Source organism: Drosophila virilis, chromosome 2, assembly GCF_030788295.1.
Source record: "Drosophila virilis strain 15010-1051.87 chromosome 2, Dvir_AGI_RSII-ME, whole genome shotgun sequence".
Classification (NCBI taxonomy): domain Eukaryota; kingdom Metazoa; phylum Arthropoda; class Insecta; order Diptera; family Drosophilidae; genus Drosophila; species Drosophila virilis.
Window position 1 is genome coordinate 15,139,043 of NC_091544.1, and position 132,144 is coordinate 15,271,186.

The following is a 132,144-nucleotide window of genomic DNA, read 5'->3' on the forward strand; positions in this document are numbered from 1 at the left end:
GAGTGCATTTTTAGATGAATTTTTGAATTGCATTTTGCATTTTACAATTGCCGCTTCACTTTCTTGCTGCATACAAATTATACCCAACATCTGAAGGCTAGTTGGGGTATATTTCAATAAGTTGAAATTATTTTATAAACTGAAGTCGTAATCTAACAAATGTATACGCACGCTTAACTAAAATTCGAACCTTAAAGTATTTAATTCACGCCAGGTTTCTCTACGCTCTGTTGACAGTCTGGTTATTTAAACAGCACAAGAATTTCTCATTGTAAAAAGTAAAGTTGTCACAATGCTTGATAAGCCGCTGAAGTTGACCAACACTGGCACTAGACTAATCAGAGTTTGTCGCGTGTAAGGATTTTCGGGCAAATCAACATAAGCACTTTTTAACACGAGGTATCTCATAGTCTACTAGAAAACTCTAGGTTTTGTAGTGCATACTGATAAATATCATCTCTGATTTGCTTGACAGCAGCTTTGCTGCTCCGGACTCAGTCGGGCGTGGCAAGTACTCTCAGCTTGCTGGGAGGCCATAAGAATGCGGTAGGCAGCTGAAACCGAAGCTGCTGTTGAGTAACAACAAAAATATGATAAGGTTTACCGCATGAACGAAACCGTTTCAAGCAGAAGGCACTATCAGAAGCAAATAAAATATATGTAATAGACATGATGTACCCAGAAACATAGGTAGGCAAATCGCTGTGGCAACAGTGCGCACTCTGACATGACTAACCAGTTGGAAAAGAGCCCGCAGCCTTAGCGAGTGCCCACTGTCCACATTTAGTTGTGCAATATGGAAATGCATAAGCCGCAAGTGTCAACCACTGGAGATTAGTGACAAAACAAAACCAAAGCCGCCACACAAAATGAGAATTTCATTTTGTATCAAATTTCTACAAAGCAGGTATGAATGGCTATGCCTGACTAGAAAATTCCCTCTTAATACTGACATAAATATGCTGAGAACTATGGAGCTTAGCATATAAGTATATTTTATTATAAAAATATATAAGCTTAGTGAGCTGGAGGTTCATATTCAATTTCAGAATTTCTTCAGGCAAAATTTGGTTTATCTGCTGCTAAGTTTTACACGAATATTGCCTAGATATGTGTATCAAATATATTGATAACATATTCCAAACATTTTAATAAAACTATTCGCATCAAATATCAAAAAAAATCTATATGCTGCCTCTACTGAATCTTACTGCATGCACAGGGTATACAGGCAACACCCAGCTGTCAGTAAGGTGGGAGGCCTTAAAATAGAGCACAATATGACAAGAGTTAATTGTAAACAATTAAATGCGATAAGTGCAAGTCTGCAAAGTCAATCGAAGCGAGCGCAGACCCTGAACTATTCAATTGGCAAAGCCGCCGACCGAGCGAATAGGCAACTGCTGCGATTGCTCTGGCTGCGATAGCGTACAGCCTCCGAGATCAGTTGCTCTAGGCACACGCAGCTGTTGGGTTATCTCTGGCGAGCGCTGTCAATCTATCTATCGACATGGACAGTTTCTACTGGCGCAACAAGGTGGCTGTCATTACCGGCGCCTCGGTGGGCATTGGTGCCAGCACGGCGTTAGCTCTAGCCAATGCTGGCATGGTTGTGGTGGGCCTGGCTAGGCGCGTCGATCTGATCGAGGTGAGCGTCCTGTTTGCAGTTCTTTGAAATAGCTTTCACTGCAGGGCTGACGTTGCAGGCTCTCAACGCTCAAGTGACTGGCGAGGGCAAAATCTTTGCGCGTCAATGCGATCTCAGCGATGATGAGCAGCTGATCAGCACCTTTAACTGGATACGCGAGCGTTTCTATTGCATACATGTGCTCGTCTGCAATGCGGGCATACTTAAGGCGAATTTTCTGAGTGGTAAATCCGGTCAGATTGTGAGCTAAATATGCGAAAGAACTGCAATATGCTTTACTCCTAGAATCACCAACCAAGGACATTAAGGAACTATTCGATTTGAATGTGGTCGCCACCGCGAGCTGTTTGCGCGAAACTCTCAAGCATATGGCGGCAACAAAGGTGCGCTGCCACATTATCGTTATAAACAGGTAATTTGAAAATCATTTTTTAATTTACTATTAACAAGATTCACACAATTCAACAAATATTGCTAAGCATATGTAACCAAATTTAAGTTGACAGTCGATTTCGATTTACAAAAGCGATACTTCATTTGTTTTACAAGTGTTGTAAAATTCTCATTATCTTAGCGAGGTATATTTTCCAACACCATCAACTTTTACGATATGTTAAGCTCTGCTTAAGTGTTGTTTAACACTCAATATTTAATCATTTAAAAATGTTTATTTTCTTTATGCAGCCTTCTTGAACACGTTCACTTTAAATTTTCGAAAACAAAGGAGATTTATTTTGATAACTCCTCTTTCTGGTAACTTTCCGTAACAATTTCATTAATTTGGGATTTTCTTCAATAGTTAAAATGTCCAATGCTAATGAATATTGTTTGGCTAGAATTCTCTGCTGTTAGCTTGTCAGTTTGGCTCGATAATTAAATAGGACACACGTTAGGCATGCCGCCAAGTCACAAAACCAATACACTCGACTGCAAATGACAACAAATTTCCATTCAAATTGCCTGATTGCACTACAGCATTAGCACAATTATCGCTTAGCATAGTTTGAAGGGACGAGAGTATGTTTTCGTTTTGTAAATGATGTTTGTCCAGCTAAAATAGCAAAATGAGTCTTAGGCTTAAATTGTTGGTCATGCATCATCACAATGCACTTACGCACACTGAAACCCACTAACACACACACACACTCGCAGCTTGCACTTGTATTTGCTTAATAGCAGTTGCTTGCAATGGACAAACAACTGACCAAAGTTGCCTTGAGTGCCAAAGCATTGCGAAAATTATGTCCGTATTTAGTATATTGTGTATAAGTGCGTGTGTGTGTGTGTGTGCGTGTCTAGGGGGCTAATGAAAGTGCAAATAGTGCGATTGGCCAGTGTTGGGCAGCACATGCATTTTTCATGAGCTGTGCTTCGGCATTGTGTGGAGACGAGACGATTGCGCGTTATTTAAATTAAATTAAAAGCCATGGCACAAACAAGCAAACATTTATTGATATTTAAATGTTGCGATTCCCGCAATTACTGTTCTGTTCCGTTGTTGCTGTTGTTGTTGTTGTTGTTGATGCTGCTTTGCGGTTGCTCTGTGCATTAAAAGCTTTGCATTTGCATCGCCATGGCGAAAGTGTTTCCGCAAATATCAGCAACAACAACAACAACTCAATTATTCAACATAATTAAGTATTTTGCATTAAGCAGCCTGCATATAAATGTGCATTCGTCTGTGTGTGTGTGCGTGAGGGGGTGGGTGTTTGTGTATGTCTGCTGATTTTTATTTCATGAATTCCAATGCGCAACGCATTTAAAATCAAAATTAAGCCGCGTCATTTGATGCGCGCTTTGGCTTTAAATTAAAATTGAATTGATTTCGTTTTAATGGAACTTACTTGAAGGGCACACACACACACGCATAGACAGGTTTCAACAATTAGATGTGTAAACAATTAAATATAATTTATATTATTACGCATACGCACTGTGCGCCAGACATATGCCAAATTCAACATTTGGTCAAGCAAAACCAGACCTGCAGCTTGCCAATCAAAATCAATTACAAATTATTGAATATTGGTCAAATCGATCAGCAGGCAACTTCATGCAGCCACAGGCTTAACAAGTCAGGGCTAGCTCGGCCCCAGGCACAGTCTGCTTCATAAGTAGAGCAATTCTTTATCGTTCATAATTATTTTATTTATACGCAAATGCATATTTTTTGCCTGGCCGTTGGCACATGCTTGCGAATGAATTTAAATTGCTGTCCCCAGGCGCACAATTTGCTTTTTTAATGAGCAAAGAAAAAGACAGTCGCATATATTGGAATGCCCGCCGTAATCAAATACAATTGAGCAACAGCGTGCGGAGTGCAACAAAAGAAAACTCACGAGCTTCAACGTTAATTAATGAGAAAATTAATATAATGTGAATGCTGTTGGAAAAAAAAACCAAATTAATAAACCAAAAAGAAAGACGTCTTATTGGCACGCCGAAGATTGAATACTCTTGTAGAAACTGTTTTACGCAAAGGCCTGATGTCCGACCGATACTTCCTATGGGCCTCATATAATATATTAATGCGATTTAACAATATTTGACAGATATCTTAAAAAGCATAAAAAGATTCACATTTTGACTATGGATCCTTTGAAAGGCAAAGCGACCCAACTCGGTGAACTTGGACATACGTACTAAGAAACCAGTTTTTCTAAAAATAAGACAGACATCTGTTAATACTAATAAAGAATCTGCATAGACATAAAGACACTATGTTGTTGGAAAAGTCACCATCTGTGGTGACAAAATTACTATACCCTTAGCTAGAGTATAATCAGTGAAAACAACGACAAAAGGCGTACGCATGCATTGGGACGTTGCTAATGAACGAACGTCGTGGCGGGTAGGGGCTTGTGGGCGTGGCTGTGGGCATGTCCGTCAATATGCATTGCGCTTAATGTCAATGCAATAATATTAAGACTTAATTAATTAAAATTGCATGAGGATGCGCTGGCCGAGGACTCCAGTTGGCACCGCTGTTTGCACTTAATACTGCCTCAGACACTGTTAAATAAAAAGAAGTTTACGCAATGTTTGCATAAAATGCCCAACGACAACACTCGCCGGATTGAGGTTCCGGATGCCGGTGCCGGGTCCATGCACTCACTGCCTGCACAGGCTAGCGCCTCTTTCACACGCAGAAATCAACGACAGCTGTTGACCATCATTTTTTTCATGATGGATTCTGCAGTTGCCAAACGCAGTTGTTCTTGTTTCAAGCGCTTTCACTGCATACCAACGTTGACTTCACTTATTTTACATATCAAACATGCTTATTTCGATTTCCACTCCTTCTCTTACTCCATCTCTATCTCTCTCTCTCTCTCTCTTTCTCTCATGATTGGCGACAGCGTGCTGGGCCATCGCATACCGGAAGTGCCGGTGCCCTTATTCAGCGTTTATCCGGCCACGAAGCATGCAATTACAGCACTTTGCCAGACGGTGCGCCAGGAAATACATTTTCTCAAATTAAATATTAAATTAACGGTAAGTTAAATGCAGTGCATACATTGCACCCAACTGGGAGTAGGGTTTGGCGCTTGGAGCCCCGCATGTTATATGCAAACATATGTGACGCGTCTTCTTTCGCCCGCACAGAGCATCTGCCCTGGCATGGTGGACACCGATTTTCTGAATGTTTACTCTCAGGCTGTCGATGAATTGCCCAAGCTGCAGGCCGTCGATGTGGCCAAGGCAATTCTATATGCGCTCGACACGCCCGATGGAGTCCAGGTGGAGGATATTATTCTGCAGAAGATGCGGACAGTTGAGTGAAGCAGAAGTACATGGAAACAATTTAAAAAATTTTTAAATGTTAAATTAAATAAATGGATTTGCAAAAAGTGTCGTCTTTTGCCAAAAGGTACAATAAAGTCATTTTGATTATATAAAAACGTATCAGAAATTTATTTTTTTCTGTGGCTGAATGAATTAAGAATATATATAGTCTTTTTTGAAAGCAACCTACTCATATATAAAATAGCACCTTATTTACTTTCTCTTTTTGTTCAAAAGAAATATTTTAAACTAGCGCGCGCAATTTGCCAGTGCTCTAAGCCGAATAGCATTTTTTGCTCAATTGCAGCCAACTTTGCTCACTATCGTTGTTAAGTAAATTAGTATCGATTGTACTTAAGTCGATAACTCATCGATATATCGATAAGCGCACTTTAAATTAACAGCAAATAGAGAATATATAGAAAATATCAGTTTACTGGCAATAACATGTCTTCTATCATTTTTGTAGGGCACTGTTATTAAGCGATTGAGTCAGAAATTTGAATTTTACGAGCAAATATTTCCCTACTGTTCAAAACAGTCCGATAACATGTTGAGTGTTTCCTTCTTCTTATTTGTAACGAACTAGATGAACGACATTCGTTCATTCAGTTTAGTGAGTCGTTCGATTGAACTTATTCCGAACGATTCGATACAACGTGTGCAGAAAAAGTAATAAATAATAATAACTCGTAAATAATAAACGAAAAATGCATATAATGCACACGCATAGTTCAACATATTATACAGCGATCCATTGTAGCTAGTGCAGCAAAGCGACGCGGCAACGTGCAATCAAAAGACCGAATCCAGAGGCAACTAGAAATGTGTGTGTCCACGTAGTGCAAAATCAGATTGTCATGTCTGCTGTTTTTATACATATAAAGCCAGTCCAATAAATTGAATGGCGCGAGCGCCAAGGGTGCGGCAAATTGACATATTTGTGGGGCACACAGAGTATGCTTAGCTCCAAAGTGCAAGATTACGAAATTAACAAAAATTTGATGAAAATTACAAAGTATTATGCGTGTTAACCACGTACATAATACACATACATACATGCATACAAAGCCGTAGTCGCTAACACACACAAACTTACACGCATGCAAAGAAAGAAAGTGCTGCCTAGAGCTTGACAAAGAACCTAAACAGGTTTTTAACCTAATTATAATCGGTCAGATATTGTTTCCTGAGCGCAACAGCATTTTTCATTTTAATTATGTCAAGGCTGCTTGCACTCGCATCCAAAAAAAAAAAAAACCGGACGTTAAGCGTTTGCTATACAATTAGTACTTGACTTTGGTCGCATTTAGGTTACGAACGAGACAGCAAATTGATTATTATTAACAAAAACAGTGCCGCGTCGTGTTTCACTGCAGCTGGACATTGAACTTGCTACGCATATTCACATTCTCCTTGTCTTGCTTTGTGTTTACCCCATTTTCCAATTTTTTTTTTTTTTTCAGTAAAGCACCGCACTTCCCCCCAACAAACACACACTCAGCCTTTTGCTACTCCCGCAAGAAACCACAGCACAAGCCAAGATGTTCATTTGGGACTGGTTCACGGGTGTTCTCGGATACTTAGGTAAGCGTCTGGGCCAAATGGAATTTGACATTGCTACATGAGCGATTTTTCTTGAGCGTTTGCCAACAAATCCGCAGCACCAACAACAACATCAATAGCAACAGCCGAAGCAGACAACAAAAGCTAAACGAAATGTTTCAGCTGTATGCGGGTCAATTTGATGCGTGTATTGGTGAAGCTGTTGGTTTTTAATTAATGTCGATTTAGTTAAGTCGGTTTGACCTTAACATTGGCATTGACTGGCAAACGCTCAGGCTATTATTATTTTTATTTGAATTATATATTAATAATCATTGAAAACCATTTGAAATACCCAGGTCTATGGAAAAAGTCCGGCAAACTATTGTTCCTTGGCTTGGATAATGCTGGTAAGACCACATTATTGCATATGCTCAAAGATGATAAGCTGGCGCAGCATGTGCCAACACTGCATCCAAGTAAGTCTTAAATGCAGCTACTATATTATGTATTACAATAAAACGTCTTTATTTGCCCCGCTTAGCATCCGAGGAGCTGTCCATAGGCAATATGCGTTTCACTACATTCGACTTGGGTGGACACACTCAGGGTAAGTTAAGGTCGGATTAAAGACGGAACAATTCGAAAAGATTCCGCATATTCAATCATCTAAGACCTTATTAAAATCATAAATAATGCGCATGTTAAAACGTGCTCTTTCTCTAAATATAGCGCAATGCATATACATAGCACAAAGACAGCACAGAAAAACAACAAAACAATCAGCGTAAAATATAGCACAGGGGGGCACCCATACTAGCAGCAAGCGAAACACGTTGTAATTTTTGCCAGTTGTTGCGTTCACTCTTTTAGCAAAAAAAAAAAAAAACAAGAACAGCAAATGTCTAAAGATATATATAGATATATCTGCATGTAAGGCATAGTTAATCTGTATTACGACAAAACAGATATCTACCATATAGGAAACTAATTAATACATATGCTTGAAACTGGAAGCTTTTATAAATAGTTTGCTCTTGAACACAATTTTGCTACTGTGGTCAACAACCGCTTGTAATTGTTATACAATAATTATAACTATGCTTCATTGTACAGTGAAAACTCTACTAACGGACCGTTTCCTTTATTGGATACGAACTTGATCCTTACTTTTACAACTTCGCTAATTGTCGTTTGTTATATACTCGGTCAAACTATAAGAAAATTTTACTGATAGTATCAATGAATATTCGCTGTAAATTCAAGTAGAATATTCAAAAACGAACAAACAATGTAATATTCAAATTTGTAACAGTTTGTGTTATATCAAACTTTAAACGCTTTTCAATCGGTTCGAAGATCGATTTTCAGAACAGGCAAATCGAGTGGTTTCATTAACATTTGATAATATAAAAAAAGTTAGGCAAAGCTAAAGATAATATGTTGGCTTAGACCGTAAATCGAACCATTGATTTTGATTCCCTTAAACTGATAACCACTGTGCCTGGAATAATTATTAGAAAATGTGCTATATCAAGCAGACTGGCCTAAGTTGCCGTATCAAATATAAAAACTGCACAAGATCAACAACAAATATAAGCACATGCATATAATATACTATACTGTTAGTATATATAAGAATAGCTCAAGTCTATATAATAAAGCTGGAAAGTGTTAGATGGCGCAAACTGGCTAGCGAGTGCGCATATATACATACATATATTATTGATAAGCGAGCAGCGAGGCGCAGCTCACGTATATCACACATATAATAGAGGTCTAAAGAGCCCAAGTAGCGCTGTCAGCGTTACGCTCGATTTTTAGACAGAGCCGTATTTGCTTTGCGTGAGAGACACTAAACAGTCGAGCGTCAGCGTTATGATAATAAAATCGTGACTGATATCAATGGGGGCGGGAGCGGCATGTTTGTGTTTGATTTAGTCATGTAATTGGGCTGTTTAGATAAGTCTGTTCAGTTACTAATTTGTGTTTGCTTTGTTGCAGCACGTCGTGTTTGGAAGGACTACTTCCCAGCTGTAGATGCCATCGTATTTTTGATAGACGCCTGGGATCGCGGCCGCTTCCAGGAGAGCAAAAACGAGCTGGATTCGCTGCTCACAGATGAGGCGCTCTCCAACTGCCCCGTGCTCATATTGGGCAACAAAATTGATAAGCCTGGCGCGGCCAGCGAGGATGAGCTGAGAAATGTGTTCGGACTGTATCAGTTAACGACCGGCAAGGTATAGCTACACTAGTTTAATATTGTCTCTCAATATATTTAATTAATATTCTTTTTTGGTTACGGCATCGCAGGGCAAAGTTGCACGCTCCGAATTGCCTGGTCGCCCATTGGAATTGTTTATGTGCTCCGTGCTAAAGCGACAGGGCTATGGCGAGGGTTTCCGTTGGTTAGCGCAGTATATTGATTAAGTCATGATTAACATAAACCACAAAGTAACAAACAGAATTCAACAACCACACAACAAAACAAAGAACTTGGCTAACAACAAAACAAATATAAATTTAGAATGGACAAACAGAAACGACAGTAAGCAAATCGAAGCTGCGAGCGCAATTTCCAATTTCTACACAATGATAAACAATAGATCGTAAATGAAAACAAAAGGAACTAAATTAAAAAATAAAGCAAAAAAAAAAATATTTTTTAATAAAAACAAAGTGCAAAACCTCTTCTAAAAATTCAACGTAGACGCACGCAGGTCGCCAATAAGAAATAAAAAACGGGAAACTTATGGAATGCGTGGGAGAAGCTTTTAAAAATAATTATGTATGAATAATAAATTGTAGCAAATTAAAAGGTGATTTTTTAAGGACCATGTGCTTGCTTATGTTCCATAAATAAATTTTATTATTTAAACATTTTAAATAGCCTGTCAAATTTTTTAATTTTTGGTCTTTTGCTATTTTTCTATATTACTTGCCGATTTATTTTCCACGACCAATTTAATTTGTTGCTACATCTTTTAAGTTACATGGGAAACAATTTATAAGAATGCAAATTTACAATAAAAAGATGACACATTTTTGTATAAAACCAATTAAACGCATTTTTAACGCCCAAGCAGAAGGAACCTTAGTCTAGATCATTAAGATCACATTTCACTAGAAACCGGAATATATATTCCATCAACGAAACGCAGTGCAGATTTTTACAAATATATTGAATTTATTTATGTTGCATTTAAGTCGTTGGCGAATTATCCTTGGCGGATCAACTTGAAATTAATTAAACATCAAATTGACTATTTAGAGCTAATATTAAGCGGCTGTTTGGTCTAGCCGGGGATAATTCATAGTTTATTTTTACAGCAACACGTTTACTTGTCTATGTAGAAAAATATTACTAAAACATGCAGAAATGATCAGGGTCAGGATTGCGCTGCTAGCTTGGGCGGGATGTGCGGTCGGACGAACGTTGACAGCGCGGCACGCGACCGCAGAACAACAGTTGACGATGAAACAGCCGCAAAAGCAGGCTATTCCTTTTCGCTTTCTGTTGACATCAAGACCGCGAAGAGCCCATGGCACCTCCGCCATCACCGCTGCCGCCCATGCGCCGTTTTTTCTTTTTCTTGGCTGTGAGACTTTCCTGGCCGCTATCCGTATTTGAATCGGCGTCCGCCTCAGTCTCCGATGATGAGGAACTGCTGGACGAGGAGGATGAGCTCGAATTGCTCGAGCTATCGGAGGCGAAACCCGTGCTTTCGTTTATATTAATACTTTCGGCTATTTGAGCCAACTCTGGCCGCTGCTCCCGCAGCACACGCAGCCATTTGCGAGACAATTTGGGGCGACCGCGCACCGTCTTGTGCCACACACACGGAAAGTTCGTAAAGCTACAAAAGTTCTGCGTTATCGCAATGGTATCGTCCAGATTGAGCACCACATGCCACCAGCCGCCAGGCACAAACACCGTCTCGCCAGCACACTGTAGCACCTCGATGGGTTTGTATTCCTGCGGCCACGAGGGCAGCTGGGTGCGCGGATAAATTGTGCTAAACCAGGTGATGGCCTCGTCGCGCTGCTTGCCGCCCATAGCGCTGGTGACCTTCAGCAGGTCCTTGGGCGTGTGCGTGGGAAATAAGCACCACCGCTTGTGACCACGTATTAACGTATTCCAGGCACTGGTACCCAATGGATCAATATGAATACCAGTGCCGGAGCGAGCTGGACCCATTACAAACCATCGATATGGCGGGCGACGATCCTCGCCGCAATACTTGAAGAGATCATCGCGAAAATATTTGGGCACCGTATAATCCTCCAGCAGCTTTCGCCGACGATGATGCTCGCCAAAGCTGCTATCAAATATGTAAAGCGGACTATCGTCGCGAGTCCCTTGCATATATTCCACATAGTATTTCATTTTCATCTTGACGCTATATCCTTCATTATCCTCGCCGCACTTGAATTTCTGGTTGCGATACTTCTTGGCAAGCCGGGAGAGCGTCCACTTCTCCTGGGCCAGCCAGCCGTCGGCACAACCGGTTATTATTACGGGCAGATATGGGCGCTCGTAGCGTTCAATGAATTCATCACATGTTATTGTTGCATTATCAATTCTTTCCAGGTTATCCGTAAAGTCCCAAAATGGCTCAAACTTCTCATAATAGCGCATCGCAATCCACGCGGTATCTCCATCCAATTCAGGACGGGCCTTGCGTTTCACGTCACGCGTACGCTTTCGTGATCGTTTCGGCAGTTTAAATTCTTCGCTCATAATGAGAAATTCAGAAAATATAAACGAAATGGTAATTGGGCAGTTGGTGGATGACTTTCTGCACGTCGCATTCAGAGCGAATGCAGATGAGTTGCAAATACGGTATCGATATATAATTCTTCAAAAATGAATGATTTCTGTGATATCGATTTTTTGCTGAAAGCGTAGTTCAATTTGAATTCAATGCAATAGAAATTTCTTAATACTTAATTATACAACATTTTGCCATACAGACCACTTTAGGCAGCAGCAAATTGCTTTCCATATTTTTTATTTCAAATTTGTAGATTAACTTTTGCAGGAATGTCACCAATGTCAGAAATTTATCGATAGTCAATTGCGGTATATCGTCGGCCCACTCATGTGACAGAAGCAAAAAAATAGGAGTTTTATGAAGAAAAATAATGATAAGCCAAGTTGGAAGAGGTACGTTTTGGAGAACTATTCCTCGCTAACGTATATAAGTTGAATTAAACTCTTACAGAGTTATACAAGGTGCCGCATCGCATTTTAGACCATCGCGTATTTGTTAACGGCGAAATTGAAACATTTTTGGATAATTTCGAAGTAAAACGCAACGATAGCGAAGTCGAGAAACTTTTTCAGGTCACCGAAATTGTGGGCTCACTTAAATACGACCTCTCAGAGCGGTGCATTGCATTAGGTAATCAAAAGCTTACCGAACTTGCCACAGGTGTTAACAATTTGCTTGGTGGCGTTGAGGCGCTTCTGGACAAAGCCAAAGTTGAACGAACAGTGCGTATATTTAACTAATAATCAAATATTTACCAACAGAATTGTGAGTAATCTTTTTATGTACCCAGCCCAGCGCGAATCTACAAGAGGCAAGACTTGCACGTGAGCAACGTAAAGCAGAGTTTATAAACAATCTGCAGCACAGTTATCAAAGAATTGATAACTCATTCGAGGAAAAGGAGGAGGAAATAGCCGAACTTTACTCGGACTTGCAACTTAAGCTAAACATTAACAAATAAGTAGGCCAGCGGAATGCTGAAGTCAACTATTGTGGACACTCGTGTGCGGCTCCGGCCATCCAAGAAGTTGTTGGAATCGCTAAACGCACAGAAGGAACATCTGAAAGAGCTGCCGGCAAATGTGGCCACTGCACTGGAGAAAAACGGCTACAGCGTTCCGAAAAGTATCAGAATCTTGAAAGACAGTGAGCTTGTCTTCAAGCGACCACAGATTGATACAAAGCTGCTGGATAAACTAACAGCAGATGTCCCAGACGTGCCCCAAGAAACAGCTGAAGCCCCAGAGAAAGAGCAGGAACAGCAGCAGCGGCCAGTTGATGGCCACTTTTTATATCTGAACGACTTGCACTGGCTTAACTCAACTTTGACTGAGCTGCGCAAAAACAATGTAATTAATGTATTTCTCTATGAGCTAATTGAAAGTTGCGAGCTCATACTTCCAGAGAATGAGTTTAAGCCGCGTAATCCCGAGCTTGAGGCGCGTTGCCAGCGCTTGCGCGAGGAGCAGCAAAATCGTGAATACCAAAAGATGACCAAAAATGTTGATGCAACTCTGAAGCATGTTCCCGAGGACACCGTTGCCTATCAATGTGAGTTAATCAATCAGGTTAAATCAATCTAATTAAATCTAGCTAATGCTCGTCTCTCTTGCAGTAAAAAGCATCAATAAGCAAATCATAGCCGTGGCTCAGTTCATCTTCTCGGTAGCGGCAGGATTTACGTTTGGTTTCTTTGGTGTCAATTTGATGGTCGGTCCCCTGCCCTTTGGTTTTCGAATCCTGCTTGGTGTCATTGTAGCATTAGTTATAGCGCTGGCTGAGATGTATTTCCTAGCCAAGAAGCTGCACGAATATGATGAGGTCCTGGATGCGCCCAAACGTAAAACTCCCAACTCGCCTAAAGTGAGCGGCGTGCAAAACATTAAGCCGCATGTTGATTAAAAAGTAACTTTAAAAGCTTAGCGTTAAGTTTTTTTTTTGCAATATTTGGGTTAGATAAATAAGTTTTGATTTTAACAGAGGAAGGGAAGGGCTTTTCGATATATGTTGACAATACACATACATTTATTCGTAGTGGTTCTGGTTGGGGTTTGGATTATTCCAGCTGTCGTCCAAACTTTCGTTGCCACCGCCTCGACCTAGCAGTGCCATTAAATAGATGAACACAATGAAGGCCAAAATGCCACTGAGTGCCAAGAACCAGGTGCGACGCCAAGGCGGACGTGATGACGGTGCATAAAAGCGACGCGTCCATCGCGAGAATAGCTCAGCCGGTGTGCGGCGCTGGTATTTATTATCATCACGATCCGTGCCACCTATGGGCGGCTGGCGCGGCATTAAAGGACGCCGGCTGCTGGTTCCTAATAAAATAAAAAAGCAAAAGAAAATGGTTTAAAATGGCACACAGATTGAAACAACGTACAACGGACCATGTAAATCGCCTGAGCTAGGCGGATTAAATGCATCCATTAACAGCACGGAATGTGGACTGGAGCTATCAACGCCTCCATTCGGTTTCATACGCTCACGCTCGCCAGCGGAATGATGATGCACTTTGGTTATGTTCGTAACGGCCGACTGGCTAGCAATAGCTTTTGACTTGAAACTATTGTTTTGATCATCTGAAAGCTGCAAATTGATTTATTAGCATGCAAACTGTTTAACTATCGCATCCCGTTGAGCATTTACCAAGGCAAGACCAAGTCCATTTCGTCCCCAGTTCACTTTTGCCAGATAGTGTTTGAGTGCATCTGCCACGGGTGAGACCAGATTAGATGTTGGAAATATTTCGACGCTACAACTTGGGCACTGATGGCCACTAGGCGCTGTATTAGCAGGCAAACCGGCTTGACGTGCATTCAAGCAATCCCAGTGATACACATCTAGGAATGAACATTAAATAATCGATGATCTTTCATTTCACGACTGCCACGGATACCAAGCACTTACGGTAACACACCAGACGTACACATTCGCCCTGCTCCAGGCCGGTGCCGCACAGCGTACAATTGGATATATAGTCGCTATCACGTAGCCATTGCAGATACGATTGCACTATGCACTATACGAGAGTAATTGATTGGTAAAAAGTTATTTATCACTTATAGATTGGGTTGCAAACCTACCTTGGGATGGCTCTGGACCATGCAGTGCTCACAAACATTTACTCTATGCTCGAAGCAGAATTGGTTTGTCACCAATCGTTTTGGACATTTGCAAAGTCCCATTGTGGATACTGAGGAGTTACTGTCTTTCCCTTTAATAAGCTTCGTATCGCACTTCAGCTAACAGTCGTAATTTACCTTGGACGCACAAATTTTTATAATCGCATATTTACTGTGAATAATTCTAAATTATTATTTTTTTTTTGTGCTTAGCTTTTGTTGGAATTTAATAACAGAATCGACAGCCACGTATTTATACTGTTTCCAGACCGAGCAAAATTCTATCGGACTTCCGATTAATCGATAAATTGTTTGTATGGGAACGCAGTTGGGTTTGGTTAGTATTTGAATGTACAGTACAAATTTTAAGTTGGGAAATGTTTTTCGCTTAATATGTAAGTTTGGCACCCATTAATGTATGAATATGTATAATGAACTCGAATGCTGTCAAAATAACTTCTGAATAAACACTACTTAAATTAGCGTAACAATATAAAACAATGTTTGCATTTTTACTCTAACCAATCGTTCATATATTGACAATTAATAGCGGTAACATCGCCACAATTGGAGCAATTCTTAATCACGGGGCATATGCCGCATGGCATCTGAACCAACCCAGGTGCCGGCAGAGGTAAATTAACCGCACGATACACGTACGTTCCATCTGATTGTAGTATACGTTCTGCGCTGCCATCATAGACTACGGTTTTCAGTATGGTCTCCAAATCATCCTCATCTAGATTGACTTTACTAATACCCAAATCTGAAATGAATTTGTGCACCTCCTTCACAGTGCAACAGGACATTTGCTTAAACGCCAGAGGTCCATCGCGTTTCTTTTCGGCACCCTCACGTTTCATTTGAAGAAATCGCAAGCATTGTTGGTTGAGCACATCCACGAACTCGACTTCAAAATCCTGGTCCTGATACCAGGCACCGCCCGTTACTGATCGATCTGCTTCCATGTTGTATAGCATATAGACTTTCTTTTTGCTGGCCTTGATTGGGAATATTCAAATGTAGTTCCTATGATTTCTTTTATAGTTAGCATTCACTTACATTCACGGATTTAACGGCTTTGATCAGTTTCTTTGTTTCCAGATTCTTGAGGATTTTGTTTAACTGTGTCATGTTCAAATTGGACTTCATGCGTATATCACGTATCCAAATGCCTTTGTTGCCGCCCTCTTCAACTATACTATAGACGATCTTCTCTTCATTATCAGCGTCTTTCGGTAGTGCGCTTTTCTTTTGGGGATCCTTGGCACGATAAATAAGTTTCTCTCCTTTCTTCAAAACCTCTATGCTCCCCTGCTTCAACAGTACATTGAGACCTTCGACCCGCGAAGCAGCGGACATATCCGACAATGCTTTGGTTAGGTCATCATTTGTCGCACCGCCCGGAATTCCTTGGATTACAGCGAGCAAAAGTTGAGCGATTTCGGCTGCCATGGTGATCTGCAATTGAAAAATTCAAAAAGATTGGTGGGCTTAATTATGTCAAATGTGGAGCAACACAGTAAATGAGGAGCATTTCTGTTATCAGGCTGCTAAGTAAGGGCATTGTGCACAAGCGAATGTTTTTGTTTTCAATAGACAAAATAAAATTAAGCTGTTGTATTTTTACAATAACTTACGATTTTGCAGTGCTAAAATGTCAGAAACACACAGTTCAGATGACGAAACTGATTTTAAGGCCGTCAATACAACTAATTACCAACGGATACAGGAAAAAGTAGAAAAGGTATGGTAATAGCGTGCTTCAAAGTGGGAACCGAGTTGCCTGTCAGCTTACTTTACGCGTCTGTTAATAAGAAGAAGAAGAAGCACTATGTTAAGTGTGCAGTCCCATAACTTCGAAATCAGCTGGGAATTTACAGGGCTTAATCCTGATATGAGAATACTGAATACCCTATATTTTCTACAGATAAATTATGCTGATGGAATTGCAGATGGACGCGAACAAGTGTTTCAGACCAGCTTCGACCAAGGCTATGTCGATGGATTACGAACAGGAATTGAATTAGCCAAGTTCCCGGCCTTTTTTGACGTACTCAAAACCTCAAATATGGACGAAACTTTATCAAAGGAGCATCTGGCCTACGAGGAAATGAAGTTATCAAACCCCACAGATAAAAGCCACTTTAAATATTTGGAGCATCAAAGCGAGCCACTTAGCGTTGTATCCGAAAAACAAAATGTCTATATAGACAATTTATTGGAGCACTGCGACGAAGCGCTGCAAAAGACAACAAATTTATTCAAGTCGCAAGCGAAATGATTTATGTGTTAACCTGATTTAATGCGTGTGTGTTTAGGAATTATAATATATTAACTGAAAGTTGATTTGACTTATAAATACAATCCCTCGGGCGTGCCTTCCTTCTTGCGGTACAAAACACTCTCCTTTGATTTTTTAAAGTCCTCATTGGTCACTTTCATGCGGCGCTCGCGCAATGCCATTAGACCAGCTTCTGTGCAAATAGCCTTAATATCAGCGCCAGATAGATCATCCTTGGCCATAATTAGCTCATTCAAGTTCACATCCTCAGCGAGCGTCATGCGCGAGGTGTGTATGGTGAAAATGCGTCGCTTGGTCTTCTCATCGGGCAGTGGGAACTCAATCTTACGATCAATACGTCCCGGACGTATAAGCGCCGGATCCAGCGTTTCAATCCGATTCGTTGCCATGATAACTTTAACATCTCCGCGAGAATCAAAACCATCGAGCTGATTGAGTAACTCCAACATGGTGCGCTGAATTTCGCGTTCTCCGCCCGAGTTGGAGTCATAACGCTTCGTGCCAACAGCATCGATTTCATCAATAAATACAATAGACGGCGCATGCTCCTCGGCCACGCGGAACAGCTCTCGCACCAACTTGGGACCATCTCCCAAGTACTTTTGTATAAGCTCTGAGCCGACAACGCGCAAGAAAGTCGCAGAAGTTTGATTGGCAACAGCCTTAGCGAGAAGAGTTTTACCAGTGCCGGGAGGACCATAAAGAATGACGCCCTTAGGTGGTTTAATGCCCATTTCCTCGTAGTATTCGGGATGCGTTAGCGGAAGCTCGACAGACTCTTTGATTTCTTGTATTTGCGTGTCCAGACCACCAATGTCCGCATAGGTTTCCTGTGGCGCTTTCTCCAGCTTCATAACCGTGACCATGGGATCTGTGTCGTCACTTAGAACACCCACGACAGCATGAACCTTGTGATTCAAGAGGACAGAGCAACCAGGCTCCAATTGGTCCTTGTCGACAAAGGACAGAATGCTGACGTAGTGCTCGGAACCCACGGATGTCGACACAATGGCATGGTTGTCATCGATAATCTCCTCTAGATTGCCCACAGACATTGGTGTGCCACGCAAGTCATCCACCTTGGAACGTTCTTCCTCGTTCTTCTCGTCTTGTGGCTTCAGGCGCTCCTGATTGCGTATAAACTCATCCTCCATCATAAGGTAATCCTTAATGCGCTCCAATTTCAGCAACTTTAGACGGCACCGTGTATGGGGCGTCACTTGCGGCAGCTTCATGGCCGCATCGGGACCCTTTGCGCGACGCTTCTTTTTGCCAACACGAGTCGGAATTGGTGGCTCATATTTCTTCTTTTTGTCTTTGTCATCCTTCTTGTCTCCAGTTCCACCTTGTGCCGATTGGTTTTGACCCTGCAAAACGCCAGCACTCAATTAAACTTATAAAACTAAGCCTTGTCACAGGCCGATTTACCATTTTGCGTGTCTTCTTTGATAAAGTCAAACGAAAATTATTTTATTTTGTCGGCAACACAAACAGATTTTTACTAGTCATAACCAACATGAAGTTGGCTGCGGCTACACTGCCAGTGTGTACACTTTGTAGCGAACATGGTTGCACGGCAAAAAGAAAATATTTTGGGCGCCTACTTTTAGTTTAAATTTAACATATTAATCAACACTTGTTTCGTTATTTATATATTATCTTGAGAATGCAATTATGTATTTTTGTTAGATAACAATTAACAGTGTAATAGGCGTTTAAATTACGATTGAAACGTTAGGAGCAGCCGTTGATAAACATTCCGTTGTTATGTACTTTTTAACATGGCATCACATTTAACATAGCATCTTATTACAGTAGTTATTTTCTACTCAACATATTCACCACAAAGAGGAAGGACATTGCAAGCAGATAACAAGTTTTTTAAAAATTAAATTAATTTAATATCTAGTTCAATGTTAGAAAACAAGAAAAATTAAATTTTCCGAAGATCCAAAGAATATACGCCAAGAGGCAGACGAAATAACTGAAATAACGTCTTCATTTTCAGTGATCGGCATTAACAGGTACATAATTATTAAGGCACCTGTAGATTCATGTACATGTAATAAATTTCTGTCAACTATTTTTAGATACCTGTAAAATTGTCTGCGTAACATTCTTCATCTAAATGTGTTATTGGCTATAATGATGTTGGAATTATTTTATTTAACCCTTGCAAGTTTAATAATTGTGCTCGTCGCGTCATACATATTTATAATATTCAAACGCACACGAAAAGTGATTGTACATTCAAACGAGGAAAATGTTAAACGTGAATTCGTTCAGGCACCTGGTCCACATCCTTGGCCCATACTCGGCAACTTGGATATAATTGGCCGTTTTGACAATCCCTTCAAGGGCTTTGGAACATTAGCAAATCATTATGGCGACATTTACTCCTTAACATTTGGTCACACACGCTGCCTTGTCGTTAACAACTTGGATTTAATACGAGAGGTCCTTAACAAGAATGGGAAATTCTTTGGCGGTCGGCCGGACTTTCTACGCTACCACAAACTGTTTGGTGGTGACCGTAACAACTCTCTAGCTCTGTGCGATTGGTCGCAGCTGCAGCAAAAACGCCGCAACTTGGCGAGGCGCCACTGCTCTCCGCGAGAATCATCCTCTTATTTCAGCAAGATGTCAGGTATTGGTTGTGCTGAAATTGACATTTTGATGGAAGAGCTGAAAAAAGTTATTATACCCGGACAGCCGCTCGATTTGAAGCCAGTTCTGAACGCAACATGCGCAAATATGTTTAGCCAATATATGTGTTCAATGCGATTTGATTATGACGATATGGAATTCCAACAGATTGTACAATTTTTCGATGAAATTTTTTGGGAAATTAACCAAGGGCATCCATTGGACTTTTTGCCATGGTTGTTACCATTTTACAAGCAACACACGAACCGCATTGCGTATTGGTCAACAACAATACGTAAATTTATTCTGGAGCGTGTTCTGAACCAAAGGGAGCTGAATATCGATACTGAGGAGCCGGACAACGACTTCACGGATGCACTACTGAAAAGTTTGATAGAAAACAAAAATATGTGTCGCAATACAATTATCTTTATGCTGGAGGACTTTATCGGTGGCCATTCAGCTGTTGGGAATTTGATAATGCTGGCTCTTGCCTATATAGCCAAGGATCCAGTTATTGGTCGAAATATTCAATGCGAAGCAGATGTTATCTCTCACAATGGAAAGCGCAATATTACTTTGGAAGACATGGAAGAAATGCCATACACCATGGCCACAATATTCGAAGTTCTGCGCTATTCATCATCTCCCATTGTGCCGCATGTGGCTACCGAGGATTCGGTTATTTCGGGATTCGGAGTGACTAAGGGCACAATTGTGTTTATAAACAACTATGTACTAAACATGAGCCAGGAAAGTTGGAGGAATCCCAATCACTTTTGTCCTGAACGATTTTTGGAGCAAAAATGTCCAAATAATGCTCAAAGATCATCAACGATTTCTGATAAGAGAAAATTCTCTGAAGACTCTGATTCAGGCGTAGAGTTCGAAAACGATAGTACATTTGGATTGCAATATTTGCATTTAAAAAACCTAAAAACGAAATCTGATGCAAATAATCAACTGACTGATGAACTACCAAAGTTTCGACTGAGAAAGAATCTTCCACAGTTTCTACCTTTTAGTATAGGAAAACGTACTTGCATTGGACAAAATTTAGTACGAGGCTTTGGTTTCATATTGCTGTCTAATATATTATTGCGTTATAATATAAGCAGTCCAGACATTTCAACGATTAAGATAAATCCAGCCAGCCTAGCGTTGCCCGCAAAATGCTTTCCACTCGTATTAACAGAAAGAATTTAAGCTTCACAAAATAATATTTTCAATATGCCTTTTGTTATAAAATTTAACTCTGCGAAAATGTAATTACCTCTACTGGTAGTTTTATTATAGGATAATGTAAATTGAAAATGGTTTGAACCTAGAAAAATAAAATACTTGAAATTAACAGTAATTTTAATGTTTTCAAAATAAACAGAGTATATCGATAGTCCAGCTTGTTTCACTAAAATATCGATATTCCCACACAAACGAACTAGCTTAGAGCTGAACTATAACATTTCAATGCTCAATATCATCTCTAACACAAACAACTCAAGTTTGTTGTTTGTTAAAGAAACCCGCGAAATTGTTAAAATTATAAATAAATGGCACAAAACCCAAAAAACATTGAGCTTAAGCTCCACGACGTCGACGTTTTAACAGCAGGAATTGTTGCTGAGTTTGTAAATAGCATACTGGACTTCCTGTTATTCCACCGCAGTCAAATTCCATTCGTCTATAAAACATACAAATATTATGTTGAGAAATGGGATGAAACTAATCAAACAGATAATGCACAGGAATCTTTTAAGCATTATCAGTTACAAAAGCAACGATCCTTGGCTAAGGAGACCAAGGAGGCCATCAGCAATATGCGAGAAGTAAATATAAACAACTTGAGCAACAGTAGCCAAAACTGAACAAAAATTGTTTTATTTTCAGCTAATACGAACTACATTTAAAAGCAGCAAAGCGGTAAAGAGTTTACGGTTTCTATTCGGGAACAACACATTCATGCCGGCAGAGTCCTACACAATACACATACCGCACACATCCATATCCAAATACCACGGTGATATGCACTCCATGGCAGACGGACCCATGAACCAAACACTTCTGCAGCTGCTCACTTGCGAGGATCTGTATGCGCTCTGGTCCACAGAGCTTAAGGCCACTAATGTTTTCCTGGAGCTCGAACTGATGACTCATGGAAAGGAGGCACAGATCGAGGCTTGGAAACTAATCCCTAAGGATGTTGTTAGCCAGTTGCCACGCAGTTGTAAGAATGTGCATTTGCATTTGTTGCATGGCAACGGGAAAGACAACGCAGGGCTGGAATGCTGTAAGCAGTTGGCCATATACGAGGATATTGCCATTTTGAATTTGCATCCAACAGATGGCAATGAGGAAGTGTGCATGAAGGAGACAGAGCAAGCGACTGGTTGGTGGCAGGCAGATGTCATAGTTCGCGGATTTAGAGCTCCCAAATACGACTTGTGGTCCAACTAACACCTCATAGACTTTAATTCACCATGTAGTGCCAAGATCTATTCATATAATTCGCATGTTTTTACTACATAATTGACAAAGGTAAAATTTCTTTTTCCTTTACCTTTGCAAATTTGAGAAATTTAAATTAAATAATGCATTTACTTAAATTAAATACATTTCAAATTGTTTGTTTGCAAGTGTCATCTCTAAAATGAACCCTCCACTTGTTGAACCAAACGGCATTTTGACTAGTTCGATAGCAACTGGTTCAATCGATTCATTGAACTGAACAAGTACAACGATTCAGCCCTAACGCTTGCCTTTGTATTTGATTCGCGTCCCGTTTACATATAATTTAAAGGTTTTGAAACTATACAGAAGCAAGCGTCTAGTCATTCGTCGTAGTCTCGTTGTCGGTTGCGTCGTCGTTGCAGTATGTCTGAGAAACCGACTGTTTTAATTTTGGGCGGTAAGTGCAATTGCAATGGCAATCGGAGCGATAGCTGCGACTTATCTCGACTGTATCTGTAGGCTGCGGCTTTATTGGACGCAACTTGGTGACTTACTTGCTGAAGAATGAGCTGACACAGGAAATACGCATTGTTGATAAGACGCCGCCGCAAATGGCCTGGCTGAATGAGCAACAAAGCAAGGCTTTCGCTAGTGATAAAGTTGAGTTTTGCAGCGCGAATTTAATTAATGCCGGTATGTAATAATACAGCCCACACACGCAACCTTATCTACACAAACTGAAACTGGTTTTTGCAACATTTTTTTGTGGGTGTCCTTCATGGCTTGCAGCCTCATGCAAATTGGCGTTTGCACCACACCCAACAACGAATCGGAGCTGGGATGTGGTCATCAACTGTGCAGCCGAGACGCGTTCCAATCAAGATGATGCCGTCTACAAGGAGGGCATCTACAAGCTGAGCATCAACTGTGCCAATGAGGCTGCCAGTCAGCCGACCAAGCGCTATGTGGAGCTCAGCTCGGGCTGTGTGAACAGCAGCGAGAAGACACCGCTAAAGGAAGACTGCAAGCTGGAACCCTGGACGGGTGTGGCCAAACAAAAGCTGAAAGTGGAAAAGGAGCTGGCGCACATTAACAATCTTAGTTATACGGTGGTGCGCCTGCCTGTTGTTTACGGCATTGGCGATAAGCGCTACTTAAGTGAGTCGCCGTCACAATCATAATCTGTTATTGTATATAACAATCATGTAACTAACTCCACAGTGCCACGCATTATAATAGCAGCCATATACAAATATCTCGGCGAGACAATGAAACTACTGTGGAACGACGCCATGCGCCTCAATACGGTGCATGTGAGCGACGTATGTGCTGCGATTTGGCAATTAGCTGAAAGTCCAAAAACGGTTGGTCAGGTCTACAACATTGTGGATGACTCAGCGTCTACGCAGGGCAGCATCAGCGATTTGCTTGTCGATATTTTTGAAATCAATGTGGAATACTTTGGCATTGTTATGTCCAATCTGACTAAGGTATGTCATCAATTTTGACCGATGACTCATTTCTATTTAATCACTTCATATTCATATGCATTTACTTAGCTCTATCCAAGCGATACGGTGGGTGAAATTAATGATAAGCACCTGGCGCCCTGGGCTGAGATTTGTCAACACAATGGCATTGACAATACGCCGCTCACACCTTACCTAGACGAGGAACAGCTGCATCATAAGCATCTCTATCTGGACAATACGAAACTAAAGGACTTTGGATATGTGCTACAGCATCCAAAAGTAACGCGCGCCTTGCTTATGGAAATGATTGATGACTATGTGAAACAGCAGCTGTTTCCCAAATCTTTGGCAATCTAACTGAAGCTATTGGATACGGAACAAGCACCAAGTTAATACGCACACAAAACATTATTAGTTAAGTTGAAAGTTTTAATATTGCGAATCAATTATGACCACAAAATCTTCCAATTTATACCAGGTATATATATATATATATATATATATCCTGTAATTTGTAGCGTTTGCAAAAAGAAAAGTGTACTTATAGTATTATGTGTAGGCCCAATCATTTTTAACTAAAAACTATATCGTAGTATCCATACATTCCAATCAATTATACAATGTATACGTAATTTAAAGCTCGACGAACGAACTGAGCACCATTTGAGACTAAAATTAATATTGTGATCATTTTAGTGGCCAACGACAATTGACAATTTTAATAAAAACAAAATTAAAAGAAAAAAAAAACAAAAACAAAATGCAATTGTTTAGTTATTTAGTTTATGTGTGTATTTAATTACTTTAAAAGTTGCGGCAACGGAGCGTTTCGTACGATACGATACATAATTGAAAAATGCAATTGCTTCACTTTTACGCTCATTAAAAATTAAAAACTTACAGAAAATCAACAACAATCATTGTAAAAGCAATTTAAGCTCGCTCTTGTTTTTGCTTTAGCTTAATTTAAAACACGTTATGACGTTAGAAAGTTGAACAAATCTTTTAGCTAAACTAATAATTTGTTGCTTCATATAAATGAATTTGCTTTTGTGACATTTTCTACCAAAAACAGAGGTGCGCGCGTATGCAATATGTTTATGTTTGCTTTTGAGTTCATCGGTTGATTAATAAACTAGTTAAGTTTTAGCAGCTGCAGCGCTTAGAAGGCCAAACCGGCGTCACGGTATGTGGTGAAGATCTTCTCAATTGAGTTGACATAGGCAGCGGTTCTCAGATCCAGACCCAGGTTGTATTTCATGGCTGTCTTCATGATGGCACGTGCGGAACGCTCCATTGTATAATCCAGACCGGAGTGCACAATATCCTTCTCGGAGGCGCCAGAGATGCGTTTCTGGAACGACTCCGAGGGTGTGACGGGAATGCGACCGCCGACACGACCAAAGCGACGCTCCAGGGACTCTTGCACGGATTCTAAAATATGAGCCGGCATTGCGCAAGGATAGAGAGAGAAAAACAAAGAGAGAGAGAGAGAGGAATACAAAAACAGACAAAGCGATTAATTAAATATGCCACATGCTGGATATTGGATACGTTAATAGCCGCCAAGGTTAGGTTAGAGCATTTATGAAGGCACAGTTAGAGCACATTGTTTTAGATGTGTTTATGGGCTAGGCGCCAATCATTAGTGACACGATCTGTATGGTATAATGGATAGGGGGCTGGCAAGAGACATCCGGGCGTGATCTAGACACAGATCTTCAAGCACTACCAATGCGTTGATGGTAAGGATAATGCGAACAAAAGAACATAACATACATAAATGTTGAAAACTAAAACTATATAAAATACATGTATGTCAAAAGCCATCTAAATTATAGAGGATAGCAAGAACCAATGCAGGCGTTGTTTTTTTTTTTTTTTTTTGGGTGGGTGGGTGTGTGTGTGTGTACGTATATGAGTAACAGTAAAAGGCTTGTTGTTTTTAAGGGGACAGGATAATAGAAAAGAAGATTTAATAATAATGTACCGTCGTTAATAATTCTTTCAATTGACTGTTGGACTGAGTCTACATTGGTGATAGAGAAACAGAAAAAAAGAAGAAATAGAATAAACAACGAATTACTAAGATGGCATTATAATTAAATTACGATTTTAAGTTGTTGTTTTTTTTTTTTTTTTTTTTTTAGCTGATATACGACTATTGAGGAGCACTAACTAAATTGAGCCAAATAAATATTAAATTAGGTGTTTTTGTTTTTTTTTTTAGAGACCAAACCAAACCGGAAGAGCAAATGCTTAAGAGCAGCCGCTTTTCTGTGAGGGTTTTGCAACTGGCTTAAGTTAAATGACATAATATATATACAATAAATAATTATACAATTTTAAAAACCATATACCCTTAAATGAATTGTAAATGAGATGGCATGATTGATCGTATATGTACTACGTATTTAGATAGATAGTTAAAGATAGTTAGCGTTCTCTATGGAACTCGACTAACTTACCGAGCAGATGATAGTTGGACTCGCGCTCATACTTGAAGGTCAGACGACCGTATGAGACATGATTGAGGTTCTTGAGCCACTCGAAGAACGAGACGGTCACACCACCGGCATTGATATACAAGTCGGGTATGACCAAAATGTTGCGATCAATGAGTATCTTATCAGCAGCGGGCGTGGTGGGTCCGTTGGCAGCTTCGGCAATGATCTAGAAGTGTTACAAGATGAAGCATGTTGCAGATATGAGCAGAATCCTTGAACAAATGTAATTGATGCGCACCTTGCATTGAATTCTGCCTGCATTCTCGCTATTGATGACCTTCTCGACGGCCGCTGGAATGAAGATGTCGCACTGCTCGAACATCAGGTTCTCGCCCTCGTACGGCTTGGCATTGGGATAGCCGACGACGGTGCCGTGCTCGTTCTTGTAGTCCTCCAGCAGCTTGGGATCAATACCCTCTGGATTGTAGAGTGTTCCGTCGTGCTCAATCACACCGATGCAGGTGGCGCCAGCGCGGGTCAGATAGCGTGTGGTGTGCAGACCGACATTACCGAAGCCCTGCACAATGAAGGTCTTGCCGCCCCAGCCGGGTGTGGTGCCTGCGAGCATGCGATATGGTTATGGAAATGTTTAAGTGACAGGGCATCTCTGAGATAACTCACCAATCATGCTCATGTAGTTGGCCTCGTTGATGAAGTTCTCCAGACCGTGGAAGACGCCGCGACCGGTGGCCGAGACGCGTCCGTGAATGCCGCCCTGGTTGATGGGCTTGCCAGTGACACAAGCGTGCGCATTGATGTCCAAATGGCCGATGGTCTTGGCATAGGTATCGGCAATCCAGGACATCTCACGCTCGCCGGTGCCCATATCGGGTGCGGGCACATCAACGCCGGGGCCAATGAAACCCTTCTTGGCCAACTCAAGGGTGAAGCGACGCGTGATCTTCTCCAGCTCATGCTCCGAGTACTCCTTGGGATTGATCTTGAGGCCGGCCTTGGCACCACCGAACGGCACATCGACGCAGGCGCACTTGAAGGTCATCAGAGCAGAAAGGGCTTTGACTTCATCGCGTGACACATCCAATGAGAACCGAATGCCTGCCGTAAAAGAATTGCATAAGTATTACGTATACGACAGGTGTGCCTGGGCACAAGAAAACCTTGAAAGCAATATATACATATGTATACGATATACAAAATACTTAAAGTACATTCCTTCTGTCTAGGCAAGTTTGCAGTTGTCTTGCTTTTATTTTTGGACTTAATCCAATTGCAAAGCTCTATGAATAGACATTTCGTTTGGATTCGAAAGCAAAAGTTGATTTTCTACAATGTGTTTTGGCATCTCCCTTCGCATATAAAGAGACAGGTAAATGCATACCATGCCGCAACACCCGAAAGACCCAGTAGATTGTTGCTTATCTTGTTTGTTTGTACCATTTTAATATCGTGATATCTTGAAAGTAAAATGCTCTTGGCGATTAGATAAGCAACTTCCTTAACTTCGAAATTGGCCGCCTTTAACAAGACGAAGGTTTATTTTCACATTTTACGATGTAATCCATAAACAAAATGCACTCGAGGCACTCGATAAATAATTGGTTAGGCGCAAAGTACACGCATTTCTCAATTTATGAACTTTTATCAGTAACCAAATACTATATATCAATTGGCAAACAAAATATTGTTTTTTCGTGGACAAGCCCTCTCAAAAAGAAATTAAAACAAACACGCAAAAGTTTTAGCTAAATAAAATGCGGTTGTCAAGCGCTGATCTTGTTGTCTTGGCCGGTGAACTTTGGCCTTCCAAATTCGGCAACATTTGATAACTGCAACTGTTCTTATCAGCTGTAAATATTGTCAATGCAAAGCAGATCGTACATAAGTACATAAGTATGTGTGCAAATTACGCTGCTTGCTCATGCAAGCAGTGCACCATCAGCGTCTGTGTTTGCTGCGTGTGCGTGTGCACAAAGTAACGGAAACTCTAGACTTGAATATAAACAAAAAACAAACGAGCAACTGACCAACAGAAGAGAAGCTCAATGCGACGTTGCCATTTTCTGCTATGCTTGCTATTTACTCTTATTGTTTGCTTTGCTTTGCTCTCTCTCTCTCTCTCTTTTTACGGCATGTGCATGTGCCCGGTTAACAACAGCGCACGCAGCTTTTCGACTTTGCCAAAAGACCTCGGCTCTATTTGTTCTTTCGCTTCATTTTCGGGAATTTCAGCGCTTAACTCATAAAAAATGCGTTGCTAACAACCGGCTTTATCGGCCCAAAGAGCAAACAGAGACTTGTTTTTGAGTATTATTCGCGCAAAACAAGAAAACAGAAAATAAAACAGAAAAAAAAAACACAAGTTAACGCGTGACTTTTTTTTTATAGTTCGCATGTACATATATGCCCCCACGTATCGCAAATCTATTTATGCATAAAGCTTGCCATACATACATATACATACATATATGCTAGCTACACCTAGGTACATATGCATATGTATGTACCTATAAATGCTTTGTATGTATATGTATGTATATGTGTGGTATGCTTATACAATCAGTTGCGATAAGTTCTTTGCTTTTTTGGGGGCTCGATCGCTTGAGGCGTGTATTTTGCCACGTCTAGAAGTCTGCTCTACGTGTGTGTGTGTGTGTTGGTGTGTGCCATTGGCAACAGCAATCGCAAATTCGAAAGAGCAAAATCGATTGCCCCCCAGCGCGCATCAGCTGACTAGCTTTTGATCCATCTGATTTTTTTTTTCTTTTCTTCTTTTCTAGCGTGGGCTGACGTCGGAATCTTATGTTATTTTTTTTTTTTTGCCGTGACATTTGGATAAGATACGAAACGAATAGCGCAGGAAATGACGCTGAATAGTGTAGCAAGTGCCAAAATGTTGGTAAACAGTTTCCATATCCAATTGGAGCATTCAAACAAGTGGGCAAATACAATACTGGACATATGTACATATATGTATCTGAAGTATTTGTAGTGCTTGAGGCAAGACACGAATGCAAACAACAGCAGTTTTTCACACAACAGTTAAATGTTGACACAACTTATTTGAATACAAATTGCAAATGGAAGCTAAACACACACGAGCCGAGTGATTATCTTTTTGTAAACAAATCCCACATTCAGTTAATGTACAGTAGTTGAGTAGAAATCAGGAATTTAAAGAAATTCGCATAGTTTTAATAAAGTTTTCTTTTTTTGAGACAAATGTTTTAAACATTTTTGGGTTCTTTCAGAATGTGCAAACTTTACATTTAAAATGAATGCAATAAAACTCAGCAAACTTTTCACACAAATACATTTGTAAATTGGAAACAGTTCTATTTAACGAGTGACTACTGTAGCATGCATGTATGTACATAAATGTTGCATACACAGGCTGATAAGCAACGCCCTGCCCACATTACATTGCGCACATTATCAGCTGAATTATCATTTGATTTACGAGTAATTGCAACAGTTTGGGCTTAAATTTGATAATTGAAAGCAAATGTGAACCGTAAAAACAGCATGCTCTATATAGGAATGTGCCGTTCATTTCTCGATTCGATACAATTACAATAGCTATATGTGTATACGAGTAAATGAGTCCAATTGCCAGACAACAGTTCAACGACATAGAAAGTGGTGTATAACGCAGCTGCACAGTGTGCCAAGAGTGTAAAACATGTGACTCATGCTTTGGCACAACGTGAGCATCACGTGAAACAATGAAAAAAAAAAAAAAAACGAACACAAACAAAAAACAAAACGAAAATGAAAAGTTTTGCCGATTGAGGGAGAAACGAGCTCTATAGACACCACCCAAACCGATGCGCTGAAAACCAGTTTTTTTATTTGCCTTTTATTACTCTTTCAATACATTAGCATTCTGCATTATGATTTTGTCATTAAGTATGCAACGCTTGGAAGTTGACATCAAAAATTGAGTTCGTCGGACCACTATATTATATATACATACACTATAATATTGTTTCGTTATATGGGAACAATCGTTGCAAGATATGGATTTCATATAAAAAAACCCCACTAAGATCAGAGCTAACAATGTGAAATGTTAAAAAAAAATCGATATAGAAAACCTGTTTTTAAAGAAATTCTCTTAGGGTTTACGAACTAGAAGAAGCTTTTAAAATAATATGTACAGTTTAAGTATCTTTCATTTCATAGCTAACGCCGTGCTCCGCCTTCAATTCCTTTTCCTATTGCATTTTTGAGAATATAAAAGATCTGTTGCTGAAGAAGAGTTATTAAAGGAAATGAACATTTTTTTTAATGCTAAAGCAAAAGAAAGCGCAGCGCGAAGAGTATTCGCTGGTCGACTAGAGCATTCTTGCATCTTTTTCTTTTTTGAGAGAATGAGAATTAACTGCAAAATGTATTTAACCGAATTCGAGCCAAGCTATGAAGTCATTTGTGTCTATTGAAAAACACAAACACTAAGCATATATTTATATACATATATCTATATGTATATGTATTGCAATTAACATTAATTAGAGTAATGAAAATGCCCACTAAAAAGCTAAAGCATTCAACAAATGTCTAAAATCAATTTAGCACCAATATCTAGTATATATGTGCACACATATTTATTTCGAGCAGCGACTAGAAAAATATCAAAATATTTAGAGGCATAATTAACAAGCTCGAGTGCTTGGCAACAGCAAGTCAGACACGCTTGTTTACAACCAGCTTCGATGACTATGAAATCGGCAATTAAATCATAAAATGGTTCCTCTATTTATGCGCCGCAGGCCCTCGAGGGCCGCCGACTATCAATAATAATGAGAAGAAAAAAAAAAAAAACAAAAATCATGTACAATTATTTAGTTGTTGGCGATGATACGAAACAAATACACAAATACACTCTCATATGATTTTTGTGTGTGTGTGTGTGTGTGTTTTTTTGTCAACTTTTGTTTTTTGTTCAAGGTCTGATAAGAGCCGTGTGGCGGTGTTATTTTTATGATGCATAATTTTCTTTTTAAATTTTGTTATACATTTATCAAGCTGCTTTACAGTGAAACCTCCTTAGAGCGGACACGGTTTCCGCTTTTAAGAGTTGTCAAAGAAATTTCATAATCACAGCAAAAATATATTCTGTTAAACATAAATAAGGCAAAATAAATGTTGGCTAGCTATTTGTTCGCTTAGTCCGTTTGCAGAGGCTTCACTGTATTGCACTCAAAAAAAGTGGGCGTGCGTCTCTATTTGCAGCTTGACAACAATACGCCGTTTCGTGCGCCGTTAATCGTATATTTGTCACACTGTGCCCTATTTGCTGTGCTGCTCTAGTTCCAATAAGAAAACAAAACAAAAGCAAAAGCACAAAATAAAAACGTTATTAAAAATAGAAGCAAAAACAAGTGCAAAAACAAAAACAGTTCGTTGAAAAAGTTTTGCCAACGAGCTAGCTGAACAAAATATTTTGTGCATTTATGTTTATGGTGGGAGCGGGCAGACAAGAGGGGGGTCAAACAACACTTGAAGGGTTTGGAAATCGAATGGGAACACGTGCAAAGACCACAACCAGCTGCTTATGCAATTGGGCTAACTGTAAAGCAAAGGCCTAGGTAGCATATATTCAATACATATGTATTTATATGCATGTGTGCCCGGGCAGCGTCAATGTAAACAATGTGTGGAGTGTGCGCGAGAACAGGCAGCGGGAAGATGGTGAGGGGGGGAGGGGTGCTTGCTTGTAGGCAGATCTAAATACGTATGCGTTGATTACATAATGGCAAAGACAAGACCCAAATGCAGCGACGACTGTAGAGAAAAATCGATTTTTGCCAACAGTTGGCAAAATGTTTTTGCACGCCAACAACACAAAAGATGCCGGCCACAAGAAGGTGAAGAGATGGAAACGCGGACTGCTTATTAGAATACATATATCTTGTTTTTTTTTTTTTTGTATTTTACCTCCTTTGGTGGGAATCCTGTGCGTGCTGTGCTGTGCACGGTAGCCGGTAATCATCTCGTAGTTGCCCGCATCGCGACGCAGCGGGAATGCAATCTCGATGATGTGGTCGCACGGTTGCATAAGCATCAGAATACCCTTTACCTTCTGCTTTTTCTCGTCTAGCGACAATTTGCCCTTCATGTCATCGATCAGACGATCTTCGGATATTTGGCAGCCGCGATGGAAGAAGTACTCGACCATGTCAAAGAAACGCGGATCCTTGGCAGTTGGCACATCCTTGAGACGATCGGGAATTTGGTAATTGCGTGTCTGGAGCACAGCAGTGGGCAATGCCTTGGCCAAGGCGGTCAACTCCTGCTGGCGCATAGCGCCCTGTCGAGCCAAACTCTTCAGGTGATACATGATTTCTATACTACGCACACACAATTGCCACACTACACAAAATTCAAATGTTCTAAATTGGTACCGCTCCTCAGAAGCTGCTGGCTAATGCACAACCGCTTGCTTTTCGACGCCGCTCCAAACTGAGCGCATTGCGGCACGCTCCATACGTTGAAAGCTTTTTCACCAGAACCATGGTGAAAATTACATTTGCCATGACTAAAAGCGCGCGAAAACTAGTGATGAGTGCATGAGCACAGACCGCTTATCGATATTTTCGTGTAATCAGTTATCAAAATATCATAATGGATTTAATAAATATTTTGTGACAGCCATTAAATATGCATAACTGTTAATCTAAAAGAAACATAACAACTTGCCTTGTCACTGATTATTAACAATTTCGGTTAATTTTGTTGCAATATCTATCGATTGTACTTCACTATCGAATTGCTGAGCTGCAGACTGGCAGCTCTCATTTTTCCACCCCAGTTGGCAGCCCTTTTTTTTTACGATATTCATAAATTGTTTTGCGAATCACAATTGCATATCTTTGTTAGTTAAAGAAGTAATCACAAGTGTTTGCAAAATTAAAGTTAGAAAACAATTTAAAGCGTTTCACCAACATGTTCTGCAAAGTAGGAAGGCAGCTGGGCCAGCAGATAGGCCAGCAAATACGTTTGACATCTCGCCGCATGTTGGCCACCACAAAAACTTTATGCAAAGGTAGTTAAAACGCAGTGTGACATAATGTTTATCTAGTAAACTAACGATTTTTGCAGATGCCGAAGCCAAGGCAGAATCGGAACCGGCACCGCCTAAAAGCATACTCGTGGAAAAGGATAAAAATATTACTTTGATCGGTATTAACCGTCCACAGCAGCGCAATGCCATCGATTCGAGTACCGCTTCCCAGCTTTGTGAGGCATTCTCCGCCTTCGAGGCGGATGATACCTCGCCGGTAGCCGTCCTGTATGGTGTGGGCGGATCGTTTTGCTCGGGCTTTGACATTCTTGAGATCAGCACCGACGAAAAGGAGGAGATAAGCGTTGATATTCTGATGCGTCCCGAGGGATCTGTTGGTCCCACACGTCGCCAGATTAAAAAGCCGGTCATTTGCGGCATCAATGGCTATTGCATAGCCAATGGCTTGGAGCTGGCGCTCATGTGTGATTTGCGCGTCATGGAGGAGTCGGCTGTGCTGGGCTTCTTTAATCGGCGCTTTGGTGTGCCGATGCTAGACGGTGGCACTGTGCGGCTGCCCGCCATGATTGGACTCTCCCGTGCGCTGGATCTGATACTCACGGGACGCCCGGTGGGTTCACAAGAGGCGCATGATATTGGCCTAGTTAATCGTATTGTGCCCACAGGCACAGCGCTGGGCCATGCACTGGAGCTAGCCACTTGCTTGGCCAAATTTCCGCAGCGTGCACTCAATCATGATCGCAACTCGGTTTACTCCGCCTCGTTTGAGACATCAACGTTCCACCAGGCCGTGCAGAACGAGGTAATGTACACATCACGCGAAATCATCGAGGACATGCAGAACGGCATCAAGTGGTTCAATAATAGTGAGTAGCTTCTACTTTGCTGGTAGCTCCAAATTTAATTTAAAAACTTCATTCCATGCAGCGTTCAAGGCAGACACCACACATTCGTGGCTGAAGCGCGACCGATCTATGGCTGACTGGGATGATGAGGATGTGGCAGCTGCAGCAGCTCAAAAGGAGACCAAAAAGCAGGAGGAAGAAGCAGCACTTGTTGAGGCTGAGAAGCAGAAGCTGGCAGAGAAGGCGCTCAAGAAGTCCAAGAAATCCGTTGAAGCAAAACCTGAAGAAAAGACCAGCGAAAAGGACAGCAGCAAAATAACGGATCCAAACGAAAAGCCAAAGGATAAATAAGGGCAAACTTAGTGCATAGAACTAAATTAAAATATTTTGTATATAATAACATCCTTACATGCAGTTCAGAACTGATCAACTTGAATTTGTTAATTTATTTAAATACATAACCGTGAAACACTGAAACTATAAATATACAAATTTTCCAACTGACAATGATAAATCATTTAGAAAATATTTGGAAATAACTTATATATTAAATATCAATCTTATTTTTAAGATTGTAGTTCACAAGCAGAGCTGAAAAAGTCTAATAAGTTTTTGCTTTCATCATAGCAGATTAGTTCCACTCGGGCTAAGCCGGGTAATGCCTGCATTTTCACGAACTCAACGCCAGATGGCTTGCAAGCGCGACATGTAGAGGGCGCTTTGGTTATCAACAAGTAATTGATGTTAGCACGGAGATAACCCGGCCAGCACGGTGCCAGCAGCCACACGTCGAGTTAATGAGTCAGATTTGACACCTAAACGCCTTCAAGCTGGGGCGATCTTGCGCTACGTGCACTTTGAATTCGCATCGAACATGTGCTCCAGCCGCATACAAGAGTGTTTGTCCACAGTTCAATAGGAATAAATTGCAACGATGTGAATTTCATTAAATCTGATTAAGCATTGTCATTAGTAGCATTTAATTTGTAATCTATGTATTCACAAAGTGAACAGAGTTGAACAAATGGTCATATTTTGATTAGACATTTTCGTATAAATACTGCGAGCAGGCGATGTTACACTTTCAAACTGTTTTCCATATTTAAGACGTCGTTGTGTCGCCAATAAAAACAGAGACTCGAAAATTGAAAGCTAAGCGAATATAAGCCTAAAGACGAAGGTATTAAATTCGTAAACACACTCAATAGTCAGCTCTCGCCGGCAGCCAAGTTCGGTTCTTCGACTTTCCGAAACTCTTCAATTGCTCCAAAGTACTTAAAGTAATTGTTGACTGAGACAAAGAGTCGCTGTATTTCCGCGAACAAGTGTAAATAGTGTGCTGATAAAACACTTTTAAAAACTATATGATATTTAATGGGAAAAAAATAAACAAAAAACACAGAAATGCTGCGAACCCATCGAAAGCTTCAGAGAAATTTAGGCTACATACCAAATTTGTTAGCGCTAGCTTTGAGTATTGGCTGAGGTCGGCAGGGCTAGATAAATTTCGTTTGAATGTCGTCTAATTGCTAAATGAATTGAATTACAGAAGAAATGCCACCGAACGCTATAACCAGCCCGTCCAATGTGCTGGCCACATGCCCCGAGGTGGAGCAGCTGCCGAGCGGCGAGTGTGCATCGACGGCTTCTTCCAAGCAGACCGGTGTGCTCTTTGAAGGTGATGCGGATACTGCAGACTGTGCTTTGGATGTGGATGTAAAAAAGTTGAAAAAGGCCGAGAAACGCAAATTGAAATTGGTTTGGCGCAACATAATGCTCTTCGGCTATTTACATTTGGCAGCTGTCTACGGCGGCTATTTGATGTTAACCCAGGCCAAATGGGCCACAGTTGTCTTCTGTAAGCAGCAAAGAATTTCTTGCCGTTTGGACATTGATTTGACGCAGTTCTTCGTTTTGACGTGTTTTTCCAGCATTTTTCCTATATACTGCGGGCATGATTGGCATTACAGGCGGCGCTCATCGTCTCTGGGCTCATCGCTCCTACAAGGCTAAGTGGCCGTTGCGCGTGATTTTGGTCACCTTCAATACGATTGCCTTTCAGGATGCCGCCTTTCATTGGGCGCGCGATCATCGTGTGCATCACAAGTTCTCCGAAACGGATGCCGATCCGCATAATGCGACACGTGGCTTCTTCTTCTCGCACGTCGGCTGGCTGCTATGCAAGAAGCATCCCGATGTGGTCGCCAAGGGCAAGAGCCTGGATGTTACCGATCTGCGCGCCGATCGCATACTCATGTTCCAGCTCAAGTGAGTAACGAGGTGGCAACTAATGCTGATCACGCTATAACTAATCTCTGCATTTTGGCAGACACTACTTTGTGCTAATGCCACTCGCCTGCTTCATATTGCCCACCATCATACCCATGATTTGCTGGAACGAGTCGTTGCTGTGCTCCTGGTTTGTGGCCACCATGTTCCGCTGGTGCTTCCAACTGAACATGACCTGGTTGGTGAACAGTGCCGCACACAAGTTCGGTGGCCGGCCTTATGACAAGTATGTATTACCTATAATTGTGCATAGATATAGCGTTTGGATACATGTTTATATATATTACTTATGTACAGGAACATTAATCCCTCACAAAGTCCATACGTGTCGGCATTCACCTTCGGCGAAGGCTGGCATAACTATCATCATGTCTTTCCCTGGGACTATAAGACGGCTGAGTGGGGCAGATATTCGCTGAACATGACCACAGCATTCATCGATTTCTTCGCCAAGATCGGTTGGGCCTATGAACTGAAGTCGGTGGCGCCGGAGACCATTGAGCGGCGAGTGCGTCGCACTGGCGATGGAACACACGAGCTGTGGGGCTGGGGCGACAAGGATCTAACCGCAGAGGATGCACAGCATGTGCTGTTCGTTGACAAGAAGGCAGCATAGATGCCTGTGCCTGGGCACAAACTAACTTAATTAACAATATTATAATCTTAAGACATATTCACTTAATACAACGGGTTATATATTCGATAGTAACAAAAACATATACAACAATATAATTAACTCTGATATCGCAATTGATGGATTTTGTTGGTGCGGTAATCGCTTTCTATGGATTGTGACGGAATTGTTATTGTTGCGTCTAGACGGCTGGGGTCTGCAGGTGTTGTCGTGCTGATAAGCATTATCTCTAGCCATGTGCGCTCTAGGCTTTGCTTTCGGGGCTTGGGCAGCGTCAAAGTCTACGGCAGCATGGGACCGTTCTCTTTCTCGTACTTCTTCACCTTCAGATCTAGGATATGCAGCACAACCTCAGCCAGCGCCCTTGGCTGCACGCCTGCCTCAATTAGTTCAAGGCAAATTTCCAGTGCCTCGGTCGAGAGGCGCGTGTTGATCAGCTCGGACATGCCGTGCACTGCAATGCGCAGGGATGGCGATTTGTTCACAACACTCTGCACCATGCCGAGTTGGCCGAGTTCCTTATTCTGGCTATCCGTTTCATCCTGCTTTGAGTCCTCGACTCCAGTAATGCTAGCCATATTATGGTTTTCATTTTTATTCTCCTTTGACTCCCCAGCTCCAGAATTGCTCACCAAATTTTGGTTCTCATTTTCGTTCATATTCTGCGTTTTTGATGCAGGGCTGCTCTCCTTATCGTCACTTGGCACCTCGGCATCCTCATTTGGCTTCTCGATTTCAATTTCTCGATTCTGATTTGGATTTGCAGTAGTCGTGTCCATGTCCTGTTCTCTATTCGACTCACTGGGCGCAGCAATGATGACCTTACTTTGAACAAATTCGGGCACCTCAGCCGGGACAATGCTTACCGTTTTAAGATACTCATTTGGCTCCTTGAGCGCAGTAATCTCAACAGTATCTAAATTCTCATTTGGCTTCTCGTGTGCAGCAATGATTACCTTATTTTCATCCTGGTTTGGTTTCTCCAATGTGTTTTCATCTTCGACGCCTTGCTGGGACATGTTGTGGTGGCAGCAGGATGAATGCCAATTGCGATGGAACTATAGAACGATAGGTCATCAAGTTGTGTATGCTATCGATTATTATTAAGTATCCTTCCGATACTGAGTAATCGTTGCGAACATACGAAATATGTATATGGATTATTTAATTTTTTTGACAGTTGATGCAAACATCTGTTATTGACTTTGTATATTGCAATACTTATCTTGCAACAAACAAAACTCATGGAAAACTACTATAAAATAATAAGACCAAATAATACAGCAGACATTAGCAATCAAACATTAATGTAGAGCTAGATGTCAAATCGAAAGGTTGAGCTCGTATACATAAGTAATATCAATCTTTAAGGAAAAGAATTAATTCAATTTTGTAACAATGCACTGTACCTTTCAATATATAATTAAAAATTTGTTACACATTTGCAGCTAACAACATTCGTGTTAATTTTAACTATTTCCTTAATATCGATACATTGCCTGTGGCATTGAGCTTAAGTATCGAGTAGCATGGAGCTCGATATTTGCTTGTCAGCAATCCCGATACTTGGCGTCTCTAATAATTAGCTCAGAGGCATTAGTTGCAAGCAATTTTGCAGATTTCGGATATCTACCACAAAATTAATAAATAATCGTATCAAGTAAGTTGTTGCATATATGCATATCAATATATATATATTAGTTTTGATTAACCTTGTGCAAAATCAAACATTGTAACAGTTAGAGGTTGCCAAAATCTACACGTCCGCAGCTCGCTTTAAAGGTTAAAGGAATATATATGTACATATGCCAAATAACGACATTAATTTTTGTTTAAAGAGATTAGAACTGTGTGTTTTACGGTATTTTGATGCGCAACACAATCACATAGTGACACATTAGTTTGCATGCAATGACGCAAGGTTTGGATTAGATTTCCCCCTAGGCATAGCTTGAAATCACGCGTTTTCCTTTAAAATGTAACACATTTACAGCCATATGTTAGTTCCATATAGAATTAATATATACATATGTATGTAGTTTAAGGGTTAATCAATTGACGTTCAGCTGCTGAGAACGAGCTGAACAGGCGCTAAAACGATTATAATCACGTTTAATCAAATTGACTTCAGAGTTCATCTGCCTTAGAATTTTCCATGCGACCAATGCGCATTTGCATGTCAAGTTACATTATTTGGAAAATTGTGCAAACATATGTATGTACATATATACTATATACATAAGCTGCACGAACAGCTGATGCACGAATGTCGTTTACGTTCAAGCAACAGCTGTGCATATCGCTTACGTTCTTCGCCCAGTTAAAAGTAGTTCACTATTATTTGATTTAGCGAAGAATTTGTCTCCGCTTTGCCATGCATATATTACTTATAAATGTTTACCACATGATAATCTTTGTCTTTTGCTAGACTCGACCAGATAGGCCAGCAGAAGTTGTTTGTTTAACAAAACTAAACCATGAAATGAAGAAGCTTAATACTCTATTCCGATCGATACTTATATATGTCTAATACGATACTAATTAGATACTTATATGTATCTAATAAGATTCCCTTAAATTTTAAACATTTAAACTTTTTTATTCTGTGTTGTAAATTGTTTCTAACTTATATGCATCATTTTTTAAGTCTAGGGCGAAGGCCTAATAAATTGTATTTTTTTTTTAGAAAAATGAAAGTTTAAAATACTTTTAAGAAATGTCCTTATATAGAGCTAATTACTCACTAGGAGAGCAAACCTCAAGAGTGTTGCCAAACTGTTTACCAAAATTAATAGCATATTTCGCCCTGAAGCTAGGGTATAAAATATCTTCTGTGGGGAATTTATTTTTGTACAGTTTATCAATTTGTTTTTCAACAGGTCAAAGTACAAAAGTGAACACGTTTCAAAGTTAACTAACAATAGTCATTCAAATGGATTATTAATAGCATAACAACTCTGAACCCGTATCAAAGATTAGAAATTGGTAATCTTATTTGTATGATATCTATACAAATATTTTCATAACGGAGTACAGAGCTTGCATGCTTTTGGAAATAGATTTAAATTGTTGTGTACCCCAAGCAAATTTAACAATTTTCCTTTGGCCAGTTACATTATTAAAATTGATCTATTAACGAGGCGATTTCAAAGTCATTTTCATTCATTAACGTGCTTTAAATTGCGCACTTCTCTCAGAAGTGCATACGTGCAAATCTGTAGGTTTCTTATCAGTGCACAGCATCTCTCAATTGATGTACAGCTGTATGTATGTACTGTTATGTACATATACATACACATGTATATGACAGATTGGCGTACGCAAGCTGCGGGCGTATCAACAAATCGAAAGAAAGGGGCAGTAAAAGTTTTGCGTCGCTGCCAACGTCAAAAGTTCTGCGAAGAAAAAAAAGTTTATATTTTCACCACGCTGTCCAAGTTGCTCTCAGTTAGTGTTGAGACCGTAGAGCGTACGGACGTATTAACGCTGACTGTTCGCTTGTTACCCATACAAATACTCTGTGCAAAAACAGTGACAACATCAAGTTTTTATTTGATTTTTACCTAAAAAGAAAAACCGCGAAAAGCTAACTTTATTAGCTTTGTCAAAACAAAAACAGGTTAGTATTCGTTGTCGTTTGGCAGTTGCGACAGGATTTTCAAGTGTTTATGTAAACCATTGACTAACCCAAACGCGAGACTGTAGCCAACTGGCCAGAGAATATATAGAGAAAAAGACACAACCAAAAAAAAAAAAAGTGCTTTTGCGTTCTTCTTTGCTCTTACAGGCAAAAAAAAAAAAACTGCTACAAGTCCAAGCGAACCGATCATCAGGCATGCAAATCGTTAAATTTTAAAGCTTAATTATTTTCTTATAAGCTTCTCTTCAACTTTTGAAGGCTGTACTTAAACGGCCAATGCGTCTATTTGTCGAAGGTTAGAGACCTAGACGCAAACACTCGGGCTCTTTTATAGTTAGCTTGGGGCATTTAGCTACTCGACCATGTACCTATTTAACATACTAATGCTATGGCTCGCAGACTATACAATGAAACATAAATTATTAACGAAATATGCATATGTATGTTATTCTTGTGCCACGGTTAATTTGTCAATATGTATGCAAAAGAGCTTACATCCTAACATTATGTTAGCTCAGCTACAATTTCCGTATATTGAAATGCAAGTTTGTTTTTTCTGATCGTAATGAATTCCGACTAATGAACTCGTATTGTGGAAACTTAAAATGCAAAAACTCATTACATTGTCGAAATCAAGAAAAATGTAATATGACTTAATTAACATGAACTTTTTTTTTTTAAAAATGCTTCGCTTTGTTAATTGTACACTTACATTAAACGATGTGTCGTGTATCTAGCTAAATGGAACACATTTAATATTTGCTAATAAATTGAACAAGCTGCCGGAAAGCTCTTTATTTTTTTTTTTTTTTTTGCAAAATTAAGCACACAATTTAGCAGATTAGAGGCATCAATAGAAAATGACCGAGACGACCCGATTTTACGTGTTGAGCAGAGCGAATCACGCTGTTGCAACGTGATGCCGGTCGGCGAATTAAGCTCCAGCCCAATTTCTCTCTTGCTCTCTCACGCTCTGTCGCTCTCTTGTTCTGTGTGCACGGGCATTGTCGCCAATGGGACTGCGTCAACTCAGATTTCAAGTTCAATATCAAAGCGTTAGACTGTATCTCATACGAGGCGCAACATAATGAAAACTGGCAAAAAAAAACACAAATAGGCAGGCATAGGCAGACGTTTGCCGGTTCTGCGAAGTGTTATGGTGCGTCTCTCTTCGCGAGAATAAACAGTTGTTTACTTTACTTGTGCGCCTTAGTAGTAAAGCTTTCGTAGGCGATCGTCTCTTTTCGTTGATTTCTAAATATTCTTTGAAATGAAAGTATACACACGCACACATACAACAATATTATACAAACAAACTCAACCAGATTTCTTGTTCTTGCCATCGTTCTGCCTCTGTCTTGCACTGTTGTTGCGTTAACCGAGTCTGGCGTAGACATCGTATGACTTCAAGCACACCTATGTATGTATGTATATACACGTGGTTCACATTTCAATGTTATGATGTATGTACACACTTACATATGTGTGGGTGTTTGTTCTTTTGCATGTATGTATGCGCGGCTGCAAGTCAAGCTGGCAATGCATTTTACACTGAAAAATACAAGCTTTGTTTTTCTGTACCTGCTAAAGCTGGCGTGTTTTATATTTTCGTTTATTTATTTAGTTAATTTGTTTTCTTAATGTATATCAGTAACACATGATGTTTCATCAGATTTTTGTTTAGACAGCAACTGGCCATTAGATTCACATTACCCGCTAGAAATGCGAAGCGATAAAGCAACGTGATTAACTGTCGTCAGTTATCGGTAGAATATAAAACCCTGACCCTGAATAATATAAAAGCATCATTCGATGTCTGCTTTTCTATAGATAATATTTCTTTTAATCGCTGCACACCTGTAAAAGCTTGCCGGCACAACAAACAAACCAATTTGGGTTGACCAAAGCTTACGTAAGCAAAAGCTCCAACATACAGCTGCTTGATGGCTTATGCGCAAATTTTCTACTCAACAGTTTAAAACTTAACCCCCAGTTGGCAGGTTGTCCAATAAGAACTTTTTATAAGTGAACAAAGGTAAACCAAAGCAGCCGCTCTTTAGCTGCATGTGCTCATATGTGTGCATACACATACAATACACATAAATAGTTCATCTACTAATTGATGTCGGTTTGTTTTTTTGCTTGAATAACAGTTATTACCGTCTCTTTAATTCGCAATTCTTGTTGCCAAAGTGTTGGTGTGTTTGTATAAGAAATTTGAAGCTAGGAAATTTTCCATGACACACACACACGCACACTTCTGCAAGCTAATGCCTGCCCCCCCCCCTAGTGACCCACATGTGTGCTTGTATGTGTGTACACACAAACATGCAGAGGTGTGAATTGTTTTCGACTGCAGCTGGCGCTCTCCGTTGTTTTCGTTGTTGTTGTTGTTATGTTTAATTATTAACCGTAAAATCTCTTAATGGACAGACGCCCTGAGCAGCCATCTGCATTAGCCGGTCGCATATAAAAGTCCCAATTTGTTTTGTTACTTTTTAAAAAATTCCTTTTTTTTTTTGTTTTTGTTATTGTAAAATATCCCTGCTCCAGAGGCAGGAAATTTACTTTAAATTGGATACAACTCGCGCGAATTTCCCGTTTTGATTATTTTTGTTGCTTATTCAAAAAAAAAAAAAAAAAAGTGCCTTTCTTTCACTGTGTTGGCGGTTATCCTTCGCCAAGGACAGGCATAAGTTTATTGATTTTTTTTATCCATCAGCCTGCCTCAACGTAGTTCAAGGTGCTCAAGGCTTAGCCTGACAATAAATTGCAAGGTAAATTATTGTTATTAACGTTAAGTAACGTAAGGCAGCAACAATTTACGAGCTTGGCAATAAAGACGAGGCGACCACGACAACACCTTTGGGAGCGCGTCTAGGGCGGCAGCTATAGGCAAAGCGTGTCAAGTTCAGCTTAGCCAATTTGTTAAGTTAATTGCCCAAGCAATTAATTTAAAATTTGTTTTTTTTTTTGTAGTGTGTTTTTTTTTTTGTTTAATGCATTTTGTGATCGTTTTGGTTGGTTTTTTGTTGCAGCAACTGGTGCCACAATATGCCGCCCAACGCAACCGCCGGAGGGCAGTCGATTACCGACTCGCTAATCTCGGCCGCTGCCACAGCAGCCGCCGAATCGGAGCAGAATCCCACCAAGCTGCAGCAGGATTCGACCGGTGTGCTGTTCGAGTGCGATGCCGAGACCATCGATGGCGGCCTCGTCAAGGATATTGTCTCCATGAAAAAGGCCGACAGGCGCAAACTGAAACTCGTCTGGCGCAATATAATACTCTTTGGCTATTTGCACTTGGCCGCACTCTACGGCGCTTGGCTGATCTTCACCTCGGCCAAATGGCAGACAATTGCTTTGGGTAAGTGGACACACACGCACACACACACACACACACACACAGATAGCCCCAATCACCTCAATCATCAATATGTTTCCATGTTTATTCATTGCTGACAATTTTTTCCTCGCGTGCCGCGCATTCCAATTGCGAGGTTATCGTCGGGTTGTTTATTTCAAATTTGGCGCTGATAACATTGGGCAAAGTCTTATCGCAGTCCGCCAGTCCAGGCTCAAAATTAGCATAATGCCTAATTCAAGTCGCATATTTAATGCGATTTGATTATAATACACTTTTTCTCATTTGCAACTTTAGAAGTTCTATTCGCGATATTTAATTAGGCAAGCTTAAAAGAATTTTATAAATTAAATATATAAAAAAAAAAAAATACTACAACGCACTTTTGCTTAATATATCTTATGGCAACACAATTCCGAAAGCTCTTCAAATTCCTGTTCAATAATCAATGAGAGAATATAAGTAAAGAAAATTAAATTCGGTTTATCTGTTTGCAATGCGCATATTCTAAATGGGTTCCTATTTAGGGAATGTCTAATTTACGGGGTCAGGCGGAACTCTATTTCTAGCTGTTCCAAGTATTTCGTCGACCCTAGCCCCATTACTTATCCGACTAGTAGCAGTTGTTTTGCTGTCAACACGCTTAGTATATGGGAACAATGAAATTTAAACCTAAAAGTTCTTACACACACACACACACACACTCACAAGCACACACACGTATAATACACCTTTTCGAAGACATATGGATAACTTTCGAGTGCCCCGCAAGGTCAATCGGCATGTGCTGAAGGCCGTCAGGTACATCACTGATAACGAGCATCTGGAATATGCGCCATTCTCAGTGATACAAGAGCACGTAAAGTACTCGATGCGTAATGGAAATCCTGTGCATCGTCTAGATGATTGCATCAAATCCTCGCTGCATAATTTAACCTTTCTGGGCATACTCTCTGCCAGCGATGATAGCACATCGTATGCCATACGCAACATTGGGGACATGCTTGTTAAATCCAAGAATCTAGCGCAGCTTGATCATGATCAACCAGAGCCAGTGTAAAACTCTGTATTATTTCCTTTTGTAGAATGATAAATTTTTAGTTGTAATGGAAGGAAAATACATACTCGATAATGACATGATGCCATAATCTTTGGTTATTTGTAGCTACGAAGATATATAATTAATATCCTTGTGCTCTTTTTACAGCTTTCGTTCTTTATGCTGTCTCTGGCTTGGGCATTACGGCTGGCGCTCATCGTCTGTGGGCCCATCGTTCGTACAAGGCTAAGTGGCCGTTGCGCGTGATTTTGGTGATATTCAATACGGTGGCCTTCCAGGATGCCGCTTTCCATTGGGCTCGCGATCATCGTGTGCATCACAAGTATTCGGAAACCGATGCCGATCCGCACAATGCGACACGTGGCTTCTTCTTCTCGCACATTGGCTGGCTGCTGTGCAAGAAGCATCCCGAGGTGAAGGCCAAGGGCAAGGGTGTTGATCTGTCCGATCTGCGCGCCGATCCCGTCCTGATGTTCCAGAAGAGGTGAGTGCATAGCTAAATCCAATGCCTGGACGACCTTTAGCTGAAATTGGTTCTCGATTTTAGACACTACATGATTCTGATGCCCCTGGCCTGTTTCATTCTGCCGACTTTGGCGCCCATGTACTTCTGGAATGAGACCTTGATGAATGCCTGGTTTGTGGCCACCATGTTCCGCTGGTGCTTCATTCTGAATGTGACCTGGCTGGTGAATAGTGCTGCGCACAAATTCGGTGGCCGTCCCTATGACAGGTGAGCGAATATCTGAAAAAGAGACGTAGTATCATATTTTTGACTGTTCTCTACTTATTGACAGATTCATCAATCCTTCGGAGAACATTTCTGTTGCGTTGCTCGCTTTCGGCGAGGGCTGGCATAACTATCATCATGTGTTCCCCTGGGACTACAAGACCGCTGAGTTTGGCAAATATTCGCTAAATCTGACCACGGCCTTCATTGATTTCTTTGCCAAGATTGGCTGGGCCTACGATCTAAAGAGCGTCTCCCCCGACATTATCAAGAAGCGTGTGAAGCGCACCGGCGATGGCACCCACGCCACCTGGGGCTGGGGCGATAAGGATCAGCCAAAGGAGGAGATCGATGATGCCGTGATTACACACAAAAAGAGCGAATAAATTAAGAGCGGATCACGCGCTAAAGCCAGAATGAATTGAATCAAATGATACAACAGAAACAGAGTAACAACATAATGAAAGAAATTTTCAATTTTACACATGCCGGCTAAAGGATATTCAAAGCAGCATAGCAAAAAAAAAAAAAAAAAACCAAACAAAAAAAAAGAACATACAAACAGAAACCCTTTAAATAATTTTAAGAAACGATGTTAATGATAAATATCTGTTGTTTATCAATAACTGTATACCGTCTGTGTTAAACCAGCTCTGGAAATTGTTTTTCGCTCCACATTTGCTTTTTTTTGGAGATGCATAGAGTCAGCCGATCTGGACGCCAGCCAAGTGTACAAAGTACTCCGCTGGGCAGCAACTGGACGGCAGCCAGATAAAATTTATCTTTATACTTATACATACACATACCATGCTATATACTATTACATATATGTTATAAACAAAGAAAAACCAATTTTGATTTATGGTTCAATTGGAAATATTTCGAGCCTAACTCCAGTTTGTAGCAAGCGAAAGATTCAGTTAAATGTAATGAAATTGATTATAACGATAAATGCCTATAAAAGATTTTAGTATTTATAGTGAACCAAAAAGAACTAACACACAAAAGAAATCATGATATATTATATGTTTACGATATAATAAACGATCTATGTTAGACACACAAAACCTCTTGAACACTTACATGAATTTTGCAAAATTGTTATAAATAAAATCGAAAATCTCTTCGTTTTAGCTTTTAAACAGTAGACTTGGCATTTTCACTCGTAGCTCGAAACAGTGGACGCCTGTTTGGCAGCTCACACAACATTTCCGAAACTCGTACAGAATAGAACACAAGCTATATACGAGGCAAACGAGAATATAGTAAGAATTTTATAAACACAAGAGAAACAAAATTTAATCTAACAAAATTATTGTTTAAACATTTAATGTTTGACATGGATCAGTTCAATGTGCCCAAGAAAGTGAATCGACATGTCTTTAAAGCCGTCTCCGCATTGCAGACCTCGCGTTCGGGCTTCGTGTCTGCCGAGCTGATCAACCAGCACGTTAAGCGCCAAATGCGCCGGGGCAAGAATGTGCCCAATTTGGATGAGATCATACATCAGTCGCTGGCCAATCTGACCAATCTTGGCGTGCTGGCCTGCACTGGCTCCTCGGACTATGCCATACGGCATACCATCAAGTGTGCCACCGATGAATATTCTCTGCTGCCGAATCCCATGTGCCAGGTAGATACCTCGGCAGCGGCATCAGCATCAGCAGCAGCAGCAGCAGCAGCTCCTCGCAAGCGAATTACATGCTCCAATCCAGTGCGGGTGATTAGCGCCGATTCAGCGGGTAAGGTTAGGCTGCGCACACGTGTGCCGCGCATCAGGAAAGGTGCGGTCAAAGCCGTTAAGCGTGCTCCCGTATCGAAGACAAGGCGAGCACGTGCTCCGTTTTCGCGCCAAAGAAAGAGTGGCCAGCGTCGGCCGTCGATAATGTGCATTGCTTGCCGCTCGGCCGTAATGGATTTGGTCAAAATATGTCAAATGATTAATCAGTGCAGCAGCATGGACGCACATGGAACACATATTGTAGCTGAAAACGCAGCTGAATCCTCTATACCCATGGCCATGGAAATAGAGCCTAATGTGGTGCCTCAGGTTTCGCCTATGTACGCACCAAGCCATGACAATTCTCAAGGTAATCACGCCAATAATTCTACTTAAAATGGTCTGGCTTTAATTTCATTTATATTAGCTTTTAACAACAAACAATTGAAAATATCCCAAAAAATGTTGGTATTCAAATAAAATTTACTTACACAGCAATCCGCCCGATTTTCGATAGTCCAAACATTCGATAAATGGAATACCAGTTTGTGGTGGTTGCTCGACAGTCGCTTAAACTGAGCAGCTGATACTGTTAGCGTATTAACAGTGCCATTGCGAGCTAACATTAACATGACTACAATATAATTAACATTGTGTATATTTACACATTCTCTTTTTAATTTCAATCCACTCTCAAACCTCATCACATACACATTAACCCAACGTCAAACGTTTTTGGTGTCTTTCGGTTTAAATTCTCCGTGAAGCTTCTTTTGGGTTGCTAATTATTGTTTAGGCAATTGTTTAACAATATGCATAAATAAAATTGTGTTTTTATGTTTTGATTTTAACCCGCGCTGAGCATCTAAATTCGCTGTCGCTGGTAACGTCGCCGTCGCCGTCGCCCCCTCCGTAACTCAGCCGTCGTCTTGCTTGTGACGTCAAATGCTGCGCGTCTGATATGCACAATATAAACAAATAAATAAAACTACACAAAATTGTGCTAATCAAGACAAGTAAAAAAAAATAAGACAAAATGGAGATGAAATTCGTAATGATAATAATACTTGGCTTTGGTTTTATGTTTGTTTTTACTGCATTTCAAACAATGTGCAATATTGAGGTAAGTTCTGAGTGTGCGTCCGGGCTTTTGTGTGTATGCGTGGGCGTTGTTGACAATCCCCTGCGCCAGAGCGCTATTTTCGTCCTTGTCCTTGCCAATAGACGTTGTAGTAGCCTTGGCATACGTGGCGTCGTCTTGTGTCAGTTATTGCCAGCCAACCCCCCACACACACACACACACACACCCACATATACCGTATTAGCTGCTGCACACAAAGAAAGCGATTCATTCAATTACCATTTGAGTAAATTACACTGATTTCTGTCTGTATAAACTAATAGACTGCCCTAGTTGTTGTATATCGTATTTCTAATCAATTCTAAGACGCTGTTTGCTTAAGCTGCGGCCCGTTTTTATAATACGATAATATATCATGACTGATAACGCAAGACGTTGCAGCCGTTAAATTATCATTCATTCGCTTGCATATCTATAAATACATTTATTTAATGCAATTGGAGACTGGCTTGCATTCAATTGACGAGCTCAAAAGTCAACTTCCATTGCGAGTCAACTCCCTTTGTCAAAGGGCAGATGTCAGTTAACTGGCGGCGAGAGATGCTTCTCGCACTGTAAACGCGCTGACATTGATAGGCCTTTGTGGTGCGATAATAAGAGAACGCCCACACAAATTAAGCTTGTGTTATGGTGTATGCCTTTGTATTTGCTTATTCCCTGCTGTCATTATTGTAATTACAAACATTTAATGTTTTTTATGGCTGCATATATGTAGCTTCATTACTGCGTCCATTCACTTGTTGGCTTACATAGCGGTTTATTCAGGCTTTTGTCCGGATTCTGTTAACAGTGTTAAGATGAAGGTCGCTCGCTGTGTATACATATACATATACATTTATACATATATAAACTGCGCTGTTATTCGAAATGCCTTGCAAATGTTTGCAACATTTTTTCATTACATATGTAACGCCTGTAGCATATGCAGTATTATGTTGCTTTACATTTTTAGCATGTTAATTTCAAATGGGAATATTTTATAAACAAAATCCCAATATTTTCTTCCTGACAAATCTTTTTTGAAACTCAAGTAAAAGCTTGAGTTAATTAAGAATTCTTTAAATGGATTTGCTCTTAAAATAAGCCGGTTTTAACTAATTCCGGAAAATATTTAGTCAGAAGACAAGTGTATTTTTAGGTCGGCACGTTGAAATATCGTGTTATTTCAATCGTTTTTTTTTTGTTGAAATTCAGGTTTTTTGTTTTGTATGCTAAGCACTTTTTTATCGCTTGCCTTTTGGAAAGCGATCTGAAACGGAATAACACACTGCAGTAAGTGTTTTGTATTGAACATTTACTCATCATAACTACATTCTGTTATGGTACGCAGTTCATTGAACCGTTTGCAAAAACCGTTATTGTACCGCTTTAAGTTCGAACCTGTGACGTTTTTTTTTTGCATCTTCAACGGCTTTGTTTGACAGTAACCAGGTTTTATTTAATTAATGAGCAGCGTATGGTGTATATATATCGCATATATGTAGCTCTCACTTTTATGGCAACGTGTACTTTGTGCAATATGCCCTCCAGTTAATTCGTTTGTTGTTTTCTTTTTATATTGTTAAACAATTTATTACGCTCCAAATCGAAGTGAGTTGGAATTCCAAGCAGGGCGTGCACCAAACACCGCTTACAAAACATATAGATGAATAAAAACGATCGATCGACCAGTCGTAGCCAATACATACAGTGTATATACTATATCTGTGTAGCCCATTAGAGCGCAATTTTTGGTGCAAAAGGCCTTGGCATGTGGCGCAATCTATCCATAGGCACGCTAGTACACTTACTATGGAGTTATCCACTGACCCAAAAATAAATTTAGATAACTGCAACTGCTATCCAAATATAAAAGAAAATGCGTAAATGCTCTTCAAAGTGCATTAACATACATATGTTAATGTATAATCGATGTAAACAAGTATTCAAAAACGTAAACTGTTAACAACATTAACAGCTGCTTAACATTCAATTGCTATGTATGTATGTCAAAGGGAAATTAAAAAGGAATATATAACTGTAGATATATTGAATTTAATTGTAGTTAGTTTGTCAGCCCGGTCATAACTGCTAACTTTCCACATGCTTGCGCAATCAAATACAAAGTACTATTCACAATATAGGTTGCAACCAACTGTCTGTGTGTGCGCTAACGCATCAAAGTCAACTCTTTCAATGTCATTGCAAATGCAAGTTCGCCACACACACACACAAACTCACACAGCATACATGCACAGGCTCAAGGCCAGACTGACCAGCGTATGCATTTGATTAACATGCAAACAGAAATACTAACAGCGCACACACTTAAAAAAAAAAAATATCGCAAAAGTGTTGCTAAACGATGCAAAACTGCGCCTGTCCCATTGGCTGAGCATAATAACCGTTAGGCGCCAACTGCAACGTCATTGCTCAAACCCAAAAAGTGGGTGCGCCATAGACGAGCCCACCAGGACCCCCGTCCACCTGCTGCCCCCCGCCAACATTGCAGTTGTCTACAATAGAAAGAAAAAATAAAAACAAACCAATGAAACTAGTTTCAGCATTTATTTTTTTTGCAGGCCTTCTTTTTGGCGCCACATTCGTATTGTTAAAAAGTTGTGGCACCAGTTGATATTTGCGTAACATGCGCATAACTCTTTTATATCAGATCTCGGCGCTTGATACGTTTGCAGCAGCAGCTTTTAATTCCGGCTGCCTTTTTTTTTTGCAGTACTTACTTTTGTTTACAGGTTGGGCCATTGACTTTCACATGCCTGCATACATACATACACACACACACACACACACATATATACATACGTACGTATGTTAAGGCCTGCGTTTTTTAAGACTTTGTCTCTCATGTGGTATTTGCACAAAACTTGACCCACTTTGGCAAGAGCAACTCTTCTTTATGTTCTTTGTGTGCTCCAGAGTCGCAATTGAGCTGATTATAACTGTAGTTCTCTTATCAGTTAATTGTTGTTGCACGCATTGGAGACTTTGTAGTGGTATTTATGATTATAACTGTACGTAAGTGTGTGTGTGTGTGTGTGTGTGTGTGTGTAGGTGCAAGTCTTATGGATTTGTTGAGGCCCTGATAACAGCGATTTATAATTTGGAAAGCCGCAATTAATAGGTTTCTGGCTAATAAATACTCTTTTTCGTCAAAAGATAAGAAGCTTTAGTTTTCGAATGGAATTTGATTGCATATTTTTTGGAGTGCCGACTGTTAAATACCCTTGCAAATGTGCTATTCTTTCTTTTCTCTTTTAATTGGACCCAAAATTTGATAGCTGTCAGATCTTGATAAGCGTGTAATTGCCAAGTTCGGTACGCTTATGAAAATATGAAATGCATTAAATTGTTAGCAACGATACGATTCGATACTTCAGCTTCGTTTTGAGCCTGCGTGTTGATAAATTCCTGCATTCACAATGAAACATTTTACTTTCACTTTCCCCACTGTCATTGACTTTTTGCACACGTTCGCCCAACTTGAGGGGGCTCGAGGATGGGCTAGCTCTAAGATCAGCATAAGTAAGATCTAGTTCTGGGCGTACGATAGATAATACGTGCTGACAACTTGACTTCTTATTGGGCACAAGGACTGGTGCGTAATCAATGCAAATCGTATTGGTGTCAGAGTCAAGTAGACGATAACGATATCATTTCGTTTTGAAGCTTTCAGACAAAATCCTTCGGCTTGAGCGTGGAAAATTTTTTGCAACAGACAAAACACGTTTCGTCTACGTCTGTGGCACGTAATTTTCCATAAATATTAATTAATTTTGTATGCAAAATGTGGCAGCGGAGCAGCCATGCAAGAATTTTCAGCTGCAGCTGTCATTGCACTTGAATTTGGCCGTAAAACTCGTTTAGAGCTGTTTTGCCAATTGACTTAAGATATATTTATGTACATTTAAAGCTCTATATATACAGCTCTGTAGTTGACAAACGTTCTAAACAAAAGCCGTGCCCATATGGAAACAACGCCCACCACATCCGCATCCGCGTCCGCATAGGAAACGCTTAAACTGGCAGTTTTTTTCAGCTATTCTAACCCTGAGCAGTCGACACGTGCTTAAAATTCAAGCAAAACATTTCAAAATTATATTGTATTTGTATAATCTGAAAATAGGTGAACAAAATGGCCGGGTATATTGCTTCTAGCAGCACTATAAAATATAAATATTTTTTTGAGCAGGACAATTAGTAACACTAAAATGAGAATAGAAGCTCTTGAGAAGCAAAGTTCTTCTTAATTCGATAAGTCGCCCAACATAACTTAACCCAAAATCGATAAATATCGATTATGAATTTGAGAGCTAGAGACAAAAAACTCTAGATAGCATATGAATACAAGTCTTTCTAAAATTTGAATGATATCTTTAAGCTTCAAAAAATGTATGTATTTATATTTTTGCACATTTGTTGCAAAACTGATATTAGGGTATCGTATAGTCAGTCACTATTGACTAAATAACCTTTTTGTATGCGTATGTGAATATACCTATGTTGTAAAGCTGATTGCAGGGTATCATCTAGTCGGTCATTCATGACTAAAAAAGCTGGCGAATATACATGCAGTGGAAGAGTATCTGCTAGTCGTTCATGCTTAATATACGTAAGAGCGAATATACAATTACCCTGCCAGTGGCAGAGTATCTGCTAGTCGTTCATGCTTGACTAAATAATTTGCTTGTTAGTCACCTTCGCTCAGAACACGTTTATTGAATTTGCGGGACACGTTTCGATACGACAAATTATTTGGCATAATATTATAATTAATTAAATATTTTATTTACCACACAGAAAACAATATTGGACAGCATATCGCAGGAGGATGACAGCTTTAGGGGCGATGGCTACACCAGCCTGGCCATACTCTATCTGTTCTTTTCGCTCTCCAATTGGCTGGCGCCATCCTTCATATCCTTTACGGGACCGCGCGTGGCAATGGTTGTGGGCGCGTCCACCTACACGTGAGTGCCTGTCACAATTGTATATTGATAGCAATAAATATGCCTTTGTTACGCTCTGCAGGCTCTTCATGATCACATTCCTGTTCCCGTCGACGGCGCTGCTGTATGTGGCCAGCGCAGTGCTGGGTCTGGGCGCCTCGATCACCTGGACGGGCCAGGGCACCTATTTGGCGCGCTGCAGCAATGCGGAAACGATTTCACGCAATTCGGGCATCTTTTGGGCACTGCTGCAGTGCAGCATGTTCTTTGGCAATCTGTTTGTCTACTATCAGTTCCAGGACAAGACGCACATCGATAAGGAGACGCGCAATCTGGTCATTGGCGTGCTCACCGGTGTGGCTATATTGGGCATTGTGTTTTTGGCTGCGCTGCGCTTCATGGCCAGCAATGCGGAGCAGGATAATGAGCTGGAGCAGCAGCACACGGGCTGCGGTCAGGCGCTGTATGCTCTCAAACTGGCCGGCAAATTGTTCTGCACCAAGAGAATGCTGCTGCTCAGCCTGGCCTTCTTCTATACAGGTGTGTTCTGATCAGCTAATTTGTTGTTTGTTTAGCCTTTAAATTGATTTGTGTCGGATTTTAGGTCTGGAGCTGTCGTTCTTTAGCGGCGTGTTTGGTTCATCCATTGGCTTTACCTCGAAAATCGCCTCAACGCCCAAGGAAATTGTTGGCCTGGTGGGCATTTGCATTGGCGTCGGCGAGGTGTTTGGCGGCGGCTTCTTTGGCATTTTGGCCTCGAAGACGACACGCTTTGGACGCGATCCGATTGTTATTGCCGGCTATGTGCTGCACATGGCCGCCTATTTGATGACATTCCTCAATTTGCCCAACAGCGCACCGTTTACGGATACCACCGATATATCTTACCTGGATCCACCCAGCGCCACCATGGCTCTAGTCTGTGCCTTTCTGCTGGGTCTGGGCGATGCCTGCTTCAACACCCAGGTCTACTCCATGCTGGGCGGCGAATTTGTCAACAATCCTGTGGGCGCATTTGCGCTATTCAAGTTCACACAATCCGTGGCGGCGGCCATCAGTTTCTTTTACTCCTCGCACTTTGGTCTGTACGTCCAGCTGGCCATTCTGGTGGCCACCGGCACCATTGGCACAGTCGCTTTTGTTATTGTTGAATGGAGCTTTAAGCGGGAGCATCGCGAGATGGAGAAGTAGATTAGTTCGTCGCTTGCAGACTAGTTTAATTCGTAACAAATCTAATGCTGTTTGTATGTAAGATTAGTACTTGTATTGAATTTGAGATTGCTTAGGGTAATGCACGCTTTTGTGTGTAGATATATATATATATATATATATATATATATGTGTGCATACATATGTGTCCTATGTACCTGTGTATGCATATATGTTCATTGTTTGTTAAAAACCCTTCGTGCGTGCATTTGCGCGCGCGCCGGCGTCTTCCTATACATATGCAATAATAGTTAATTGTTGATCGCTAATGTTGCTATATGTATGAATGTTTGTTTTTTAATGTTGAACATCCGAAACGTACTCATAATTGTAGTTGTAATTGTTTTTTATATAAATTTATAAATATATATATGTATGTATGTATGTATATGTGTATGTATTTGTTTATCCATGTTAATTTATTAAAAGCACAAAGCGTGCAATTGTAAATTTATATTGTCTACAATTACAAATGCAGCGCCCAGTTTGCATATGCGCTGCCAGCATTAAATATACACGTATTTGACGGTACAAGACTTGTGTTTTTTTTTTTAATAAATGACTATTTGAAATCTACGTATTGCAATTGAACTGACGAACAATATGCAATTTGTTATCTTTTAAATATGTTAGATTTCTAATTTTAACGAAATCGCGCCACATTTACAAACGTTTTCCAGCACTGGCCATAGTTGGCTAATCATTCGTCCAGTTGTCGTTAAGTTTATCTTATAGACTCATTTCGTGCCAATTCCGTTGCGTCGTTCAGTTTCTGTTTCATTTTGCCGTCCCACCGTAGTTGTCGGGCAACGCTTGTCGTGATCGGACGTGCTGTATATTTTGTCGCTGCGCAGAACTGTTGGGCACGCATTGCGGTTGTTTGTGTTAATAATAATTGCGAATAAAACTACTGTATAGTTGGCGGAAGCTACAAAAACTACTGCCGCAAAATCCATTGAACAAATTCAATAATCAAAACGTGTAGAATTTTAAGTTGACGCTGTATCTATGTGTGTTCGTTGCGCAAAGTAGAAATGGCAAAAGCAAAAGTAGCCAGCAAATGTGTTTGTGTGTGTGTGTGTGTGTGTTATTTTATTGCTATTAACGGCGGCAAATTAGCATTAAATCATTAAGCACTGCTTATAAAATACTTGAAGCGGCACAGGCTAAAGTACAACTGCACATCGATTCGGCTCCGATTGCAACGCGTAGGTAACTTTAATAATTAGCAATATTGTAAATATAGGTGTGTGTGTGTGTGTGTGTGTGTGTGTGTGTTTGTGAACACATGTGTGTGTGCTCCGAAACCTTGAGAAATTTGTTTGGTATGTGAACCAAGTGCCAACATAAAAAAAAAAGCATTTCCAATTCATGCAGGCGCAACAGCAGCAGCTGCCTCAGCTGGCAGCAGCAGCAGCGGCAGTAGCAGAGACGCGGCAGAATCGCTACGCCTACGCCAGCGACGACGTCATCTGAACGCATTTCGCTTTTCATTTTCTGTTTGTCGTCTGCCGTTGAACAGAACGTTGCGGAGGGGGGACTCGACAGTTGTCTCTTCTAACAGAGCAATGTGTGTCCCATGTGACCGCTGTCTCTGTCTGTGCCTTTGTGTATATATATATATATATATGTGTGTGTGTGTATGTAGCTGCTCCTTGTGCGCTTTGGCTTGGTCATCGCTGCTTTTACGTGTTCCGTCTCCGTCTGCGTCTGTCTCTATTTCTCCTTTCATTCATTTTCTTCACTTTATTGAATGCTCTACGCTTGGGTCAACAAACCAAATGACTGCAACTTCATCTTTGTTTGTGTTGGTGTTGATGTTTGTCTCTCTTCTATTTAGCCATTGATCGCGTCCGGTGATTTGATCAACGTCGCAGTCGCTGTCGCAGTCGCTGTCGCTGTCGCCGCCGGCTATTTCACTTCACTTTGCTTTGTTTTTATTGGTGTCATTAAATATTGTTGTTTGGGAAAGGTCAATCACAAACATACACACAACAAGAGAGATTTTTGTTGTCCCTGGACCATTAGAAAAAAACCGGTTCTTCTTTATGCCCTGTTCGAAAAGTTAAAATAGGCATATTGGTTGTAGAATATAAAAGACTAAAACAAGACAAAACTTGATCAGTTCAAGTTCGACTAAGGGAGCTTTCATTTTATAGCCCACAGCTTTAAGAGCCTAGTATAGCATACAGCTGTTTTTACACAGGGAATAGAGTATGGCGCAGTTGGTAGCTTCCAATTCTAAAGCTTTATATATTTTTTTTACTTTTTGTGGATGGCACCACAGACTTTTCGCACGTTCAAACTTCATTATCTTTTGGGGTTTGTTTTTTTTTTATTTTCCCCCAGCTGAGAAATTCATCTTCATGTGCTTTTCTTTGGCGACATGCCCTTTTTTCTTGGCACCGTGTCAATAGCCTAGAACTTGAGCGAAAATAAAAAGAAACACCAAAATAGGTTTTTGCCAGTAATGAATGTGTTTTTGTTGTTGTTTCGGTTCGGCTCTCACCTTGCGGCCAACTAATCAGGGCCAACTCAAGAACCAAACAAAAACAAACCAAAACTAAACAAACGTCAAGCTCGAAAGCGTTTTTTCTTGTTTTTTGTGTCATTGGTGTTAATTTGGTTAGAGGCGTCATAACACCTCGAGTCTGACTTACAGTGCCTTAATTTATTAGCCTGTTAATTGCGCTGGCGAGATTAGATTTGCTGAGGGAAAAGCAAGGTATCGACTGCGACATACTCAAGAATGTTAATGTTAATATTACAGTAACATGACCCATATTATTAACATTAAAATTTACATAACTGTGCAAGCTCATGTTCAATATACTGTTAACATTATTGTTAATGCTAATGTTAATCGTGAGTCAAATGTTACTGTAAAGCTTCTGTAACGAACTTTACAGAAATATGTTAGTAACATTGCAACATTTGCTAAAATAAATTCCCTCTGTTCCAACCATATTTCATTTTCTGATTTTGAGCGCAGATATTAAACGAAATATACTGACTATTTCATTTCTAATTTAAAAGCATTGCACTAACTTCCTAATTTATTATAGCTTATAGTTGCAATCTATTATATCACTATTCCTACTAGACCTGCTTGTTATACAGTAGTGCCACCCACTTATCATCAAGAGGTATTTAAAATTTTTGCGCTATCGCTAATTTAATTAATCATCAGATGCCAATGTTGTGATTGTTGTTGTTGCTGTTGTTGTTGCTGCGCCTTTCGCTGAGCTCAGCAGCAAAGAAAAGCAAAAACTTAATTCACTTTCAACTTGAAGTTGACTAGTGAAGTGGCAAGGCCTTTTGCCGGCACGTTAATAAAAAATGGCAACAATAACAAGCCCATTCGCGGCAAAGTCAACTTTTTCGCTCGTTAGCGCTTGTGTAGATACAGCCACAGATACAGACAATATAATTGTATATGCATGTATCTTAGAGATACTTGTTGTACTTAACGGGCAATATGCCGCTCTCCCTCTCTCTCTCTCTCTCTCTCTCACTCTCACTCGTACACTTTCTTGTTAGTTTTTAATTTGTTTTCGCCTTGCATAGATTTTGGCATTGGCATCCCCACACACAGCAAAGGCATCTTTGTATCTGAGTATCTTTATATCTCTGCATCTTTATCTGTGTAACGAGCGTGGCGAATGCAAAGCGTCGTTTGACTTTCGTTGCGCCCAGTTTGGCGCTTTGATAAGTCTAGGACCAAACTAGTTTTTTTTTTTTTTTGGCACTTTCAAGAAATACAATTGCACGCGCGTACGTATCCAAGAGATACATATGTATCTTGCACTTTGTAGCCGCATAATTGCCGCTAGCGAAGCGTTAAAGCATAGCAGCGCTCTGTTAATTCTGTTACAGAACCGAACCCAACTAGCAATGCACATGTTAATTTCTTTACAGCTAACGGCCTGGCAATTATGCTGTCATAAATGAAAGAAGACGCTTTGCACATTAAAACAAGCCAACCATTCCAGTTTGTGGCCGTCTCTCTTAATGGCATGCAAATGTTACTGGCCAACAACTTTCTCAGACATTAAGACACATTGTAAAAAGACACGTTGCACTTAAACCCATTAGACTAATGATGCAGTCGCAGGTGCACATAAAAAAAACTACATACATATATACCTTAGCTTAACAGTTAACAACTTTCCTAATGTTATCCAGATCAGCCAGAAGGTTTGTTTCTTTAGAAACTTCCCAACTTTAGCCTCGAAATATGCGTATTGTAACTTGTCTTTTACTGATCTAAGTGAGACATGCAACCACGAGCATACAGATTCGAGTCCCTGCATAGAAGGTGCCTTTTTACACAAAAGTTAGGCTGCTGTTTGCATTTTGAGCCCTGCCTATATCTCTACGAAATGGCAAACGCTGCATTCAAGCATTCGTGTTGACCAACTTGCTCGAAACGAATATAACAAAGTTTCCTGTTTCCATTTACTCGAACCGGATGCATACTTAGACTACGAACATTAACAAGTATAGCTTTGCATAGGGCAGTGAAATGATTATAAACAGGAAAGCAAGGCTCAACGAGTAGAAACTGAAGTGAGAACAATTACAACAATGTTTCGTTTGTATTTGAAAGCAAAGCCAAAATACTTGCAAGCAGCCGGATGATTCGAAAGACTATTCGCTTTGCTTTGTGCATTTGCTACTTGTTTTGTTGTGCTCGTTCGGTTTTAGCTTTTAAAGGAACTGAACAAAATCGATTTAGGTTTTGCATTTAGTTTTGTTCGTCTAAACTAAAATGTTTGGTATCAACATATTTGCTAAATGCCAACTAAATGCTAAATGCGACTTCTCTCTCTCTTCGCAGGAGAACCGACAATTTATTTTGGCAATTATGTTCTATTATCATTCGAGCCAAGTTCTGGCTGCCTAAAGGTTCGGCCTGGCCTAAAGAAAACTTCGCTTAATGTCTTTTGTTTTAACTCGAATAACACGCAAGTTGATTAAAAGTTGAAAAACCTAAGTTGAGCTAACTTGGCTAAGTCTCTTCTTTTCTCCCCCAACCGCTAAAATTTTTGTGTTGCAGCTGCATGGAAACCCACAAAATGCAAATTGCAAGCGGCATACAAGTACTTCATTATCTTAAGATCACAACATGTGTGTGTGTGTGTGTGTGTTGAGTGTGTGTGTCCTCCGCTTGCCCCTGCCCGTAACTGGTCAGTCGTATGCCACCTTGTTTAAACTCTTGTCGTCTATCTGTCTCCTGGTTACCAAAACTTGACAATATGTTTACACTCGCGCACTTTACGCTATGCATTTCGATAAAAGTGCTTGTTGTTTACATTTCATCAATAAAATGTTTGTGCAGCACCACGGCTACACAAACATCCAGCAACAACAACACGCAAGGTGAAGCTAAAGAAAAATAGAAAATAGACAGGTGTTTTCCGTAAACTGACGTTTTCTTTCTGCCAGTTTTGCTATTTGATCATTGTCTCTATGTTCATCTTACCCTCAACTATAACAAAGTATCATTTTAGTTACAAGACTTTGTTATACCCTGTAGTCATCGTAGGGTTTAACAGACTGGCTAAGGAGATCTTCTGGGAATCTATATATATACGCATACATATCACATGTATGCTAGATTTGATAAGAAATCCGTATAATCCGATTCTTATCCTGTTTTTTAACATTAATAATTATGACGCTTGCAATTCGCAACTGGTTAAAGTTTCCTCGGGCGGATAAGTCGCTTGCAGGAGGAGGGAGAAGAGAAGAAGCGCAGAAGCTGCCCGAGTTCTTTATTTCAGTTGTTGATCTCAGTACAGAGTATCGTTGAGTCAAGCAGCCTAGACACAAGAACATTTACTAGTTACCCTGTTGTTTGGCAAGTTTTTCATGGTCGAATGCCGAGATGTTGCGAGGCGACAGACATGCCTTGAAATGAAGACGAACCAAACGCAGACATTGAATGGAACTTTTGTTAAATAACAATACAAACAAATTCTCCTCATTTGCCTACTATTTCCATTTGTATTTTTTGTTTTCTTTTGCAGGCGAGCGACTCGTTTTGCATAGAAATGACAACCACAACGCAGATGGAGTTCAACACCAATGGCAACGGGAACGGCAGCTTGGATGGCAGCGCCGTGACCACAATGGCAACTGCAACCAACACCAACACTAATTCCAACTCCGGCAGAGCCAGCCCAGAGCTGGCCAAAGCCCATCCCGTGTCCAAGAGTCCAGGCGCCGTGGGCGCGGGCGTGGCAAGCACACAAAGAGGTGAGCACTTGGCTGCGCTCGAGCGGCGTTCGGGCCAACGAAAAATGCTTAAAAATAAAAATAATAATAAAATAAAAACTCTGCAGCTAAATGCTGTTAATTTTTCAACACACTTCTGTTGGCAGCGGCACGCGATGTGCCACAGTTCCAACTTAGCCAAAAGCCAGTTGAGACCAATGTCTGAGCTGGCCACAATGACAATTGTCGCACGCAATTTCCGCTGGCAAACAAACGTAAGAGGCAGCTGTTTAAATAATTTGTCAATGGGCAGAAACGCCCACATTTGGCCATGTATCGGAAACTGTATATGTATAGAAATTGGAGTTGACAACAGCTTTCTAAGTGGAGCTCTTTATAAATGACGCGAGTTTCCATAAAATAACTCAATAATAATGCCCCAAATTAGAAGTACTTGGGCATATCTCCATATATGAAATTGTTTGTTCTGATCGTAGAAGCTGAAATTTTAATTATAGTTACCTTCTGTGAGGGGCTTTCGAGAAATCCCAGCCGCAAGTGTGGAGAAATCGCGAAAATCGTTTGTGTGCAACTCATTTTGTTTGCGTCCAACTCATTTTCATAGTTCTTTGTTCAAATTCTATTGGGTTTGCCAGCTTTATCGCCTTCTTGTTGCTTATAATTCTCAAGTGGTTATAGCTTCGGACTGTTGAAAACGGACGGCTCTTGAAAGAGCTGCACAGACAACTTGAATACCCTTGTTGCCTGTAACTTGTTGTTGTTGACCGTTGACAGTTAAGTTAAAAGGTTAAGTTAATATTAAGTAGGTCCCTAATCAGTCATTTGGCAGGTTTTTCACACTTTTCGGATAATTGATCGCTTGGTGAAAACGTAGGTCAAGGTCAACTCATATTCAAGAATCTTTATGAAAATTCATGTGAGACTAGTTTCACACTTTTCGCAAAATCCGCTCACTCAGATCGAACGAGAACGAGAGTTTTCATATCGCCTTCGTGATTTTCTCCAAGAGATTCAAATAGGTAAACCTCGTTGATTTATACTTTTGGTTCTTTATTTGATGGAAAATTGCGTTTTCCATAATCTATGTAAAATTCATTGTTCGAAATGGAATTCAAAAACAGAAGCTAAGCGACTTGGTCCGGGCAAAGCCGGTTAATATCAGCTAATAGTCTAAATAATCTTTCAGCTTTATAAATTGTAACGTAATATTATTGCATTTACTAGAATCGAATCAATTGCATTTAGAACAGAAGTTATTTATTTACGGACAACACTTTAAGTGGCAATAATTGAGTCTTTCGTATGAAATTCCATACGCACATCTCCATTATTTTTGTATCTGAAAATCTTTTGTAGCTTACATAGTGCAGATATCTCGAAATATTTTATGGCTTACATACTTGTGGCAAATACAAATGAAAGAATGCGCTTATCTTTTGTGCTTGCTTCTTGCTTATATTTATATTTATCTTAATTATTCATTCCATTTGTTTAATAGCTTATGTAATATTAAACTCTTGCGGAGCACTTTATCTTTATAACTATATCTTCTTAGCATAAGTATACTGTGTATCTTGTACACTATTTTAGTTAATTATTAACGACAGTATCTCAGCATTTCAAAAAATGACAATTCTTTCCATTCGCCTGTTAAAGGAGTATAATGGAAGCATCTCCGACCCCATAAAGTATATATTATTTATATGCTTGATCAGCATCAAAAGCCGAGTCGCTCTAACTATATCCGCCTGTTCGTATATTAAGATCTCAAAGGCTATTCGAGCTAGAGACTTGAATTTGCTAAAAGTTTCTTGCCGATAAGCGATAACTTTTGATAGGCGATAAATTGCACGTTCCGAAGCAATCGATAAAAATCAATATCGAATTTCTGTAGTTTTAAGGAAATCTCTTTGGTTTCAAGAGCTAAACTCACCAAATTTGACATATTGCTTCTAGTATAGTTCATACAGATGAATTATTTTCCATCTTTGGCCTCTTCCCCAAATATATCTCATTGAGATTTAGTATAGGTTGGTCCAGGGTATTCCCTATTCGGACACGCCCGTCTAACGCACTCTTAACTGTTATTTATATGCGAGTATAAAGCATTTTCAATTTATCTCTCAACTTCAACTCTTGAGACTTTTGATTTATAATTTATATAATTTACTTGAATCCCAGCCAAATCCCACATCTCAGATGAGTATTTGCATAAAAGTTTTCCCATGCCCTCAGCTGTCTGTGCTATCTATTCCAGCTCGTTTTGCATATATTTTTTCGATTCTCATTCAGCGTTTCTCTAGTTTTCTTTAACGCATTTTGATGGTTATTTACCTAGCCCTTCGCCCTTTACGAAACACGCTTTTCATAATTGCAAATTTGTTGTGCAACATTCAAAAACTAAACAAATTATACAAAGTTGTGCCATTCGAAAGTTCCCCCAGCCGAACGTTAATTTGTGACTTGTGTGTGATTAGTTGGGCCCCCGGAGCATCTGCTTTCTGTTGCAATTAGAGAGGCCTGCATCATATTGGTTCCACGGCGTGCCAGGTGGCGACTCTCTTCACGTCCCCAACTTGTCGACGTGTGTGTGTGTGTGTGTGTGTGTGCAGGTTCACGGTCAGTGATTGATTTAATTTCAATTGGGGGCTATTATGAAATCTATACACGCGATCTGACATTGAAATTGGGTAACTGATGCGAATGCGATTCGAATTGGGAACAATGTATTAAATGCTTGCTAATTAAGCCAGAGCTGGGCTGGAGGTGGGCGCAGTAGGCTCTGCTGCAACCAGTAGCAGCAAATGATTATATCCAGGGGCGGAAGTTAACAATGAGAACTGCGCACATGCAACACATATAACATCATGAATTGTTTGAGAAATAACGCTGGATCCGATAAGAATAACCATAGACTATTCTAAACATTGTTTATAAAAAAGCTGGTGAGCAATTCCTATACAATATACCTATGTCTATATGGTATGGGGCCTGCAAGCCGGTTCAAACCCAGCTGCATGATTGAATTTATTCTATTTAACAAGGCTACTAATTAATAATAAAACAAATAATTTTATTATTAATAACGAAAATATAATAATAAAAATAATAATGAGAATAATAATAACAATAAAAATAATAATAAAAATTGCAATGAAATAATATTAATTTTGAAATAATAGTGAAATAAATATTAACAATATTTATAACCAAAATAATAATGAAAATACAAATAAGAATAAAAATAATAATACTTAAAATAATAATAGTTAATCTAATAATAATAATAATAATAATAATACTAATAATAATAATAATAATAATACTAATAATAATAATAATAATAATACTAATAAGAATAATAATACTAATAATAATAATAATACTGATCAAATTAATAAAAAGATTAAAGCTAACGTATTTGTTTAAAATAATAACACTAATATCAATGATAATAAAAATACCTATATTAACTATACTAATATAATAAGCAAATAACAATGATAGTAATACTTAATACTTTTAAGTTTCCATTGAAGATTTGTGATAACTTGCCGACAGCTTTCCGTTTCCTCCTTTCGAACAGTAGAACTCTAATGAGTTTTCAAGAAATGCGTTTGCAGTGTGAGCTCGCAACTTGAAACAGCGGCTCTCGCTCTAAATTTAGGATTCGCTTGAAACACAGACATGTATTGTGTGTGTGTGTGTGTGTGCCTATCTTGGCAAATGTATTGTATTCGAAGCATATATCATTAGCTGACTTGGGTAGCCACCACCATTTACGTATGTAGCCCATATGCGCGCCTTTATTCCTGGCTGCTCCTTGTTCTTGCCACATCCGCTTTAATCACTCGCTCACATGCTATTTATAGGACCCTCATGGCCACCCTGCGCCAAGAACGTGCACGCCCCTCGCCATGATCGCAGCAACAACCACAAGAACAACAGCAACAACTAACGAGGGCAGCTCTCTGCGAGACTTTTGCTAAATTTAAACGGACTGTGTAAGCTCCCGGGGGGAATGCAGCGGAGTCGCCGGCGAACGGCGGCTTGCGCATGTGGCTGGAATGCGGGGCATATGACTCCCATGGAGTCATGGTCTATTCAATTATGCATTGGATTGCCATTGAAGGCAGCTGCTCTCCGCGTCCCGCCCACATGTTTCTGCATACAATTACCGGTTTGCGAATGAAACTCTAACGTTGACAAAGCCAAGGAGAAAACGCTGGCGCTCGAATTCCCAACGAATTCAAATATTTAGCTAACTGAAACCAAAACAACAAACAGAGCAACAACAAACATACAAGTAAAAGTACTCGAATGCACAAGAGATACCCTCTAGATAGCATGTGCCCATTTTTTCAATTGCATTGAATTTTTGAATAAGTTTTTGTATGAGAAAATATTTTGTGTTCCAGGCAAACTCAACATTTACGTGCTTAAATATCTGTAAAACCGCAAGACAAAAGTCTATAAGGGTATTAAATCTTCGGCGTGCCAACAATATCTATACTCTCTCAATATATACAAACAAACAAAGTTAGGAGTTTGATAATTATCGAGACTACTGCGTCTGGCTGCCCATTTTCGATAAGTGCAGGGTATATAAAGACCAAAAAGCAAATCTCAATGCGAGCGAAAACTCGTTTTGAGAATGCGCAACGCGACATTTTTGTGGCCTGAAATAATCCAAAGCGGGCATTCAGAGAGCTTTTAAGCCTGGCTAGCAGCCAATTGGGCTCTGAGTCATTTGTGTTTTCGCAATGCGCCAGTGCAGTCTGTGATTGATAATTGTTGACTGTAATTAAAAGCCAAATAGAAAAAGGTCTAAAGGTGAACAACGCAACTGGGCAGGGATACTCCCAAGCGGCCTGTGCTGTCGCTTTGACCCGGTTCAATTGAATTACCCAATCAATAGCAAGCGTAACTAATCGATTGATTTGCTTTTTCCTTTTTTGCGCTCAGCTGTGGATGCCACCAAACGCAAGAAACTGAAATCACGCAGTGCCGCAACAGCAACAACAGCAGCGGCAGCTGCTGCAGCGGGCACAGCAACAGCAACAAGCAACGGCAAAAACAAAAGCAGCAGCAGCAATGGCAGCGCACGCGAGCAATATGCCAAGGATCATTTAGATGCTTGGCTGGAGAATTGCCTGCGGGATGCGACAAGTGCACAATTGTCCTCGTCATCGGAATTCCTAGATTTTAATCCAGCAGCAGCAGCAGCAGCTGGCAAAACGCTGGCAGCTGCAGCGGCACAGCAACAGCAACAGCAGCAACAACAGCAGCAGCAACAGCAACAGCAATTTCAGCAGCAACAACAACAACAGCAGCAGCAGCAGCAACAATTTCTTATGCGTTCGCAGTCGCAACCTTTTGGCATGGGCGCTGCCACGCCTTTTAGCCTGGGCATACAACGCGTGAGTATTGGCCATTAAGGCCTGTAACTGTTTGTGGTCAAAATAGTTAACTGTTTCGCTTATTGCCTAGCACTCCCAGCCGCTTAGCTATCGCTATCCCATGCTCTTTCCGCAACAGCCCAATGGCTACGGGCTGGGCTTTGGCCTGCCGCTTCCTGGCGATGGTGGGCAGGACTTTGCCAGCCTGCCGCCGCTGGTCAATATGCTGGGCGGCTTTGGCGCCAGTCCGGAGCATGACCAGAACTCCACCGATGTCCTAGATGGCAGCGGCAGCAATCCGAATATTAGTCGCGGGTAAAACAATTATCCAACTGCCAATTGGAAACGACATTAATTGCATTTACTGTTCTTGCAGCTTTCGCTTTAGTGATCCCTGCCTGCTGAATCCCTCGGACAATGATTCCAAGCTAAGCGGTCAGAATACGCCGGACTGTCGCAATGGCAATGGCGCCCCTGGCGCGAGCATTGGCAATGGCAATGGCGACTTGGAGCACCAGAATAAATTCTTTGCCGCACTAATGGAACAGATTAACATACTGCACGAAACGAATTCCAAAATTTGTCGCAATTTGCACGAGACGAAAGGTGCGTGCGTCGCCAAAAAGGATTTCCAAGTATAGCCTGTACCCATTGAAAATGACTCAGAAAAAGAGTATATTGCAGTTGTGCAACAAGAAACAGGCCGCAGCTCCGAGCGCAACCTGTACACTATGGATCAATGCCAATAGCTGGAACGACTTGATCATGTCCGTTTGTCTGTAAATTTGAAAGGAAGATAACGGAAACCTGTTTAGCATTTATACATAAAACCACTTTTCGACCGATCACAGATGTCTCATTCTATGCGTTAAACATTTCATGTCAAAATTATACTGCTGGGTACAGGGTATATTGTAGTCGGGCGCCCTCGACTAGAGCTCTTCTATTTGTTTATCCTTACATTGTACATACATTGGAAGACAGTCTGTAAATTCGTTGAATACTTATACAATAATTCTGTATACTCTATCCTATTTGTAAAGTCCTTTGGCTCTATTTACCTGTTCTTGCTGTTGTTGTTGAAATTGTAATTATTGAAGATTTGAAAAGTTTCTGTATTTACACGCTGTTCTGAATTATGTATTTTGTATGCATTTATTTTTGTTCGTATTTGTTGTGTATTTTCGTTTACCTTTGTTTCGCCTATCTATCTTTTACACACACTGCACACTACGTAAATACAAACACACACCCAGTCGATATCGAAGCTTTGAAGCACGCTCCCAATGGCCAGCCCTGGGCTGGTGGCGGGGGCATGCGGCACCGTAGAGATAGCTTGAGCGGATTAAGCACACAAAGTCAGCCCATGGTATTTGGCGGCGGATTCGGTGGCACTCACAGTCCAGCGCCCACCTTTCATTCAGGTATATATTATACACACACACACAAACCTACATATACAGGCCACTTCCTACACACCAGCTCAAGCAGCTCCTTATTAATCCGAATTCTTGGCTATCTTTTAGGCGCCTACACGCCCGGCATGATGACGGATGTTGTGCGCGAGGTCAAGGAGGCGGCGCGTGTGCGTGAGGATGCGCTGATTAATCGGTAAGTCGTCAGATCGCTCAAGGCCTCAGCAAGTACTCACAATTCGAATTCCCTTACACAGCGTCAAGTCCATGGTGGAGGAGCGCCAGTGGTCCATGAGTGAGGGCAACGTGCGCATACTGCGTGACATAGATGAGCTAAAGGTATGTCCACATTGAGCTTTGTCCAACTGATAACTGCAGCGCTCATTTTCCAGTCCCATGTGATGCAGCTGCGCGTCGAGCGCAAGGAGACGAACAAGCGGGTGTCCCATCTCGAGGCGGAGAACAAATATTTGCGCCAGGCCTTGGCCAGCTTATTCAATCAACGGCAGGCGTATCACGACATTATATACGAGAACGAACGTGCACGTGCCGCACGTGGCAAGACACCTTTTGGGTTTCCCAATGGCGGCGCTCGACGCGCACACTCCCTGAATCTGCACTATGGCACAGTGCATCAGGCGCCGGCGCAGCCCACACAGCTGCTGGATGAGGATGATGAGGTGCAGCTGGAGGACGAGGATAATGAAGAGCTGGCGTTGAGTGCGGCGGGCAACAAGCGACTGTCCAGCTCCAGCAATGAATCTCGCAGCAATGGTCTGGCCACGCCCACAGCAAAACAGCCGCAGCCTCAGCCAGTGCAAAGTCCGCCCAAATTTGCATCATTGTCGGAGCAGTTGGCAACGACGCCCACGCCACCGCCGCCGCTGCTGCCGCGCAAAAAGGAGCATGCCCAACTGAAGCGCGAACTCAGCGAAGCGACCAGCGCACGTAAGGAGGCCAATCAGCGTATCATAGCGTGGGTGTAGTCTATGCTCTATATGGTTCTTTTATTTATCTCTATATGTACAAGCTGTTATTCCATTAACCCGACCTTTCAATCGCACCATCTCATTTCGCATGCATGCACCGCTTTGATGCCGCACCAATAACCTATTTCTCATCATGTTTTAGCGTCTCCTGTGACTAAACACAACAAAACTCACTTACAGTATTTTTTTTTTTTTGCATTTCTGCTCTTCTCGTTCTACCTTTCTGTCTTGCGCGGAAAACAAAAAAAAAAAACACACACAAAAACAAATACCTGCTGTTTCGATCAACTGCTTTTAGACTCGAAAAATTGGTTAAAGACCTAAGCGCCCAGGTGGCCAGCCAGCCGAATTGGAATCCAGGTGTGACGCCGAGCACCGCTGCCACAGCCAACAGACTCAGCCTCGCCGGCGGACCCATTACGGACTTATAGTTCTAGCTAACCGGCTGCGGCGATGACAACGCGCCCGGCACTAGACGCAACAAGACAGCAGCCGGTTTGCGTGTGACACACTTATAGCAGGCACCAAATCCTCGGGGCGACCGGCAACAGCGGCGACTGCACACATTTCGTTTCAAAATTATTTATAGCTCACTGACCTATGCATAAAACAAAACAACAACAACAACAACAACCACAACAAAAAAACCATGTTTAATACACACATAAGCCAAAAGATCATGTTAAGTATACGACATGTTGGTCGTATTCCAAGGGCCAAAACCTCCAATCCAGCATTTTATAATTGTGTCCCAAATCCTCAGGCCGCACAAAACATCTGTTGACCCCACACAATTTGTAACTAAAACAATTTAGTAACTACACTTACCTACAACTCTTAACTTTGTAACTAATAGCGAGAATCGTGTACCTATATAGACATACATATATACTTGATAACAAGCGAACAAACATCAAAATCTATTAAGAACTAATTGTTTTGTTAAGGGATCCAATCACATTCATCGATGTTGTTGTGCAGTGTATTAGTATTAATCAATATTTTTTAATAACTTACATTAAACAGATTTAGGTGCCATTTGATATAAACAATCAGTACATGTTTTATTTAATCACGCCCAGGTCTGGAATTGCTTTTACATGTTTGTAAATTATAAAATTGTATTATGGCCATCTACAAGTAGGTGGAAAACAGAATTTTACTTGTAGATATACATTACTGAAAGATCAAAAGAAGTGGAGAGGGGTTGAGAGTAAAAGCAGGAGAACAGAAGAGAATGTTTAGAATTGAGAGAGAAATAGAGTATTGTTGAAAAAACCAAAGTGTGAGAAGCCCAGCGATAAAGCTTATAAAATTGCCTAAACAAACTGTGAAAACCTTCATAAACTCATGAGAATCGCAAAGTAGGGCTACTAATTAGAAACAAAATTTCTACTTTGATGCACATCGGGTGGGATAATTAAAAATTGCAGATAAATGTATCTATGTTTGGTAAAAGATAACACATAGCCACACATAGGTACATACAAACATGCATGACATGCACATGTTTATGTTCATACACACATGTATACCTATTTGCATACACACATGAATGTATATACTGGCTTAGTTTCACAACCATTCAAAACAGGCCCATTTTTGTGGTAATAAATTATGGCATAATTGACAAAAGTTGAGAAATATAAAATTCCTGGATCCGTAACATATACCCTTCCATTTTGAGCTCTCGTAATCAAAACTAAAACTATTTTCATGCTTAAATCTGAAAATTTACTTATTAAATTCCGGAAACTACAGTTTACGGATTCGTTTGCTTAAAGCAGAATGAAAAGACGGTAGTTCTAGTTTAATCATACATATGTTACATACATATATGTGCATTTATTGAGAACATTTCGTCAGATAAACACATTCATACATAGGAATAAAGTAAAACTAATAAAATGAATTAAACGTGGGCTCCTCCATTGCAGCCCCAACCCTTGCATGCGATTAACTCAGAGATAGAGCTGATGACGCCTCCAGTAGCCAGTTTCTTGACCAAATTGACAAATCAAGGCTTATAACGCATCTAAATAAATACACAAGTTGAGAATATAAGCCAAATTATTGGAATAAGTATGTGAAGTGTGTGTGTATGTGTGTGTGGGTGCGGGTGTGTGTTTGTGAGTGTGCGTGTGCGTGTGTAGATGTAGGTGCACTCTACATACATTGTGCCGCCATGTCGCTGCTGTCAATGCCCAGCATAGCCAACTCATCCAGCTCCGCCTGGCGTCTCAACTTCTCACTGTCTGTGGGCGAGTCGGGTGGTTGGGGTATGTCGCCGACATTAAACAGTTCCTCGGTTTTGGCCTTGACCTCTTCAATGGGGTCAGCTGGCGGTGAGCCAGGCATGGGTATGTCTTGCGCCACCACCTGTTTCAGGCTGATTGTGTGTGGAATTTGGTTTTCCGCGCTGCCATTCGCTTGTGGATAGCCACCCTGAGACGACTCATCTGCGCTTATTTGCATGGGCGAATCGTTTGATTTGGCGGCGTCATCAATTATGGAGGCTGGCATTGAACTTGACGTGGTTTCCTCAATGGATACCAGATGTATACCCTGCTTGGCCAAATCCTGTAGATTGTGTTCGTCTAGCACAGGCTCATCCTCCACAATGGTGGTTATAGTTTGCGGCACGGCTGGTAAATGGTTGGTCTCATCGGATTCGGCGTCCGCTGGTCTCTCCGCTGGAAATATAATGTCGAGTGCCTCAGCCAGATCCTTGGGCAGCTCACCGTCGCGTGTTGTTTTCGCCGCTACCAACGGCTGGGGCACCAGATCCGTTTCGGCCTCATCAATGCCTGGAGGTAAAACATCCTCCTCACCATTGTCCTCGCTTGCCAGCTGATCTGCGTTCAGGGTCTCGTTGCCAACGGCATTTGAACTGTCGCCGGGCGGCGGCGGTGGCGGGCAATGTGTCATCAAATTGGCAAACTGTACTGGATCGGGCATTAGCTCATCGTAGTCCATCATCATGCCGGCATCGGGATGAAAAGGTGGCGCATTGCCAAAAGCATCCTCCATCATGGCCATTTGGATTTGGGCCGCTGTCGGCGCATTCTGGCGCGCAGTGCTCGCCATGCCCATTGGCGGCGGCGGTGGTGGTGGTGGGCCCACTGGTATATTGTCCATGGTGCCGCCATTGGTGTAGGCGCTTGGATCACTGTAGCCGACAATCGGCGCAGCAGCTGGCTGCTTCTTCAGCACTGGCATTTTGCCAATGAAGGGCAACTTCTTGCCCGTATTGGCTGCGGTGCTTGTATTGCTCTTGACCACTTTTGGTTTCACCGCCGTCTCCTTTTTGTCGCGTTTGGCATCGTTCTGCTTGCGCTCGGGCAATGTACGCGGCCGGAACTCGGCTGGCTTGACCACCGGCCGCTCAACGCGCTCCTCAGTGTGACTGCGACTGCGACTCCGACGCCAACGGCCGTCACGTGAGCGACTGCGTCGCCCCCCGCGCATAGGCGAGCGTGAGTTGCGTCTTCGACCGCGGCTGCGCGAGCGGGTGCGTGAACGACGCCGATCACGATCGCGTTCGCGATCACGTTCACGGTCCCGCTCACGGTCCCGTTCACGGCCACGATCGCGATCACGCTCCCGGTCGCGCCGATCGCGGTCGGTACGTCCGCGGCTGCCACTGCGTGGGGATGGACTGCTGCGCTTGGAGGCGGGACGCCGTGACTTCTCATCAGCTGCAGCAGTTGAATTTCGACTTTCATCCGCCGGCCGCGACTTGCTCTTCAGCTTGCCCTTGAGCTGTTCAAGCAGCTTCTTTTCACTCTCGCTTATAACTGGCTGCACTGTGTTCCATTGCTGCATCATGACATCGTCGCGCTTCTTCTGATCATCCTCCTTCTCTTTCACATCATTACTGGCAGGTGTCCATTTACCGCGCTCCGCTGTATCTTTTACAGCATCCTTAATGAACGGCGGTGGCGGCGGCACCACTAGTGGCGTCCCCTCCTCTTGGTCCAGCGTGTTAGCATCCTGTTTTCGCATGGCCACTCGTATTGAGGCTGCATTAGTGGGAGGCGCCCCATCCGCTGTAACATGTCCTTTCTTTGGGGGCTGCACCTCATCCGCCTCATCCGACGAGGAGCTATCCGTTGAAGTGGATGTGCTGTTCGCAGCATTCGCATTACGTTTGTGTTTCTTGCCATGCTTGTGCTTCTTTTTCTTTTTCTCGCTGCTGTATTAAAGTAAAACAGAGCTTAATAATCTTGCAATGTTAAATTAGAGTGCGACTAGGAGATACCCTTTGCTCAGCTCCAAACTTCCGCTACATCATTTCGTTGCTTCTAATAGATATGTTATCTTATTTGTGGACTTTGGTTAGGGTCTTTGCTTTTTTTCACTTTACAACACACATTGCAATTCTTATTCATAAATACTTTAGTATCTATTAGATACTTAGGGCTAAAACATTATAACGTCTAAAATAATAATATACATAAAAATGCACTACTTTTTCAATATTTTGGTACAGCTGAATAAAAACTTTATAAATCCTTTATAAAAATGCGTTTAACAGATGCAAGACTATCTGTTCTAACCAATAATACACATAATTCACAGGTCAAAGATGCGATAACTTCACTTTATCTCCTAATCCAATTCTTATTGGTACACTGCACACTGTTATATAAAAAGATACATACCTCTTCTTCTTACGCTTCTTAGAGGTTTTGTCTTCCTCCTTCTTGGCCTTCTTGAGCTTGGCCTCTTCGCTCTCCTTTTGCTGCTGCTGCTGGGCGCGTTCACGTTTGCTTAGCCACTCGCTTTCGTAGTTGGGTTGCTTTTTCATAAACAACTGCAATTGGAAATTCGAAATATTAAATGAAATAATTTTGGCAAATTATGAAACACTTACGTCATATCGATTGGCGTGCGTGCGAGATTTGAGATGCGCCGAGGCGCAGTGCAAATCGCCAATCCAAACGCAGCACAACTTGCAGTACCAGGCACTGGCGGGCACCAGAAATTGTAGGCCACGTACGGGGACACGCTTAATAGGCGCCTTATCGAAGGTGGGATAGGGATCATGATCGATGCCCACATGCCAGGGCGTTTCCATGGTCTCCCGATTCATATGCTCTTCTGCATGCAAATGTTTTAAATAATCGCGCGCCGTTTTTGGGAACACACTGCAGCTCTCACACCAATGCTGTTCGGGATCAAAGAATACATAATTGTAGTTTTGAACTTGTGGCGCAGCCGGTTTAGCCGGAGGTGCAATCTGTCGCTGTTTGGCTCTCATTGTTTTGATTGCGCGATTCTTGAGGCGATTAGTGGGACTGCCATCGCCAGTGCCGTTCTCCTCATCCTCTGTGGATGACTCCGATGAGCTGCTCGACGATGTGCTGGAATCCGAGCTATCAGAGCTCTCGCTGGTAGTGGAGGCAGCAGAAGCAGTTGGTTGAACTAATTTAATAATTGGTGGCTCCTGCTCTTTCTTTGGCATGACCTCTGGTTCCTCGTCGGCCTCTTCGTCGCCAATGATGCCGTTCAACATATCTATGACGTTCTCTATAGTGTCCAGTTTCTTTTTGATTTGCACCTGCAAATTGAATGTTGAAAATAATTAGGAAGGGAGTCGCATGGTTTGCTGTATCCCTGACTTACCTGCAGGCGATCATTTTCCTCAATGAAATTCTTTGTGGTTGGCGATGGTGGCGCATCGCCAGCTGTCAGATCGTTTCGTTGCTCCTTTAACACTTTCATTTCCTTCTTGAGCAGCGACACCTTCTTCACATAGTTGGTTCGTTGTTTTTTTAGCTCTTCCTTTTGATTCTCCGCCTCCTGCGCCACAGCTGCCATTTGTTGATTTGGGTGGGAGTGAGAGAAAGAAATTAATTAATGCACATTCTCGTTAGCTGATTTAAAGTTCAAATTTCATTTACAAAATGCATTCTCGAGTGCATTTCACGGCTAGTTACACACAGTTGGCAATAAGACCAACGGATGCGTTCGCCGGAACGAATCGGTTTGTAGCATATCGGATCTGACGGCTTGTACTGCTGTCCTCGGGAATTGGTTGTGCGTGTTGGGGCTGACGGCTGACCGTCCGCCGTGACGTAACTGCTGACTGTGTGCCGCTCTCCCCCCAGGCGAGAAGTTTAGTCTTAGACAAAACACGACAGAAAACAACAAATTGTTTCGCTTTGCTTACGTAAATGGAATTCAATATATCAAGTGTCGCCAGAGCCCAAGTCCGTGTCAGTTTAAGCTCTCGCTGCGATTTTATAGCTAGATTCTGAATGTCTTTTACAATGCATTTTTTAAATACTTTTGTGCGTTTGCAAGCGCATATTATAAATTACAGTTAACAAATTACAATTACATACAAGTTTTTGGTTTTGTTTTTGTTTTTTGTTGTTGTTAGGGGGCGCGTAAATCATGACAACAATAAAATATAATGTGAGAGGTTTGCATGTGAATTGTCGTAAGTAGCAAAGGCAAAGTTCATTTCCACACTTACCGTCCTGTGCTGGCAAACCTGCGCTCTCAAGCGCCGGAGTTGGTTGCTCCTCAATAATTACAGGCGGTGGCTGCTGCTGATGTGCTCCTGGCGCCGCCAGCGCAACCTGCTGGACTGCTAGAGGCTCAGGTGTCGCTGCAGTTACATTGGCCAGCGGCTGCGGCAGCCAAACTTGCTGTCCATATTCTAGAAAACATTTACTTTATTAAGCACACTTTACTATACACTTCAAATGATCTAGCTCACCATTTACGCCCCAGGCGCCGTAGCCTGAATTGAAGCCGGCAGTCTGTGTGGGTGGTGGACCCTGCATGGCATATCCAGGTGGAGGTCCCGCCGGCGGGAAGGCATTCGATGGCCCCATGTTGTACTGATGTCCGTACACATCCGGTGCGCCGTAAGCTGCTTGGCCGTACATTGCCGCCGGCATGACACCGTAAGCAGCGGCTTGGACAGGATGCGGCAACTGTTGGACTGCCTGTGCTGGCAGCGGAGGCGAAGATGGCTTCTTCTTAGGCGACCATCGAGACGTTGGACTAACCCCACGACCGCTCCCTCGCCTTGGTAGTGAGGCACTGCGCGAGCGCGACCGGGATCTGCCGTACCGGTCACGTCGACCACGACGCGGTGGCGAGCGGCGACGATCGCGATCACGATCTGGTGAGCGTCGGCGGTCAAAGCGACGTCGTGCCGGATATCGGCCATAGTCCGGTGAATCGTAGCGTCCCCGACGAGAAGCTGGCGGCGGCGTCGGTGATCGCGTATGCGAGCGCCTACGACGAATGGGTGGCGGCGATGTAGCGTGACGCGAACTTGACCGACGTCGGGATGTTGAGCGTCGACGGGAGGTCGACTTGGTTTTGCGGGACGCTGGCGCTGCGGCTGCTGCCGCCTCGTTTTTTTCACTCGCATCGTTGCCATCCACGCCGGGCGGACCGTCATCCAACGTTGTGCCCATGCGTTTGTCTGTTCCTTGTTTCAACGCTATGCCTTCGTCCATGTTGAAATAGTGGAATGCTTTCCACAAGTCACTTGCGCGATTAATGTGCACTTAATGGTTTTTATACGTTTTTACTTTTTCTCCGTAGATTCTGCCAGTAGAGCTGCAAAAATAATGTCGATACTATCGATAGCAGCTGTACAAATAGTGTTGATTCTATCGGTATGGCAAAAGCTATCGTGTTTTCTGTGTTAGATGTTCTACACAACATACGACTTATCTGAAATGATATTCTTATACTTTTGAATTATAATTTCGAGCAAACAAGTTATTAACAAAAATACAAATTTTTTATTTAATCGATAATACATATTACAAAACATCGATACAATCTGGAATTACTGACAGTGTGACCACACACGTGTTATGAAAATTTATTCATATATTAATTATTTGTATTTGCTAATAAATTTTCAATTATTATTCTTTTTAATGAAGAATACATTTTAAAAAATTGGTTCCTTTTATATATAAGCTTTGTGGGGGATAATTAATTTTGAATGTTTCTAGTACTTATCGATACTTTCAATTGCACTTGTACTCGAATTGTCGTCATCTTGAATAGAGAGCGGCACAACTGTCGTCGTACTGAATGTTAAGAAAAATAGTTTAAAACATTTCCGCGCGTATGCAATAGTTTAAAAGTGTAGAATCAGACAAAGAAAATGGACCGAACAATGATGGCGCCCTGGAGAGCAGAGGAGAAGGAGCATAGTGAGAAATTGTATAAAAAACTGAAAGGCCTTTCCTTGTTGTATCCAATGAACGACGAAATGCAGAAGTTGCTTTCGGTCGACATTTTTCTTAAGCCCAACCAGCCCGCTTTTTTTCAAGTGATGCACTACCTCTTTCGTATACTGGATCCCGCAGAGTTCAAGCGCCGATTCTTTTGGCCTCTTACGGACAAGAAATCAGAGGCGACCTTTCGAACCAGCACCGTTGATTATTTGAAGCATTTGAACGCGAAACATAACCTTAATTGGACCAACATTAAATCCTACCTGGTTGTAATGCCGGGCGGAATGAAATTCATTAACTTTCTTTTAGACCTGGTCAGTTTTGTCGTGCAGGAACTGACCAGGCAACGGGAGAAAGCATTATCAGCAGATACGGATATATTAAAATACCGGAATTGGAGCGTGCAAAGAATGTCAGCAGCAAACGTTTTCAGAAAGGAATATACGTCAGCATATATTGAGGAGCTGGAGGAAAATGCAAGCCAGTACCGTGACTTCACCCAGAAAATAAGGCAAATATTTTCAGCAATTGCAGCCGAAACCGACGTCAATGAGGCGCTGCTGCTGGACGATGCATTTCTGGAAGACTTTGACGCATCTAATCGCCGCAAATGCGAGCAGAAAATAACTCTGCCCGCCGCGAAAATTGCAATGTTAGAGGCCCCACTGTGTGCGCTTAAAGATGTAATGGATCAGTTTCAAGGCAAACGGGCCCACTACAAGCAAAACAAAGAAGCTGCGGAGAATGCATTACGCGGTATCCAAAAGCTCTTCGGCACGGATGTAGACTATGCAACAGGTAAGCGTGATATATGTTAACTAGGTATATAAGTTAACTTGAGCGGAGACAGTGCCAGATAGGACTTAAATATGTAAATATGTGTATAAATAAAGCTTTCGTGCAGTCATGAGCGTTTCCGCCCAAGATAACTTCCAGTTGGTTCATTTGTAGCATATACATATATACATATATTAATATTTAAGGCAACGGCGCACTGCTGTCCGCTTTTAATAGCATTAGCGAGACAATCGCCGAACAGTTAGATGCCAATGATCACTACAACGAGTGCAACGAGTTTGTTACAACAGATTTGGAGAATTTGCGTGCCGAGCTACAGCAGATCGATCTACAAGTGAGCGCTGTGCAAAGGAATTTAAATGCACGCGCCAAGGAGCACGGCAGCAATATAAGTGGCAATGCGTCGCAAATGTGTTCGCAGCTTGCGGTGCCGAGCACGCCACTACGCACGCTGGATGCACGTACTGAAGCTGGCGCCGCTGGTCATCCGCTGCTGATGAAGTTCGTCTCCACGCCGCCCATTAGACCGGAATTGGCCAGCGGCGTGCGCAATGTGCACCTTCGCTTGCCGCTGCAAGATGACTTCAATGCCAAGCAGTTTGAGACGACGTGCAACAGTCTGCTGGGTAAGTGGAAAGTCCTAATACCCCTTATGCTTGACTAATAGCTGTACATTTGCAGTACCTGCAGCGCCACGTTCAGCGCGAAAGATTAAGCTGGAGCCTTCCTCAGAGCTAAACAGCACCATGAATAGGTCGAGAATAGTTGATCCCATGCAGCTACTGCGCACGATTAATAAGAAGTCAGATAAGTCAAACACAATGGGAAATCTTTCCTCATTGGGCAGCAAATGGAAGCAGATTCAGGCCACGTTTGACTTTGATGACGCGACACTCGCCATGCCTACCTCCCCCAAGAACACTGCCTCTAGTAGCTACTTACCGTTTACGCCGCATAATTGCAACGAACGCACCCGCATTGAGCGAGTGCAGCATCCACAAGCGGCTGATACAAGCAACAGCTCGTTGTATGCCAAGAAGAGTGCTGCCATGATGAAAGTGTTGGATGCTTCACTAAACGTACAGAATCTGAGCACTTCACCATCTGGACGGTTGGATGCACTGGTACCCGGTCCGTTGTCGGAACAAGACCTCCCACGCTTGCATCTAAATGATCAAACACTTGTCGTGAGTAAACAATATAAAATTGTGACGCTCACTGATAAGCTTCATCTCTTTCAGGAATTTCAGCAGCTGCAGTGCAGCAGCAAGGAAAACGATGCGAATCATATGAACCAGCCACCGCCCAAATTTAGTCTCGACATTAGCGATCATGGGGAAAAGGATGATTTGCAGAACATAAGCGATAGTGTGCTCAAAAATATTTCCTTTTAGTTTTCATTCTTATATGGTTTATTTTTTTTGAAAATCTTAAAACTTAGCTACTGGTTAAATACTCACATAATGCATGTAGAAAAAATTCCTTATTGTTGCGCTGTTTCATTTAATTTCTATTGAAACAATTTACATATGTTTAAAGTAAGACATTTGCTTGGCAATTTATGTGCGAATGGATGTGTTTGAAGTTGAACTCAATTTAATTAAATTCAAATATATTTTTGTTAACCAACGAAATCAAACCATAATAAATTTAAAATGTGCATGAATATTAATCGAAAAAAAAAAAATATATATATATATATAAATACCTTATAGTTAGTTTTCTCAACATATTCAGTGTAACTCAACTTCAGTTCTTTTCCAAATGATCGTGAGAAAACCTACAATCTCTGAGATTTGAGTAGTGTTCCACTATTGTATTATAAAATTGCTATATTTACATAATTGTAGTATGAGATATATATTTCATGTGTAAACATTCATATTAACGTGTACAGATGTATATTAAGTACACGCATATCTTTTGGTTCTGTGTTTAGAATTAAGTTATTTAGGATTCAGCGCCTTATCACATCAATAGTTGAGCACCCGTTATAATAAACTCGCTGAACCACAAATATTGATATGTGCATAAATATATACATATTATAGATTTCAAATTGCATTATACATATATAGATGCACAGTACTGCATACATTATATGTATACAAAAAATAATTTCAATTAAAATACTATATATATTGGCAAAATTGGAGCATTAAGTTGGTTAATTTTACATTGCATGTAAATACCTATTGCAGCCGGCCCAAATTGTTGCCATCTAAATAAATTTCGCATGAGCAATATTCGCGCACAACCTGTGGCTTATGTTAACGTATGATAAATATAATGTATATATAAATATAATTTATATATATATATAATGGATATGTCTTTCCAAGCAAGCATCTTCAACATACTTCGTCTAGGCTACAATTTGCACTGTCATTTACATGTATCAAGGGATATTGCTTTGGTTTTGCGACCAGCCGACTTTGCCTATGGATTCCTATTTGCTGCGACGCTGGCGCTGCGGCAGCTTATTCTTCTTTCCCAAAATTTTCATAAGCTGCTTGGACATGAAATACGGCTTCTCCGGTGTGCCATCATTGCGCTCACAGTCCTCCAAGAAACAAAGGAAGAGCGTGTCCACGGCCATTGAGTAGACACCAAAGAATACGCTGGTAATCAGAAAAGAACCAATTACAACCACTGTTGTGGGCACAGCCTTGTGGTTAAGCTGTATAACGGACGGATTATTATCCAGAAAATAGTACGTGGACACGCCTGCACCAGCGGTGAGCAGCAGCTTGGAGAGAAAGAATAGGAAATCGGTGACTTTGTCCAATGTTACGACGCGCAGAAAATTTCGCATAAGCAGATTAAACGCATCCTTGGCACTGGAGCAGAAATTCTTGCCATGTATGGCGCACATAATATAAGCATTTTTATTGAGGAACCTTAAGAAGGTTTCCAGCAGCCAAAAGAAGCAGCGCATGCAGCACAGAATAGCGCGCGTGACCGTGTTATCATACTTCTTTAGCTTGGCATCAATATACTCCAGCACCAGACGTATTAGCCGGCAAATGGCCAGTATCAGTGAGCCAAAGGCCAGGGTGCCCAGATGATAAAGAGCTGTTTGACAAAAGGCATGCGTCAGCGTAAAATAGGGTACATCCCGCTTCTTAAAGGTCCAATACCATCTGGCAAAGGTGGCCGCCAGCACCATGTCGCTAAAGGCGGATATAAAGAAGCTCAGCCAAAGAAATCCAAACACATTATAGCCCATGGCCCAGCGCACTAGCGGGGGATTATCAATCTCCACAAAGCTGCATGTGGTCTGAATGCAGGAATCGCGCCTTTGGTTGATGTGACAATTCTGTTGAAATACCTTTGGATCACATGCAGCGCCCACGGTGTAGTTAATAGCGGGTCCCCCACAAACGCACGGCTCGTTGGTAACCTCGCCCGCATCATTTAGGCGCTGCACCATGCGGAACGATAATGGGCCAATGGAGCCCAGATAGAGGCCAACCCCAATGGCAAAGCCAATGGCACCAATGTATAGCACCCACGAGAAGATTGGAAAGAAAACGGTGCTGATGACGCTGCTGACAGCCTTGCTGCCCTCCTTGGTAAGTGCAATGGCTATCCGGATGCGCTTGCGCAGCACAATGACCAGCAGAAATATGACAACAAAGCAGACGCACACCGAAATGGACAAATAGAGCCACATCTTTGGATCCTGTAGCAGATTCTGCCATTGCTTATGCAGATTCAAATCGTGCAACGGCACCGTCGGTGTCTTGTTCCAGAAGCTGTACTGTTTGAAGCTGTAGTATATGGCCAACAGCAGACCGACGAGCACGCCAATGATCGAGAACCAGAGTATGGGTGCGGCAAGCCAACGCATCAGTGAAATGAAGACCAGCGAAGCAATCAGCGTGAAGAGTAGCGCCATAAGTACCACTGTCATGGAATTGACCAAATCCTCGACTATTTCCTCGCCCAGCCGCTGCGCATCGTGGGTGCCATTATAAAAGTGTGCCACCAGATTGCCCACCATCTTGGCTAGTCGTGTATCCGTTTGCATCATTTTCTCCCTAATAACTGCGCCGTTTAGCTGCTGGCGGCGACATTGTCCAACCTGGTCCTCCACTGGCGCCTGTTTGCTTACGGTTTGTGGCGCCATACGTGCCTGCGCTTGCAACCCAGTTTGCATGGTCAGTGCCATTGCCTGCAATTGCAGCTCCTCCACCTGACTAGCATTGCCGGGAAGCAACCATTTTGAGTCGCGGCGCGTGCGCAACAGCACGCTGGGCAGAAATTCGCATACCTGATCCGAGAACTCAAACATGCAGCGTTTGAGAAAGGGCTGACTTTTGATATAATAGCGCGCACAACGATTATCCTGAATAGCACGCTCAATGTCCGACTTGGAGCTAATGGCTGCCTTGTCCTCATCCGTTTTGCAAATCAGGCGACTTTTCAGATCCTCAAAGTTATTGTTCTTCATCTTATCCCAAACGAACGTCTGCGTGGGACAACTTTTGACGCAAACCTGCAAAAAGGGACGAGCTGTAATGAGTCATCAAGCTGGCAATGCCGCATCCGGATACTTACTTGCGGCGTTTTACAGCCAGTTATGGGCACCAGCGGATCAATACATTGGTCCAGATTGAAGAAGAACAAATACTCTTTATCGAGCACGCTCGAATCAATGCCGCACTTTTGATTATACATGTCCGTGGGCGCCATCAGCTTATTGAGATCCCCCATGCGTATGGCATAGTGGGCTATGAACGCCCAGCCGCAAAGAAAGAGCACAAATAGTATTAAGCAGGGCACATCCGTGCAGCTGCGATCACGCTGTCGGGGACCCTGAAAATTTCGATCATAGCGCAACGGCTCGCCATATTTGTTTACCAGCTCCACGTTCTCAGGCATCTCTCACTCGCTCTGGAGTCAAATATAGAATTGAAAAACTGTCATTAGACTAGAGACGAAACGCAAAGTACAGAACGAACCGAACACAACTCAGCATCATCAATAATGTTCATTTCTATAGATTATATCTCATGTTTTTTCCTTCTATCGACTGCGCCATATACTATATATATAGTACGTATATAAGCATAGTTCAATGTAAGTTATTTCAGAAAATTCGTCATTGCTTCGAATTGAAAGCACAGTAGATAGCAGACAGACTACACACACACGCACACACTGCCCCATGGACAATCGCACATTGTCTGCACTTTGAATGCTCTATAATAAAGGCTATATGCATGATATCACGCCTTGCCCAACTTGCCCTGCAGTCGATTTCTGTTTAAGAGCAGTGACAATAAATAAAGCAACAAACTTCTGAGAAGAACTCTTATTAATATATATGATGAATATATTTAGAGTCTAATTATAACGTTTCTAAACACCTTACTGCTTCATATTAAATGGACCGCAGAATCATACATTTTTCTAATCTAAAAGCTAATTATACTCTAAAAATAATGAGAAATAAAATAAAAATAAAAATATTAAATTTACTCTTTATGCATATCATTGCCATTCATGAGCATAGAGTCTTGTGATTTATATAGTTCTTAACTTCCCAGTTATGATTATGTAGCAAAACTACTTAAGTACATTCTAAATAGATAGGACAGAGCCGCATAAGCCTACGCTAGCCATAAAAAAGCATAATAAAAACTGTTTAAGATACACTAGGGTCGCTTGTATAAACCTTCCCTTCTTGGTCTAGATATATTTCCTAACTGCAAAAGAACTACTACTAAATGTATTTGTTAAATTAAGCTTGAGCACAGAACTCACTTGTGGCATTTATCGGTAAGCGTATGCGCGTTTCGGCGCACATAGAATTCGCTTGCCTCCTCCACGTTCGTACGTATTTGTGTGTATATCTACTTGTGTTTTTCTTTTACATTTGTTATGCATGCATGTGTATACGTGTGTATATTGACTTGTGATGCTGATGCTCTTTGATAATGAACGTGAGCCACAATCGCTGCCGGCTACAACAAAGCATTGCGTAAATTGGCAATAATGACGCATTAAAAGCGTATTAAATACATTTAATTATGTGTGCACACACATTTATGCGCAACTTGTTGCTTGTCGCACGTTTTTCTGTTGTTGGTTTTTGTTTTTTTCAGTTGCCTGCCTTGCCACTGTTGCCCAAAATAAAAACAAAACCTGTTGGGGCCTAAACGGGCGCCTGTGCGAGGTGTGCACTGTTATTTTCATTGAAATAATTCGCTTTCCATTGAAACTGAAATTTGTAAAACATATTTGGCTGACAAGGCGATGGCACGGCGACACATTCAAGGTCATTTACCGCAACTCGGTTTCAAGTACAGTGAAAGCTCTTCTAACGGACAGCTGTCTTGCGCGTTCCCTTACATACACAGTTTTGTTTCCTCTCATTAAAATCTCGAGTCTCTAGCTTATGATGATTGCCAGACGGGAAGAAGCCAATATCTTAATCAACTTAGCTCAACATTCTGACATCTCAAGAAATCTTAGAAAAAGTTGTCAATTTACGATTTCCAACTTTTCAATATCTACATGAACTATTGCACCAGCAAACCTTTTAAATGGATAGCTCCACCAGAGGCACCAAACAGAAGAAGGTGAAGGAGGATGTGTGGGCACAAACCGAGTCTTACAATTTTGATATTTTTATCTTGTTTATCAGCGCAGCAAAAAAATACCATGTATTTGAATTTTTCACAAATAGGAAATAGATAAGACTGCAACTACTGCTGCTGCTGCTGCTGCTTTGCTTATCGACCAATGTTGTTGTCTGTGCGACATTTGTGTCTATTTGTTTTACCAAATGGCAAATACGCGTACAACGAGCCACATTAATTACTAATAGAGCACATGTATATACATTACTCACCCTGGTCGGGGCCTTTGTGTGTCTACCTGTGTGCAAAGTTTCTCCTCCCGTTCAACGAAAACAATTGAAACAGTGAACAAGGCGATTCTTTATTGTTTCCACATAGCCGTTTGTCCAATATCCAGGTTGGTGGGTGGATGGCCTGGAAATCGCTTTGTTTGCGAATGCAGGAATCGCGTTCCGCTTGCGTCTCAGGCGAAAGTCAGTAGACGACTAAAGTGGTTGCCTTTGTTGGAGTCGCGTACGTTGCTCTTTGAACGGCGGCGGTCACTTGGCGTCAATAACGGGAAAGTACAGGAGGGGAGGTGTTGCTGGAACTGCAAGCATAAAGGCAACATAAATATACACCACACTCACAGAGGCACACGCCTTAATCACAAGGCTCCCGAACTGCAGCCAATATGGCACACATTCACCGTTTTATTGCACACCATTTTCTGATAAGGTGCACGGTTTAACAATTTTGTTAATAACTGCATGCATTTCGGCTTGAATTGCTATGCATGCAACTTTATTTCTAGAGTTGACACACACACACACACACAAATATGCTCCAAAAAAACACTTCAATTAAATTAGTATTTATGACACTCACTTGGCGTTTCGCGAAGCATTCAGCCTCAATGCACGCAATAACACTGAGAGAGACTCAACAAAGCAGCTCCCCACTTGCGTTCAGCTGTTTCGAGCAGTGTTGGCTAACAACAGTCAAAACAAAACAAAAATGTTATGCACACTGACTTACATTAGTAGTATTGCTGCGATAGTATCGTATAAACAAGTGATTTTCATTAAAATAATTCCAATAGGCAACAATTTGCCATTCTTATTACAGACTCTTAGTACAAAGCCAACTATTATTAACAATAAACCGAAAATCTACTCTAAGGAATTTATTCCTCGAGTGGTTTATATAGTAATAACAGTACTGAAATGTATTACATTATATTCATTAATTTTCAAGATTTGCAGTTTACGTAGTTACCTCTTGCTTCGTGCTAAAGGGAACGAGAGGTATGTATTTTATAAGTTGGTAGTAATTTAGCTTACAGGTTTTTTAAAGCATGCTAATAATAATATGCTTGATAATAAGTGAGCACTCACATTCCAATCAAAATATTTGCATTAAATATTGCTGCGCAACAGTTTCGGGCGCCAAGTGTGAACAGAGCCCAACTAGAGAGAGACAGTCATATTGCAAATCTGCGGCCAGTGCTGGTAAGTGATAGAATTTATTAATTGCGGGGTCGGCGGCATGAGTGCAGTGAAAATGTTTAGCGTTGAAGACGGCATAAGATTTGATAAAAAAGAAAAACAAATTTAGAAACAGTTCAGGATTTTAAAAAACGTATGCTTCAATTCAATTAAAGACTCGCGTTGGCCATAGCTATAAGTGTCCTTGATCATATGTGTGCTTGGCCAAAGTCTTTGTGTTGTTTGCGCCGGCTGGACGCCAAAACTACAAATTTATTTTCAATTGCACAAAAAGTGACAATTTATTTCGTCGGGACTGCAAGTGCAGCTACAGTGGATAGTTTTTAAGCGCACGATATAGAGCGCACGCAGCCAATTTAAACGCCGAATCATCGCATTTGTTTTTGTTTATAACAGATTCTGCACACATTTCTAAATTACTAAACAAAATAGTGAAAACAGGCCAAGAGCTGGCACAGTATTTGTCGCGCTGGTGGTGTACGTGCACGGGCAGAAACAGAAGCAGAAGCAGACATCGCTGACACCCAGCAGGAGGTGGGGCCCGACGTCGCCGTCGTCGTTGCCGTTACTGTTATTGTTGTTGCTGCTGCTGCTGCTGCTGTCGCTCTGCTGCTGCCATTGTTTTTGTTTGGTATACAAAACACGCGGCGTGCCGTTTAGCAAAAGGGCGGGAAGGCAACTAAAACGTTTCGCGTCTGAATTTTCGTAACGCGTTTTTCGATTATTATTTTTTTTTTGTCGCATTGTGTTCTGAATTCAGCCTCACGATTGGGGGGCGGCGGCGGCGGCAATGTCGAAGCTGGGCGAGCACAAGCGCATATCCCTTACCACAATCAGCACTCAAAGGAGCATTTTTAATAGCAATGAAGCGGGCTTCAGTTCTATGCCGCCGACGTTTTCGCGTTTCGGTGATTTCTTGGACCCGGATGCAGTGCAGCCCAACAAGAGCAGCAAATCTGCAAATAAAAGTGTGCGATTGCAGCTGGAACTGTTCGAGACGGACTCCAATAGGTATCCAGAGTTTAACTATTCAAAGCTGCTCTACTTGGAGAAGGTAAACTCTGCCATTCTTTTAGGTGTTTTTGTTTTCTAACTCTTCGAATCCCCTGTAGAAAAAGGCAAAAATGCTGAAAGGAAAAACAAACAATGGCAGCACTGATCCGTTTGCCGATAATGATGATGATGTGGCGCGCATCGCAAAAGAATTGGAGGCCAAATATGGCAATGCATATGCCAGAGGACGTGGACGCCGTAAAAAGGATGATTTTTGTGACATCGGAATGGGCTACGATGAGTCCGATTCCTTCATAGACAATACAGAGGCCGTAAGTTTTTATTTTTTTCTGCCCAGTTACACTATATTAATGGTATTTCATTTCAGTACGATGAAATCTTGCCTGAAGAGGTGGAGACTCTGGAGGGTGGATTTTATATTAACTGCGGCGCATTGGAGTTCAAGAACCTTAACAAAAAATCGAGTACACGACGCACCGATGCCATTATCAAAATGCCGGAACGATCGCGCAAACGTGTTGTGTCCAGCAGTTCGGATGATTCCTCTGAGTCATCGTCTGATTCTGCCAGTGATAATGAACAGAAAGAAGTCGCGAATAATAAAGTTAACAATAATAATAATGAGGATGATGATGATGATGATGATGATGAGGACGAGGATGATGGTGATGACGATGATGATGAGGATGATGACGATGAGGATGACGATTCCGATAGCGATAGCGAGAGCATTGACGGCTCCGACAGCGACACCGAAAGTCTGGACGATGAGACCAGCGGCACATCTGCCAATACCAAAAATAAGTTCAAACAAACCGCATTGAAGCGTCCCAAACCCAGTTCCGCCATTAAACAGAAGGTCAACAATAATGTAAAGAAACCAAGCAGCAAGTTGAACGTGGCACCGTCCTCCTCCTCAAACTCGCCGCGTCCCAATGCCATAGACATCTCGGATACGGAGGAGCGTCAAACTCAGGCGCTCAAAAAAGTGGTCAAGACGACAACCGTTAAGGATATGCTAAAGGCCAAAAGGGACAGCTTCCTTAAATCTCAGGGCCAGCTCGAAGGCCCCTCGAAAATTACTGTCAACGGTGAAGTCAAGTGCACCACATCAACGGCAGCAGATTCTAGCAGCGACAATGATGACACCGATTCAGCCAGCGAGCAAGGAAGATCCGAGAAGCTGCCCAAGACCAAGGATAGCAGCGATAGTAAGCGAACGGTTAAGAACTTCCTTTTTGCCCCTGCTCACATGTTTACTTTATATTTGTTCTAGATCTACGATCCGCAGATACCATTCTACCAGCATCTCTCGATAATGATATGCTTGCGAGTATCAATTGCTTCAAGGAACTGGTCAGAAGCAGAGACTTGTGCGGCAAAAGATTCTTCTTTGATGGCAAACTGACGGCGCTTCTACTGAAGTGAGTTTAACCAAAAGACAAATTTATTTTATTTAATTTAATATATTTACCTATTGCTAGAGTTTACGAAGCGCTTCTTTGCACGGAGCGCAATGAACGTAACATGGTGTTCGCGCATCTGGAATACCAGCTACAACTGCCCAAGTATTTTATACTGCGCAAGGCTAAGGCGCTGCGCGCCAGGGAGGAAAAGAATAAGACGACAATCGCGTTGGAACGTCTACGCAAGGCAGTCGCCGAGGTGATGCCCAAGGCTATTGCCAACTACGAGATCGAACTGCATAAGTTCGCGGAGCTAGCGTAAGATATAAATGTAATACCAACACCTGGTTAAATCTTTCATTTTGATTTTACTTTTAGTGCGGCTGATGTCAACGCCGAGCATCCGCCAAAGATGCCGCGCAAAAAGTTCCAGTGGACAAATGAGCTGCGCGAGCGACTGTACGAGGTTTACCAGGCGCGTTGGACATCTTACGCGGTGCTGGGCAAGCGAAAGGATTCGCTAGAGCAGTTCATCAATGGCTACCTGAAAGACAAAATAGTGGATGTGTGGGCCACAGGCTGGATGCGTTATGAGGAGCTGCAGCGCGAGATTGAACGCCACAAGCACGCCAGTAAGAAGCTCAAAGAGAAAGCAAAAAAACAGACAACGGCTACGTCAACCACAGCACCAACTGCCAACAATTACCTGAAGCAGCTCGATGAACTAACGGCTACTGAACAGAGTCGGTCGCGGGCTAACTCCGATACAGATTCAGCTACAAGTGCCTCATCCAATAGTGTCAAACGTAAACTTGAACTGCCACCGAGCATTGCTGCTGCCACGACCACGACACAGCAACAGCCGAGCGCTAAGCCGCCAAAAATCAAGTTCCAAAAACAGCTGGCTGCCACATTGGCACAGATGTCACAAATCAACAACGCGTCGCAGATGGCACCAGTTGCCATTGAAACGATGTCGCTGCCAGCTGTCAACAACTACCTGAAGCAGTTCGATGAGCTCACTGTAACTGCCTCGCAGAGTCGCTCGCGTGCCAATTCCGATACAGATTCCGTTAAAAGTGCCTCATCGACCAGTCTGAAGCGCAAGCTAGAGAAACCAACAATGGGTGGTTCCACATTACATTCAAAACAGTGCAGCAAGCCGCCCAAGAAGAAGAAACAGCAACCATCACCACAGCCAATGACGCAGCTGGACACGCTGATGTCGCAGCCCAGCACTTCGCAGCAGGCAGCGGCGCTTAATGCAGCAGTTGTAGCCGCAGCAGCCAGTATGCTGGAGCTAGCTTCGCCCACCAAAACGACGGAGCACGGCATCTATAACATTATAACGCCCGCGTCGCTGAACCCTGCGTCGGTCAGCGTCAGTGCACCCATTAACAGTCAGTCACCTAGTGCATTACATTCCACAACGAGCGTCGTCGCAGCACGTCCTGTGCCACATGTCATCAATCTAGACGAGTATAAGAGTCCCAGCGACATATTGCAGACATCGCAGCAGCTGGCGGCCACTAAGTGGCAGCCAGTTCAGGTGTCGACAGCACAACCGCCGCCACCAGTACCACCTGCTGTAGTGCGTTGTGAGAGCAGCAGCGAGTCTGATGGCGTGGAAATTGTAGGCGTCTATCCTGCGGTGGTCAAGCATATAAGCACAGGCCACACCAAGGCCAGGTCGAAAAGCAACCCGAAGAGTAAAACGACATCTGTAATAAGCACAGCGGGTACGGTGCCTAATGGACTTAATGGTGCGGTTGGTTTTAACTTGGACAACATGTACATCTACAACAACAACAATGCTGCCGTCAAGATTGGATCCGGCGTCATACGCGCAAATACGGCGTCCACCACTACGTCTACTGTTGGCTACGATCTCAGTCGCAATCCGCAGATAATGAAACAGTTATCGGACCTATCGGCGCTCGAGAAGCAAATGAAATGGTCAAAGTGTTCGCTACTCTCCGCCGGCCTCAAGGGTGCTGGTGCTGGTGCGGGCAGTGGTGCTGGAGCGGGAGCTGGCGCCTCCACGCATCAATGACATACGGGGAATGCCACACAGCCCCAATCGGTGTCGGTGTCGGCATTCTATAATCACGAGCAGGCAGTAGCTGCGGCACTGGTGCTCTCCTCGATGAGCGCCTCCGCCCGTTATGATGCGTACGATGCGCAATTGGGTTTACTGAATGGGTCCCTGGCTGCCGCTCAGGTGGCCAGCTCCTCAACTCACACTGCAACAGCAAATACAATAACAACAACACCAACACTGCCACAAGTATTTCTGAAGCCTTCCCCGCCGTCCGCAACCGCTGTCGATGGGATTACCGATATGGCAGCAAACACGGCGCAAGCGGCGCAACTGCCGACAAAGTTTGTTTAGGTATATGGATTGCACACACACGCTCCCTAAGCGATTCTAAGTTGACCATTATAAATATCTATCTCCCAGAGTTAAGGGAATTAATACGTTTAGTTTGTAGGTTTCATAAGCATTAGTCATTTACCCCCCGCCCCTTTCCTTGTCACTACTCGGCATTAATTACTTTTGTACATTTATCTTGCGCGTCTGCATCACTGCCAGGAAAAAAAAAACTTGAAAAAGTTTATGGGTTGCAAGACATGCTGAACAATCAAATGACGCGCGTATGCATAAAGTAAGGGTATGCCGGGTTCGGTGTGTGTGTGTGTGCCGGATGTGATGTTTTGGTATTTCTTCTGTTTGTTTCGTTTCTCATTTTTGAAGAATCAAGTCCACCAACTTAAAGTATGTACTTTGAAAGAATTAAGAATCAATCGAGTTGTATCAGGTTATTTATAGTGAATCAATTTTTATTAAATAAAAGAAAAATAAGTTATGAAATAAAATATAAAACAAAAGCGCGTAGTCTACTCAAAATTAGTTCCTTCTATGCACATAAAAACAGCAGCCATCAATAACACCCAAGAAAACTGTGACAATAATTCTCATACATTCGGGGAGACATTTCCATTGGTTATATTTTACATAATTTCTATGGATGGTTATCTCATGAAGGCTCCCCGCTCTACCGCCCCTTCAGCCCAAACCAACCTAACCTAATTGAAGAGATATAACACACGCACGCAGCAACCAGGTAAGTGGTTCACTTGATCCAGCGAAGCATTGAGGTGATGCGATTGGCCGCCATGGCTATGGTGGATTGTTGTGCCACCGCAGGTATCAGATTGGACTCTGTGAGTTCTGGTTGAGACACGCTGACGCTCGGCACTGCCTCCCAGTCCAGACGTAACGAACTCTCATCTGCAAGGAGATACATCGATTAGTTGTATTTACAGCACAAACTTATTATGTTTAGCTTATATATTAATATTATAATATTTGAACAAATTCCAACCTTCAGATTCAGATTCCGTAGTCGTCTCAATGCCAATGAGAAGCGAGTCCACGGATTTCATGAGAGGCGCATTGGTCACGTCCAAATGACCGTAACGGCCCAAATCGCTGCGATCTAGATCCAAGATGGCCAGTATATTTTCGAGCGTATGCTGTTCGTTGAGCGCACGCAGCTTCACCTGTTGCGAGTAGGCCAGATACATGATGTTGTTGTTAAGTCGACAAACCTTGCGCAGAAACTGCTCCTCGTTGAGCAGCTTGCGGCAGAAATCGCCGTAGGCAATCTTGTGCGGCAGCCGCACATTCAGATAGAAGCTGAGCAGCTGCGTCAGCTGTGTCGTGTAGGTAAGTGCGCCAACTATGCGATAGGCCTCAAGTCGGCTGGGCGTTATCTCATTGGCCGTGGCTTTGGGCACATCGTCCTTGTTGTCGGACAGCCAGTCAAGATAGGCGGAGTAGTCGCCGTTGGCGGGCAACGATGGTCCCACTATGCGATATTGCACTTCGCTGATGCCGCTGCCATGGAACACCCATTTGCCGCGTATATATGAAGTGTTTTTGGCATCGGCCAGTGCTGCAATTGTTTCGGCATCTTCACTGCGCTCGGCGCACACCTTTCGCTGCTGCTCGTCCTTCAGCACCACCTCCGATATGGGAAATATGTAGGTGACAAGCTGTTTGATGTCACGGCGGGCTGTCTGCTTGATGCTGTCTAACAGACTCATGTGCTGCTGGCGCAGCTTATCAATACGCATAGAGCGATCGATCACATAGTCTTCCAGCATCTTCACCTTGGTGGGATACTTGGGCAGGTTTTTGCGTTTCTCAGCATTGGCATGACGCAGTTCATCCCTCTGCTCGCTTAGCATATGCAGGCGTTGCGTTGTGCTGCCGATCAGCTGTTGCAATAGCTGCAGCTGTTCCTGTTTTGCACGGATCGCTATCATGCGATTCTCGTTACACTTATGCTGCTGTATGAGGTGCTCATACCGATTGCTGTAGTTCTTCAGGCCCGCCTGCAGGTTTATATATTTCTGCTGTTTCTCTGTAAGGCTAAAAAGATTTGAATAATTTATTTTTCTTTGTGTGTGTGTGTGTGTGTGTGTACATGTGTGTGAATGAGTAACAACCTTTCGGATTTTTCGGCAGAACTATGAGTAATATTTCCATTTTTGACACAAGTCCGACAATGGAGCCGTCGCTGGTGCCTGCAACACAGTGGACAGCGCAGACCTGTGGAGGCGCCACCAGCTGTTGGCTTTACGCGCACATCGCAATTTGGATGCTTCTTTCTGTAAGCTACGCCATCACAGACATTGACATCGTCCTCGTCTTCGTTTGTAGATGCGCTTGATAATTGAAAATTTTCAGGTGCTTTGGAGCTTTCATCGGAGCTGGAGCTATTTGCCATTACAGTCAAATCATTGCACTTAGTATGCGTAGTTGATTTTTCATTGATAATTGTTTTTGTTATTGATACTTTTTCCCCCTGTCAAAGCAGGAGTGTTGGGTAACGTTGTGTTGCTGCTGTCAGTGTTTAGCAGTAGTGCGCAACTATCAGGGCTGCAAGCAATGTAGCCGCCACTTTTGAAATTTCTATGTAAATTTAAGAAATAAGCTACCAATGTAAAATAGTTGTACATTTTATTTGATGCAGAGATTTCGATAACCAAATATAATTAATTCAACTAGTATGCTGCATATGGTAACAAAACGCTATCGATGGGGCCCAATAAAAACAATTACACTTTTCGATTTGCCGCGCATTTACAATTTTGGACAACCTATGCCTATCGATTTCGTTGAGGGCAATTAATTTAGTTAGCATGTGCCTGTGGTTTGTATGTTTTCGTTCTCGTTTATTTCTTGCCCGCTTTGCTGCCGAGAACCTTTAGAGCAGCTGCTGTAACATCGTGCTCACGGGGCAGTGCATTTAATTCCAATGACTTTGTATATGGCATGGGCACGTCAACACCGCAACAACGCCAAACGGGCGCATCTAGCTCGAAGAACGCCTGGTCCTCCATAAAGCGAGCACAGATCTCAGCACCAACGCCTGCGTGAAACAGAAAAATATAAGTGTAAAGGTAAGAGTTAGATTTAGCTGGCCACTTACCATGCTGAGGCCAGCCGTTTTCTACGGTGATCAAATGATGTGTCTTGCGGACTGAATTAAAAATGGTTTCCATGTCCAGGGGGCGAATGGAACGTAGGTTAATGATTTCAGCTTCGATGCCTGCAACCCACAATTTATAAGATTATAATGTTAATATAACAGTTAAGTTCCCGCTTAAACTTGCCCTTCTTAGCCAGCTCGGCGGCCGAGAGTAGCGCCGTTTCCACAGCCTTGGAATGCGCCACTATTGTTATGTCTTTGCCCGGACGCATGATCTTTGCCTTGCCAATGGGTATCAAAAAGTCAACATCGGCCACGCTGTCGTCAACGGGAAATGCAGTACCGTACAACAGTTCGTTCTCCAGCACAACAACCGGATCGGGATCACGTATGGCAGACTTAAGTAAACCGCGTGCATCCTCTGTGTCGTAGGGTGACACCACCTTCAATCCTGGGCAGTGAGCGTACCAAGCAGCGAAGCATTGTGAGTGCTGCGCTGCAACACCAGCGGAGGCACCATTAGGGCCACGGAACACGATGGGGACGTTGACGGCGCCAGCAGACATGTAAAATGTCTTGGCTGCTGAGTTTATAACCTAATGGTGAAAGCAGATAGTGCTCATTGATAATATAATATACATATACTTGGATAAATTGCAGCGTTGGTTGATTATCAAATTATGTTAGGCAGGAAACTCTTTTCAATTGATTCAACTAATTAATTGATAATTTCTCAGAAAGCTCAGCTGAATATAAATTCAAGTTTGTACACTCGCATTTTATTTTCTTGACTTTTTGCTTTACTTAATGCCTAGTTTCTGCTTAATTATAAATGCGGGCAGGCGGCGTCCTTTCCAGTATCGGGGAAGAGGCACCTCGTTGGCCTGGCGCAGCACCTCGGCCACATATTGTTCGGCATTAAAGCTCTCTGCCTGTTTGATCTGTGACATTAGCTGTGCCTGGAAAGCCTTCTCCTTGCGCATTTCTCGTCGCTGGCGCACTTTTGCCCACTCGAACTTCATCTTGCGACGCAGCTTCTTTAGCTTGTGTTTCTTCATCTTGCGCCGCCGAATAACAATCAGACGCGCCGCTTCCATTTTGTCGGGTTTGCTCCTGTCCAGCGGAGGTGCAATTATTTCGCCAACACGCTCTCTCTGTAGTATGTCATTGATTTCCGTTAGGAGACTGGAGCGCGGACTCTCGATAATCTTCTTGTGCAGCAGTGGCGAATCACCAATGGGCTGTGGCCTGACCAATGGACGCAAGAGGAGCCTATCGTTGTGGTTGGCGGGCTTAAGCGAATTAGCCTGCACATAATTGGATAATATGGGTGGAATTAGTCAATCAATCGTTTTGGCTAAATGTCCGCATGACAGTTAGATTGTACTACAGCAGCAGCTCAACCAGATTTTGAGACCCATATTATCCCATTACGCTAAAGTGAAGGCAATTTATATTTTGCGGATTGTGTGACAAACTTGAATTGATATTCAGCTAACGCGGCATATAGGCACATAAATTTGGAGTTGACGTGTTCTGTATTTCCATGAGATAATATGAGTAGTTAAGCTACTGCTCGTGGCGTGTGTGTGTGTGTGGGCGGTGGGTGTAACGGCAGCTACTGGCGGTATAGGTGCGTGCTACTCACATGATCGATCGCCTGCATAGAGAAATTGAAGGTCATGAACTCGCAGATGGGACGTAGCCCAGCCATGGCAGCGCCGACTGCAATACCGGCGAAGCCCATTTCTGTGATTGGCGTATCGATGATCCGCTTGTCTCCATACTTCTTCCAAAGGCCGCGAGATACCTGGATATAAAGAATGGCTGTTAGTCTCTGTGTAAATAACTGTGAGCATATACCCAAATAAAGACAGTGACATTTCATCCATAACTAACTAATAATCATATAAGTGCTCTGGCGGGTCAATTAAAATAAGGAGAAGCTTAGCTAAGAAATACTTGTCTTTTTTTCTAGCAAAATATCTGTATTTAAATTTCAGTTCGAAAATCCATAAAAGTTAAAGTTATATTCATTGATTACTTGTGTTGAATTATAGACGACTTTGTGGTAGTTTAATTGGTAGCAATTAACAAATCAAAAACTATATCTCACTTCAACCATTTGATTGTAAACAAAAGGGATTTATCGATTGCGTACACTATCGATGCGTGCATTATCGGATCAGACAATCTAAGCGTGACCTTCGCAAATCACGCAGCTCAAGAAGCAAAACATATGAGCTCAAAATTGTAATCAGCAGTTGGTAGGTGAACCCGTTGCAACTTTTTACCGGGCCCCGCGCCAACCCCTAATCACAGCAGCTGTCACTGCGAGCTGTCACTTGGCCTGTTTACGTAATCATCTTACAAGTGGCAAAGTCAAATCTTTTACTCACCTTGTAGGCACCATCATACTGTGCCACCTCTTCGCCGAGCAGAAATACGCGGTCGTCGCGGGCAAGCTCGTCGTCTAGGGCGCTGTTAAGTCCATCGCGTACCGTCATCTGCTTGACGGCCAGCACTTTGGGGCTCGTGGAGAATGCACGCTGAGCGGCAGAGGCTGCCTGTGTGAGTCTGGAGCGCAGCATTTTCGCTTATTTCTTTGAGCCTTTTTAAATGTTTCGTATGCTTGCTATTTTAAAGATGTTTTGAAAAATTTCCCATTACCTAATAAAAATAAAACAAAATCTTATACACACCGACGAACGTCTTTTCGCCCCAACAAAATGTCAGAATATTTTTCTCTCCTTTACAGCACTCGCTTTTTTACTTGCACAATAAAAACACTTTCCAACACGAACAATCGAAGAGCTGCCAACGAGTTTGGCTGTTTGGTTATCGATAATGTTGAAGTCTTTTGCCGCCCTGGCTTTGAGACGCCTTCGCAGCTCGGATGCAATTAATTGTCATGGACAACAGTTAAGTCAAATAACAAAAATTTGGTTTACACCGTTGCCCAAGGATTCTAAATGGATAGCACCGTGCCAAATGCACTACGTTGAAAATGGGAAAGAAAAGATTCGAGATATAGTTAAATTATATGACGGTGTGTTGGTAGTCGTGTACAATATTTCAAGAAAAAAGCTTGTCTATGTGCGTCAATTTAGACCAGCGGTGTACCACGGCATATTAGCAGGTAATACTCTCGAAATACCCAAGGAAGAAGTTGATTTGATGCATTTTCCGCCCGAGTTGGGGGTGACGTTGGAGCCTTGTGCTGGAGTGGTTGACAAAACCAAAAGTTTGGCTGACATAGCTAGCGAAGAAGTTCGCGAAGAATGTGGCTATCATGTGCCCGCCGACAAGATGGAGCGCATCTTTGAATTCAGATCTGGCGTTGGCGCCTCCAGCGCTGCACTCACATTTTTTTACTGTGAAGTTTGCGATGAGCAAAAAGTATCCGATGGCGGTGGCACTGGAGATGAAGCTATTCAAGTTGTGGAGCTATCAATTGATGAGGCTAAGACTTTAGTCCAGAAGGGCGCAACATTAAATAGCGGTCCAGGCACAATTATAGGCACACTATGGTTTTTGTGCAACAAGATTTAAATTTAAATTTGAGTGTGACCATAAAACGATAAGTGTGAAACGTCAAAAAGCTTTAAGTGTGCGTGTATTTTTGTTCTGTCTAGCTTGTCACTTGTTTTTGCCAAAATCAGCTGTTGGCTGCAGTTTGATTTATTCCAAAATGGAAAACATTACCAAGATCTGGTTGGGCCCGCTGCCCGAGGATTCGCCCTATGTAAAACCGTTCCGTATGTATTACGTGCAAAATGGCGTCGAAAAGAACTGGGACTTACTGAAAGTGCACGACAGCGTTGCGATTGTCTTATTTAACACAACGCGCCAGAAACTTGTGCTGGTGCGTCAGTTTCGCCCGGCAGTCTATCACGGTGTGATTGCCAGTGAGAAGGGTGGTTTTGACAAGGCCGATCTGAAGGCTTTTCCGCCTTCTATTGGCGTCACCTTGGAATTGTGCGCCGGCATTGTGGATAAGTCGATGAGCTGGCAAGAAATCGCTCGCGAGGAGATGCTGGAGGAGTGCGGCTACGATGTGCCCGTGGAGCGCATCGAGCAAGTCATGGTGTATAGGTATGTCATGGAGGCGGTTAACTTGCTAACAGCAAATGACTCCAACGCTCGGCACTTGCAGATCTGGTGTGGGCTCATCGGGCGCCAAGCAGGCCATGTACTACTGCGAGGTGACAGATGCGGATAAAGCGCACGGCGGCGGCGGCGTCGATGATGAATTGATTGAAGTGGTGGAATTGTCACTGGAAGAGGCCAAGCGTATGGTGCAGCAAGGCGCCGTCAACAATAGTCCGCCCAGTTGCCTAATGGGCCTTATGTGGTTTTTCGCCAACAAGGCGCCCTCAAGCGCTTAGCCCGCTGCCCCCTGCCGTATAATCGCGTATTTCTGTTATCTAACTGATAACTACTTCACAACGATAATCCGCTGGGCAGCTGCAGACGATTAATGTACGCAAACAAGAACTTCACATGCTTTCCATCACATCGGTTAACACGCGTAGCGTAACTAAATTTCGATGCCTTTCGAGTCTACACATATAGTACATACATATAAGCATTGCTTGTCTGTATATATTATAGATATTTCGTTTATCATTTGTTTGAGAATAAAGAGCATGAGCTCTAGCTGCGAGACGCAATCTCTGGCTTGTGGAAATCGGTCAAGTGGATGCGCGCAAATGTGGAAAGGAGCCACCCCCGGGACCCGACTCTCGAGCAAACTGACAGCAGCAGCCAAGTGCATAAATCGCAAATAAATCAAAAAGCCGCCAGGCGCACACGCGAACTGCTGCAATCTGCAAAAGGGGCAGGCAGCTTCTGCTGCTGCTGCTGCAGCGGCATCTAAACAAGTTGGCAACCAACTCGCTGCCCAGCCGATCCGATCCGATCCGAACCCAGCCGAGCCGTGTGCCGTTTTTGGACTGTCAGGCAACGTGTTGCGCAGCTCAGGTTACTTATTTATACACGGCCAGGCATTTTAGCTGCTGCTGCTGCTGCTGCTGCTTCTGCTCCTGTGTCTCTGCCCCTGCCCTGCCTACTTCAGAAGTTCAGCGGTCACGGCGAGCGGTGGCGTGGAAATTTATTTACTTCAGAGCCATGATTTGGCAATATTTCAACATTCAACGCTGCAATAGAATTTCTTTTTAACTTTACAAACTTGATGCGCTTTCCTGCTGCTCCTGTTGCTGATCCAGCTATTGTTGCTGCTGTTACCTTAGCCGCACTGTATGCTCTGTGCGTGCATTCGATTTCCAGGAGATAATCAAGGCCAGTCCCGAAGCGTCTGCTGCGGCCTGTTTGCTTGCGTGTTAACCTCATGTAAATTATGGACGTACAGCAAAAGAATCAACAGCATTGCGAGTGTTGAAATTATATTTAATTTGCATATGCGAACAAACGAGCAGTAGCCGAGCTGCAACGGACTTGCAAGTAGCTGCGGACGGGAAATGCCCATATTTCGCATGACGTGAGTTTCTTCTGGGTGTCACTGTTGTTCGCCACAGAGTTTGCAATTGATATGCTTGGCGAACGGAATATAGGTCAAGGTGAGTAAAGTTCCAAGTTTTCTATATACAATTATACAAGATGAATAATACGGATGGCTTAAGAAGAAAGAAGTGTAACACTAAGTCTCATTTTCAGTCAGGCGATAGAGAATGATTAAAAAAAAAATAGTTTTCTCAAAGATCTTCAAAGTTGAATTGAACTGAAAAGTTTAAAATACAAAATAAAAATTTTCTAAGAATTTTCACATCATCACATAATATAACTACTGTAAACCTTGCCTTAGCTAGATCACCACCAATCAGTCAGCCAGTCATTCAGTAGATATATTTTTAGATACAAATATAGATAAGATAAGATAAGATTTGAAAAGCGCATGCTTGCAGTTGACTTCCGCTTAAGCTGTACACAATGTACACACAATTGTAATGAATAAGAGTTGCAATTTTTTTTTTTTTAGTTTTTACCATTGTTTGTAGTCCCTTAGTGATCGCTGTGATATGGCTGTCAAGCATCAACTGTCGCCCTGTCACTGCTTCTGTTCGTGTCAAACTCCCCGAGGTGTTGCGATCGCGTTGTTGCCTCAACACGTTCTCATCATGAGCCGATCTTGAATCAACTAGCGACTGATTGGCTTCAGCTTGGCCGTACATTGCGCAAGACCCAAGTTACAAGCTACAAAATAGATCTGCAATTATTTCATAATCACGTCCCAATTTATGTTGCTAGAGCAACGCCAGCACAACAACAACAACTAACACAGTAGAGACTGCTATTTCAAATCAAAGCTTCTTTCTATTCCTTGGACGCGGCTGCTGCTGACCCCAGAGTTTCAGTGGCTGAGAACCAAAAATCAAAATGGCGTTCGCTGCGGAACGGCAGGGAACGGAACGAAGAAATCGCGATCATGAGCTCTCAGTGCGCATGCGAAAATTAAGTGCAGCCAGCAACAATCATAACAACAACAACAACAACAACAACAACATCACAGATTACCTGCAAAACAGTTATGGGCGCTGCTGTTGTTGTTGCTGTTGTTGCCCCTGCCGCAGCAATAATGAAATTTTTTATCGGATTTGATTATAAGTTGGTACGTACCAGCGGCCCACCCCGCTGCCGTAATCTGCCAATAAGAAGAAAAGTAAGCAAGGAAGGTTTTGTTGCCTGGCTGTTGGCTGCTAGCTGCCGCTTGCTGGTAGCTGCTTGGCTAGCCACCGGGCAGCGGGACGGGCAGAGAGGCCAATGACTGCAGCGGCTCAACTATGCTAGCGGCCGCTCATTGATTCCACTAGCCGTTGTCTGTTGTCCGCAGTGTCCGTCGTGATGCACTTTAATGAAATGAAATCTTATACTATCATGAACTAAAAAAAAAAAAAAAACAGCAACTGCCAACTGGTGGCCAGTAAGCCAGCGCCAGTCAGCCAAATAGCCGGGCCTTCAGACAGCAGCAGCGGCAGCCAGCAGCCAACTGCAACAACTGCAGCTTGGGCCACTCAAAATGTATAATTATCTGGCGGTTTTATCCGTTTGCCAATATTAAATTTCTCATCACGCCCAGACACTGGCACAGAGCGAGCAAAATCCAGGTGGTGGTGGGGGGCTTTGTTGGGGGGTTCTGGGAGAGTAGCAGCTTCATGGGCACGGGCGCCGTCAAACAATTAATAAAAGGCCAAATGTCTGCAATGAGTTATATACGTGCATATATACTATATAGGCTTTCGATGTCGGCTCCGCTTTTACGTCTTTGCTTTTCCGCTCCTGTTGCTGGCAAAAGGAAAAGGCTTTGGCTTTACCGTTTTAAGCGCAGCGATTTAAGCTTTTTTTTTTTTGGAGCTGACTTTCTAAAGTCGATGCCACCGTTTGCTGGGTTAGCTGAGGGCTCTGGGGCGTTGTCCACCGAAACTGGAGCCGTTCTCTGCTGCACCTTGCCGTCAACTGTGGACGGCTCCGAGCCGCAAGGTGCGCCGCGGGCACAGCAGAACTCATGTGGCCAAAACAATTGCAATTTGACAAATTGAAATTGTTGCCCATTTATTGGATTACATAAGACACTAGATAGATGTAATATAAAGTATAACAAAGGCATTTTCTACTAATAGCAAATCAAACTTTCAAAGTAGTAAAAAGACTTTGTTAATAGAGAGTTGATTGATAGACTTCATAAATTTTCAAGTCTTAGTGATCTTTAATTTAAATCAACTACCATTTCAAGCAAACGCTTCGCCCCTAGATTTGGGAACTAGGAATTTTCACAGCTCACATTTTCCAATTTAAATAATCAGAGTAAAAAGCTTCTTTTGCACGCCAAAAATAAATACCTTTGTAGACTTCTATCCGATCCAATATAATATAGTTTTCCGGTCAAGATATCTTAGCAAAAAAAAATGTAATTTTTCGTCTGGAAAATATCTTTCAAAAAATTGCTTAACAGACGTACCTTTTGTTTGACCGATCTTGCCCTTAAAAATTTCCGAGATCGTTCTCGAAGATGTTTCGGAAAATGGCCTATCTTCTCCTCATATCCTAGGATCAGTCATATCCGCTGATATCATAGTTCATCGGGTTCAGTTTCAGTTATTCCTTTTTTTTTTGGCTACTAATTGGGTTTGTTAATGATAAAAATCTTATTGGCAATCCTGTTTCGAACCGGATTTGCATTATAAAATTAGTAAAATAATATCTTTAGTTCCTGCTGTCGCTGTCAATATGATAGATGCTTTTTAAAGGCCTTGCCAAATGCAGCTGGGCGACTTTTGTGGTAAGGTTTTTTAATTAAAAGCCGTTCGCATCTTTGGCCGTGTTGGGTTGCACGTGTTGCCATTTTAATTGCCCCCAAAGTGTCAGCAAATAATTTGGCCAAATATGTGTAATTGAAATTAAGTCATAAATGGCTAAAAATGCGCACGACACACATAAAGTTGGCTGGTAAAAATTTCACACTCTTTGCCGGCTTGATTTATGATACGGCGACCACGCAAGGAAACTTGCTTTTAGCATTTCCAGCGGCTCTCAAACTGTGCCGCAGAGCTGCACCTGTGATTGATTTCTGAGCTGCATTGCTAAGCGAATTTAATAATGGACAGAGACAGAGAGAGAGAGAGAGAGAGAGGTCTTCTCTCTCTTTCGCCGTCTACAAGAGGCATTGCTTGGTTTTGGCCAAAGAGCAAATGCTGCTCTTAAACTGAAGCTTCAGTCGCTCTTAAATGGCCGCTAGACATTCGTCTATGCTCCGCCTACTTAGTAAAGTGAAATGTAGATTTTCGTGAGCGCAAAACCCCGGCTACCGCCCCCTCTCAAAACATTTTGGCTATGCAAATGCGCGAAAGTGCCAAAAATGGGCGCATACCAATTTTCGCTACGTTCAATTAATATTTACGATCCGTTCGTTGCGTATTGGCCATGGCCGACAGCATTTTGGCCACGTCCTGAGTCATGCCTCTGCTTGCTGTGTGGTCCCAGACACTTAAGTAGTCATTTAGCCGTTTCGACAAGCGTTTAAATAGAGATTTCCAGCGGCCTTAACAAGCCGGTCAGACAATTAAAAATCATTTGCATAGGATTGATAATGAAGGCCGCAACCACAATAAAGGGGCGAACTAAAAGTCCAACTCGAACGGCAACAAAGCACCGAGATGGCCTAAACAAGATCCTGATAAAGAACCAATGCCCAATCATGTATGGCAATCGAAACTGAGGGGCAGTCGCAGCTGCCACCGGCGACGTTTGACGACGACGACGACGACGTTGACCGGCTACAACTTTGTTGCTTTTAGTTGTTGAACTTAACGCGAAATCTTGTTGGCCTGCGCCTGGGAAATTAACAATAACAACAACAACAACAAGCAAGAGTGCTCTAGTCGGGAGTGCACGACTTGGCGATACCCTTAAAGTGACCCTTAAACCTTAAGAGGAGCTGCCTTTGTAAAACTTTATATTTAATATACCATCTGTATGTGTATAAATAACACTTTATTATCTCAAATTCTAACGCACTTAAGTAGGCATGCAGCGGCTATGTCTCTTCTTCCCCTTGCCACACAGTGTGATGAATGCATCCCTGAGTAGCATTCGTGCTTATGGTCTGAACTTTATGAATTTTTCATGTCCTAAATGGGGCCTCTAGATTAAAAAATGATTCTTTTCATATTATCTTGGTCTTATGAGAATCGATACATATCGGTATTTTAGAAATGGGAGAAACTATCGATAAAGTCGATTATTTTATATATTTATTGATATTATTTTACTGATTGATGAATGATAGACCCGTTCTGCTTACGGAAGTACATATATATTACAAATTGTATGTAAGCTATAATACAGATAAATATCGATCTTGAGATTTGACATGCAGAAGGACATATGCTGAGCAAGAATAGGCCAACCAACAAAACATGGTACCCCTTTTTCAATGGACATAGGGTATGATAACAGTGGCAGCAACAACTACCAAACGTCAGAGCATTTCCTCAGAGCTTCAGACAGAGTCTGGGAATGCTGCGGCAGCTGCGGCGGCGGCGGCTGAGGAGCTGACAATGCCAGTTGCCGGAACGCTTGGAGCCGGGCAGCCCAATGGATATACGTTCGTATATGTATGCATGCAGCTTGAAGGAGTTGAGGGCCAGCGAACGATCTCTGGTTATCTGATTTTAATTAAACGGCATCGCATAATAAATTATCTTCATTAGGGTGCCCTGGAGCCTGGCCAACTGGCCAACTGACTGACTCAAACGTACTGCCGAATATCTCTCAGTGTCTACCCTTTAACTAGGCCCATGCCATAAATCAAATGACCATAGCCGTGTTGTGTCGTGTTTGTCGCGTTCGGTGCGTGTGTTCCTCCACAGTCTCGCTCATGTTCATTAATGAAAAACCGGATCGTCTGTCAAACTGAATCTGCGAATCATTCGACGGCTGTGCGCCGTTGACAGTTGGAAAAGCGCCGCGAACGCTGGGCAGGAAAAATCAACACATGCTTAGATAATCATATTAAGAAAAAAATCAAAGCAAACTTTCATCGGGTGTTCCCAACTGCTCTATAACCTGTTCACAGTGTTTGACTGCTTAAGTTAGTCGTTAGGCATCTTCTGTATGAGTGGCTTAATGAATCTGTGTCTGTATAGCAGTTGCTTTCAAACTGTGATTTTTTGTGATTTGTGATTTTTTAGAGGGGAAAGAGTGTGATCTTGGTTCGATCTTAGGCATAGGCATCCAACTGCAACAGTTTTCGGACATGTATATAGATAAAAATTTATTTACCCCATTCTTAAAACAAGAGGTTTTAGTCGGGAGCTTCTGACTAGGGGATACCCTGAACCCTCTTCCTTCAACATCAAATGCATATATATATTCTATTTTAGAAGCTATATGTGAAGTTTGGTGACTCTAGCTTTTATTATTTAACAAAATTTCCCAAAAAAACAGGATATCGATATCGACTTTTATCGATTGCTTGGAAACGGAGTAAGTTATCGATTATCGGAAGGAAACTTGATCTGCGCGGGCACTAGAAGCAACTGCATCTAAAATTTCTCTAGCTCTTATATGTTCTGAGATCCTTGCGTTCATACATATGGACAGACTTACAGACCGACAGACGGACAGACAGCCAGACGGACATGGCTAGATCGACTCGGCTATTGGTGCTGATCAAGAATATATATACTTTATGGGGTCGGAGATGTTTCCTTCTGCCTGTTACATACATTTGGATTTTGCACAAATACAAATACAGGGTATAAATAGACGTCATCAAAAGCTTATTATGATTTTTGAATAAGATTAAGACCAGCCTCAAACGAATAGTGTAACAACAGCTTGGAATATCTAGAAAAAACGTTATATTGGAACTTCTCAAACTGGTAGTTTCTTATGAACATACATTTTTATAACTCAAAATAGTCAAATTTAAATGTTGTTATATGCGAATTGTTATTTGGACATTGCCAAAAAAAAAACTCAAAATGAACTTTGTATTTGCCGTTTTGATAACAATTGTGGTTCGACCTTTTATACTATGTACTAAAATGTTGCGTCCATTAATTAAATTGAAAATTCTCAAAAATGCCAAAATAAGGTTATTTGCACAAATTTAATTGAGATAAAAAACCAAACCAGACAGTCTTAATTATAAGCCTCCCAGCAACGTGTGTGATTTTGGTTTTGACATAAGACTTGAGCCCTTTCATTACATATCCAGTCGTTCATTTTGAAGGAGCCATCACGTAACCACAAATGCACACAATGCTCATTTCCACCTGCATTATCAGGCTCGCCATGTGACCATTTGGTATAGGACAATGGCATTCCGTTTGTTATTGATTGAAAACGACGATTTTGCGTAATATCGTTGCCCGATGTCCAAAACCAAGCGGAGCCGTCATAGCCCTGGCTCAGTAGAAAATTGGAAACAGACGTCATCTCCTCTTCTGATTCGATAAGAACCAGATCTCCGCCCAATCGCCGGCATACGTGTGCTGCATTAAACCAGGAAACCTTTGTGTGCCATATAAAGTAGTACTTCGAGTTAATCTTCTGGTAAGCCTGCTGTGGATTGCCATTGCAGGTAACTAATTCGGTGGGTTGTTTCAATTAAAACATAAGTCTATATATATGTATTTGTATATATAGCTTACCTGATAATGAGCTATTAGCGTCGCCCGCCAACAGGCAGAGCACAAATGCGATTAGAACAGATCCAGACTTGATCATTGTGCTTCGAAGACTGAACGGCCATTCGCGAATTTTTAGATTAATCTGCAGCTTTTATAGCAAATACTATTTGTATATATATTTAGCACACGCTTATCATCTCAAAAGCGTAACGATTAAAAAAAATTAAGAAAAACAGGAGACATCCACACAAATTATTTGTATAGGGGATGGGCGCGAAACACATTTCAGCAATTAAATTCTTCTTATTTTTCTCTCATACATATATAATTGTTTTATTATATTTAATATTATGATTATTATTATTTATTGCTTTAAGGCTAGTCATTTAATAATAATTGTAATTCTTAAATATTTAAATATTTATTATTAATACATTTCAATTATAATTTTTTGGATATTCCTGAAACTTTCATGTTAGTTCGAGTTGTCGTGAATCGTTTATTTTTGATTTCAATATAATATAAGTTATGTATATATTTGCCAATTCAAAAGTGCCGGATATTTATATATATGACTTTTTGATTGCTTAAACTTAGTCTTTAAGAAAATTATATATGATTAAGTGCAGAAACCTTCGAGGTGACCCCTTCCTTTTTTTGTTAGGGTATGCTAAAAAAAAACGATGTTAAGTCAGAGCTCACTAGTCGAAAGAGCACTCCAGGAGATACCCTTACCCCAGTGTTAAGCGACCGTTACACACACTCCTTCTATACATACAAATCCATATGCTTACAAACACATGTTACCTTTACCCCACACACACGGTAAGTGGGGAAGGGGTTCAAAAAGTGAAATATTCCCACTCCATGTATATTATGCGAGAGCCTTCAAAAGATTTTTGGTGTATTTTGTCTTAAAATCTGTATATATCGTTGTCATGAAAATGGAAGCAAATATCACACTCAACTATTTCCCTTATGAAGTATAGAGAGAATAGGAGATGCTTTCTTCCGCCTGTTACATACGAGTGCATAAACCAATACACCCTTTTTAAAACTTTTTAATGGGTTCAGGGTATAAAAAGTGTGCATTGGAAGTGGAGCACAAACCGGTTGCAAGTTGGCTGGTCAATTGATTGACGAGCTGCGTGCCGCAAATGTGCAGACAGAGGAATCACAAACACACACACACACACATACGCATGCACAGGCATACACAGGTGCGTACGTATGTGAAGACGCATCATCAATAATGGCAGCAAAAGGAAGCGCATGTATATGTCCATGTCCATGTTGTGCTCGCGCTCGCTCTTAATGATCTCTAAATCAAATTCTATGAAGTCGAATTAGCATTGAATGCAGTCACAGAGGCCGCCGCCGCGAAAATGTTTCAATTATTTGTAAGGGGCCCAGTGATAAGAATTATGAATAATCGTGTTCATTAATCAGGCGTTAATCTTCATGCATGGGCCAAATTACAGACTTACGAACATACATAAATACACACGCACACACAAGCACACACACACACGGAAATAAAGCGTTTTCGAAAAGCCGCAATCTCTAATTTATTACTTTTATAGCATTTTGCTAATGAAGACATAAAAACGGCAATCAAATTAAATATTTTTGTTCATGGGAACAAAATGTAAACGAATCCGTTAGTCATCATCAATGTTGTGGATTCATATTTCGGTTCTTCTAAGTATGGCCTCGTCTGTGCGCCCAAAGTGGAACTAAAATGCTTGGCGCCCCGGCTGCGGGACTACCCCTAATGCGCCAGGGCATCCAAAGCGTACAAGAACGAGAACAGAACCGGTAGAAAAACAAAATATGAAACACAATCTGAATCTTTTGTTACAGCTCTGCATATTTTGATTGGAAAGAGTGTAAAAGATTAAAAACGCTCAGTTTCTAACTTTGATTAATATCCGTAGCGGCCAAAGATCTTTATTTAGAAAATGAAACAAAAATTAGCTGCGCTTCGGCAAGTAGTTTTCAAGTAGTTTTCTCAGCTCAACTTACAGATATAATATATTTCTTGAAATTTAGTTTTGCGGAAGGCGCCTTGTCTCTGCCACAGATTCATTTGGTTAAACAGCTGAACTATCGGCAAATGGCAACCGATTTCTGGCTTTGCTTAGCTTCGAACGTTACTTCATTAATAGTCTTAGTCTAATAGTCTATTAACCAAGTTAACCTATAACCTTTGGCATATGCACTTTAGTTAGATTTAGTTTTTATATTTGCGTTACGCCAATGAAAAGACAATAAATAGTATCAATAGATGAACAATTAATTTCGGATTCGGGTTTCTCAGAACTATTGGAAAATATAGGTTTTATCAATGACAGTCATATGCTGTTGCATGGTGTTTTTTGGATAGACAAGTAAAATTAATTTATATTTTCTATAGATTCATTAAATATAATTCTTGTGTTATTCTTTAAAATCCAACGAGAGCTATATAAAATATCCGACTCATTTATTAAAAGACTTAGTTATTCAGACTTAATTAATTAAGATCAGTTATTTGGCGAGAAAAAAAGAAAACTAATTTTAAGTAGATAAAATACATTAAATTTCTATGAATTCTAATGCAATTCGATTATGCAATATGGAACTGTTAAAAAACATTTTTCTTCCATTAAATTTCTTTCATAAAAACTTGAGCAGTTGTCTCCAAGAAGCTACCTAAAAAAAGAGATTTCAGGAACACCGTCAATAACGCTTGCGTTGTTCAAGGTGTTTGAACAACCATAATTATATCAGTTTAGTATATGTGATCTCTTTCTTTATTCGCAATTCCCTTTCCAATTTGTATCCAAAAACCAAAAGTTTTCACCAACAAAAAATTGGCGTACACGAGACGCAAACACGCCTCCCATTTGGAACAGCTTCCTCATTTCACATGAGCCCAAGACCAATGGCCTTTTCTTGGCCACAAGATTGTGTTCGTATTTAGCGGCATAAACCCAAATTAAATTGTCGAATTAAGCCAACATTTTAACAGCCGGCCAGGGCAGAGAGTACCAGGCAAAGGGAACATCAGCTTTGCGAATAAAATACATATTAATTTAAATTAAAATGTACACAATAAAATTTAAATGCGAGTAGCTCTGCCCTGAGACGAGTGAAATAATAAACGACTGCCGAGTGACTCTAAATGATGTAAAGTCCGCATTTATTGGGCTAAAGCCGGACAATGGCAATTACGCGTTGGCTTAAGTTTTGCGCCCCCCATTCTCTCCTTTCGGCTTTCGTTTTCTTTTTTTTTTTTTTTTTTTGAGCTGGAGATCAACACGACCAGAAATTGTTGTTGCCGCAAATTATATGGTTATGCACAGGGATCCAAAGTTGCGAATTATGTGCCTTGGAACTGGGTTCGGCTTAAGTAAAATATGAATTACGCATGGACGAGTTGGCCGAGGCCGAGCCAAGAAATTAAGTTAAAAATAAAACTCAAGTTGAAGACCAACTTGAAAGCCAACACAAAACATGCAGCTACAACTACTGTAGGTAAACAACAACAAAATATAAATAAAAAACAGGCCGGCAGCAACAAAAACAATAACAGCGAACAGAATCAAAAATTTACAAGTCACTCACACACATATGTGCGAGTGTTTGTGTGTGTGTGTGTGTGAATGTGTGTAAGGGCAGGGCTGCCCAGTCAAGCTCGGAAAAAATCAAATTAAACTACGTACAGGTTGGGGCATGTTGAGGCTGCGTTCCAAAAGCTAACAAAGTCCAAGAACCGGAGCACAACAAGCACATGAAACATACACACACACACAAACACACACACACACACAAACACACACACACACAGCGAGTTAGAGCACAGTTTGTGGCATAAAGACGCGCCTTGGCGCGCATAATCCAAGCAGCCCAGCACCAAAAAAGAACCAATGCCCCAACGAAACATTTGTGAGCCGAGCAAATAACACTTTATTTCATTCATTTAACAGGTTTCATTTATGAGCAGCAGCAGCAGCGGCAGCTCGTCAGTCAGTCAGTCAGTCATTCAGTCGGTTAGTCTGTCCGTCAGTCAGAGTCAAAGTCGACGAATGGTCAGGCAATGTTGCTGCAGCGCGAGCCGCCGCAGCTCGAGCCCCAAGCAACACTCAGTCGGAGTCAGAGGTGGAGTCAGGCCCAGAGTAGGTAATGTTCCCACGAAACAGGTTGTTGCTGCGGCTGCTTCGGCTGCTCTGGTCCTGCGCTCAAGTGTTGCGCCGAGAGCTATGGGCCAGGTACTCACTACACTTTGGCTTTGGCTTTTTACAGCTAGCTGTATATGCAGCATATGGCTAGGGGCAAGGCAAGGCACGGCAAGGCAAGCGGTGTTGCCTCGGCTACTACATCCAGCGGACTCGAAATCAAAATCTGTGCACAATTATGGGCTACACATCTGGACAAGATGCTTGGCTTGGTGTTGTATGTGTGTGTGTGTGTGAGTGTGTGTGTGTGTGGTATGCATGCACCTCGTGCTCCTCATAAATATTTAACGAGTTTCATTTGAAGCTGGCCACAGAGTGCTGCTGGCTGGCCATTGTCTGTGGGCAGACGTCAGCCGCCCGTTGCTGCATTTGGCATTAGACGCCTCATGAGCGGCCAATTAGTGTTGTATTACATTTGCCACTCATTGGCAACTGCAACTGCAACGTTTTGTATCTTAATGGCAGCATATATAAATTTGCAACAATTCAATGCAGACTCCTGCATCGGAAATTTTAGCTAGATAAATGTGCAGCATCAGATTTTAAATTCGAGTCTAAATCCAAACTGTATAGTTGTATTATTTACACTTTCTATCTTCCGTTTAACGATCTTTACTTTTGTTTACACTTTTCAGCAGCCAGCGATTTATATGATATCCAAGCGCAATTTTCAAACATTTAAATTGTGAAATTAACGCTCGATGAATCGACAAATTTATATTACGAGTACAATTTTTAATGCTTTTAAATTGTTATAAATCAAATGAATGCGGTTTATCTTGCGCCCCTTGCCAATGATGGCATTGTGTGTATGCAAACAGAATTTATGTATGTAAAGTGTGTTGTACATGGAAAATAGATTTGTCTATATATCGCACACACACACACACACACACTAACTCTCAACGCAATCCATCAAAGTACCTAAATACACTTTTATGTATCGACTGAAATATACCCAGTATAAGCCCAATTACATAATATATATATTCGATTAAAATGTTGTTCAGATAGGTGACAGCTATGTTTGAGAAATATCATTTAAAAGATAGATAATATGTCCTTAGATTCGATTTGAGAATCTGTTTATTATCCATGAACACAGATTTTGGTTCACATCTTATTGCATTAAATATATTCAATTTTAAATTGAACTCTTCTCTAATACATATGCTCAAATAAATAAACTAGTTGGGACCTAAGTTATTTTTGCTGTGCAGCTGGATCTCTGTTAAAAGTTTTTTATATTTAGCCAAACCATTTTCAAAGAGATGAATATAGTGCGGGCTCAGCGAAACTGATCAATATGATAAATATAATTTCAGGCTTCTCGTCGATTTGAATATTCCAACTTGTAATGCCCTTAGTGTACCTTTTTTGGGGTTAGGGTATAGAAAAATACCTTTTGGGATTTCGTTAACCGCGGGTTGTCCAACTCAGTGCTGGCTCGTCTGCTATTAATTTATTGTTGTTATTATTGTTGTTGGTAATCAACACGTCTTTTGATGACCTTGCACTCTACATTCATCTATGAAAAATTGAACGGAAATCATTAATAATCGGCCTGAAAAGGCACAGACAACGTACCACAGACGTTTGGGGCCAGGCAATTGGGTTTAATGATCGGGAATTTGTTAATCGTATGTAAAATATAAAGTTCAAACTAAACGATTTGAATTCCCAATCAACTTCTTCTTCGCTCTTCGGATTTATACTTGTATTTTCCCTTTTTACGTTTATAAATGATTTAAATGTAGCAACAGCTGAAAGGAAAGCAACGACCCCGTCTGACGTCCATGTGTAGCTACAGACACTTGACACAGTCGGCGGCATTATCGATGGTGCTCTCTGAAGTGGCCAGCGATGAAAGTTTAAATCAAAACTTGATGTGCTCCTCCAAGCAGCACATCATCCGCATCATTCAGCCAGCTCTGAAGTATTTGATGGCAACTGTCTGGCGTTTGGCGGCGCAACTTGGCGCGTCTCTTTGGCGTTTCGTTGACAACAAAATTGCAACTTCAGTTCCCCCGGCTGTTTGGTTGACTCTGCGGCATTGTTTATTGAGTTTCGTTGCTTAAATTATATGGCAAAAAAAAAAAGAAGGCAAAAGAAAAAAAAATTGTATCGAGAAATGCATATTTATAAGCAGCAAATGCTAAAAGTACGGCTCACGTTTTCATTTGCCAGCATCGAACATGCGATGACAAAACGACACGAAATCCTTTTCAGCATTCGCCTTCAACTACAACTCGTACTTGTTGTTTGTATTGTTGTTCCTGTCGTTGGCTGCCCTCCGCCCTACACCCTTCTCCGCAATCCCAGCTGCTTTTTGACATGCGCAGACATTTTCACAAGCCCATAAAGCCAAGGAGCATCAAGTGCAACCGGCACAAAGTCTAAAGTATTTGGGCTTTGGCTCTTCTGTTCCTGGTCGGTTCCTGTTCAGTTCTGTTCGGGAGTTTCGCCAGTCATGTACCCCGGCCCTGCCCGGCTGTGTTTGTACTTCGTATGTTATTGTTCCTACTTAATGTCTTTAATATTCATGACCAAGCGAAAGTAAGCGACTTTGTCTCGATCGTGTCCAGCAAATCGAACCAACCGAACGAAGCGTCGCAACGTCAGCGACATCAAAATGTCGTAACGACAATGCAGTTTTTTTTTCTTTTTTGTTGCTTCTAAATACACTGCAAATTGCGAGCCCTTCGGCTATTATAGTGCGAAGGCGGTCTTATGATATATAAAGTCTATTATACCAACAGTTGCTCTGCGTTTCGGGCGATACCCTGTACCCAGCTTCTCCGAGCAAAATTGACTCTTGTCTAACGTTTATTGCTTAAGGATTACATTTGAAAGTGTGTATATTCAATATTTTCAGAATATATTTAATATATTTATCGTTTTGGTTTTGGTTAATAGGCTATTGAGACTTATGACGAATTATCTATATTTATTTCGGCTTATCGATTTTTTTCATTTAGAAATGCTTAACAATAATTTCTGATAGCTTTGGAAAACTACAGAATGAAATCAGAATAATGTAAGGGCATCAATTGGTCGTCCTGTTTCTGCGCATTAGTCAACAGGAATTGACGTTTTCATTGACTGGATATGCCCCCAACTCCAGCCACGCTTTTTTTGGAGCATGCCTGCGCATATTTATGAGCTTATGCTGCATGTGTAACTGAATAATTAGAATAGCTAAGCCACAAGCACACACAGACAGTAATGGCTACAGCTGACAGAGTGTGTCAACTTTAAACAGTTAAAGAGCTGATTACCAGTTTTTTGATCGGACCCAGCCGCTGCTCCGGTCGGCTCAGCTGTTTTTTGTCGTCTGGCTGCTTTTCTGTGTGTCTATTTTGAATGGCAGCAGCGACAGCCGACTTCCGGTCGGATGCGTCGTCTTTCGTCATTCGATCGATCCATCGATCGATTTAATCGTTTGGGCAGTTAACGCGTCATTTTGAAAGCTTTCCAAGAAGTGCGCGCTTCAAGTGTGCAACAGTTGGTCAGTTCAGCGGCAGCCGCTGCCGCAGCAGCAGCAGTCTGTCAGTGGCCAGGAACACACCTACCGATTGCTGCCTGTCTAGCCGGCAGAAAGGCAAAGTCGACGTCCAATGGCAACTGCGGCTGCGACCTGGCCAAGTCACGACTTCGGCGAAACATAAAAATATCGGCGGCAATAAATAATAACAACGATTTTCCAGACTATCTGCGAGGCCAACGTTTGCGACTGCCCGGGCTGCCAGAGCCCGCTTGTAGAAAGGGGGAGGGCGGGGGGAGCGTTGGTTAGTCGGGGCAGCTAATACTACGCCCGTTGCGCTATTTGCATGAGGATCGCCAGTTTTTTATTTATTACACTTTTTTGCGGCACACACACACACATGCACACACACATGCATATATATTTGGCATTTTATTGCTGCATCTAATTTGCCATAAAGAAAGTTACAAAAAAAAAAAAAAAAATATAAATAAATAAAATAGATATAATTTGTAAGCAATTTTTTTTCTTTGCAACTAGTTTGTCGCTTTTTATCCATTTGCAGTTTGAATTATTTTGCATTGGAAATGTGTTCGGAATAAGCGTGAGAAATTCTCGAATCGGACACATATTTGACATTTAAGACCGCACGCAGCTAGGGCTCAGAGCGGGTGTTAGACAAACAACAGGGGTAGGTGGGAGGGGAGCTGAGCTCCCGCTGTGCTGCGCACGGCAATGCGTCCGAATGAGGTGTGAATTATTTGAATGTGGCGGCGGCGGCATTGGAATAACCGCCTTTGGCTCGTTTATTCAAATTAAAATTTATACATTTATGCAAATTCATATTTTATATACGATGCGTTGCTCAGCTTTTGACAGTTTGTCGTATTTTGGCCATAAAAATGCCGTTAAGTGAGCATCTTTATTGCCCAGGAATGAACTTCAATGCGAGCGCACGTCATACGATTAGGCTTTAGTATAAGTAGTTCGATCTAAACGTATATTTCATTGTTAACGAGACCGCAAATCGACTCTTAATCGAACCGGTTCGAACCAGGAACCCCAGTTTTAACTGCGAATCAAAACTTGAACCGAACCTAAAATTAATTAAACTTATGGTTTTTACACATTCTTTCTTAGGAGCTTTAAATTAGGATTTTATTCACATTAAAACCTTTATCGCGAGATTCTTTTAGATACAAAAATGTTGCATATGAAGGCACTTAGTTCCCGATAGATCTTTACAATGGACGCTGTATGACAAAGAGGTTGATGAGTTTGTTATATAGGAAGCTCAATGAAGCCCAGATATCATAAAAAACCAAAATTGGTTCATATAAAAAGCAAAGTTCTTCGATCCGGTAGATGATATAACGACAGCTCAAAATGGTAAGATATATTTATATGGGTTCGAAGTGCCTTCTTCTAAGCGTTACTTGAAACAATGATATTACTCATTAGGAGAATATTAAAAAGTGTTTTATTAAAGAGTCAAATCTGTGGTCCTTAATGTAGAATATCAGGCTTACGAATAAAACCTTAAGTTCTCGCCTTGGTTTCAAGTCTTGGTCCTAACCATTTTAAATATTTTCTTGGCCTGCAGCCATGATTGGTGCCAACTTTGAATAGAAAGCACCATCTGCCACGTTCATGCAGCTGTTAGCCAGATTGGCTGCTTCTTGGCCAAGAGCTGATTATGAACGAAAATTTTGACATAATTCATTAGCCACTTTGGTCAACGCCATTTGCTGAGATTTGTTGCTTGTTTTCCAGTTTCAACTGTCACATAAATTTCGCTAAAACATATCATAGACTGGTCGCACAATAGATTGGCCAAATTTTGAGCAGTTTTTATCTGCTGGAAGCTGCGCAAAATTTATAAGCATTTCGTAAAATTTGAATTCTTAATGGCGTTTAGTGTCCAATAATGAGGCACATTTGTTTTATAATTTCATTAGCCGCTTGTCCATGTGTCGTCTGTCTCCTACCCCCCGTCGCCCTCTGCACCACTCTAGTTTCGGTCAGGTCTTGAATTTTATTATAATTGCTTTTTGATTATAATTCGAGCAGAGGGCGCGCAAACGGCAAAAGCCAAAAGATTTACGCTTGGCCAATTTGCATAAACAATTTTATTGTTAATTTAATAAAAATTTTATACCAACAAAGGCAAAAAAACAAAAGCGACAACGAAGAAAACAAAAATGATCAAATTCAAACAACGATTTTTTATTGATGTTTATTACATTTCAAAATGGGTTTTCGTATAGGTTTTTATGGTCTGTCGGCTGTGCTGACAAGTGCTACATGTTTTTTCGCTCGTTTTGCTTATTTTTTTTTTTATTATTAGAGTTTTGGCTAAATGCATATTTAATGTGATTGAAAATTATGGCAACGGGAAAAGATGTTTCTACAATGCTGTGCCATGTCTTTTTTTTTTTTTTTGGCAGCAAGTGTGTGTGTGTGTTTGTGTGTTGTTGTTGGTGTGTGTGACTGTTTTTTTTTGGGGCTATTGAGTGAGGGCGGCGCTGCGGTTTAACCCTAATAACCTTGTTGCATTTCGGCTGCCGCATGCACAGACGACAGCGGCAGTAACAACTACAACCGCTTGTCGCTGGTTAAGGAGAAACAAATTGACAAATAACACAACCTCACTTAACCTGGGCTGCAACGCCTCTTTGTCACCGCGAAGCAGCAGAAAATAACATTAAATTAAAAAAAAATACCAGTAGCTGCAGCAGCTTGGGGCGGCTGTGGAGACCGTTTTAATTAGCCATCTTTGTGTGGGGTCTCTGCACGGTGGATTGCAGTCAAAGCCGACGTGGGCTTGGTTCTATTTGCTGGCTAGATTGCGATTTGCAAGGCATTTAAAATGTACTTAAAATCCTTACACTAGAATCTAATTAATTACTTCATTTTATTTTTTAATTTAATTATGATTTGTTATCACTTTGTAAACCATGCAACATTTATTGAAATTTGTTAAAGAAAACATTTTGCTCAGCTACTTTTCTGTGGGCTTCTTAATTTTCCAAACTACATGTCACATTCAAATCCATTTTATTTATACTTAAGAGTTACTATGTTGTAACATAATTTATAAACAAAAATCGCAAAAATACAAGTAGCTGTAATACACTGCGTATACTTGATATTGTTTAGCAATTTTCAAAAGTTTGTGAAATTTTCGTTAAAATTTTTACAATTTCAACCATTAAACAGTTTACAGTTCACTTTGCAGCTTTTCCCAGTGCTATATCAATTTAACTAAAGTGGTATTTGTTGTTGTTGAAAATTTTCTATTTCCAAATCGACTCTTTTTTTTGGTACAAAGGAAAGGCAAGCCATGTGTAGGCCAACTCTGGCCGGGACCAGCTGCAGTTAATGGCGACAATGCGCATACGCCCAGATCTTCGAGCGGGCTCAAACAAAAAGTAAAAAAGACACCAAACAAAAAAGAGGAGGTTAATTGAGGAAACATCAACGGGCGGGCGTGATGCGAGCATCGCCCAAGAAGCGGACACACGGAAAAAGACTCGATTTGATTTGAGCACAACATAAAAAGGTCATAGGGTTAACACAGAGAGAGAGAGAGAGAGAGAGAGAGAGACAGAGCGAGAGAGGGCGAGAGAGAGAGAGACAGCGAGAGCCACATCGACATTTGCAGCATTTGAACGCGACTTGTGCCTCTTTAGCGGGCGTGCACTGTAAGCCTGCGGTCGACATGCCTGCGGCTTGTCAGCGCTACAGTGGCAACTTAAACCAACGCGGGGCCATCTGCTGGAGTCATCAAGTGGCCGCAGAGCGGGTGTGGGGTGGTGCCGGAGTGGGGACGGTGGGCGACGTGCTCCTCCCAGGCTTGCTTGCCAATTGGAAACAATACCGTTTCGCTTGTTTTGCTCAGTTCCGTTTGATTTACAATACAGCGTATCCCTGTCCAATCTCCGACCCCCCGTCCGTGGCAGAGAAAACAACTACAACAACATCAGGGCAAACGTTTGTCTATTGATTGTCGTCGCTGTTGTCGCTGTTATTGTTGGCCAGCCTTGTGGTAGGTGGAGTGGTGCGCCAACATGGACGCCATCATCGCCGAATTTTGGCCAAGTCAAAAGAAATATATACTTTATATATGTATATATATATATATATGTATATATATTGCTCTGCCCGCACGAAGTGAACTTCGGGTCCGACAAAGTGTAACACAAAATACGTGAGTCGATTCCAACGAGTACGTAAGACCATCCAACGAACCCACCGATCGTTTGTTGGTGCCGATATTTTCTTCTTTTTTATTTATTTTTTTTTATTTTGTATACGGCCCAAAAGCTGGCGCTTTTCAATTTGATTTTATTTTGCTCGGAACGTGAGCTGGGCGGCGATTTACTTAGTTATTTTTATGGCAACTGCAGCTCAACAATCCAATCGCTCGCTATTTTTATAGCAGCTTGTAATTTCATGTCGAAGTCCAAGCCTTGCTCCCATTCCAATTGAGAAGTAGAACCACCGAAAGGTAACGGCTCCAACGCGATCATTGCTCAATCAAAAAGCGTCCACAGTGCGCACGATTGTGCCACTTATTGGCCAGTGGGATAGACTGGCCAGCCAATGCTCTGGGATGGATGCCTTGGCTAGCTTTTGCACAGAGCCTGCTCCGCACAGCCAAAGGAAGCTGCAAAGAGTTCGACTGCATGCGCTGCCGTTTGTTCACATTTCAAGCTCAGATTCATTCGATTAAATTTGCTGCTTTTAATGAAATCATAAATTTTGCCGCCATTGCGCACCTTTAACCAGCACAATTGCTGTGCTGCACAGTGGTGCACACTGTGTCGGTTGGGTTAATGGAAGGGAATTTGATAATATCAACTAAGCGATATAGCAATGCTGCTGGCACAAACAACAAGTAACCAGAGGAAGCAACTTTTAACTTAAAAAAATATTTGACGCAAAATACAAAATAAATTATAATCTTCATAATCTTCTTCTTCCGACTATTTAACACATTTTGGCGTGGAATTTGTATTCAGTTAACGACAAACCTTTTCATGTTGTTGATCAATAGAAAGATATATGCGATTTAGTTCTGGTCAAGTTTCGAATCGGGGGAGTATATTGCAGTAGAACACGTGTTAAATGCAACTTTACATAAATCTATAAAAATTTACATTAAGGTGATCTATCCCCCTTTTTGCACGGTTATGGGTGGTTTTGTGAGGATCGAGGTCGAATAAGTAGTAGGAGAAGAGGCAGCCAAAAGGAATAGAGAGAGTGTGAGAGAGAGAGAGAGAGGGAGAGAGACAGAGAGAGAGAGGGAGAGATAGAGAGAAAGAGGGAGTGAATGAAAGAGAGTAAAAGAAAGTAATTTAGAGTATGGCCAGAGATAAAGTTAGTATCTAATTAACCCACCCTCGTTCTCCAAAAACACAATTTGTTTAATAATCATTTATTTGAATTCATGAGAATCGCATATAGGGGTAATATTTAAAAAATAATTTGTTCAAGGTCTTAGGCTTTATAGCAACTTGGTCGCACTGTGCGCGCCTGTGATATCTTAGACGGGGCAAGTCATGGCCCAGCTGATCTCAATGTCCGCCTGGCTTGGCCAAACCTATTTGTGGTTTAATCGAATTTACTGTCAGTTGCTGCCATCGCCATCATCAACCAGCATGGAGCTGAGGCAAAGGCTGAGTTTGCTGTTGTTGTTGCAGTTGTTTAGACTGTAGCTGGACATCATCTTACATGTTGCAACAGAGGTAGCTATTTGGGCAGTTGTAGTTATTAGGAAAAGCCAAATTCGGCATTTTGTTGTGACGTTGGCCTCATGAGCTGCATGTGCATAATTCATTTTGGGGCATGTTCGGCCCGTTCGACACATTTGTGGTGGAAAAGCTTGTAACGATTTTCCGCCTTTTCGTCATTAAATTTTAATTGTGTTTTGTTGTGCACGCCTCACATTGGCTGCCTGGGATTCCTTTTGGTTTGATTTTATTTTGTTGTTGCTGTTGCCATGGCTATTGCTTTTTCATTTGCCGAGTGCGTTGAGTGCCAACTGTTTGCGCAAACACAAACACAAACACAAACAGCGCGCTGTTTGCACAGTCAACAACATTGCCTTTGTTTTCCTTTGCAATTTGTGTGGCAACTTGCAGCGGGGCAGGCAGAGAGATTTGGTCCGGGTGCGAGCCGGTATTGGAGTCTTACTTCTAATTAGAAATTCTATACGCTTCGTTCTGCGGCCAGCCGCAGCTCTGCCAAGTGCTGCCGCTGCCATTACCAATGATTTTTAGCATTTAAGCGTTAAAATCTGTTTACCAAGCCGCGGTGTTGGGATCGGCATCGGCGTCGGCGACGACTGCGTGTAAATAGAAAACACACAAAAGAGCAGTCGAAAGGCATCGGGACAAAGAAGCGTGAAAAATGTTTTTAGTTACGTTTTGTTTAGCGCACAAACACACGCACTCACACACGCGTAAATTCCATCAAACGCAACACAAATATGAGTTTTATAAGCCATGAAATTATAATTTGACTCTCTAGTGGTAAGTGGCCAACTGCATATTTGCCTAACACATTAACTCTTGTCCACAAGCCATATGTCCGGCCTGGACAGAGACGCTGCGCCGAGGCGTGCGAACCGAGCGGCGGTCGCTTGTTAAACGACAGCAACAAAGGGCCCACAGCAAAAATAAAACAAAAGCAACAACCAAAGTCAAAATACAAACAAAGACAACAACCAAAAATCAAACTACACTTACCATAGTTTCAGTCGGGTGGACTCGACTAGGCAACTCCCTGTTCACAGCTGAAAAGAGCCGCAAAGAGTCTGCTTGACTCTAAGACTGTAAGCCCAAGGCAGGATTACGAACTGTGACGAAGAAGTTATCATATATCATATACATATATAAATGAGTATATACGAGCAAATTTTTCAAGTATCTTATCTCAAGTCCCTCTTAAATGCAGACGTTCTGAAAGACATAGCACGTAACCAATAAACTCTTCATCATAAGGCGACCAGTGTATACGAAAAAGGGCAACAGAAACGTTTTGTTTCTAATTAAAATCGCCACAGAAAGTGTCAGGCCCTTGGTGGACCGTTTGCCCGGGCTGGTGTCGTTTTTTTGTCGACTGCGGCTATGCTCATTCTGGCTGGGGCGCTCTAATCTGGCTTGTCATCGCGTGGCAGCTTTCTGTCCAGGCCAGGCCAGTTTAGGCCGGAGCTGGCTGGCCCAAAGGCTTCCACGAAAATGTGCGACAGCCAGCTGACTAATGAGCCGCCAAACCGCGGGAAAAATGACAAATTTTCTGTGTGCTGCAAGAGCAGTGGCTATGGCAGCGGCAGCTGGCAGCGATTTGTAGCCCCGTTTAATATTTAAAACAAAAGACTGAGGCAACAAACGTGGCCGCAATCATTTACAAGCAACAAACACATAACAGCAAAAGCAGCAAGCAGCGAGCAGCAGCCACAGCACGAAAAAGTAACATTTTGCAGCGCATGTTACTGCCATTTTTAACACTTAAATGAGCCGATCTCTTGGCTCGGCATCTCGACTCCCATCCGACTGCTGTTTGGGGCCAAAATGCAAATGAGTCCCGTCATGCCAATTGCATACGAAAACCATGGCAAAACAAATGGCTGGCAGTTGCCAGCAAGTTGGCAAATGTTCTGCAAACAACTTTAACTAATTTAATTGATGATTCCCATTGTCAGACGTCGCGTTGTGGCCAAAGGTGTCATCGTTGTCGTGGCTCCAGCTCTGTAACTGTGCCTGTGAACATGTCAACGCTGTGTTCATTAATGTCACAGGACCAAATCGAGTCAAATAAATTGAGGCTGTGTCAATGCGGGACGAGACATTTAATTAGTGGATCTGGCCAACAGCGTCTAGCGCCATGTTTTACTTCCGCATCGGCCACCAAAATAATAAATATCCCAATATAAATCTTAAACTGGCAACGCAATTCGATTGCCCGATAAATGCAATAAATCCCCCCAAGCGTAGACGTTCAACTTGTGTCTGAGTCCATGCTGCAACTTAAAGTTTAGGCCTTGGGGCTCTACTGACTGCTGACTGCCGACTGCCGACTGCAGACTGCTCCTGCTACTATACTGGCCTCCGGCTGACCGGCAATCATGCGTTAATTTAGTTGCATGTGAAGATTAATTAATTTTTCAGCGTTTTTACTGCGCACACGGCTGAAGCCAAACAGCGGGTGTCGTCAGGGCTTCGAAATTGCAGTTTATGGCTGCCATTGGCATTGGCATTGGCATTGCCATTGCCATTGCCACATCCATTGCCAACAGCCAATTGGGCGACTGTTAAAGTAAACGCACCAGTGCTCCGGCTCAGGTTGAAGCGTTAGCTGGATTCCAAAAACTGCCAGTTTATTGCCCTAGAACGATATTATTTTGTTTGTAGCCCATAAAACACACGCTAGCAGCTAGCAGCCATATATTTAACATTGGCTCAATAAAGTCTCACATGTATAATGCGTCTATCTAAAGTTTCTTAACTGTTTATGCTACATAACATTTCTAGGCAACATATTGAGATATTTATTTTAATTTAAATCATTTTGCATTTAGGCATATTTTCTTAGAGGGAAAAAATAATTCTCAGAACTGAAAAGATATTTAATTATTATTATTTAAAAAATGTAATAGTTATTAATTTTAAAAAATTAAACAAGCTTTTTTATTTAGAGCTGCGTAAAATAATACAAATTACAGGCTAACCAAAATATTACTCACTTAGTTATTTAAAATATCAAAGAGGAAAATCGTTTCCCTTCTGACATATTTTTTCCCAACAAGATAAAATGCTTAGAGTAAATTAGCTTCGGCTTGGCTAGAATGTGCCCCTGCTGCTCGTCTTCTGTAATATCAATATAAGGTTTTCAAATCAAAGTGTAATTATTTTATTACATGTCTACATTTGCATAGAAGCATTTGTAGTCCCAGAACAGACACAACTGGCAACTCGCTGATTATTTTCCCAGCAACGCAATTTGAGTCTCTCGGTGCCAACAGGCCGAGTCTAGACATTTACACGCACGCCGTGAACTGGGCAGCAAGAGCAGAAGCTGCGGCTCTGAGGCCAATCGAACCTCTTCAAAATCGCATGTTTGCAACAGCAATCGGGCTAAATGGCAAAATGTTACCCATACGTCTATATGTCTATAGGTCTGAGATTGTCTGTTTGTCTACTTTGTGTGCCTGCTCCTGTCGGCTGTGCCGCGACTGCCTGCCATTGTATTTATGGCTATTCATTTCGTGATCTACTGATTTCGCATGTGTTGCACGGGAATTCCAGCAAAGCGCAACTGAACTCTGTCCAAAGTCTGAGGGATGAGGCTGTGGCCAAGCTTGAACCTCTGGCTCGCTCACCTGGCCATAGGCCACGTACTGTGCAGATAGCAGAGAGTGTTTCACACTGGCGAAACGATATACAGACACAGGGCCACATGCAGATGCGTATATACATATATATGTTTAATATGTTGTATAATGAAATCAAATAGAAATCATTAAGACCAAAATACACATAGTAAATCTCATAAAGAATTTGTGGCAATTTCCTGTTCGATGGTTTTTAATACCGACAACGCGACCGACAACCTGGGAAACAACAGCAAAACCTTTTGCTAAAAGACCAAAATCAAGTCGAGAGACGCTCGACATCCACATTGGGGACTGAGTCATGTTGCCGCCCAGTGGCCAAAAGCCGGCTGACGTTGGCCGGATCGTGTGCACAGTTCATCATGGAAACATAAAAATTCACTGCGTTCATAAAAATCTTCGTTTCATGCTGATGAGGAGCTCCAGTTTCAAACGCGACTGACGCAGCGGCAGCAGCAGCAGCAGCAGCAGCAAAACAAAATCGAAATCGGTAAATAAAAAAAAAATAAAGCAATGCAAACAACACGTGAGAAAATCTCACCCGAAAAAAGTCCAACTCTGACGCTGAGTCCGACTGACTTCGATTCTGATGCTGACTGTGGCTCGAACTGAAGACTCTTTCAGGTTCCGGCTGGGCTCTACCGTTTTCAGCCTCGGCAAAGAACTTGAACGATTTTTATTTCTTGTTCAGCGACAACGTTGGCGACTAGGGCGACGATATGTGTATGGCCAGATTCGTTTTTGTTGTAGTCCGCTGGTTTTTTTTAGTTTTCGTTTTTTATTTTTTTATTTATATTCTCATCACAACTGATTGCGTTGCGCTCGATGCGATTAGTGTTAAAAGGTATTAAAGCGGCAAATGCACAACACACAGCCAGAGGGGCCACGACCGGACAAAAGGGCCAAGGGACGCGCACGGGCTGTAGCCAAACAGACGGACAGACAAAAGTCGCTGCTAAAGGCAACAAAACGTTACAGTTGCCACTGTCCCACTGTGCCCCGCTTTTTTGTCGCCCATTGTCGCTCAATTCGACACTGCGGCTGGGACTGCGACAGCGGCATCATCGCCCCATCCCGCACTCCATCAACTTAGTCGCTTAGGCGCTGCCAACGTCTGGAGTAAATTTGTTGTCATTTGATATGCGAGTCATGAGGATTATTAGGTTCAGCGACAAAAAAAAAGCCATGCGACCAGACTATACGACGAGGGTTGCCCAAAACATGCCTTTTAATATAGTTTGCGTTATATGCTGATAATATTTGCAGTTTTTTTTTTAATTTAAATAATCTGCTTATTTATAATTTTTAATATTATTATGATTTAATAATTATAGCTAACATAGAGTAAATCCAAATTACAAAATGATTTTATGGCCAATGTCAAGGAAGGCGTTCAGACTCTTTTTTATGTTTCAGTTTCTATTAATACCTATTTTTTAAATTTAATGTTTTATAAAGAGTTTCTTCAATTGAAAAAGTTATTTCTAACTTTTATAATTATTTTCAGGAACTTAACGCTGCGCTAATTTTTATTTGGCTTAGCAAATATTTATTTACTAGGATTTTATAATTTAAAATTTCTCACATAACTCTTGAAATCAGCCTCGTTGGCTTGACAGAAAAGAAAGACATTTGCCTGTGTCATCGTGCTGTGTGCGTGCGTACCTTGTCCCATACCAATCCAATCCCCATCCCCATGCCCATTCCCATCGTCATCATCATCCTCATCATCATCAACAATAAGAAACCATGGTCGTTGTCACCGTCAACGCGCTGTCATTATTGTCGTCTTTATGGTTTTATACTTTTTTAATTTGGAGCAAACTGTCGCTGAGCCTCGGATTTTATATATGTATGTTATTTACCTTACGTATTCAGTTCGTATCAGATTTTGTGGGCCTCTCTTGTTTGATATTTTGGCATTTTTCATTCTATTTGGTGTTCAAATTGCTTTTAATTTGACTTAGAACGTAGGTCTTTAAGCCAGCATAAGTCGGTATTGGAATTCTTTTATGTTTTTATTTTACCATATAATTTACACAGACTCCATTTGGTTCGCTTAGCTTTCCCCTGGCGTTCACGCACTTCATTAAGGCATTGTTTGCCAAAGGTGTCGATTGGATGCCGTACGCCGTCCGCTGTGGATGCTGTTTATCCAGCTATGTATGGCCTGGGGCCGGGCTGCATACCAAATGTTTAAATGCTTTAATGTTCAAATGGTCACAGAGTGCTCAGAATGCTCTCTCAATGCCTCAATGGCCATATTTGTCATCGTAAATTTGTTGTGGCAAACAAAAGATTTAGGCAACGAACTTGGACAATTTATGCATAGATTTGTGGATAGGCACACAGCCAAACAAACTTAAAATTTGACACCTCATTTTGTGTGCTTGGTAATTTCTCAATAAAGAACCCAAGCAACCAAGGAGCTCCAGCTCTAGCTCTGTAGCTGTTGCTCTGATGCTGCGTGGGCAGATTTCTTGTTGCCCACTGGGGCTACAACATTGCTCGTTGCCGGTTGCCGGTTGCCGGCTGCCGGCTCTCTTGGCCATGGCCAGTCATTATGCAGACCACCGCCGAGACATAATAACAACAACAACAACAACAACGACAGCCAACATGCAGCGTACATGCGCTGAACGTGGATAGATTAGATCAATACCAAAATACAAGTGCCACCGTCTGCCCACAGCCCTTTTAGTTGGTTGCAGCGGGGGGCTGTTGTTTTGGTATCTGGATCTGGATATAGCGATGGTGACGGCACCGGGACGATTGTCGATGTGTCGCTGCGATAGGCATTTAAATCTTCTGCCTGCGCCTTGAGTAATGTTGATTTTGCACTCGAATGTGAAACGTAACGCAGCTCAAGTGGAGCGTAGCGTAAAGTGCTTAAATGTTTCGATTGTTGTTGTTTTTCTTATTCTTATTGTCCATGGCCAGGGACAGGGACAGGGACAAGACCAGTACTTGGGCTGAGCCAGTGCAAACAGTAGGCACTGACACTGGCCTGTCAGTCAGCTCAGCTGCGTTCAGTCCAGCCAGTCAGTCGGCAACGGCAACGGCGGCGGCGGCGTTTTAGCCGTCTTCTTTATCATTTTGATGAAATCGGCCTGGGAATGCGTTGCACTTGTAATTTAGGCTCACGGGCCAGTCAGCCAGCCTGCCAGCCTGCCTGCCTCCTACAACGTCACGGACTGCTTTGCATGCGCCCCACCAGCGAGCCGACCACTGCAGCTCTTTGAGTGAAATATGTGGCCGCTGTGAGTGACATGCGCTGGAAAATGGCCCATAATGAAGTGTATTTGCTTTGCATTTTTAATCATTTCAAGTCTCTGTACGCTAACCGGCTCGCACCCATACAACACGTACACACACACACACACACACACACACACACACTCACAAAATTTGCAATTAAAATTGAAATGAAAATAATACACAATTAAAGACACGACTCAGCCTTTGGTTTTATTTTCTGCAGTGTTTTTGTTTTTAGTAGTAGTTAAAAATGCTGCTGCTCTAGTTTTTTCGTCGCGCACTCAACGTGCATGTTAAACAAAAAAAAAAAATAATAAATGAATAAATAAACCTAAAAAAACAAAATAATTTTAAAATGGAAATTGTTTTAAGCAAAAACTAGTTAAAATGTTTACAACGCTCGGACAGTTGCTGCTGGCTTTTATTTGTTAGTTATATGGAAATCTGGTACCCGTTTTATAGGCGTCGTTGCGCACATTTACTAAGCCACTAAACTGAACATGTACATAAAGCATAAGCTGACTATATGTCTTAAGAGAGCTGAACAGAACGACGGCTCAAGGTGAGAATTGGCTATTTGAAAGAATGTTCTGAGTATTTATTTTGCCTTGAAAAACGCGTGAGAGACATAATACTAAGAATTTTGCCTTGCAGAAGGCAAAAACAGTTTACTGAACGCAAAACTCAAATCCGATATTGATTGTTATTAGCCTTAATTAAAAGCTCTGTATGTTTTTACATACTATGGCTACTTTCTATAATAAAGGTTCCTGTCTCTGGTGAATACAGTTTCATTCTCCACATGAAGAAGGTTTCCGATGTGCTGCCGAAGCCACAAATTTGTTTTTCATTTTTGACTTTAAAGCAGAAAATGTTTAACAGATACAACTATTTTATTTCATACTAGTTTAAAGTGGACCTTCAAAATAGAAAGTATCACTGGTGAAGCATTTTCTGCTAAATATTAACTTCATGTTTTCTATTTTATAAGAAATCTATATTTGACATTTGCTTATCAAAGAAACAGATTTTGTAATTTTGTTCTAGTATCTTTAAAATAAGCACCAATTGGGTATACAGCGAAATTTCGTGACACGATTAATTTGAATGGAGCAGCGCGATCCGCCCTCGTAACGTAAGCCAGAGTAAATACTTAAATACGCACATGTTACGAATACTTTGTTGGGTAAGACTCTCCACACACTCCCCTCTTTCCCTCGCCGGCTTGGCCGGTCAAATAAAGGTGGTGTATATGCTACACCCGCGTTGTTTTCTCATTTCGCCTTCATTTACAAAATCTGTGCGTGCGCATTTTTTCACGCCACGCAAAACGTAAATTTATTTTATTTACCCTTTATTTGAGGCTCATTTTTCTTCTACTTATGGGACAGACACAGAAAAAATAACGAAGAGAAACGTAGTTTAAGACTGAAAAACTGTTTTCTTATTTGACACATTTTGCATTTTAAATGTTTACAATTGCCGCAAAGTGTTTGGACGCGCTTATTTCTTGTGTAAATAAAGAAAACAAAAACCCAAACACAATTGAGATGAGACTTCAAATTGAGCGACGACGGCAACGGCAACTGCGCCTTGGGAGTGCAGAGCTTTGTGGATGCTGTGCACGTGTAGACGAGACGAATCGTTGCACTGGGCTGAAAGATGTCGCAGATTTGTCATAAGTGCGGCCCAAAAGCGGGGCTAAGCAAAACAGACAAACAAATTTATTGGCCAAAATCGCGTGCGTGTAGCGAACATGTTGCTGATTTGTTTGGCCGCATGTTGCAATCGCGCCAGTTGCCAGTCGCAAGTTGCCCGATTTGTGGCAATTCCTGTTTTGAATTTGTATATCAATTAGTCATAATTTACGAGGCTCAATAATCAAATCGATGGAGGCAATGAACTCGCTTTGCTGCACTTGTTGCACCAAATGTGCTGTCTGTGTAAGGCTTTGTGTGTGTGTGTGTGTGAGAGCATGGCAAACACATTTGCCACAAGCGCTAATGATGCATTGTGCTGCATGTGTTTGCTGTTGTTGCTGGCTGGTTGCAAAAACCGACTTAAGCGTTTAACACGATCTTCAATTTGCGCGCAAAACACAATGCGAAAGGATGGAGCCGAACGGGCAGGGGAAAGTGGTAATGTGGCCAGCACATAACACAGCACAGCGCGGGGCACAAAAACAAAAAGGCCAGACAAAAGTCGTGCGACGATCAGCATCGGGTGGAGCCGCAACACCAATTGCCATAGCTATATATATATATATATATATAAGTATATATGTACATATAATACATATGATACCAGCTACGTATCGAACTGGGATGCGATGGATGCAACTGCAACAGCAGCAGCCAAATAGTCATGTGTGCGCCATGCTGTGTCGTAATCGCAAGTTCGTTGCTTAAGTCTTTCGTTTTGCCTGCCACTAAATATATCATCGATGCGCTCCCGCGCTCTCCCACTCCAGCGCTCTCTTACTCTCGCGCAGATTGCGACTTAAAAATATGTTGAGTTAAGCTAAACGACGCAGCCGCAGCCGCAGCAACAGCATAAGCAGCAGCAGCAGCAGCAGCAAAAAGTGGAAGGCACGGAAAGAATCGCATGTATACGCCCATCAATGCTGCCACCGCAGTGGCAGGTTGAAATGTTGCCCGAAGGGAGTTTGCGGACTGGGCACGAAAGCGAAAAGCGCTACAGGATTTGCCTGGTCTCAAAACTCGGCACCCTTTGCGGCATTGAAATCGGATCTCGTACTTTCTGCTGTTCTACACGCATACAACAAACAACAACAGCAACAACAACAATGAAATGCAGGTGCTTATGCTGCTGTTGTTGCAGCCAGCACAACCCGCCCTGCCCTCTCTGCCATTCTGCCACTTTGTGTGCCTGTTGTTGTACAAAATTAACTACAAACAGCAGTACAAAATATTTTAATTAAAAATTCCTAATCGTGTGCGAAGCATTTTTTATCTGATTTTTGTGGCTGCCGTTGCCCCCAAGACGGATCCTGGGTTCCTGGGCCTGCTAACTTTACCAATTGCAAAGCCAACCAGGCCGACACCACCGCCACCGCCGCCACCGCCGCTACCACCGCCACCGCCGCCGCCACTGCGAAGGCTAACATGTAGCAATGCTCTAGTCGAGTATGATTGACTAAGGGAATACCCTGTATTCTGTTTTTAATTGCGTAGAAATATCTTTTTCCTATCATTATTTAATTTGTATGGTAACTAACTATTTTGCGTAGGCAAGCTTATGCAGAATTTCAAGCTATATTGTTAATGTCTCTAGTTCCTATTCTGCCTGAGATGCAGTCCGTTCCAAACGTAAGTATGATTGGGAGGAAAAGAAACTTGAATATTATTAATTATAATTAATTATTATTTCATAACAACTCATTGATAACATACAAAAAAATATTCAAATTCAAAATACTAATAATAATTTTCAACACCCTTTAAAGAAAAGGAAAACTTTTCTTAAATGAATTGTTTTCTTAATATATGTACAAAGTACTTAATTACCTTAAGAAAGCATTACAACTTTTCCATTGCAGATTAATGTTTTTTAGATAACAAAAACTTGTTTAAAAACTAAAATTTTGTTCGTAATTTAAGATATTTTGACCGTGGCTGGATTTTAATATCAATTGTGCTTGATTTAAGTAAACAATTCTGGTTTTTTTCGCCTAGTATAAAGACCTTCGCCTTGTTACCTTTAATGGCTACAGGGTATAAAAATGTATTAATAAGAAAACGCCAAAAGGCTTGCGTGTGTGAGGGAACGTTGCTGCGATCTCTACGTTTGTCCGCCCTCCCTGTCTCTGTTCGCATTCGGTCTGGCCCGGCTCAGACGTATAATAAATTGCATTTGCCTACCAGCAGATGCAGATATGAGCCGGCCGTAGGCAACGTTGCAGTTGCATGCAAAGTGGCAACGGCTCGACCAGATATTTTTGCATCTAGATACTTTTGGCAGTAATGTGCGAAAATTTCATTGGGTGTCGAAAAGTTAAGTAGTGCTCGCTGCTGCTGTCTCCGGTTGCTGCCCAGTTGCCCGTTGCCCGTTGCTCGTTGCCCGATGCTGCTGCTGCTGTTGCTCCTGCTTCAGCCATTGCCATTTAATGTGAGAACCCAACATTTGGCTTTTGAGCTTTCAATTTGTATTAAGTTGTTAGCCATTTGCCGGTTAGCATAAATGTCCATTGGCCCCAGCAACTGGAAGTGGAGTCTCTCTCATTTCCCGGTTTAACTTGATGTGCATTGTCAGGCAACTATTTGATGGAAAAATTGTTGTAAATTGCTGCGTTCGCAAACGACTCTTATCAATTTCACTTGGCTAATTGGTTTCAAATTTATGGACCTGTAATTGATATTTATGTATGTTGTCTCTTACGATGATGCTGCTCCTACTAGTGCTGCTGCTCCCACTTCTCCCATTGCTTCTACTGCTGCTGCTCCTGCTGCTGTTGCTACTGTTGTTGTGAATGCCAAACAGTTAGCTGACAGTGCACTGCCACAGCATTTGAGGCATGCCAGCGTAATTGGTCGCCTATTTTGTTATAAATCGTTGTCCAAAGCATCTGACAGACGCACAGAGCCACAAATGTTGCTTAAGAACCTACTTCAAATAGTTAGAGCTAAAGAAATGTATATCTAAAATAATTTAAATGCATACAGATATTACAGCTCTGAGCCGGATCGCTTAAACTTAGTATATTGAAACTTCTCTTGTATCTGATGCACTAGACTATGTCCTGAATATTCGTTGGGATTTAAGCCATTTATTCCCAAGTCATTCAAGTCCCAACCTCGCTCTGTCTTCCTTTTGTCAGCAAAATGGTTACCTGAACTATAACTTACTTCACAGCAACAACGACTAACTTAAAATGAAAAATCTAACTTCTATCTGAATGTCTTAATATACAAATTAAAACCTATAACAATTACAGCACCTGGCTTACCGTCTTGCCTTACCTGACATGAAATGTGCTTAAAATCTTTGAAATGTTTGTTTAAATATGTACAAAATCATAATTAGATGTACTCTTTACTTACTTGAATAACATCAATTTCGAGTCCAATACGTTTTGAGAATTAACATAGAAGAAAAACTAAGAAGATACACTAATAAAAAAAATTGAATCGATTCGATTTTTGGTTTTCTTTTGTTTATTTTTTGTTCGCTCATTGGAAGCTGTGTGTAAAACGCAACGAATAACGAAACGAAAACAAAGAACGCGCTAATTAAAAATGCTAAAGTTTTAAGCTTCCATCCCAACAAAATTCCAGCCTCCTTTTCAGCTGTCCATTGGGCTGCGACTGATGCGCTGCAGCAATTTCAGTACAAGCAGATCTGGAGCCTTGCTTAGCACTGTTCAGTTTTTTTTTTCTGGCCGGTTTTTTGAATTTTGTTGTTGTTGTTATTTTTTTCGGCTCTTATTGTAGTAGTAAGCAGCGCTCGGCTGTCGATTTTGGTGTTCTGCTGCTGCTGCCTGTCAGTCGACGTTCGCCGGACATGAACGACGAGTCCGCGGCGGGAGTAGCAGCCAGCAGATTGAGGCTACAACAACGCCCAAGTCCAAGTCCAAACTCAAACCCAAACCCAAACTGAGACTCAGACTCAGACTCAAACCGAACCATTCATCTTTAGCCGTTCGAAAGGCCTTCGAAACTGGTCTGACAGTCATTTGTTGGGTCTCTGGCAGTGTTGGGGTTAGCGTGTTGCTTATCCAATCCGCTCGACTCGA

General features: G+C 41.7%; 29 protein-coding genes across 44 annotated transcripts; 18 read left to right on the plus strand and 11 right to left on the minus strand.

Annotated features, from left to right (window-relative positions):
• Nucleotides 1-1,312: 1,312 nt before the first annotated feature.
• Nucleotides 1,313-5,554, plus strand: rdhB (retinol dehydrogenase B). The gene is made up of 5 exons (XM_002053743.4): nt 1,313-1,648; nt 1,707-1,872; nt 1,934-2,060; nt 5,008-5,143; nt 5,255-5,554. Exons 1-5 carry the CDS (start codon nt 1,511-1,513, stop codon nt 5,429-5,431), a joined length of 744 nt encoding a protein of 247 aa, XP_002053779.1. The 5' UTR covers nt 1,313-1,510; the 3' UTR covers nt 5,432-5,554.
• A 408-nt stretch (nt 5,555-5,962) lies between these two features.
• Sar1 (Secretion-associated Ras-related 1) lies at nt 5,963-9,866 on the plus strand. Of its 3 annotated transcripts, none has more exons than XM_015171605.3 (6): nt 5,963-6,106; nt 6,901-7,021; nt 7,339-7,458; nt 7,524-7,589; nt 8,984-9,219; nt 9,293-9,866. In XM_015171605.3, exons 2-6 carry the CDS (start codon nt 6,979-6,981, stop codon nt 9,407-9,409), a joined length of 582 nt encoding a protein of 193 aa, XP_015027091.1. In that variant the 5' UTR covers nt 5,963-6,106; nt 6,901-6,978; the 3' UTR covers nt 9,410-9,866. The 3 variants fall into 3 exon arrangements, with proteins under 3 accessions (XP_015027091.1, XP_070063425.1, XP_070063426.1); XM_070207324.1 differs by lacking the exon at nt 5,963-6,106 and adding an exon at nt 6,243-6,261; XM_070207325.1 differs by lacking the exon at nt 5,963-6,106 and adding an exon at nt 6,584-6,608.
• Nucleotides 9,639-11,810, minus strand: JMJD6 (Bifunctional arginine demethylase and lysyl-hydroxylase PSR). Its single transcript, XM_002053741.4, has one exon. It carries the CDS (start codon nt 11,718-11,720, stop codon nt 10,503-10,505), a length of 1,218 nt encoding a protein of 405 aa, XP_002053777.3. The 5' UTR covers nt 11,721-11,810; the 3' UTR covers nt 9,639-10,502.
• Nucleotides 11,811-11,991: 181 nt separating this feature from the next.
• On the plus strand, nt 11,992-12,715 carry Muted (biogenesis of lysosome-related organelles complex 1 subunit 5). The gene is made up of 3 exons (XM_032436212.2): nt 11,992-12,146; nt 12,205-12,476; nt 12,545-12,715. Exons 1-3 carry the CDS (start codon nt 12,125-12,127, stop codon nt 12,713-12,715), a joined length of 465 nt encoding a protein of 154 aa, XP_032292103.1. The 5' UTR covers nt 11,992-12,124.
• A 13-nt stretch (nt 12,716-12,728) lies between these two features.
• Nucleotides 12,729-13,676, plus strand: LOC6630916 (uncharacterized). Its single transcript, XM_002053739.4, has 2 exons — nt 12,729-13,305; nt 13,370-13,676. The coding sequence occupies exons 1-2, from the start codon at nt 12,729-12,731 to the stop codon at nt 13,654-13,656; spliced, it is 864 nt and encodes a 287-aa protein (XP_002053775.1). The 3' UTR covers nt 13,657-13,676.
• On the minus strand, nt 13,674-15,126 carry LOC6630915 (zinc finger protein-like 1 homolog). The gene is made up of 5 exons (XM_002053738.4): nt 14,841-15,126; nt 14,665-14,776; nt 14,404-14,597; nt 14,145-14,343; nt 13,674-14,075 (listed from the first exon to the last, which is right to left on the minus strand). Exons 1-5 carry the CDS (start codon nt 14,940-14,942, stop codon nt 13,780-13,782), a joined length of 903 nt encoding a protein of 300 aa, XP_002053774.1. The 5' UTR covers nt 14,943-15,126; the 3' UTR covers nt 13,674-13,779.
• Nucleotides 15,001-16,661, minus strand: Polr3F (RNA polymerase III subunit F). Its single transcript, XM_002053737.4, has 3 exons — nt 16,520-16,661; nt 15,942-16,340; nt 15,001-15,880 (listed from the first exon to the last, which is right to left on the minus strand). The coding sequence occupies exons 2-3, from the start codon at nt 16,332-16,334 to the stop codon at nt 15,392-15,394; spliced, it is 882 nt and encodes a 293-aa protein (XP_002053773.1). The 5' UTR covers nt 16,335-16,340; nt 16,520-16,661; the 3' UTR covers nt 15,001-15,391.
• Nucleotides 16,492-17,589, plus strand: LOC6630913 (uncharacterized). The gene is made up of 2 exons (XM_002053736.4): nt 16,492-16,626; nt 16,810-17,589. The coding sequence occupies exons 1-2, from the start codon at nt 16,537-16,539 to the stop codon at nt 17,161-17,163; spliced, it is 444 nt and encodes a 147-aa protein (XP_002053772.1). The 5' UTR covers nt 16,492-16,536; the 3' UTR covers nt 17,164-17,589.
• Rpt2 (26S proteasome regulatory subunit Rpt2) lies at nt 17,164-18,757 on the minus strand. Its single transcript, XM_002053735.4, has 2 exons — nt 18,613-18,757; nt 17,164-18,551 (listed from the first exon to the last, which is right to left on the minus strand). The coding sequence occupies exons 1-2, from the start codon at nt 18,613-18,615 to the stop codon at nt 17,235-17,237; spliced, it is 1,320 nt and encodes a 439-aa protein (XP_002053771.2). The 5' UTR covers nt 18,616-18,757; the 3' UTR covers nt 17,164-17,234.
• Nucleotides 18,758-18,849: 92 nt separating this feature from the next.
• LOC6630911 (cytochrome P450 307a1) lies at nt 18,850-21,174 on the plus strand. Its single transcript, XM_032436171.2, has 2 exons — nt 18,850-19,208; nt 19,275-21,174. The coding sequence occupies exon 2, from the start codon at nt 19,330-19,332 to the stop codon at nt 21,034-21,036; it is 1,707 nt and encodes a 568-aa protein (XP_032292062.1). The 5' UTR covers nt 18,850-19,208; nt 19,275-19,329; the 3' UTR covers nt 21,037-21,174.
• Nucleotides 21,175-21,294: 120 nt separating this feature from the next.
• LOC6630255 (uncharacterized) lies at nt 21,295-22,454 on the plus strand. Its single transcript, XM_002053733.4, has 2 exons — nt 21,295-21,656; nt 21,718-22,454. The coding sequence occupies exons 1-2, from the start codon at nt 21,381-21,383 to the stop codon at nt 22,282-22,284; spliced, it is 843 nt and encodes a 280-aa protein (XP_002053769.1). The 5' UTR covers nt 21,295-21,380; the 3' UTR covers nt 22,285-22,454.
• Nucleotides 22,455-22,566: 112 nt separating this feature from the next.
• On the plus strand, nt 22,567-24,809 carry LOC6630254 (uncharacterized). Its single transcript, XM_002053732.4, has 5 exons — nt 22,567-22,735; nt 22,798-22,971; nt 23,068-23,436; nt 23,500-23,768; nt 23,838-24,809. The coding sequence occupies exons 1-5, from the start codon at nt 22,702-22,704 to the stop codon at nt 24,105-24,107; spliced, it is 1,116 nt and encodes a 371-aa protein (XP_002053768.1). The 5' UTR covers nt 22,567-22,701; the 3' UTR covers nt 24,108-24,809.
• On the minus strand, nt 24,517-32,690 carry Gdh (glutamate dehydrogenase, mitochondrial). Of its 2 annotated transcripts, XM_002053731.4 has the most exons (6): nt 32,156-32,690; nt 26,879-27,313; nt 26,496-26,815; nt 26,219-26,423; nt 25,741-25,779; nt 24,517-25,184 (listed from the first exon to the last, which is right to left on the minus strand). In XM_002053731.4, the coding sequence occupies exons 1-6, from the start codon at nt 32,556-32,558 to the stop codon at nt 24,913-24,915; spliced, it is 1,674 nt and encodes a 557-aa protein (XP_002053767.1). In that variant the 5' UTR covers nt 32,559-32,690; the 3' UTR covers nt 24,517-24,912. The 2 variants fall into 2 exon arrangements, with proteins under 2 accessions (XP_002053767.1, XP_015027541.1); XM_015172055.3 differs by lacking the exon at nt 25,741-25,779 and having other exon boundaries at nt 32,156-32,689.
• A 359-nt stretch (nt 32,691-33,049) lies between these two features.
• Srlp (Spliceosome-ribosome linker protein) lies at nt 33,050-35,267 on the plus strand. The gene is made up of 3 exons (XM_002053730.4): nt 33,050-33,263; nt 33,320-34,108; nt 34,170-35,267. Exons 1-3 carry the CDS (start codon nt 33,164-33,166, stop codon nt 34,436-34,438), a joined length of 1,158 nt encoding a protein of 385 aa, XP_002053766.1. The 5' UTR covers nt 33,050-33,163; the 3' UTR covers nt 34,439-35,267.
• Nucleotides 35,142-37,126, plus strand: Desat2 (Desaturase 2). The gene is made up of 5 exons (XM_002053729.4): nt 35,142-35,267; nt 35,637-35,945; nt 36,019-36,355; nt 36,417-36,602; nt 36,674-37,126. Exons 2-5 carry the CDS (start codon nt 35,642-35,644, stop codon nt 36,990-36,992), a joined length of 1,146 nt encoding a protein of 381 aa, XP_002053765.1. The 5' UTR covers nt 35,142-35,267; nt 35,637-35,641; the 3' UTR covers nt 36,993-37,126.
• Nucleotides 37,050-38,436, minus strand: LOC138910989 (uncharacterized). Its single transcript, XM_070207593.1, has 2 exons — nt 38,420-38,436; nt 37,050-38,068 (listed from the first exon to the last, which is right to left on the minus strand). Exon 2 carries the CDS (start codon nt 38,027-38,029, stop codon nt 37,292-37,294), a length of 738 nt encoding a protein of 245 aa, XP_070063694.1. The 5' UTR covers nt 38,030-38,068; nt 38,420-38,436; the 3' UTR covers nt 37,050-37,291.
• A 101-nt stretch (nt 38,437-38,537) lies between these two features.
• Nucleotides 38,538-46,951, plus strand: Desat1 (Desaturase 1). Of its 2 annotated transcripts, none has more exons than XM_015171606.3 (5): nt 38,538-38,670; nt 43,689-44,017; nt 45,222-45,558; nt 45,622-45,807; nt 45,872-46,951. In XM_015171606.3, exons 2-5 carry the CDS (start codon nt 43,705-43,707, stop codon nt 46,188-46,190), a joined length of 1,155 nt encoding a protein of 384 aa, XP_015027092.1. In that variant the 5' UTR covers nt 38,538-38,670; nt 43,689-43,704; the 3' UTR covers nt 46,191-46,951. The 2 variants fall into 2 exon arrangements, with proteins under 2 accessions (XP_015027092.1, XP_002053763.1); XM_002053727.4 differs by lacking the exon at nt 38,538-38,670 and adding an exon at nt 40,469-40,629.
• Nucleotides 46,952-46,998: 47 nt separating this feature from the next.
• On the plus strand, nt 46,999-48,647 carry vrs (versager). Its single transcript, XM_002053726.4, has one exon. It carries the CDS (start codon nt 47,135-47,137, stop codon nt 47,918-47,920), a length of 786 nt encoding a protein of 261 aa, XP_002053762.2. The 5' UTR covers nt 46,999-47,134; the 3' UTR covers nt 47,921-48,647.
• Nucleotides 48,508-55,351, plus strand: LOC6630247 (UNC93-like protein MFSD11). The gene is made up of 4 exons (XM_002053725.4): nt 48,508-48,647; nt 53,463-53,632; nt 53,694-54,151; nt 54,216-55,351. The coding sequence occupies exons 1-4, from the start codon at nt 48,561-48,563 to the stop codon at nt 54,800-54,802; spliced, it is 1,302 nt and encodes a 433-aa protein (XP_002053761.1). The 5' UTR covers nt 48,508-48,560; the 3' UTR covers nt 54,803-55,351.
• A 260-nt stretch (nt 55,352-55,611) lies between these two features.
• On the plus strand, nt 55,612-70,927 carry LOC6630484 (uncharacterized). Of its 8 annotated transcripts, none has more exons than XM_032438138.2 (10): nt 55,612-56,032; nt 60,853-61,081; nt 66,026-66,480; nt 66,551-66,774; nt 66,836-67,065; nt 67,716-67,883; nt 67,986-68,070; nt 68,132-68,213; nt 68,267-68,850; nt 69,162-70,927. In XM_032438138.2, exons 2-10 carry the CDS (start codon nt 60,877-60,879, stop codon nt 69,292-69,294), a joined length of 2,166 nt encoding a protein of 721 aa, XP_032294029.1. In that variant the 5' UTR covers nt 55,612-56,032; nt 60,853-60,876; the 3' UTR covers nt 69,295-70,927. The 8 variants fall into 8 exon arrangements, with proteins under 8 accessions (XP_032294029.1, XP_032294027.1, XP_032294034.1 ...); XM_032438136.2 differs by having other exon boundaries at nt 55,612-56,028; XM_032438143.2 differs by having other exon boundaries at nt 55,612-56,028; nt 70,801-70,927.
• Nucleotides 70,667-76,471, minus strand: LOC6630483 (zinc finger matrin-type protein CG9776). Of its 3 annotated transcripts, none has more exons than XM_070207727.1 (7): nt 75,594-76,471; nt 75,348-75,533; nt 74,492-74,679; nt 73,740-74,426; nt 73,528-73,679; nt 71,038-73,055; nt 70,667-70,898 (listed from the first exon to the last, which is right to left on the minus strand). In XM_070207727.1, exons 1-7 carry the CDS (start codon nt 76,345-76,347, stop codon nt 70,888-70,890), a joined length of 3,996 nt encoding a protein of 1,331 aa, XP_070063828.1. In that variant the 5' UTR covers nt 76,348-76,471; the 3' UTR covers nt 70,667-70,887. The 3 variants fall into 3 exon arrangements, with proteins under 3 accessions (XP_070063828.1, XP_002053759.2, XP_070063829.1); XM_002053723.4 differs by having other exon boundaries at nt 71,038-73,058; nt 75,594-76,470; XM_070207728.1 differs by lacking the exons at nt 75,348-75,533; nt 75,594-76,471 and adding an exon at nt 74,770-74,912 and having other exon boundaries at nt 71,038-73,058.
• A 415-nt stretch (nt 76,472-76,886) lies between these two features.
• Nucleotides 76,887-79,900, plus strand: dgt6 (dim gamma-tubulin 6). Of its 2 annotated transcripts, none has more exons than XM_032438172.2 (4): nt 76,887-77,883; nt 78,069-78,509; nt 78,565-79,067; nt 79,125-79,900. In XM_032438172.2, the coding sequence occupies exons 1-4, from the start codon at nt 77,013-77,015 to the stop codon at nt 79,275-79,277; spliced, it is 1,968 nt and encodes a 655-aa protein (XP_032294063.1). In that variant the 5' UTR covers nt 76,887-77,012; the 3' UTR covers nt 79,278-79,900. The 2 variants fall into 2 exon arrangements, with proteins under 2 accessions (XP_032294063.1, XP_002053758.1); XM_002053722.4 differs by having other exon boundaries at nt 76,888-77,883; nt 78,565-79,070.
• On the minus strand, nt 79,719-85,453 carry Ctl2 (Choline transporter-like 2). The gene is made up of 4 exons (XM_032438132.2): nt 85,341-85,453; nt 84,746-85,062; nt 82,447-82,782; nt 79,719-82,384 (listed from the first exon to the last, which is right to left on the minus strand). The coding sequence occupies exons 3-4, from the start codon at nt 82,768-82,770 to the stop codon at nt 80,333-80,335; spliced, it is 2,376 nt and encodes a 791-aa protein (XP_032294023.1). The 5' UTR covers nt 82,771-82,782; nt 84,746-85,062; nt 85,341-85,453; the 3' UTR covers nt 79,719-80,332.
• A 544-nt stretch (nt 85,454-85,997) lies between these two features.
• yem (yemanuclein) lies at nt 85,998-90,516 on the plus strand. The gene is made up of 6 exons (XM_032438115.2): nt 85,998-87,014; nt 87,073-87,285; nt 87,342-88,185; nt 88,251-88,398; nt 88,459-88,698; nt 88,759-90,516. Exons 1-6 carry the CDS (start codon nt 86,751-86,753, stop codon nt 90,431-90,433), a joined length of 3,384 nt encoding a protein of 1,127 aa, XP_032294006.1. The 5' UTR covers nt 85,998-86,750; the 3' UTR covers nt 90,434-90,516.
• An 843-nt stretch (nt 90,517-91,359) lies between these two features.
• On the minus strand, nt 91,360-93,271 carry Atg14 (autophagy related protein 14). The gene is made up of 3 exons (XM_002053718.4): nt 92,896-93,271; nt 91,767-92,818; nt 91,360-91,672 (listed from the first exon to the last, which is right to left on the minus strand). The coding sequence occupies exons 1-3, from the start codon at nt 93,174-93,176 to the stop codon at nt 91,515-91,517; spliced, it is 1,491 nt and encodes a 496-aa protein (XP_002053754.1). The 5' UTR covers nt 93,177-93,271; the 3' UTR covers nt 91,360-91,514.
• Nucleotides 93,272-93,392: 121 nt separating this feature from the next.
• Pdhb (Pyruvate dehydrogenase E1 beta subunit) lies at nt 93,393-96,732 on the minus strand. 2 transcript variants are annotated; one of them, XM_002053717.4, is made up of 6 exons: nt 96,584-96,722; nt 96,281-96,516; nt 95,530-95,691; nt 94,066-94,477; nt 93,882-94,001; nt 93,393-93,821 (listed from the first exon to the last, which is right to left on the minus strand). In XM_002053717.4, the coding sequence occupies exons 2-6, from the start codon at nt 96,470-96,472 to the stop codon at nt 93,625-93,627; spliced, it is 1,083 nt and encodes a 360-aa protein (XP_002053753.1). In that variant the 5' UTR covers nt 96,473-96,516; nt 96,584-96,722; the 3' UTR covers nt 93,393-93,624. The 2 variants fall into 2 exon arrangements, with proteins under 2 accessions (XP_002053753.1, XP_015027538.1); XM_015172052.3 differs by lacking the exons at nt 93,393-93,821; nt 93,882-94,001; nt 94,066-94,477 and adding an exon at nt 94,639-95,188 and having other exon boundaries at nt 96,584-96,732.
• On the plus strand, nt 96,729-97,451 carry LOC6630476 (uridine diphosphate glucose pyrophosphatase NUDT14). The gene has a single exon (XM_002053716.4). It carries the CDS (start codon nt 96,729-96,731, stop codon nt 97,431-97,433), a length of 705 nt encoding a protein of 234 aa, XP_002053752.1. The 3' UTR covers nt 97,434-97,451.
• Nucleotides 97,452-97,569: 118 nt separating this feature from the next.
• On the plus strand, nt 97,570-98,554 carry LOC6630622 (uridine diphosphate glucose pyrophosphatase NUDT14). The gene is made up of 2 exons (XM_002053715.4): nt 97,570-97,976; nt 98,038-98,554. The coding sequence occupies exons 1-2, from the start codon at nt 97,573-97,575 to the stop codon at nt 98,267-98,269; spliced, it is 636 nt and encodes a 211-aa protein (XP_002053751.1). The 5' UTR covers nt 97,570-97,572; the 3' UTR covers nt 98,270-98,554.
• Nucleotides 98,555-105,491: 6,937 nt separating this feature from the next.
• Nucleotides 105,492-106,162, minus strand: LOC6630621 (C-type lectin 37Db). The gene is made up of 2 exons (XM_002053714.3): nt 106,055-106,162; nt 105,492-105,988 (listed from the first exon to the last, which is right to left on the minus strand). The coding sequence occupies exons 1-2, from the start codon at nt 106,128-106,130 to the stop codon at nt 105,543-105,545; spliced, it is 522 nt and encodes a 173-aa protein (XP_002053750.1). The 5' UTR covers nt 106,131-106,162; the 3' UTR covers nt 105,492-105,542.
• Nucleotides 106,163-132,144: the final 25,982 nt, after the last annotated feature.

What these genes read in the sequence shown, in the direction of transcription:
- Gdh (XM_002053731.4), bottom strand. Translation starts at nt 32,558, where the DNA reads ATGTATCACCTGAAGAGTTTGGCTCGACAGGGCGCTATGCGCCAGCAG. An exon ending in CAGGCAGAATTCAATGCAAG is followed by an intron (nt 26,424 to 26,495) that starts GTGCGCATCAAT and finishes TAACACTTCTAG; the next exon opens with ATCATTGCCGAAGCTGCCAA. An exon ending in TGAAAGAATTATTAACGACG is followed by an intron (nt 25,185 to 25,740) that starts GTACATTATTAT and finishes CTCATATTTTAG; the next exon opens with AATCCGTGCAAGAGTCCCTG.
- LOC138910989 (XM_070207593.1), bottom strand. Translation starts at nt 38,029, where the DNA reads ATGTCCCAGCAAGGCGTCGAAGATGAAAACACATTGGAGAAACCAAAC.
- Sar1 (XM_015171605.3), top strand. Translation starts at nt 6,979, where the DNA reads ATGTTCATTTGGGACTGGTTCACGGGTGTTCTCGGATACTTAG. An exon ending in TGTGCCAACACTGCATCCAA is followed by an intron (nt 7,459 to 7,523) that starts GTAAGTCTTAAA and finishes TGCCCCGCTTAG; the next exon opens with CATCCGAGGAGCTGTCCATA. An exon ending in ATCAGTTAACGACCGGCAAG is followed by an intron (nt 9,220 to 9,292) that starts GTATAGCTACAC and finishes ACGGCATCGCAG; the next exon opens with GGCAAAGTTGCACGCTCCGA.
- LOC6630255 (XM_002053733.4), top strand. Translation starts at nt 21,381, where the DNA reads ATGGCACAAAACCCAAAAAACATTGAGCTTAAGCTCCACGACGTCGAC. An exon ending in CCATCAGCAATATGCGAGAA is followed by an intron (nt 21,657 to 21,717) that starts GTAAATATAAAC and finishes TTTTATTTTCAG; the next exon opens with CTAATACGAACTACATTTAA.
- LOC6630484 (XM_032438138.2), top strand. Translation starts at nt 60,877, where the DNA reads ATGACAACCACAACGCAGATGGAGTTCAACACCAATGGCAACGGGAAC. An exon ending in CGTGGCAAGCACACAAAGAG is followed by an intron (nt 61,082 to 66,025) that starts GTGAGCACTTGG and finishes TTTTGCGCTCAG; the next exon opens with CTGTGGATGCCACCAAACGC. An exon ending in AATCCGAATATTAGTCGCGG is followed by an intron (nt 66,775 to 66,835) that starts GTAAAACAATTA and finishes CTGTTCTTGCAG; the next exon opens with CTTTCGCTTTAGTGATCCCT.
- Polr3F (XM_002053737.4), bottom strand. Translation starts at nt 16,334, where the DNA reads ATGGCAGCCGAAATCGCTCAACTTTTGCTCGCTGTAATCCAAGGAATT. An exon ending in AAGCCGTTAAATCCGTGAAT is followed by an intron (nt 15,881 to 15,941) that starts GTAAGTGAATGC and finishes TTCCCAATCAAG; the next exon opens with GCCAGCAAAAAGAAAGTCTA.
- LOC6630254 (XM_002053732.4), top strand. Translation starts at nt 22,702, where the DNA reads ATGTCTGAGAAACCGACTGTTTTAATTTTGGGCG. An exon ending in TGGCGATAAGCGCTACTTAA is followed by an intron (nt 23,437 to 23,499) that starts GTGAGTCGCCGT and finishes CTAACTCCACAG; the next exon opens with TGCCACGCATTATAATAGCA. An exon ending in TTATGTCCAATCTGACTAAG is followed by an intron (nt 23,769 to 23,837) that starts GTATGTCATCAA and finishes GCATTTACTTAG; the next exon opens with CTCTATCCAAGCGATACGGT.
- rdhB (XM_002053743.4), top strand. Translation starts at nt 1,511, where the DNA reads ATGGACAGTTTCTACTGGCGCAACAAGGTGGCTGTCATTACCGGCGCC. An exon ending in GGCGCGTCGATCTGATCGAG is followed by an intron (nt 1,649 to 1,706) that starts GTGAGCGTCCTG and finishes CTGACGTTGCAG; the next exon opens with GCTCTCAACGCTCAAGTGAC. An exon ending in CACATTATCGTTATAAACAG is followed by an intron (nt 2,061 to 5,007) that starts GTAATTTGAAAA and finishes GATTGGCGACAG; the next exon opens with CGTGCTGGGCCATCGCATAC.
- Desat2 (XM_002053729.4), top strand. Translation starts at nt 35,642, where the DNA reads ATGCCACCGAACGCTATAACCAGCCCGTCCAATGTGCTGGCCACATGC. An exon ending in ATACTCATGTTCCAGCTCAA is followed by an intron (nt 36,356 to 36,416) that starts GTGAGTAACGAG and finishes GCATTTTGGCAG; the next exon opens with ACACTACTTTGTGCTAATGC. An exon ending in GGTGGCCGGCCTTATGACAA is followed by an intron (nt 36,603 to 36,673) that starts GTATGTATTACC and finishes ACTTATGTACAG; the next exon opens with GAACATTAATCCCTCACAAA.
- LOC6630476 (XM_002053716.4), top strand. Translation starts at nt 96,729, where the DNA reads ATGTTGAAGTCTTTTGCCGCCCTGGCTTTGAGACGCCTTCGCAGCTCG.
- LOC6630913 (XM_002053736.4), top strand. Translation starts at nt 16,537, where the DNA reads ATGTCAGAAACACACAGTTCAGATGACGAAACTGATTTTAAGGCCGTC. An exon ending in TACAGGAAAAAGTAGAAAAG is followed by an intron (nt 16,627 to 16,809) that starts GTATGGTAATAG and finishes TATTTTCTACAG; the next exon opens with ATAAATTATGCTGATGGAAT.
- Muted (XM_032436212.2), top strand. Translation starts at nt 12,125, where the DNA reads ATGATAAGCCAAGTTGGAAGAG. An exon ending in GATAAGCCAAGTTGGAAGAG is followed by an intron (nt 12,147 to 12,204) that starts GTACGTTTTGGA and finishes AAACTCTTACAG; the next exon opens with AGTTATACAAGGTGCCGCAT. An exon ending in AAGCCAAAGTTGAACGAACA is followed by an intron (nt 12,477 to 12,544) that starts GTGCGTATATTT and finishes TTATGTACCCAG; the next exon opens with CCCAGCGCGAATCTACAAGA.
- LOC6630622 (XM_002053715.4), top strand. Translation starts at nt 97,573, where the DNA reads ATGGAAAACATTACCAAGATCTGGTTGGGCCCGCTGCCCGAGGATTCG. An exon ending in GAGCAAGTCATGGTGTATAG is followed by an intron (nt 97,977 to 98,037) that starts GTATGTCATGGA and finishes CGGCACTTGCAG; the next exon opens with ATCTGGTGTGGGCTCATCGG.
- LOC6630911 (XM_032436171.2), top strand. Translation starts at nt 19,330, where the DNA reads ATGATGTTGGAATTATTTTATTTAACCCTTGCAAGTTTAATAATTGTG.
- LOC6630621 (XM_002053714.3), bottom strand. Translation starts at nt 106,130, where the DNA reads ATGATCAAGTCTGGATCTGTTCTAATCGCATTTGTGCTCTGCCTGTTG. An exon ending in CGCTAATAGCTCATTATCAG is followed by an intron (nt 105,989 to 106,054) that starts GTAAGCTATATA and finishes CCACCGAATTAG; the next exon opens with TTACCTGCAATGGCAATCCA.
- LOC6630483 (XM_002053723.4), bottom strand. Translation starts at nt 76,347, where the DNA reads ATGGACGAAGGCATAGCGTTGAAACAAGGAACAGACAAACGCATGGGC. An exon ending in AGGAAAATGATCGCCTGCAG is followed by an intron (nt 74,427 to 74,491) that starts GTAAGTCAGGGA and finishes TTCAATTTGCAG; the next exon opens with GTGCAAATCAAAAAGAAACT. An exon ending in AAGAAGCGTAAGAAGAAGAG is followed by an intron (nt 73,059 to 73,527) that starts GTATGTATCTTT and finishes ACTTTAATACAG; the next exon opens with CAGCGAGAAAAAGAAAAAGA.
- LOC6630915 (XM_002053738.4), bottom strand. Translation starts at nt 14,942, where the DNA reads ATGGGACTTTGCAAATGTCCAAAACGATTGGTGACAAACCAATTCTGC. An exon ending in TGTACGTCTGGTGTGTTACC is followed by an intron (nt 14,598 to 14,664) that starts GTAAGTGCTTGG and finishes GTTCATTCCTAG; the next exon opens with ATGTGTATCACTGGGATTGC. An exon ending in ATGGACTTGGTCTTGCCTTG is followed by an intron (nt 14,344 to 14,403) that starts GTAAATGCTCAA and finishes ATCAATTTGCAG; the next exon opens with CTTTCAGATGATCAAAACAA.
- LOC6630916 (XM_002053739.4), top strand. Translation starts at nt 12,729, where the DNA reads ATGCTGAAGTCAACTATTGTGGACACTCGTGTGCGGCTCCGGCCATCC. An exon ending in GGACACCGTTGCCTATCAAT is followed by an intron (nt 13,306 to 13,369) that starts GTGAGTTAATCA and finishes TCTCTCTTGCAG; the next exon opens with TAAAAAGCATCAATAAGCAA.
- Desat1 (XM_015171606.3), top strand. Translation starts at nt 43,705, where the DNA reads ATGCCGCCCAACGCAACCGCCGGAGGGCAGTCGATTACCGACTCGCTA. An exon ending in ATGGCAGACAATTGCTTTGG is followed by an intron (nt 44,018 to 45,221) that starts GTAAGTGGACAC and finishes CTCTTTTTACAG; the next exon opens with CTTTCGTTCTTTATGCTGTC. An exon ending in GGTGGCCGTCCCTATGACAG is followed by an intron (nt 45,808 to 45,871) that starts GTGAGCGAATAT and finishes ACTTATTGACAG; the next exon opens with ATTCATCAATCCTTCGGAGA.
- Ctl2 (XM_032438132.2), bottom strand. Translation starts at nt 82,770, where the DNA reads ATGCCTGAGAACGTGGAGCTGGTAAACAAATATGGCGAGCCGTTGCGC. An exon ending in CTGGCTGTAAAACGCCGCAA is followed by an intron (nt 82,385 to 82,446) that starts GTAAGTATCCGG and finishes CCCTTTTTGCAG; the next exon opens with GTTTGCGTCAAAAGTTGTCC.
- yem (XM_032438115.2), top strand. Translation starts at nt 86,751, where the DNA reads ATGTCGAAGCTGGGCGAGCACAAGCGCATATCCCTTACCACAATCAGC. An exon ending in GACCAAGGATAGCAGCGATA is followed by an intron (nt 88,186 to 88,250) that starts GTAAGCGAACGG and finishes TATTTGTTCTAG; the next exon opens with ATCTACGATCCGCAGATACC. An exon ending in CTGACGGCGCTTCTACTGAA is followed by an intron (nt 88,399 to 88,458) that starts GTGAGTTTAACC and finishes ACCTATTGCTAG; the next exon opens with AGTTTACGAAGCGCTTCTTT.
- JMJD6 (XM_002053741.4), bottom strand. Translation starts at nt 11,720, where the DNA reads ATGAGCGAAGAATTTAAACTGCCGAAACGATCACGAAAGCGTACGCGT.
- Atg14 (XM_002053718.4), bottom strand. Translation starts at nt 93,176, where the DNA reads ATGGCAAATAGCTCCAGCTCCGATGAAAGCTCCAAAGCACCTGAAAAT. An exon ending in TCTGCCGAAAAATCCGAAAG is followed by an intron (nt 92,819 to 92,895) that starts GTTGTTACTCAT and finishes AAATCTTTTTAG; the next exon opens with CCTTACAGAGAAACAGCAGA. An exon ending in TACGGAATCTGAATCTGAAG is followed by an intron (nt 91,673 to 91,766) that starts GTTGGAATTTGT and finishes ATCTCCTTGCAG; the next exon opens with ATGAGAGTTCGTTACGTCTG.
- LOC6630247 (XM_002053725.4), top strand. Translation starts at nt 48,561, where the DNA reads ATGGAGATGAAATTCGTAATGATAATAATACTTGGCTTTGGTTTTATG. An exon ending in AAACAATGTGCAATATTGAG is followed by an intron (nt 48,648 to 53,462) that starts GTAAGTTCTGAG and finishes TTTACCACACAG; the next exon opens with AAAACAATATTGGACAGCAT. An exon ending in CCTGGCCTTCTTCTATACAG is followed by an intron (nt 54,152 to 54,215) that starts GTGTGTTCTGAT and finishes GTCGGATTTTAG; the next exon opens with GTCTGGAGCTGTCGTTCTTT.
- vrs (XM_002053726.4), top strand. Translation starts at nt 47,135, where the DNA reads ATGTTTGACATGGATCAGTTCAATGTGCCCAAGAAAGTGAATCGACAT.
- Srlp (XM_002053730.4), top strand. Translation starts at nt 33,164, where the DNA reads ATGTTCTGCAAAGTAGGAAGGCAGCTGGGCCAGCAGATAGGCCAGCAA. An exon ending in CACAAAAACTTTATGCAAAG is followed by an intron (nt 33,264 to 33,319) that starts GTAGTTAAAACG and finishes CGATTTTTGCAG; the next exon opens with ATGCCGAAGCCAAGGCAGAA. An exon ending in CATCAAGTGGTTCAATAATA is followed by an intron (nt 34,109 to 34,169) that starts GTGAGTAGCTTC and finishes CATTCCATGCAG; the next exon opens with CGTTCAAGGCAGACACCACA.
- Pdhb (XM_002053717.4), bottom strand. Translation starts at nt 96,472, where the DNA reads ATGCTGCGCTCCAGACTCACACAGGCAGCCTCTGCCGCTCAGCGTGCA. An exon ending in CTATGCAGGCGATCGATCAT is followed by an intron (nt 94,478 to 95,529) that starts GTGAGTAGCACG and finishes TTTCACCATTAG; the next exon opens with GTTATAAACTCAGCAGCCAA. An exon ending in CGCCGAGCTGGCTAAGAAGG is followed by an intron (nt 94,002 to 94,065) that starts GCAAGTTTAAGC and finishes TGTGGGTTGCAG; the next exon opens with GCATCGAAGCTGAAATCATT.
- dgt6 (XM_002053722.4), top strand. Translation starts at nt 77,013, where the DNA reads ATGGACCGAACAATGATGGCGCCCTGGAGAGCAGAGGAGAAGGAGCAT. An exon ending in GACGTGCAACAGTCTGCTGG is followed by an intron (nt 78,510 to 78,564) that starts GTAAGTGGAAAG and finishes GTACATTTGCAG; the next exon opens with TACCTGCAGCGCCACGTTCA. An exon ending in TAAATGATCAAACACTTGTC is followed by an intron (nt 79,071 to 79,124) that starts GTGAGTAAACAA and finishes CATCTCTTTCAG; the next exon opens with GAATTTCAGCAGCTGCAGTG.